At 41.9% G+C, this 111,533-nt stretch overlaps 1 protein-coding gene, 1 non-coding gene and 3 pseudogenes across 2 annotated transcripts; 2 read left to right on the top strand and 3 right to left on the bottom strand.

Moving 5' to 3' along the window:
• Window positions 1–7,801: 7,801 nt before the first annotated feature.
• LOC128115231 (adiponectin receptor protein 1-like) lies at window positions 7,802–9,264 on the top strand (annotated as a pseudogene).
• A 26,480-nt stretch (window positions 9,265–35,744) lies between these two features.
• Window positions 35,745–73,056, bottom strand: LOC128115848 (zinc finger protein 431-like). Its single transcript, XM_052746951.1, has 4 exons — window positions 72,468–73,056; window positions 36,675–36,801; window positions 36,397–36,470; window positions 35,745–35,859 (listed from the first exon to the last, which is right to left on the bottom strand). Exons 1-3 carry the CDS (start codon window positions 72,468–72,470, stop codon window positions 36,406–36,408), a joined length of 195 nt encoding a protein of 64 aa, XP_052602911.1. The 5' UTR covers window positions 72,471–73,056; the 3' UTR covers window positions 35,745–35,859; window positions 36,397–36,405.
• Window positions 56,779–56,928, top strand: LOC128116144 (small nucleolar RNA SNORA43). Its single transcript, XR_008220400.1, has one exon. It is a non-coding gene; the product is annotated as a small nucleolar RNA SNORA43 (small nucleolar RNA).
• Window positions 73,057–86,964: 13,908 nt separating the features above from the next.
• Window positions 86,965–87,589, bottom strand: LOC128115232 (40S ribosomal protein S8-like; annotated as a pseudogene).
• Window positions 87,590–90,308: 2,719 nt separating this feature from the next.
• Window positions 90,309–94,784, bottom strand: LOC128115153 (WW domain binding protein 1-like; annotated as a pseudogene).
• Window positions 94,785–111,533: the final 16,749 nt, after the last annotated feature.

Here is a 111,533-nt window from a genome sequence, read left to right on the forward strand (position 1 = left end):
ACTGTAGACAGGTCATTCCTAGAAACAATGTTTCTTCAAGGAACACTGGTAACAGAATGCCCCTTCCTTCTGCAGTATGCAGAAGCTGTGGTAAGGGAAAACACTGGACCAACGAATGTAGATCAACAAGGGATAGACAAGGTAATCCTTTGCCTCAGGCTTCAGGAAACTCCCAGAGGGGCCTCAGGCAGGCCCCCACAGTAAATCTAGTTAAAACCTTTCCTGCAGTTGTAGAGGAAACCCCTACTCACAGCAATTAAATAACCAAATGCCTATTGGAATAAATCATACTGGTCAGGATGATGAAACAGAGAGAATAGAAAATTCAGAAAAAAACATAAAGAAATTTTTTTGGCAAACTTCTATTAATGAACAAAGACCAAAATTATCGATAAAAATAAATGGTGTTTGATGTCTGGTCTGGTAGACACAGGTGCGGATGTTACCATAATTGCACCAGAATTTTGGCATCCAACTTGGCCTCTTCAGGAGGTAAACGGTCAACTGTTAGGAACTGTGACATTATCTCAGGTGAAACAGAGTGAAAGATGGTTTGAATGTATAGGTCCAGAAGGACAGAGAGGAAAATTAAAACCATATATGGCTAACATAGCTATGAACCTGTGGGGTCGAGACTTATTGCAACAATGAAATAATCAGATTAACATCCCTCCAATCTCAGAAACAAATCATAAACTAGCACATGTTTCTGAGAGAAATATTAGAAGATATTATTCTAATGAGTGGTCACCAGCCATCCATATTATACAAGAACAGGGCACAACAACTGATGATTTTCCAAAGACACCAACAGCTCTGCCTTTAAAATGGTTAACAGACAAGCCTATATGGGTACAGCAATGGCCTTTAACAACAGAGAAACTCCAGGCTTTAGAAGGGCTGGTGGAAGAACAGTTAAATGCTCATCATATTGAAGAATCAACCAGCCCTTGGAATTCTCCTGTATTTGTTATTAAAAAGAAATCTGGTAAATGGAGAATGGTAACAGACCTTAGAGCAATTAACAAAGTAATTCAGCCAATGGGCTCTCTACCATCTGGAATTGCTTGGCCTACTCTGTTACCAAAAGGATGGCCTCTCATAGTTATTGATTTAAAAGACTGTTTCTTTTCAATACCCTTACAAGAAAAAGACAGAGAAAGATTTGCTTTCACAGTGCCTACTTATAATAATTCTCAACCGGTTAAAAGACTTCAATGGAGGGTCCTCCCACAGGGAATGTTGAATAGCCCAACTCTGTGCCAGTATTTTGTACAACAGTCATTGGAAGTGGTACGTAAAAAATTTCCTAAATCTATAATTTATCATTATATGGATGATATTTTACTAGCTGACTCAAATGCAGATGCTTTAAAAAGAATATTTGAAGAAGTAAAGAAAATTTTGCCTTCCTGGGGATTATAAATTGCTCCTGAAAAGATACAAAGAGGAGATTCTACTAATTATTTAGGATATAAAATAGAGCTACAAAAAATTAGACCCCAAAAGGTGCAAATTAGGAGAGATCGACTACAGACTCTTAATGACTTTCAAAGATTATTTTGAGACATTTCTCATCTACAAACTATTGATGGGGTAAAAAATGATGAACTGAATACTTTGTTGAAAATCTTAGAAGGTGACAAGGACTTAAATAGTCCAAGGGAATTATCACCTGAAACTGAGAAAGAATTGGCCTTGGTAGAAAAGAAAGTACATGAAGGGCACGTGGATTGTACTGATACAAAGCTGGATTGCATTTTGGTTATTTTACCTTCTAGGCATTCTTCTAAAGGAATATTAATGCAGAGGGAAGATATTATATTGGAATGGATATTTTTACCAAATAAACCAAATAAAAAAATCAAAAACTTATGTGGAAAAAATCTCTGACTTGATTTGGAAAGGAAAATTGAGACTTCATCAATTAGCAGGAATAGACCCTGCAGAAATTGTCATACCTTTAACTAAGGAGGACATTGAAAAATTATGGACAGAAAGTGAATCTTGGCAAAAAGCTTGCAGTAATTTTTTGGGAGAAATTAACAGCAAATATCCCAAAAGCAATAGAATTGATCTTATAAAGAGAGCTGATTGGAATTTGCCTCGATTTATATGGGAAAAACCCATATCTGGAGTTCATACATTTTATACAGATGCCAATAAACAAGGAAAGGCAGGTTACAAATCAGAAAATTTAAGTAAAGTGGTTCAAAGTCCTTATAATTCAGTTCAAAAATCAGAATTGTATGATATTCTGTTGGTATTAATGGATTTTTCAGAACCTCTCAACATAGTAACTGACTCTCAGTATGCTGAAAGAGTAGTATTACATATTGAGACTGCAGAATTTATCCATGATGCTTCATAATTAACTTCACTATTTATTCAATTACAAGATACAATCAGGAAAAGGAGTCATCCTTTATCTATAACTCACATCCGATCCCATACTGGTCTGCCAGGCCCTCTAGCACAAGGCAATGATGAGATTGATAAATTATTGATAGGAAATGTGCTGGAGGCCTCAGAATTTCATAAAAAACATCATGTCAATAGTAAAGGTTTAAAAAAGGATTTTTCCATAACCTGGCAACAAGCCAAAGAAATAGTAAAGAAATGTCCTACTTGTTCCTTCTACAATCAAACACCATTACCAGCAGGATGTAACTCAAAGGGTACTCAGAGGAATGAAATCTGGCAGATGGACATGTTTCACTTTGCAGAATTTGGAAAACTGAAATATGTACACCATACCATCGGTACTTATTCAGGATTTCAATGGGAAACTGCTTTGAGTTCTGAAAAAGCTGATTCTGTAATCACTTAATTTGCTAGAAGTTATGGCCATCATGGGCATACCTGCACAAATCAAACCTGACAATGCTCCATCATATGTCTCTGTTAAAATGAAACAGTTTTTTTGCTTATTACAATATAAAGCATATTACAGGTATACCACATAATCCTACAGGTCAAGCAGTTATAGAAAGATCAAACAGAACTCTAAAGTATATGCTAAATAAACAGAAATGGGTAACAAAACCCCCAGAAATAGACTGCATAATGCTCTATTAACTTTGAATTTTCTCAATGCCAATGAGAAAGGAACAGCAGCTGCAGAGAGACGTTGGATAAAAGAAAAAACTACAGAATTATATCAGCCTATATACTTCAAGGATGTGCTGACCTCAGAATGGAAACCAGGATATGTGTACATTGGGGATGAGGTTTTCCTTTTGTTTCTACAGGAGAAGATAAGCTGTGGGTACCATCAAAATTGATAAAGGTTCGATTTGAACAAGAGAGACCTCTTAATTAGAGGAGGTGATAGTTCATCAACCACCATGAACATCCAATTTAAACTAACTTGTACCAGTAACACATGCCTTTTCATTTAATCAGATAATAGCTTGCCAAAAAGGAACATCCCCAAAATTAGTCTTGGAGAAAGGTTTTTGTTTTTGTCTTTTAGGAGAATGAAGGTTAAGTAATCTGAAGAACACTGGACAAATGAGACAACTGAAGAAAAGGGACAAATCATCTATCCCAGGAAACAGAGTGAAATGGCGTATGGGTATATCATCTAAAAAATTTTATAAGTCTTCCTAAATGTTTGTTTCTGCTCTTCTCTAAAGATTTAACACTATTGGTCTTCTAATAGTCCCAATTCAATTAAAATTTAAAGCTGACTTTGGAGTTGGAGAATGGCTCTCTCTTTCTTTAAACTCAAGCATGTTGTTAAAAGAAAAATGCAAACTCCCTGTATCATGCCAGAAGAAAAGAGCCATCTTCTGCTATGGGACAGGAGAAAAGCCAAATTAATTAAGGGACTATTGTATTACTAATCTCAACTCTTTGATTCTATTCTGATTCTTTAAACTTTTCTTAAAGTATGAATTTTATATCAAAATTTACAAGATTAATATATAGATACATATACATTTTAAACTTTGTTAAGATATGAATGGTCATATAGAGTACTAACTAATTCTAGAAAGAAAAAAGGCTCCAATTAGCTGCATATATATGTCTTTGTGTTCAAGTCCCTTAACAGTTTCCTGCAGGAAATTATGGCCAGGCCTAACATCAACTGAAGTTTCCAGGAAGAAGATGGGGCCCCACAAAAACAACAATTCCAAGTGGACAATAATAATACAATTAAGCTGACAAACATCATCTACTGATCAGCTTTGGACTACAAAGCGCTCAGAGCAATTTTGAGATGGCTAGCTGAGATGATCCAGTCTCAAAGACTACTTGAATAAGGACTTGAGATAAACTCTGAACTTTGGCATTATACACAGACTGGATAATGAAGGATATAGTTACCTTTCCTAGAATTTGACAATTAATCTAAAATTTTTCTTTTCAGGATAAAGATACCTTTGCCCATACCCAGCAGGAAGCAATTTTAAGAATACGACACCCACATTCCCAAAGAGGTGGTGTGGGGCAGGTGGTTTTTGGTCTTTTAATGGGTTTTGGGTCTGGGATAATTTTCATTGATTAGGGGGGTTGGTTACAAGTTGTTGTCAAGGGTAAGGAAAAGGGCTAAGCAAAGGAGATTAGATTTAAGGTTCTTGTTTAAAAAAAGAAAAAGAAAAAGAAAAAGACAATTACTAGTTTTAAATACCTTACATTGGATTGGATTGTTTTATATTGTATACAAATTATATATATTGAAATTGATATTGTTAGAAAATGCTATATGTATATTTCTAATTGTACTTATACCATTCATTTAGCAATGTAATGCAATTTTCTGATCCTTGAATGTTATTATTACCAACTATTAGGATATAAAGAAATGGACGTTAGTAGTTAGACATTATAATAGAACTTGTAGTCATATTAGGTATGCTTTAAAAATTGAGCAGATATATTTTAGATAGACAGGTCATCTTCAAACTCTTCAGAGATCTACAGAATATGGCATTTAAAATATTTTAATAACTTAGAAAATTTTTCTTTTTTGTTATGACTGTGAGACATGTCGGCTCCTGGCATGTACATGGCAGTACCAATCTACTTCAGAGAAAATATGGGCATTGAAGAAACTGCATATGGAGTTAACTTTCATTGTGGCAAAAGTTAGCCACTGGACAACAAAGTATCCTTGAATAAATAGGACAAAATGGACAGACAGGATATGAAACAAAGGACTACCAATTCTTGCCAAAACAAGTGTGGTTATGGCTTTATCAAAAGGCATCTTCTGAGGCCAAGACAATATGGCACCATCCCTGAAGTGGCCTTCCCAATCCGGAAAAGGTACAGTGCCCTTTTCTTCGAAGGCAGCTGAATAGGCAGTGGACCGATGGCTTCTGATGTACAATGGAACAGCAGCTGAAACAGTTATTCTTGAAGAGTAACTAAGCTCATGTACTGTGGGATGTTCTGTATGTCAAATTACTCTGATTGGTCAATAATAAAACACTGATTGGCCAGTGGCTAGGCAGGAAGTATAGGCGGGACTAACAGAGAGGAGAAAAGAAAGAACAGGAAAGCGGAAGGAGACACTGCCAGCTGCCACCAAGACAAGCAGCATGTGAAGATGCCGGTAAGCCACAAGCCACGTGGCAAAGTATAGATTTATAGAAATGGGTTAATTTAAGATATAAGAACAGTTAGCAAGAAGCCTGCCACGGCCATACAGTTTGTAAGCAATATAAGTCTCTGTGTTTACTTGGTTGGGTCTGAGCAGCTGTGGGACTGGTGGGTGACAGAGATTTGTCCTGACTGTGGGCAAGGCAGGACAACTCTAGCTACATTCACGCCTCTCAATAGTAGAATGGCATTTAATAGAGGGATATGGAGAAGAACGGGATGCTAAGATAAAGCCACATACACACATAGCCAAGAAGAATGGACAGCTGAATTCAAAAAACATCAACAATTTCCAGAATTTAAAATCCTGAATCATGACATGACACTAGTGGAATTCAGGTGTTTCTGGTACATGGACTGCTCTTACCCAATGTGAGGTCGAACTATTGACCTTGTGTACATCCTACTTCACAAATGAGTCTGTCAGATATGCTAAGCCTATAGGCTGAAGATGATGCCCCAACACTGCGGAGAAACCTCAGATGACTGCCCAAGCAGCTGGCTGTTTCTGTCAACTCACAATTTTTTGGAAGTTGCTTGCATGTACTTCCTGTTTTTATTTTTGTTAGCTTATATTATTTCCTTCTTGGGTCTCTGAGGGAGTTGAAGATTAGTTAGTTATAGTTGAAGATTAATTAGGATAGAAAGTGAATTAGATACATTTTGGACTTACCAAAATAGGATAGATAATGGAATTATTTTCTCTGAATTATATTTCTCTAAATTTCTCTGAATTTTCTCTGAATTATTTTCTCAAATACAAATGGACTAGACATTGTTTAGGTATTTATTACTTGTATATATTGTATATAGTTATTGTACTTTTGTATATAGTTTTTTTATGTTAGTTATAACCTTTTTCCTTTTTTCTTTTTATTAAAATAGTAAAGGGGGAATATGGTGATATCTTATTTGTACTGAGATGGGATTTTAATTGTATGTTAATAAATAAAGTTGCCCGGGGGTCAGAACTATTAGAGCCATAGCAAAAGCTGGGCATTGGTGGTGCATGCCTTTAATCCCAACACTTGGTAGGCAGAGCTAGGTAGATCGCTGTGTGTTCAAGGATACAGCCAGCATTGGAGACACATGCCTTTAATCTCAATACCAACCATAGAAGACCTGGAGGTCTGTACAGACAGGCAGTGACGAGGCAGTCATGTGTTTGGGTTCACAACCAATGAGAAGGCAGAACAGAAAGTCTATATAAAGACAAACAGACAGGAAGTAGCTCTCTTTCAGAGAGGTCTCTTGGCTGAAGAGGCTAGCCGCAGCAGGGGGGTAAGGCTCTTAGCTCTGATGTCTTGGCTTTCTTCTTTGCATTGGTTCTGTGTTTCTTATTTAATAAGATGGTTGGTTACATCTACAGTTTTAGCACAGATTTCTACTATACTTTCAAAGAAAAGATAATGCCAATACTCCTAAAATTATTCCACAAAATAGAAACAGAAAGAACATTCCCAAATTTATTTTATAAGGCCACAGTCACCCTGATACCTAAACCACACAAATATTCAACAAAGAAAGAGAGTTGCTGACCAATTTCATTTACTAGAAAGATGTAAAACTACTCAATAAAATATTTGAAAAACAAATCTAAGAACATATTAACAAGATTATCCACCATGACCAAGTAGGCTTCTTCCCTGCATGCAGGGATTTTTCAACATACAAAAATCAATAAATGTAAATCACCATATAAACAAACTGAAAGAAAAAACCCACATGATCATCTAATTAGATACCAAAAAGCCTCTGACAAAATTCCACACCCCTTCATGATAAAAGTCTTGAAGAATAGGGATACAAGAAACATACTTTAATATAGTAAAGATAATTTACAGCAAGCCTAGAGCCAACATCAAATTAAATTCAGAGAAACTCAAAGCAATTCCACAAAAATCAGGAACAAGAGAAGGCTGTCAACTTTCTTGTTATCTATTCAACACAGTATTTGAAGTTTCAGCTAGGGCAATAAGACAACTGAAGGAGGGCACCGCAGGAATGCCTGGATCGGAGCGGGTTGGGGGGCGGTGAGGTAGCGCTGAGAAGGTGACGCCATGCGGTCGCGAGGCCCTTCCGTGGTGGGGAGGGCGTTGAGGATCGGGCGCCCCTCGGCCGCAGGCCACCTCCAGTGCCACGGGATGTAGCACCCGGGGCCGCGGCCCCCAGCAGAGGCAGCCAGCCCGGCCTGTCCACCATCACAGGAAGATCTCTGCCCCCCGGGGCTGAGAGACCCCAACCTTTCCTCAAGCTGAAGCTGCAGGGTATTGAGGTAGCAGCCAGATGTCTTCCCACAAAGGGCCTGTGGTGGCACAGGGCAATGGGGCTCCTTCTAGTAACAGAGAAACTGTCACGGTGGAACTGGCTGAACTGGGACCCCTGCTGGAGGAGAAGGGCAAATGGGCAACCACCAGTCCAGGCAAGGCTAAAGAAGAACAGACATGCCCGGTGCCTCAGGAAGAGGAGGAGGAGGTGCGGGTGCTGACACTTCCTCTGCAGGCCCACCATGCCATGGAGAAGATGGAGGAGTTCATGTATAAGGTCTGGGAGGGACGCTGGAGAGTCATCCCATATGATGTCCTTCCGGACTGGCTGAAAGACAACGACTACCTGTTACACGGCCATAGACCACCTATGCCTTCCTTTCGGGCTTGCTTCAAGAGCATCTTCCGCATCCATAAACTGGCAACATCTGGACCCATCTGCTTGGTTTTGTGCTGTTCGTCTTTTTGGGAATCTTGACCATGCTCAGATCAAATATGTACTTCATGGCTCCCCTCCAGGAGAAGGTGGTTTTCGGGATGCAGTACTCGGCCTCAGCTTCTCCTGGCTCTTCCACACTGTCTATTGTCATTTAGAGAAAGTCTGTCGGACTTTTTCCAAACTGTACTATTCAGGGATTGCTCTACTGATTATGGGGAGATTTGCCCCTGGCTCTATTACTTCTTCTGCTGCTCCCCACAGCCACGGCTCATCTACCTCTCCATCGTCTGTGTCCTGGGCATTTCTGCCATCATTGTGGCACAGTGGGATTGGTTTGCCACTCCTAAGCACCGGCAGACACGAGCAGGAGTGTTCCTGGGACTTGGCTTGAGTCGTGTTGTACCCACCATGCACTTTACAATTGCTGAGGGCTTTGTCAAGGCCACCACAGTGGGCCAGATGGGCTGGTTCTTCCTCATGGCTGTGATGTACATCACTGGAGCTGACCTGTATGCTGCTTGGATTCCTGAGCGCTTCTTTCCCGGAAAATTTGACATATGATTCGTCTCATCAGATCTTCCACGTCCTGGTGGTGGCCGCAGCTTTCGTCCACTTCTATGGGGTCTCCAACCTTCAGGAATTCTGTTAAGGCCTAGAAGGTGGCTGTACCGATGACTCCCTTCTCTGAGCCTTCCCACCAGAGGGTGGAGGAGGAACTTCCCAAGTGCTTTTAAAAATAACTTCTTTGCTGAAGTAAGAGGGAGAGTCTGAGTTGTCTGTTTCTAGAAGAAACCTCTTAGAGGATTGAGTACCAGTCAGCCTCAGCTCACTGTCACAGCCACCGGGCAATAAACCTCCCCTTTCCATTCCCTGGCTGGGATCCACTCCTCATCAGGCCCCTCAGCAAGGACTACTGGTCCTTCCAGGATAGTAGCTCATGTTGAGATTTCACCCATTCCTCCAGCCATTTTGGGGAAAAAAAATATGAACTGGGATTCTTCAGAAATTATGTTTTGTTTTATCTTGAAGAAAATATCCCTCCCTTACACCCATCCTTACTTTGTAACCTGGCTGATAACAGGCCACCCATTTTTGTAGCTCACTTTTCAAAAAACAATTATAACCTGATCCTGTCTTTCTAGGACCTAGATCTGCTTATATGGAAGGACAGATGAAGTCACCGCCTTGATGTAGCCTGGCTAATCATGGAAGTATGTCCAGGCTTCAAGTAACTTGAGTTTAAAACCTTTTTTTTCTTGGCAGAGTAATGTAAAATTGAAATGGGGAAGATATTTAATATTTAATACTAAGCTTTAAAAAGAAACCTGCTATCATTGCTATGTACCTTGATGCAAAGACTATTATGATAATAAAAGGAAGTACAGACAATGCTTGGCATTCAAAAAAAAGACAACTGAAGGAGATTAAGGGAAAGGAAGAAGTCAAAATATCACTATTTGCAGATTATATAATAGTATACATAATCATCCCCAAAAGTTCTACCAGAGAGCTCCTACATCTGATAAACACCTTCAGTGAATGGTTGGATACAAGATTAACTCAAAAAGACTGGTGGGCCTCCTATGTACAAATGACAAATGAACTGAGAAAGAAATCAGGAAAAAACAGCTTTCACAATAGCCTCAAATTACGTAAAATATCTTGGGTTTTCTCTAACCAAGCAAGTGAAAGACTTGAATGATAAAACTTTAAGTCTTTGAAAAAAATGGAAAAAGTTATCATAAGATGGAAAGATCTCTCATGCTCACAGATTGGTAGGCTGACCAAAATAAAAATGGCTAACCTACCAAAAGCAATCTACAGATTGAACACTATCCCCATCAAAATTCCACCACAATTCTTTATGTATCTGAAAAGGATGATTCTCAACTTTATATGGAAAATCAAAAACCTAGGATAGCTAAAACAATCCTGAACAATAAAAGAAGATCTGAAGACAACACCATTTCTGACTTCAAGGTAGACTATAGTTATAGTAATAAAAAACCACATAATACTGACAAAAAAGGATACATTGATCAATGGAATTGAATTAAAGATACAAATATACATCTGTACATTAATAGACACTTGATTTTTGAGAAAGAAGACAGAAAGAGAGAATTGGGAAAAAAAGAGAGCATCTTCAACAAATGATGCTATGCAAAGGAGATGTCCATACATAGAAGAATACAAACAGATTCATATTTATTGCCCTGCACAACACTCAAGTCTAAGTGGATCAGAGACCTCAACATAAAAGCAGATACACTAAACTTGATAGAAGAGTAAGTGGGGAATGGCCTGAATGAATTGGCACAGGAGACAACTTCCTAAACATCAATAGCACAGGTACTGAGGTCATCAATTAGTAAATGGAACCTCATGAAACTGAAATGCTTCTGTAAGGGAAAGCATGCTCAATAGGACAAAATGGCAGCCTACAGAATGGGAAAAGATTTTCACTAACTATACTTCACATCTGACAGAGGCTTAATATATAAAATACACAAAGGACTGAATAAACTAGACATTAACAAACCAAACAATCCAAGAAAAAATGAGGTACCTATCTAAATAGAGAATTGTCAATAGAGGTATCTCAAATGGTTGAAAATCACTTGAAGAAATGTTCAACATCCTTAACCATCAGGAAAGTGAAAATTAAAACAACATTGAGATTCCATCTTAACATATTTCAGAATGAATAAGATCAATAACACAAGTGACAGCTCATACTGGTGAGGATGTAAAGAAAGGGGAACACTCCTCCATTGCTAGTGGGAATGCAAACTTGTCCAACCACTATGGAAATCATATAGTGGTTCCTCAGAAAACTGGGAATAAATCTACCTCAAGACACAACTATACCACTCCTGGGCATATACCCAAAATATGCTCCATCCTACCACAAAGAACCTTGCTCAGCTATGCCCATACTGGCTTTATTCATAATAACCAGAAAGTGGAAACAACCTACATGTCCCTTAACTGAAGAATGGATAAAGAAAATGTGATACATTTACCCAATGGAGTATTACTCAGTTGTTAAAAGAATGACATCATGAAATTTATAAGCAAATGGATTGAACTAGAAAAAAATCATCCTGAGTGAGATAACCCAGACCCAGTAAGACAAACTGGGTATGTACTCACTTATAAGTGGATATTAGCTGTAAGTAAAAGATAATCATACTACAATCCACTGACTGACCCGGAAAGGTTAAGTAACAAAGAAGTCTCTAAGGGAAACAAATGGATCTCCATGGAAGGGGACATATAATAAATTTTGTGGGTTGACTAGGTGTGAGTGGGAATGGGAACAGGGGGTATCACACAGGGAGCAGGACTGAGTGAATACTGGGAGAGATGACGGGAATTGGAAGACATTTGGGGGTTGACGTAGAATCTTAGTGCCATAGAATCTCCCAGGATTCTATGAGGATGACCTGAGCAAGGACCCCCAATAATGGGTGCTACAGAGCCTGAACTTACCATCTTCTGTAGCCAGGCAACTTCCAGGAGTGAGATTGAGAAACCAACAAAACCACAAAATCTTTAGCCCACAACCTGTCCTGCAAGCAAATGTGCTATGGCAGGGCAATGGTGGCTCAGAGCATTTGGGAATGGCCAGCCTATGACTGGTCTAATTTTAGGCCCATGCCACAAGAGGAAGCCCATGTCCAACACTCCCCAGAAGACCAGGAACTAGAAAAATAATCAATAACACTATTCCTAATGATATCTTTACATACTCATAGATGAGTACCTAGCCCAATGGTCATCAGAGAGATTTCCTCTGGCAACTGATGGGAGCAGGTGCAGAGATCCACAACCAAACATTAGGTGGAGAGAAAACCCAAGTTGGACATCTCCACTGGGACTCTCACCTTGGATTTCAGGGAATCCTGCAGAAGACAGAGCAAAAGACTTGTAGGAACAAGAGGAGTTGAGGACACCAGGAGAACATAGCCCATGAAATCAACTAAGCAGGGCTCAAAAGGCAATCTTGGAGCCTGCATGGGTCTGTGCTAGGTCCTCTGCATATGCGCTATGGTTGTTAGCACATTTTTATTGTGGGCCTCCTAATATTGGGCATTGGTGTATCTCTGATTTTTCCACATGCTCTTATGGCTTTTTCCCTACTACTGGGTTGTGTAGCCCAGCCTTTATATAAACGATTCTTATTGTATCTTTTAGTGCAATGTTCACTTGATATCTCTGGGAGGCTTGCTCATTTCTAATGGGAAATGGAGGAGGAGTGGATTTGTGGGGGAGATTTTGTGGGGGATCTGGGAGGGGTGGAGGGAGGGGAAACTGCTGTGGTGATGAATTCTATGAGAAAAGAATGAAGGGGCTGAAGATATAGCTCAGTTGGTGGCATACTTGCCTAGCATGCGTGAAGTCCTGTTCCATCAAGGGGACAAGGATCAGGATGCCTGTAATCTCAGCATTTGAGAGGTGGAGGTAGAAAGATCAAAAGTTCAAGGTCATTTTTTGATACATTTTTGAGGTCAGCTTGAGTATATATAAGACACTGCCTCAAGAAACAAGAACACAAAAAGAATCACACAAGGCTATCCCAGAAGAAAGAAGAACAAAGGATTTGACGTACTTGCAATAAGAGGGTTATGAAAGGCCACAAATCTGAATTAGGTATCAATTTCATTCATAGTCAAAAGAAAGGGCAACCTGGATGTGAAAACTGAACTATATCTCCTCCTAGTTCTATATGTACACTTACCACTGAACAATCTTTCAAGTCCCTGGAAACTCAGCACAACATGCCTTCAATTTATTAATGTTATTACTTTGGAGATGCAACCATATTACCAGCATAAGACATGTACATGCTTATCTTGGAAGAAAAAGACTTTTAGAATTCTTCAACAATGGCTGTATCTAAGGGAAACAGGAATTTATTGTCCATAAGCAAGAGATGATAGGATTTAATGAAAAGTCCTTACATGTCAAGTTATGTCCATCACATCCCTATCAAATTACGTATGGCTCAAAAAATTAAATATTGAGTATTAGACTAAATATTGCAGCCTGCAGAACAGAGATCACCCTAAAATTAAGCCTTTCATGAAAAGCCTTTCTCAGCTAGGCACAGAGACCTGACACCTCTGATCTCATCAAATGGGAGGTGGAAGCAAGAGAATCAGGAATTCATGATCAGGTTTAATGACATGATATCCTATCTCAAAAAAATGAATCAGTCTTTTTTAAGGTTACATGTAAAGGTGCCAACTGATTTAAACAAGCTCTAGGAGAAATGAGAAATAGTGCCACATTAAAAGCACTTAATTTTCATTGCAAGAATTATATTTAATAATACATATACAAAAAAATAAATTGACTTAATATTTTAATCCCATCATATTTTAATTATAATCCAAAACCAAAAAGTATTCTTTTTTTCTATATAGAAAAAAAAGTTGTTATTGTGTGTATCTCTGTGATGTTTGTGTGTGATATGTGTGTCAGCAAAGGCACAAGAGTTCTATGTTGAAAATTTGAAAATCAGAGGACAACTTTCAGAATTCAGTTTTGCTTTCCACCAAGAATTCCTGGGATCAAACTCGATCATCAGGCTTGCATAGGAAGCACTTTTCCTACTGAGCCTTCTAACTAGCACTATTTGGTTGAATTCTATCCCACATATGGTCTCATTTGCATACTTAAACCCATCCTTATATTTTGTTGGTTTTGTAAAGACAGGATATCTCTGTAGCCCTGGATGGCATAGAACTCACTCTTTGGACCAGTTTAGTTTTGAAATTCACGTTTCTGCCTCCAAAGTACTAGGATGATAGGTGTGAGTCCCCATGCTCAGCTAATGGAATGTATTGATTACATAAAAAGTATAAAACGGTGCTGTATGGCAACTTCTTGAAGAAGAGCAAAAATAGTGAAAGTGACAGATTAGTACTGTTAATCTCACCAGGTGAGAATAAGAACATTACCACAAATTTTGAGCCAAATTTGAAGCAAGCTTTATTGCTGTGGGATGTTCTGTATGGCAAATGTGTTGCTAATTAGTCAATAAATAAAACACTGATTGGCCATTGGCTAGGCAGGAAGTGTAGGTAGGACAAGGAGGAGAATAAAGCTGGGAAGTGGAAGGCTGAGTCAGAGAGACACTGCCAGCCACCACGATGACAAACAGCATGTGAAGATGCCAGTAAACCACGAGCCATGTGGCAAGGTATAGATTAATGGAAATGGATTAATTTAAGCTGTAAGAACAGTTAGCAAGAAGCCTGCCACGGCCGTACAGTTTGTAACCAATATAAGTCTCTGTGTTTACTTGGTTGGGTCTGAGCGTCTGTGGGACTGGCAGGTGAAAGAGATTTGCCCTGACCCTGGGCCAGGCAGGAAAACTCAAGCTACACTTTATTAAATACTAGTCAGAATGATGGACACTTGCCAGGTCCATACCCAGGATTTCTAGAGAATAGCTGCAAATTATGTTAGTCTGGAGCTTATAAAGTAAAGACCCACAAGGCTATGTACTTCTTACCTTCATTCAATATGTGGCAAGCAAACATCCTAACATACTTCCTGCCTACCTACCTCCCACCTATGTGTGATGAACCACATTCTGTGCAGTTGGGGCAACCAACCTTTTTCACAGAAGTGAAAACAAGAGGTATGTTATTTTACATGAACAACAGCCCTCAGTATTCCAGGAAGTTATCTGTCTTTAGGCAAGTAGGGCTTACAGGTTAGAGACATTTCTATTTTATGGTTCCCTTAAGCACAGTAATTTAAACTTAAAATGCCACATTATCCCTCACATTCCCCATCCTGAGTCAAATTCTTGACCCTGTGTTTTGTACCTGGTTATATTGAAATCTAATAACCATCAGCCTAAAGGGACCCAGATGAGGATTTATGTATCTAGTTAAGGCATTAATGATGCAAGTGTCAAAAGTAATTAGCAGAAACAGAAGGGTCAAAGGCCCTGTGATGTCTGACATCAGAGTTACCATGAGAGTGGGAACTAGTCATTTATTTCATCTAGGGTCTTCCTTTTTTCTGCAATATTTTTTAGTATAGCCAAAATATCTCTAATGATTCCCAAGTGGTTTTTATTATAGAAACAGCAATTTTCTCTTAAGCCACCTAATTACCTCCTTGTTTTATATAAAGCAGATTGCTTTCCCTATCATATTTTAGAATCTTTTCAGCCAATGAATCAACTTGTTTATACATATAGGTCTATTTGGTTTTAATAGGTACCTTTTCTGGTATGCCAATAGGTACTATAGATAGCCATTTTGTTCCTTATTCCAGGGATTTTCCTTTTGACCTAAATCCGGCCTGTTCAGGATAAAGGGTAATGTGTTCACTTCTATAACTAGTTCCTGATAATATTTGGAAGTCAGGGCCTAGGAAGGCTGGAAGGCTGGTCAAAGGACAGGAGAAGATTCAGGCAATGGGGGATTCATCAGAAGCATCTGGTTTGATGACCCAGCCAAAGAGACAGGGAGCAATCACATCGACTGAACTAGTGCACAGCAGCTTTCAATAATTCCTTGACTTGCATCATGTGAAGCAGTTTATAGTCCACAACAGAGACCTGGATCTGTTGGCCAGGTAGGAGTCTGATGAGAGAGATATAGACTAGAGGCAGAAGTTAAAGTTTAGAAACTTAAAGGAAAATCTTACATTTGGAAATTTCAGGTCCATAGTCCCAGGTTTAGGGCAGGTGAAAGAATCCCAAAACCAGGAGAGACAGATCACAACTTTAGGAACAGGCAGGTGGATAAACATAGACTGTACCTATCTAGAGTCCATTTGATCTGTGAGATGTGGATCTAACTCTTATGATTGCCTTGACTCCCTGAAGCTTACTCAAATTTTTTAGTTCATGAAAAGAGTTAAAAGTTTAGATATATTAGCATTATCAGGGTTTGTAATCTGGACTAAAATCCACATTGTAGAAAAAGCAGCTAACTCATGCACCAGGGATAGATCCTGATCCTACTACTGCTAGGGGCCCCTTAAGCAGACCAAGCTACACAACTGTCTTGCTTATGAAGAGGGCCTAGTCTAGTCCCATGCAGATTCCACAGCTGTTGGTCTAAAGTTCATGAGTTCCCACTATCTTGGCTCAGTTGTCTCTGTAGGTTTCCCCGTCATGATCTTGATGTGCCTTGCTCATAGAATCCCTCTTCCCTCTCTTTGACTGGACTCCTGGAGCTCAGTCTGGTGTGTTTGGTTGTGGATCTCTGCACTTGCTTCCATCAGTTACTGGATGAAGGCTCTATGATGACAGTTAGTTTTTGGAGCCCATTACCTATGGTGGGACACCTTGCACAGCCTTGATGCGGTGGGAGGACTTGGACCTGCCTATACTGAATGTACTAGGCTTTGCTGACTCCCCATGGGAGGCCTTACCTTTTTGGAGGAGGGAATGGGAGTTGGGCTGGTGTTTGTAGGCTGAGGAAGAGTGGGAGGAGGGATGAGAGCGAGATTCATGGTTGGTATGTAAAATGAATAAAAATATTCTTAATAAAGACAAAAATTAAAAAAGAAAACCTTTAAAAAAGCAGCTAACAAGTATATGTAAAACAGCTGGAGTGGCCTCACACTTTTGAGTCATAGCAAATGTTGTGGCTTTGGATAAAAAGCATGAACATTCTTTTCTCTGTCAATAGGACTAGATATAGATTGGAGAGAGGTTTCTTTAGCCTGATTAGAAGCACCTGTAAGTCTATACTTAGAAGACAACCAAATGAAATTTAAAGTCTTAAGTTTGTGACTGTTAATAGCAATCAGTGCTTTATCAGCTTATCAGAACTTTGTCAACCAAACTTTTAAAAAGTAGCACTATTAGGAGGTGTAGTCTTGTTAGAGAAAGTGTGTCACTGTGAAAGCAGGTTTTGAGGTCTCATATATACTCAATATACTACACAGTGTTTTAGTCTACTTCCTGTTGCCTGCATATCAATATGCAGCAGCTCCTTCTCCAGCATCATGTCTGCCTGGATACCACCATGCTCCCTGTCACAACAATTATGAACTAAGTCTCTGAAACTGTAAGTTTCCATTAAATGTTTTCCTTCATATGAGTTGCTGTGGTCATGGTGTCTCTTCACAGCAATAGAAACCCTAACCAAGAAAAAGAAGAATCCGGGGCCTCAACTTACTTTGATGAAGCAGAGCAGACTAGTCAACCCCACAGTGTTCACAGCTAGAGCAGAGATCTGGCAGCAGGTAAGGCATGAGGAAGTTTTGCCCAGTGGTTAGTGTTACCATACTCTAGGTAGTATCTTCTTTGGAGAACTTATGGTTTCTCCTAGGAGTTAGTTGGCATTTCTCTCTACTATGGGAAGTTTTTGTCATTACACATGTTAAATGCCACATTCAGCATATCTCTGAAGAGTTTGATGACAAGTAAGTATCCCTGATTTAAACAGTGTTTGTAGTTGGTAGCTTTAAGCTTAACCGTGAAAATATATTCAGGAGGCTAGATAAAGCTTGTCTTTGGAAATTAAATACATTGCACTCAGCATGGCTACAAGTAGAATTCTAAGAACATTAAAGAATTTGATCATTAATAAGGTGACTGGCCATTAAGTTGCATGTCTTCATCATCTTTAACAGTTTACAGTAAATTAGTAGCATTTTAAAAAATAAGAATTTTTGAAATTGAGTTCTTTTAGTATCAAAATAGAACTTTAAATTATAAATACAGTCCAAAGGGAGACTAACATCTTTAATTTCCTCATTGTTACATAGTGCAACATCACAAAATATCAGAGTTTCTGGTACGACTGAGATAACTAAATAGCTAATGCTTAACAAGGGTAGCAAAGATAAGGAGGTTAGACATGCATCATCAAACCAGAATCAGCCTGAATAGAATTACATAAGGAGAAATGTTCTATGTGCTCTTTGCCAGACTGCTTAAGCCATTTTCTTGTTGCATAATGAGGTGGAAATATCCTAGTTTCTGGTGTTAGGTGTTTGGTGCTCACAGCTATGGCCCTAACTCTTTGGCCTATTATTTATTTACTTATATTTATTATTAAGATAGCAAATTGATAAAGACATCATAATAGAAAATATTTTATAAACACAAATGTCCCACAGCCTTACAAATTTAAATATTTTAAAAGCTGTTCTTTAAAAAATATAGTTTTTCAAAATTTTTATTTATTGTTTAACATAATTTTGATTGATTCTTTGCGAATTTCACATCATGCTCCCCAATCCCAGTCATCTCCCAACCCCAAAATTCTGCCCTCTACCCTTGTAACCTCCCACCCGAAAGAAAATAAAAGAATACAAATTAAGAAACAATTTTTGTTTTGCTCAGAAATTTTTGCTTGTTTGTTTTGTTGTTGAAAATTCTTGTTTATTTTACATATGTGGATTGGTCTGTGTTTTCTGGTGTGTCTGTAAATGTTGTTTAAACAGGGTACAGAGACAGAAATTGGTCACATAATTTTGCTGTCTCTGATGCTGCCAGTCACCAGTCACCACCACTGCCGTGGCTTATTTTGACAGGAGGTCAGAATTTATCTCTGAGTTCTCTGGTCACTGGATTTGGGTTAGCAGGAGTTCAGATGTCTTTTTAATATGGATAACATTAAAGTTGTTTTATGCAATTCTATTTCATTAGAAAGCTGGCTCCAGCATTGGATTATGGCTCTCCCTTCTCTACACCCAGGCATACTTTAAAAGTTTCCACTGTGATCCGTGTCAAGTTGATGCATCTGATACTGATGAGGAAAATATTTCAAAGAACATCAGCCAAAAATAATGACTTGGTTTATGTGAATATTCTGTACTTCAGGATTTATGAGTTAATTGGGTATGGTTAAAAATCTGTAAAATCTATGAAAAAGGGTTAACTTAAAACTAGTAACACAGGGTTGATAGTCAAAAATCTATGCATAGGTAATATTAAAGAAGTCATGTGATATAATTTCATTTTCAGATATAAACAACATGTGGCTGGTTGCTATCTTTGTTATGCTTGGAGAGGGCAGATGTCATGTGATTTTACTACCATCTTGATTAAAGATGACCAACTAAGAGGGCAACTACAGGTCTTCAGGACATTTGGGACTAGGATAGATTTTTTGTATGACAATTTCTGTCCTGTGCTGAAAACAAAGTTTATGAAAGATAGAATTTAAAAACAATGTTTGTTTAATAAGATATTAAATCTGAATCTTCATGTACTCATATGCAGAAATGTACAAAGCTAAACTTTATCAAATGGAGCAGGCTAGGACCTAGAAAACAGTAGTGTAGTACTGCCAAGGCTGAGGCAAGAGAGGAGGTCCAAGCCTCTTGAGAAAGCCCAAAGGATTATAAATAAGTGCCAGATATTAATATTAAATTGTTTGCACTGTTGGGGCTTGGTTTTGTTTTGCCTTGTGTGGATTATGGTCATGCCCTGTTTTTCCCTCTTGAAGTAAAAAGGGGTATTTTATTTTTGAGAGATTTTAAGCTTTTTGAGAGAAAATTTTGGAGTTTTACAGAAAATTTAAATTTAAATAACAGGAAATATTTTAAGAAACAGCTTAAAATATTTAACTTTAAAAGGCTATAGAACATTTTAAACATATAAGATATTTTATTATAATGTCTTTATTAATATGCAATTCTTAATAGATTGCTTTAACAGCAGCAAGCACTCAGCTCCTTTCCCAAGGCTTCAGTTGCCTTCTGAGTTCTCTTCATCTGTAAAAGTCAGGCCACAGGCCTCACTTTCCAAGAGGTACTACTGGGTCTAGACCCAGTTTACCTTGCTACCAGGCTCCATAAAAAAAGAGAAACTCATAAAACACATTTCAGTGTATCTTGTTACTATTCTTTTATTTAAAAGAACTCACTTTACAATAACTTAACTACTCTCAGTAATCAGCCACCTGTATCTTGTAGTGAATAATTAGATAGAAAAAAAAGATGTACAGTTTATTTAAGGGCTGAGGAAATGAAAGCTTAAGTCGTGAGGATTTAAGAAAGTGTATTAAGGTCTAACAAGGTCTCTAAAGATGTGTATACAAGTCTAAGGACATAAAGAAAGTTACTTAGAGTATGTAAAGGCAAGTTATAGAGGTCTGAGGATATGAAAGCTTGTATTGTGAGAGTCTGAGAAAATATTTTAAGGTGTGTGGATGCAATTTGTGAAGGTACAAAAAGATGGCTTAAGGTATATGAAAAATGGTTCAGATTTCTTTCCCTTGCTATGCTATTATTATATTAAACTTCAAAAGTTCAGAGTTTTAACATTAACCAATGAAGTTATAATAGCTTATTAATCTAGCTCTGATAAAGCACTGATGACTGTTGCCATAGTCACAAGCTCAAGATTTTAAAATCTCTTTGGTCATTTTCTAGGTATAGACTTAAATTGCTTCTCATTGTGCTAAAATCAACTGCCTAATCTATATACACAGTCTCTGAAAGGTTCTTGTAAGCTTCAGGGAATTAACTTGGATCCACCTCTCATATGGACTTCAGATAAGTACTGTAGATCAATAGTCTATTTCCCCATCTGCCTTTTCCTGAGGGGGTGGGATCTCTTCTCCATTCCCTAGTCTTGGGACTCCCCCACCACCACCACAGCTACAAAAACTGTGGACCTTTAAGTTTCAAATGCACACCTAAGGAAAAAAATTTGCTAAAATTCCTTAACTTTATTTTCTTCCCACAATATATCTGTTTCAGCATATTTCCAACCAATTAAAGACTGAATAGTGCTCCCACTGCTGCCTGAACATCCCTAGACTCAGAACTTCCCACAAAGCCTGAATAGCAAGTAAAACAGCTGTTCTTCCTGGACTTGGTCAACATTTCAGCCTTGTGGGTTCCCAATAATGCCCCAATGTCAGCAGGAAGTAGTGATAGATGATTTTGTTATCGCTTATCATTCATTTATTATCAATCAAAAGGTGGGGCTGTTAAGTTTCAAGCCCAAGATAAATGGCTGAGGTGCCTATTTAATATATCAAAGCAGACTTGACCACCAGGTTCTCATAGCACCTCACAGTCCCTACCTGTTACAGGGTATGTTTTCTATACCCTGCCTTCTACCCTGAACTCTCCAACCCAGGAGCAGGGCTGGCTGCCCTTACAAATGTATTTTTACTAACTATATAAATCCTTCTCATGATACTGATACTTATAATCAGAGAGCCTCCATATGTACTTTTACAGTTAATCTTAGAGTAGTATTAAATGATTTATTACTACTTTAATTTTGGGTAATACTACACTCAGTCTTATAAGAGCTCTGGCTGCATCTACAACTACCTTAGTACAACTGCTGACTATGTTAATCTATTGTGTGTCACCCTATCTGTACACACCTTGAGGGAGGGGGTAAGAAAGCACAGCATCAATGACACAGACACTGGGAGCCAGGTGAGAAGCAAGCAGTGGACCCATTTACTGTGGATATGGGGTGAACCTATATAACCCCTCCTGATTTTCCATTGGCAGCTGGAGACTCTCTTAGCTCTGTTGTCTCTTTCTCATTGGCCCCCAGCATTCTGATGATCATGTGTCACCAATCGCCAGGTGCAGTGGCACACTCCAAGTTGGCAAAGCAGGAAGTAGCTAGCATGCATGTCTATGTACACTACCCAGAAAGGACAGGTGCGGTTTTATCAGGCTAGCTGGCTGCACTCCTCCTATATATCCACCTTTTAATTTGTTTTCTTTGGCAGCTCATGGGAGCTGAGGTTCTATGCCTTGGCCCTTTTGTATCCACATCAGAGAGCATTCAGCATAATGGATTGTGCCTATATTAGGTTGGCCTGCCAGAAGAGGTCCATACCTGTCATTGACTACTAGCCCTTGAGGAATTGCTACTCTGGGAGACATGCCAGGGTGGATAGAACAATAGTTATGTGGCAGCTTTATGTATTTCCATAAGTCAAGCCTGTATAACCTCATGGGAAAGCCCATTGTCAGGAGACTCTAGTGCCATGAGCACCTGGAGGATGGTCTTGTTGATGGACCATTGTCATAACACATGCTGTAACAGACACTTGAAAATAATAATAATAAACAGGAAGGCCAAATGGTGACAGAGAATGTGTTGAACCCAGGTGTCTGATGCTTAGTGGGGGGCTTCCATAGTTTGTTAGGCCATGGCCATATGCCCACACAGTGTCTCTGGATGGGGAGCAGCAGTTGGGAGCCATTCCTGGGTTCCAACCCCCTGGGGGTTCAACCCTTATTTGGAGGTGCTAGGTGAACTGAAAATAAAAGACATACTTCCCTAACAGGACAAACAAACAAGGAAAGGGAAAGAGAGAAGGGGGCCCAGTGCTCACCTCTGAAGGGACCAAAACCACAAAACACCAAGGGGGGCAACTCACCAAACAATCACCAAGCAGGCAGTGCTAAACTGTGCAACAGGAGGAAGGGAACATCCAGAGGAACAGAGACAGGGTGTGCACCAGGACTAGGAACAATTGATACAGTGTCAGCAGCAAAGGGCAAAAATCAGGACCCAAAAAAGGATAAACTCTAACCAACATGGGATCAGTGCTCATGCATGCATGGGCACCAGCCCCACATTGGGTGCCATATTTTGCAGGTCACCCTACCTGGACACCCCTGGGGGAGGGGGTGAGAAGGCATGGCATTAATGACACAGACACTGGGAGTCAGGTGAGAAGCAAGCAGTGGACTTGTTTATTGCAGATATGGCGCGAACCTATATAACCCCTCCCAATCTCCCATTGGCAGCCAGAGACTCTCTTAGCTATGTTGTCTCTTTCTCATTGGCCCCCAGCATTCTGATGGTCATGTGTCACCAATCACCAGGTACAGTGGCAGACTCTAAGTTGGCTCAGTGAGAAGTAGCTAGCACACATGCCTATGCACACAACCCAGAACAGGGCAGCTGTGGTTTTATCAGGCTAGCTGGCTGTCCTCCTCCTATATTAATTAACTATCTAAAATAGTTCTTTGGCCTCAGTTAGAACAGGAACAGATAGAAAGCTTGTGGATAGGTTTAATGCTCTGGAGGAAGCAGTCATTCATAGGAAATCAAATTCAAAACATCAACATTAGACTTATCACTTCTTGCCATTCAAACATGTCTAGTTCAATGCTAGCTTCTTCAACTTCTGATGTCAAGCCATATTCCAGCTCATAGGCTTCCTTTCTCACATTTATTTCTACGTGCAACTATAGAGTTTAAAAGATGTATTCATTTTTCAATAAATGCACAGACAGCCATTCTGATTCACCCTCAGATTATGTCCATCTTCACCTTATCCCTGCCAGCTCCACACATCCTCTTTGGGTCTTGAACCCCCAACAAAGCAGGTTTCCAGCACTTGGATTCCTGAAACTGAATCTGTTGTCCAGGCTTGCCTCAAACTCAGAAATCTGCCTGCCTGTGCCTCTGGAGTGCTTGGATTAAAGGTATGCACCACCACAACCAGCTCTAAACTTTTCTTTAATTCCTTTTCACAAGTTGGAAATTTGCCTGGGTGAGATCTAGCCCTGAGGTCTCCACTCCCTTTATTCCATTTCTTAATTTGTTTATCTCCATTAACACAGGACTTAGCCCCATTGTACTTTCTGGTCTTTTCTCCTCAAATTGTACATTTTGTATTTTTCTTTCTCCTTTTTATGATAAATCTTCATTAGAGTTAAAACTAGTAACCATACGACAAGGTCTATACTAGGCTCTTTTGAGATTTTCTCTGCCTACAGAATTAACCCAAAACTCTTTAGTTAAGCCTCAGGCATACTTTTTAGACAAGGGCAAAAAGCAGCTACTTTCTTCACCAAAATATCACAAGAATGTTAGGCAACATACTAAAATATTCTCCTCTGAAACCTCTTGAGCAGGCCCCCACAGTTCAAACCACACCCAGCATGACTGTCTTTCATGTATTAACTAGTCTAGCCGATTAAGCAGCACTTAAGATGTTCAACTGCTTTTCTAATCCACAACTCAAGGTCCATATTCCTTCAAACAAAAGCATGGTCAAGCCTATCACAACAATGTCCCAGTCCCTAGTACCAACTTCTGTCTTAGTTTGGGTTTCTATTGCTGTGAAGACACCATGACCAAGACAACTCTTTTTTTTTTTTTTTTTTTTTTTTTTTTTTTTTTTTTTGGTTTTTCGAGACAGGGTTTCTCTGTGTAGCTTTGCGCCTCTCCTGGAACTCACTTGGTAGCCCAGGCTGGCCTCGAACTCACAAAGATCCGCCTGGCTCTGCCTCCCGAGTGCTGGGATTAAAGGCGTGCGCCATCACCGCCCCGCGACCAAGACAACTCCTAAAAAGGAAAACATTTAACTGGGTGGCTTACAGTTTCAGAGGTTTAGTCAATTATCATCATGGTGAGACATAGCAGCATTTAGGCAGACATGGTGCTGGAGCAGGAGCTGAAAGTTAATACATCTTGACCCACAGGCATCAGGGAGTAGTCTGAACATGGGCATGGCTTGAGCATATATGAGACCTCAAAGCTCACCCCCACAGTGACATACTTCCTCCAACAAAGTCACAACTGCTCCAACAAAGCCACACATCCTAATAGTGCTACCCCCATGAGCTTATGGGGGCCAATTACATTCAAAACACCACACTTACAGAAGGTCTTGAACATAACACTGATCCCCTAATCAATGTGTATATGTTTGTGATTCCTGAATGATATGAAACTAAATGGATTAACAGTTTTACAGAGTAGCTCTCACAGGGCTATGGTTAATATAATGATATTTATCATGGCTTTGTTTCACTGTTTTTTTTCTTAGATAAATGCCTTACAAACACTGAGCAGCTACTAGACACTGAGGTACAACGTGTTTTGAGAATTTAATAATCATCACAAAGCTAAGCTTTTTATTTATATTGTTGTTTTGTCCTAAAACTTCAGGGCATAATGAATTTTCTTCTATCAGTTTGCACAAGAAAATTACCTTCCATGTCTTCTAGAACTTTGATAATCTTCAATATTGTGGCCCTCTCATTTGTACCCTAAAATACAGTGCCAGAAAAAAGTATGATATATTACTGGAAACTATATAAAATGGAAGTTACTGTCTTTGGTGAACCTTAGAACAATCTCTGATTTATTCGCTACATTCTTCCTCTTTCACAGTCAAAATCACAGAACATCATCAATCTCTAAGAAAGGCGTGTAACCTTGTTTAGAACGTGGAAGAAAACTGATATTCATCTTTTGACAGGGTTTATCTGTGCAGCCCTAGCTGTCCTGGAACTCAGTCTGTAGACCATGCTGACACCAAACTCAGGGATCTGCCTGCCTTTGCCACCTGAGTGCTGTGATTGCAGGCATGCAAAACCATGTCCAGTTAAGCTGACATTCTTATCTATAGCAATGAGGTTCTTGTAAGTTTCCAGCATCACATCTTTGTAAAGAATCTTCTGAAAGGATCCAGCAAAGCCCATTCTTCTCAAACAAAGTTCACTTGCACATCCTCATAGGTCACTATATCTTATAATATCCCATATACATACATAATAGAAATGGTGAGACTGAATGCATTCATTGTAAATGTATACTGCATTGAGAACATATTTACATAATTCTGCATGCTTGACATATTAATTCTATGTCACTGAATTTCAGTGTAGTTATCAACTTATTTCACAAGGAAACAGAAAAGAGGATGATACCTCTCATTTCTGGCCCACTGACTAGATGGCATTGTGGGGAAAATCCCTAGTAACATCTACAGAGAAACATGCAAATACAGCAAGTATATATAAGCAAAATCTATCAAAATCATTAACTTCAAAAGGGGACGGACAAGATGGGTATGGCGAATACCATTAATACCAGGCCCCAAGGGACAGAAACAGATGAATCTCTATGATTACCAGGCCACCATGGTCTATGTAGTGATTTGCAGGATAGAAATACACAGTGAGACCTTGTTTGAAACATACCAATATAAAAGGACAGAGAGCACTCAGGAGCTGACTTGAAATTCTTCCAAAGAGTTAAACATTCACTCAAGCTCTGTGCTTGTCTTACAAAACACTGGAGTGACTGAATGATAAGGCTAATATGATATGTATATATAGGAATGCATTTTAATAAGTTACTGACAGATCAAAATGTCCTCTTTGAGAGCAGAGCACAGAGAAATTGTAGTGATAAAAGATTTTTAACAGGGGGAAGTAGAGAAAACCTTAGAGTAATAGACTTTTGAAGTGTAGAGCAAGGAAAGGTTAGATATAAGAGATTGAGGTCAAGTTGTTTGCAAACCAAAGAGGACAGAGGGTTGCAACATGGAACTCCACAGGGGGCAATTCTTTAAGTTCCAGGACAGAGGTCAGAGAGAGAAAGACAGAAAGAGAGAGCTCAAAAGCCTAGGATGGCAGAGAAGCTGTAGGAACACGCTGAAAGTAGAAACTTTGGGACTGCAAGAAGGAGCTGAGAGAAATTGTAGTAGCCCAAATGGGCTTAGAGAAGTTATGGGACCCGGGAAGCTCCAAGAAGAAGAGTAGGAAAGGGTCACAGTGCCCCAGCCAGGCTTAAGGAAGTTGCAAGATTGCAGAGGGCAGCTAAGAACAAAAGAATTGTTATGTTTGTAGGCACAGCAGGTCGCTCCAGAGTGACACCTTTCCACTAGAGGAGGAGGAGAAAAGGCAGCTGAGGCTTTTGGAAAAAGAAGATGGTAAGTGTATTTAGTAGATGCCCACCTGAGTGTAGATAGATACCCCATAGCTGGAAGTTTTCCTGTGATCCCGCCTGGCCCACGGTTAGGACAAATCTCTCTCACCTGCTGGTCCTGCAGCCTCTTGGTCCCAAATAAATGCACACAGGCTTATATTATTTTTAAACTATGGCCATGGCAGGCTAACTACTAGCTCTTACACTTAAACTCAGCCCATTTCTGTTAATCTATATGTTACCACATGTTCCATGGCTTTACCTGTGTGCCATTAATAACCAGATAAATAGAGCAGGCCAGATCAGAGAGATGTACGATGATTTCCCAGGTGGATCACCCAGGAGTGAGTAGAAAGTCGAGGCTAGTTGGGAGAGACACTTATGGAGAAGAGGAAGTGGAGAGAAGCTACTCAGTACTCAGAATCGAGAATTTATAATCAAGCTAAGTTGTGGTGGTGCAGCCCTTTAATCCCACTACTCAGGAGGCAGAAGTGGACAGAACTCTATGAGTTCTAGGCCAGCGTGGTGTACAAAGTGAGTTCTAGGACAGCCAGGGCTGTTACACAGGGCTGTTTTTATAAACAAACAAATAAATAGAATTTATAATCAAATTTGGTGGGTGGCAGAAGCAAGCAGGAAAAAACAAAACACCACTGCTTTGATATGTTGATAGGTACCTCAGTTAGCCATTTGTAAAAAGTTTGAGATCTAACAATTATAATCTAAAAAAAATTTTAAAATATTGGATCAAGCCTCATGGCCCTATGTGCTCAAGTGACTAACCATTTTTATTGGAGCATTCCAAGGATTTCTCATATCTTTCTACTCTGGCAGTACATTTTTAGCCACTGAAATAAAATTAAATATTATATTGCACTTACGTTTATTGTCATAACTGAGTTTTGGGCCCAGAAGCTCAGACTAGGCTCTGAGGCCACCTGTGCAATTTCTGCCCTCTCCCAGTGTTCCAGTTTGTTTCACTTTCATAGAAAGCTTATACTCCTGGGTGGTTGTGTGGTAGGTGACATATAGGAAGTTGCTACATGTCAGGAGTTGCAGAATGATGGGAATCAGAGGGTCAGAGTGTAGGGAGTCATGGTGTGACGGGGTAAAGCTGGCCTCCCAGTGCATAATGAGTCCCATTCATCACCCTGCAGGTTATGGAAGGTGGTCTCTTATGGAAGGAAGTTTGCAGAGGTGAAGGATGGAGACTGAAGAGCTGAGCTGTGTCCTCAACAGCCCTGGGCCTACATCAGCTGCATCTACAAGACACACCCTCACCACTCCTCTGTGCCTGAATCAAAACCCCACGTCCAGTGGCCACAGATGGCTGAAGCAGGGATGTTTCCCTGAGGCACCTTGCCCAGGCTGGATTCAGCTAGCTATCAGCAGTCAGTTTGTACCCTGACTGTTGTACGTCTGTCCCATCACCTGACCCTGCTCTAGAGTCAGAAGTGTCTTCATCTTCTGCAGCAAGACTGTCATTTGGCCTCTCAGTGCCTCCTCCTCAGAGCTGGCCAGGATAGCCTGCTGCACCTTCAAAACCTCCTTTAGCAGAAAGACTTCTTTGGAAAGTTATTTAATCTGTAAGGGGAAGGGGCTTTATAAGTGGCCACCTTGAGCCAAGGAGAAACCAGGGACCTTTTCACTGGGCAGCTTGGTACAGGGTTACAGATTCAGGACAATATGTGAGATGACTCAGAAATTGTATTTGTATACCCCCATATGCTGAAAATGTTGCTCATATTTTTAAATGTTTGGGAAGGAACAAAGTCCAAAGAATGAATTATTTTGTGACTCTTGAAGGGATTCCAAATCCCATTTTGATGTTTATCAATAAAGGTTTAATGATCCATGGCCCTGTGTATTCACAATACACAGAACCCAGACACTTCACAGCCTACAGTTCAGCAAATACTTTGCTTATTTGGCCCTTCATAGAAAGATACCATGCCTCCCCTTACTTAGGGTCTCTTTTTGTACATCTCAGGGAAGACTAGAGTCTGGAGATGCCTGGTCATGTCCAGTAACACAAAAAGTCAACTTGGATTTTAATATTTATGAGATGTTCCACATTGACCTGTGACATCCACACATGCACATGCATACAAAGAGCACATACACAATACAACTGGGGCCAGCAAGATGACTCTATGGGTAAAAACCCTTGCTTCAAGACTGTCTTTTTACTGAGTTCCATCCCTGGGACCAGCATGGTTGAAGGAGAAAATGGATTCAGGCAAGTTGTCCTCTGACCTCCACACATACAAGCTCTCACCCCTACATTAGTAAATACATGCAATTTAAAAAGGACTCTTTAAGGGTATAGATGGGAAACTTGGGTTCAAATTCTGGCTTATGATCCATTTAGTGGTTGTATGACTTTGTGTGAGCAGCTTCACCTCCTGTACCTGTTATTATGAGAGAGAAGTAAGCACTCCATAGGTGTTACCATGGTTACAATAACCACTTGAAGCATCAATACCTAGAGCTGCTTTAGCTGAGACTTTTCCTTCTCTGTGCCTCTCTTTCCCATGGGAGAAGTGGGAGGATTTTGCAATACCTTGCCATCTGGGAGGTTCTTCAGTTTTGTGTAAGTTTGGTTTAATGTGCTTTGACAGTAAGCAGGAGTGAACCCTCCTTTTTGTCCTTCTCCTTGTCCTTTTTTACAATCTCCTGGGCACAGTTTTAGCCTCCTCAGACTCTATATGAAGCCAGTGGAGCTGCAGCTTGGCCAGGGCCAGGTGGACCTTGGTTCTGTGCACCACTCTCTTCATAAACACAGCCACACAGTGCATTTGTGGCCCTAGCCCACATAAGACTCCCAGGACATTGAGACCGCAAAGAGGATTGGATCCTGGGACTCTTCCCATCCTTCTATGCTGAGCTGATGTCATTCCACCTCAAGGAAAGTTCTGGATTCTGACCTGTACCTAGGAACATTCTGATATTGCCATGCACCTCTTGGCTACTAGCTCTGTGTTCCCAGATACGTAGTTAAGCCTCTATAGTGCAGGCCTGTTCTCCAGGTACATAGAAGGCCAAGGCAAAAGGGTCAGGATTTCAAAGGCTCCAGCATCAGTTCAAGGACAGCCTAAGCAACAGAGAGACTCTCTCAAGACACACACACATAATCTCTTTACACAAAAATTTTAATCTGTAGTTTTTGTTTGTAGTTTGTTTTGAGACAGGGTCTCAGTGTGGACTTGAGTCTCACTAAGTCTGCTATATCAATGTTTTCATATCAGATGGCTCACAATGGATAGAATGCTAGCCCAGCATGCATCTGGCCTCTGCATTAACAATGCATGATATTGAAACCTGTCATCCCAGGAACTGGAGGTAGAGGCAGGAAAGTCATGATTTCAGTGTCAGCCTGAACTTCATGAGCCTGTTTTAAAAAACAACCCCCAAAACAACGATTAACACAAAAGATTAGAGCTCAGAGGATGTCATGCCATGGTACAGCAGGTAGGCAAAGGTGCTTAGAGCCAAGACTGATGGATGTGGTTTGGTCCTTAAGTGGGACCCACAGTCTGTCATAATGCTTTCACTGTCCTATGCATGTGCATGCACAAATACAAGAATAATATATCTAAAAAAAAAAAAAAGGAAGGAATGGAGACTGCTCAGATGTTGAGTACCTCTTGCAGAAAACTTACATGGCAGCTCATATATGTAACTCCAAAGTTCCAGGGGATCTGATTTCCTCATTTTGCCTAATGATCAGTGACCTTGTTTGCAGACAGAAAGGGATGACCATGTTTATGTGGAAATATACCTTAAGGAGAGCCTAGTGGCAGGAGCCAGTCATGTGAAGACCTTGCTCTTGTCCTTTCCTGCCTGAATCCCACCTCCACCAGCTGCCTCTGAAACCAGGTCATGTGGTCTGGCAGGGTGCCCAGCCCTGTATTGGCCCCATCTCAGGTGGAGCAAATTATGATCAAGGCTCTGAGCTCGAATCCCAGTACCTTCCAAAACAGATGATCATCTCTGTGGATGTTTGTGCAATTGTGTACTTGTAAAGATTTTTTTTTATCAGATTTTTATTTCTTTCGTGTGTATCTGCAGGCAAATGCACTTAGACCACAGTGCATAGGTGGTGGTGACAGGACAAGTTGGGAACTGGTTCTCTCCTTCTATCACGTGAAGAGCAAAGTTAGGTCACTAGTGTTGGTAGTAGGCCACATTATTGGCTAATCCATCTTGCTGACTCTAACTGTACATAGGACTATATGTTTGTGGTATGTAGAGTGTGACTGGTGTAGAGCACTGAGATGCATGTGTCAGCACGGCTGGCATTTTTACATGTATATTTGGAGAAGTCTTCATGAGTTTTGGTTTTCGGGAGTTCGGTGTGGCAGAGGTATTGTGAATGCATCATGTTGCCTGTATCTCTTGTATGTCAAGGCTGACCTGGCACTGGCAGAGACTTGGCCAAACTTATCAAGCATAGCCGCCGCCTTAGTTTCACCCAATGCTTCACTTGTAGTCCCCATTCCTTTCTTTGCTCCAGCCTCTGCCCTACCCACTGCTGGACCCTCCTTTGATGTGGCCCTGCTCAAGCTGACCCTGCCTACACTGGCTCCACCCACTTGATGTATGTTCCACTTGACCTTGTCCCTCCCAATCCTCCTCCAACTTTCCCCAAACTTCAACCCTCATCCAAGTCTCCAGCATCAACTAGCCTCTGTTCCTACCCCCACCCTGACACCACCCTGACCAGCCTCTGTCCATGCATCCATAGCAGCATCCCAACACTCTGGCCCCAACCCTACTGGGCCGCACCAACCTCCCTGAGTCTATAGGTAAATACTTATCAACAGAGGGAATTGTAATAAGGGTAGAAACCTTTGGCATTTGGGCAACTTTCCATGTGACTTGTTTCTGCCTTCTGGACATGCTTGGCCAAATCACAAATATATCACTTCCATTTGATAACAGATTGCTGTTGTTTATACCCTAATTTATGACTTGATAGGTCAGATAACACCCAGGTCATGATGGGAAGGCAGCTCAGGTTGCATAATATGGTGGCACATCAAATGTTCAGTTTCCACTAAGACTGAATAACAGGCCAACAACTGTCTCTAAAGGTGGTAGAGTCTTGCTTCAAGATCACAAAGGTCTTTTTTTTGATTCAACTACAAAGGCTCCTAAGAACATTGTTATCTACCACTGATACTTCAAGTACTATTGGTAGTGGTAGAGAAGCCTGTACAGCAGCCAGAACCAATTGAAGACCTCTTGTTCCCAGTCCTACACAAAGCTACTTTTTATATGGGCCGAAATAACACAACCAAAAGAGGAATGTGCTCTCTCAGAATCCAAATAGGCCTACTAAATATTGTGCTTCTTTCTTGGTGGTAGGAAGGACCCGGTGTTATAACTTGTCCTTCACATTAGAAGGACTATCTCTGCATGTGACACAGCACTGGACTCTTAAGAATTTCAACCAGGTAGAAGGACTTAGAATTTTGGTTAAGTCCCATCCTCTGATGCTCATATATGTTAGCAATGAGTTTGTGGCTACTACCTCCTGCTCATTTGGTGCACTCAACATAATGTCAATACAGTGCAGCAATGTGATATTTTGTCAAAGACAAATCAGGCTATAGAGATCCCACTGGCTATCCAGTAATTTCTGACCTTTATCCTGCAAATAAATCAATTTCAGTGGTTTATAAGCGCTTGTGATATAATACCCATGGGAGACAATTTAGTGGGAAAAATAAGTTTAAAGGCAATAAAGAATCCACATGATACAAAAATGTCTGTTTTGGTCAGAATTCAAATACCTGTAGTTATTTTCATCTCTCATGATAATATACAATGACAGTCCAATAACATCTCTCCTATAATTTTATAGAATGGTTAGTGCACAATTAGATGGCAAACATTTTGATTTTGCTGACATTGCACTGGAAATAACAATCCTAGTTCATGAGGCTAGGAAGGATTTGGTAAATGAAATTAGCTTTTCCACAGGCCCTCCTAAGTCATCATCAAGAGGGTGGGTACTGAGAATTGAACCTGGATCCTTTGGAAAATCAGCCATCTTTCCAGATACCTATTTTGGATTTTTTGAGACAGGATCTTTTTATATACCTATGGCCATCCAGGCACTCAATATCCAGTGTAGACTGGCCTCAAACGCAGAGATCGACCTTCCTCTCCCAAGTGCTTGGATTATAAGCGTGAAGCACTACACCAAAGTGACATTTTTTAAAATGACCTATCTTTGAATCAGACACTGAAAGAATATAAGATTTAAACAGAAAGCATCTTTTCTTTCAATACTAATACTTCTAGAAATTTTTCAATGAATTAATTTCAATGGGTAAATCATATACTATGTTCTCAATATTTTGATTAAATTCTTAGCTTTGTAAGTTTCCTCCTTTAAAAAAATTTAACTGTGGCTGGGTAGTAGTGGCACATGCCTTTAGTCCCCAAACTTGAGACAGAGGCAGGCAGATCTATGAGAGTTCAAGGTCACCATGACATACAGAAAAAACTCCAGGAGAGTCAGAGCTATACAACTGTCTCAAAAACAAACAGACAAAAATTAATGCATGTAAATAGCAGTGCTATGGTGTGGATGTGCCAGTCAGAGGACAACTTACAAGTTTCTATTCTCTACTTTATCTGTTTGAGCACTAGAGAATGAACTGAGGTAGTCAAGTTTGGCAGTAAGTGGCCTAAGGTGGTGAGTGAACTCACTAGTCCTTATTTCAATTTCAAAACTATTTATGTGCTAGTGTGTGGATGTGCATAAAACCTAAGTGTAGTAATCAGAGAAAATCTTGTATGAGTAATGTGGGTTTCCCAGAGAATGAACTCAGGTCATCAGGTTTAGCAGCAACCACGTTTACCCACTGATAAAATTCTCTGGCATTCATTTGTGAATCTGAGAAAAATGTAAAGATCAGGTATTTAGTCCTCAAAATAATGTCACATAATCCAAAAATAATAGAGGATACCAAAAATATTATGTTAATTTGCAAATAGGTTTTATTCTTCAAATTATCCTGTGTTCCCATATTGTTGGAATAAAACTAGTTGAAAAGCTTTACCACATCGACTATATCCACACAAGATTTGTCTTCAGAATGACTTCTTTCATTTATTTGAAGATGACTTTTAAGTGAAAAGGGTTTACCACATTGATTATATTCATAGGGTTTCTCTCCAGTTTATCGTTTTATGTCTGTGAAGATCACTTTTACATACAAATGCTTTACCACATTGATTACATGGATCAGATTACTCTCCACTATCACTTCTTTCATGTATTTGAAGATGACTTTCACATGCAAAGGTTTTATGACAATGACTACATTCATAAGGTTTCTCTCCAGTATGACTTCTTTCTTGAGTGAAAAGACACTTCTGTGCAAATGCTTTACCACATTGATTACATCCATAGGGTTTCTCTAGTATGTCTTCTTTCATGCCTGTGAAGATGACTTTTATATGCAAACACTTTACCACACTGATTACATCCATAGGGTTTCTCTCCACTATGACTTCTTTCATGCCTGTGAAGATCACTTTTACATGCAAAGGCTTTACCACATTGATTACATCCATAGGGTTTCTCTCCAGTATGACTTCTTTTATGCCTGTGAAGATGACTTTTACGTGAAAAGGCTTTACCACATTGATTACATTCATTGGGTTTCTCTCCAGTATGACTTCTTTCATGATTGTGAAGATCACTTATACATGGAAAGGCTTTACCACATTGATTACATCCATAGGGTTTTTCTCCAGTATGACTTCTTTCATGCCTATGAAGAACACTTTTATATGCAAAGGCTTTACCACACTGCTTACATCCATAGGGTCTTTCTCCAGTATGACTTCTTTCATGTATATAAAGATGACTTTTACGTGAAAAGGCTTTACCACATTGATTACATTCATAGGGCTTCTCTCCAGTATGACTTTTTTCAAGCCTGTGATTATGACTTTTATATACAAAGGCTTTACCACTATGTTTACATCCAGAGCATTTCTCTCCAGTATGACTTCTGTCATGTATTTGAAGATGATTTTTATGTGCAAAGGCTTTACCACATTGATTACATTCATTGGGTTTCTCTCCAGTATGACTTCTTCCATGCTTGTGAAGAGTACTCTTCTCTGCAAAGGCTTTCCCACATTGATTACATTCATAGTGTTGTTCTCCATTATGAGTTCTTTCATGTTTTAGAAGATAATTGGGATGTGAAATGGCTGTATCACATTGATGATAACTATACTTTTTCTCTCTAATGTTAGTTCTATGTACTTGATGAAGACTGTGACATGGAAAGGCTTTATCACTTTGGTTATATTCATAGGGTTTTACTACCAAATGAGGTTTTTTGTGTACTTTTAAAGAGGAATCAGATATAAGTTTTTTATCATGTTGCTTACATTCATAAATATCTTCTTCATCATTGGTTGTTTTGTATCTTTGAAAATATCTGTGATGGTTAAAGTCTTTAGTACAAGGTCCACATTTATTACTTCCTTTTTGTATATGATTTGTTTTACTTTTTTGAAGACAACTGGAAGAACTCAGAGTTTTACCACACTGATTGCATACATAACATTTTCCTGTAGTATAAATAAGACTACATATGCAAAGTGATCCAGTACAGACACATGAATTTCCATACTCCATGTAATCATAAGGTGTTTCTCCAATGTGAGTATGTTGAGGTATTGCCACTGAAGTTGGGAAACCAATTAATTGTAAACTTGTATCACAGTCATCATGTCTTCTCATAGTGGGGACTACCACATATCTTCTAAATGTTCTGGGAGAGACAGAACTACAATGTTTCTTTCCATATCCCTTATGTTCACATGGCTTGTATCCAGGGTGACAGATGATATACCTATTAAGGAAGAATAACAAATGAAAGGTTTTCACATTGTATTCACAGTCTAAATTTTTGTGCCTCATAGAGATGTGGTATAGGGATTCAGCTTTCTTTACCATGACAACCTCCCTGTCTCATAAACTGTGCCTCTTGTTAAACTATGATAAGTCACTCACTACAAATACTTGAGGAACACTAGCTTTAATATGGAAGATTTGCATATAAAAGATCTTTGACATACACTAATCACCTTATCAATGTGTATACCTTTTAAGATAATTGAATGGTATGAAACTAAGTGGATGGACAGTTCTACAACATGCCTGTCATATGGTCAATAATTAAAATTGTGACATCTATTATGGTGTCACTTCCTTCTCTTGTTTCTTAAAGGAATGCTTTGCAAACAATGCTCAGCTACCTGACATTGGATTACATGCATTGTGAGAATTTAATAATCACCACAAAGCTGTGCTTATTTACACTGCTGCTTTTCATTAAAACTTAAGGGTTCATTAACATTTCTTCAGAGGTATAAATGTATTAGCTTACACGTGAAAATTACCTTCCATGTCTTCTAGAACTTTGACTATGTTCTTCAATATTGTGGTCTTCCCATTTGTAGCCTAAAATACAAAACAAGAATATGTATGATATATTAATGGAAATTAGGCTCAATTGAAATTACTATCTTTGGTGAACCTTAGAACAATGGTTGATTCATTCACCAGATTCTTACTCCTTCACATTGAAAATCACAGAAGACTAAAAATCTCCAAGAAAAGCTTGTTCCCTTAAGTTAAAAAGTGATAGAAAGCTCAAATTCTTACCTATAGAAGTGAGGTTCCAGTAGGTGTCCAGCATCACATCTTTGTAGAGACTTTTCTGAGAAGGATCCAGCAAAGCCCATTCTTCATGAGTGAAGTTTACATGCACATCTTCATAGGTCACTGCATCCTAAAATATCCCATATAAGTACATAATAGAAATGGTGAGACTGATTGCATTATAAAAGTACACTTCATTGGGAATATATTTACAAAATTTTGTGATATGAGTCATAGAATTTCAAATGCAGTAACCAATTCATTTTAGAAGGAAACAGAAAAGGAGGATGATACATTCCATTTCTGTGCCCACTGAATAGAATATGGCATTGCAGGAGAAATGCCTAGTAATTAATATATACAGAAAGACATGTAAACAGAATAACACTATTTAGTACACATCAGCAATATTTTATCAAAATTTCTAACTTCAAAAAAGGAGACAATATGGATGTGGTGGTGCACTCCTTTAATCCCAAACCTCAGGAGGCAAAGATTGTGATTTCCAAGACAGTCTCGTCTATGTAGAGATTTCTAGAACAGCCAAAGTTACATAGTGAGACATTGTCTCAAAAAAACAGAAAGCACTCAGGGGGCTCACTTGAAATTCCTCCGTGGAGTTAAACATTCACCCCAATCCTGTAACTGTCTATCATAAACAGGTGTGTGACCTCTTTTAAACTGTTAGGCTAATAATTCCTAGAAAGGAAAGTATTTTTAAGAAGTCACTGACTTACAGATCAAAGAATTCTCAAAAACGTTAGTAAAGTAAATGGTGATTCTATGACAGTAAAGTAAACAACAACAAAAGGGATGAAGTTTATAAAGCTGGAACAACAGATATGATCACCTGCTGCTTTTGAAGAGGTCCTAGATCAGTTGCTAGCACTCACTGGAGGGACCCAACTTTTCCTAGTTTGAGGGCAAGAGAATCCAATGCTCTCTTCTGACTTCAGTAAATACCAGGAAGACAAGTGGTACACATCCATTTATATATAGGCACAAGATTCACACATTTCAAAAAATTTAAAAAATTAAAACATACACAAAGGTGGGGACAATGTTACACACCTACAAATCAGTGACTTGGGAGATCATTACTAATTTCATGAATGCTTGCATTCTTGGTCTGAAAAATGACACCTTCTGCCAAAGTTCAAAAGTCATCGTATGGGTAAAGCTCAGCACAAGAGCAAATGCTTGACATGTACTAAAACCTAATTCAATCAGCTAAAAATATAAACATAAAAATATCAGGCAAATGTAATGCATTAGCAAGAAAATGCAATTGCTTCTATTTTGCCTTACATTATTTAGGAATGGAGTTTCTAATGCTGGTGATGGCGTGGCTACATGAGAAGGAATGGTGCTACTCAGTTTCAGCCACACAAAGAAGAGTGGTGGTGGTATAAACACTCAAAGCCCTTACCCATAGATGACATTCCTCCAGAAAGGCTCCTCTTCCTAAGAGTTTCATAAACCACCAAAGAAGGCCACACATCAAACACAAAAGCTCAAATACATTATACTACCTAGGAGACTTTTCATTTAACCCACATTTTGGCATAGGTCATGACAGTGTCAGTCAAACAATGCTGCAAAATGCATTTAGTCTAATTTCAAAGATCCCATATTTTGTAACAGTCCCAACACTATTTGAATGTCCAAAGTTTCTTCAGCTACACAAGGCAATCTCTTGACTGTGAGATCTTATAAAATCAAAACACAAATTATATCTGCCCAACACACAATGGCAAAGAATACACATTTCCCTTTCAAAGAATTAAGGAAATATCAGAACAAGTCAAGACTGAAACCCTGCAGTTGCAAACACCAAATACTGCAGCTCTATGTCAGATACCTGGGGCTTCTTTCTCTCTGCACCTTCTCATACATCTCTCTCTCTCTTTGGCTACTTTTCATGACCGGTGTCTCAAAGCTCAGGTATCTGAACATATTTGTTGTGAGATATTTGATCATACTGTAACACCCTGAGGCTGGTAATGAAGTTAACCTTGAATCAGGGGGCAGAGTCAAGGATTAGTTGACTGAAATTAGCCACAAAAATTTTGAAGTACCCAGGATACAATATGATAGAGAGGCATCTCACCAGCACTATTTGGTCAAATTTCAACCCACAGATGGCCTCACTCTTATACTTAACACATCTCTATTTTTTTGGTTGGCTTCCTGAGACAGGGTTTCTCTTTGTAGCTCTAGCTGGCCTGGAACTCACTATTTGGACCAGGGTGGTCTTGAAGTTCCTCTATCTGCTTCCAAAATACTAGGATCACAGAAGTGAGCCCTCATGCTCAGCTAATTAAATGTACTGATTAAATCAAAGTATAATACAGAGATATATGGCAACTTCTTGAAGGGCAAAAATGAAATGAAAGTGACAGATTAGTTTTAAAGTCTTTTAACTCTTGCCAATGGAAAGTCTAACCATGTAACAGGTGTCACCACTTGGTTTCCTAGTGGCCTAAGACAACTCACTCTGTGCTTTATTTCTCAATGACACACTGTAGAATATGCATAGCATATGCCTTGCTGAGATCTTGGTCCTATAATGAGGAAATAATTGTTTTGTATTTTTGCAGCAAGGTCTCATTAAATGTTCTTGTCTGGCCTCAAGCTAGTGGAGATCCTTCTACTTCAGCATTTCAAGTGCTGGGATTACAGGTGTGAGTCATCATGACTGGTTGAATGAAATTCTGTATAAAAGCTGACTCAGTGGCAGACTATTTGCCTTTCATGTGTGAAGTGCATGGGTTTGATCTCCAGCACAGAAAGAAAAAACAAAATAACTAATGTGGCCTCATTGCTTATCCAATGGGCCCATAAGCATATAAAATGTTTGAGATGCTCCTCAAATGAAAAATTAATCAAAGGAGATGGGGAAAGACACTAGATATTCATCAAAGGAAAATCTGCTGTGAGGACATTTCAATTTCTAACATCTATTCCCCAACCACAAGGGCACCTACATTTGCAAAAGAAACACTACTACAGCTTAAATCTAATATTGACCCTCACACAGTGGTAGTAGGAGACTTCAATAACCCACTCTCACCCATGTACAGGTCATCTAAACAAAGACTAAATAGAAAAACACTGGAGCTAACAGACATTATGAACCACATGGACCTAAAGTGATACTTATAGAACATTTCACTGAAACACAAAAGAATACGCCTTCATCTCAGCAGTATAACAGGGTCCTATACCTTAATAGGTCTCCTTACCTTAGCACAACTGACTCTATGATGGAAGTGTCATTCAAGCTGTAAAACTTAGCACATATACAGCACCGTCTTCCAAAACTAAAAAGCCCTAATCCATCAATGTCCTCAGTTATGGAAAAGTCTCTAAATGCACTAACCTTGCTTTTTACCTTTTGCAGTTCCACTTCTAACTGTTCTTGTTAACTGGAATATGTCAACATAGTTCTTGTGCTTTAAGGATCATTCCGAAAGAAGCATGGAGCTACACTGGGATCCTGAGAACTCAGTGTAGTGTCAGGCCAGCTACTAAAGACATTCTATTGGCTTAAACCCATGTCCTAGTCATCTTCTCTGGTGAATATCTACAACATTTCTGGAGATCCAATTGAGTTCCCTCAGTACACTAGGAGTCTCAGAGTCCCTTGGAAGGAGGAGGAGCACAATGGTCCGGGGAATCCTAGTAGGAGGGAAACCTGAGATATTCCAAGTCCCAAGGTGTGTTTGTTAGGATTTTACCGCTCTGAAGAAGCACCATGAATATAGCAACTCTTATAAGGGAAAACATTTAATTGGAGCTGGCTTATAGTTCAGAGGTTTAGTCCATTAACACCACGGCAGGAAGCATGATGGCATGCACGCTGACATGGTGCTGGAGAAGGAGCTGAAGTTCTAGATCTTAATCCACAGCAGCAGTAGGCGACTGAGACATACAGATATCAAAGCCCGCCTCCATAGTGACACACTTCCTCCAACAAGGTCACATCTACTTCAACATGCCTACACTTCCTAATAGTGCCATTCCCTTTGGGCCAAGCATTCAAACATATGAATCGATGGGGTTATTCCTATTCAAATCACCACATTCAATTTTCTGACTCCAACAGGCAAGAAAGCATTTAGTCAAATTTCAGAAGTCCCCATAGTATATAACAGTCTCAAAGTTGTTTAAAAGTCCGCATTTCAAATAATCTCTCCTGAAATTTATGAAATCTCTTAACTGTAATCTCCTATAAAATCAAAATAAAAAATTAGATTGCATACTTCTAGCATACAATGAAATAGGATAAACTTTACCCTTCCAAAACATAGGGAAAAAAGAACAGTAAGGAAATACTGGACCAAAGCAGACAGAAAACCAGCTGGCCAAACTCCAAACTCTGCATCTCCATGTCTGGTATCAAAATGCTCTTCAGATCTCCAACTTCTTTCAGCTTTGTTGACTGCAACACACTTCTTTCTCTTGGGCTGGTTCCACTCCACATTAGCAGCTTTCTTTGGCAGATATCCAATGACCCTGGTATCGCCAACATTTTGGGATTTTCAATGAAATCCAGGCTTCACCTTCACAGCTTCACACAAGAATCTCTTTAGTCCTCCATTCAGAGACACTCCTGACACATGCCTGGTCTCCACAGCTTTCCATAGAAATGAAGGGAGATTCCATAATTCCTTTCTTCTATCCTTGACTCTAAATCCAGAACCACAGGGCCAAAGCTACCAAGTTCTGCTGCTTTCTGGGGCTGGAACATGGCCTGCTAATTCAATTATATCTTCACCAACTTTCTGTTTTAGATGGATTCCTTCACTGCCTAAACTTGGCTGTCCTGGAACTCGCTCTGTAGACCAGACTGGCCTCAAACTCAGAGATCTGGCAGCTTCTTCTGCATTCCCAGTGCTAGAATTAAAGACCTGCACCACCAGACTTGGCTCTAAGCTTTTCTTTGATTTCTTTTCACAAGTTGGAAACTTAGCTGGGTGTGATCTAGCCTTGAGGTCACACTCCCTTTAATCCACTTCTTATTTATCTCTTTGAAAACAGAACTTAGCTCTATTCTCCTTCCTGGTGCTTTTCTCCTCAAATTGTACATTTCATATTTTTACTTTCTCAACTTGCTCTTTTTCATTATAAATCACCGTAACAATGAAGACTAATAAACACATAACAGAGTGAATACTAGGCTGTTTTGAGATTTCCTCTGCCAAAGGAATTAATTCAAAACTCTTCACTTTCACTTCAGGAAGACTCTTCAGAGAAGGGCATAAAGCAGCCAAATTCTTCACCAAAATATCACAAGAACAGTCTCTAGACAACATATCAATATTTCTTTCCTCTGAAACCTTTTGATCCATGGTTCAAATCACCATCAGCACAAATTTCTTCCTTGATCCTACTAGTATGGCCCATTAAGTAGCACTTAAAGCCATCCACTGATTTCCTAACTCAAAGTCCCAAAGTAAAAACTCAAACAAAAATATGGTCAGGCGTATCACAACAATAACCTACATCCTGGTACCAAGTCTCTTAGTTGGAGTTTTATTGCTGTGAAGAGCTATCATGATCATGGCAACTCTTATAAAGGAAAACATATAGTTAGGGCTGGCTTACAGTTCAGAGGTTTAGTCCATTATCATCATGGGGAGAAGCATGGCAGCATGCAGTAAGACATGCTGCTAGAGAAGGAGCTGAGAGTTCTACATCTTGATCCTCAGGAAGCAGAAAGAGACTAAGACACACTAGGCCTATCCTGAGCACATGGAACCTTAAAGCCTGCCTCCACAGAGACACACTTCCTCCAACAAGGCCACAAGTTCTAATAGTGCCACTCCCCATAACCAAACATTCAAACACATGAGTCTTTGGGGCCATTCTTATTCAAAGCACATCAAATTTCCCTTTGACCAATCACTGCCTAATGCTTCAGAGGGGTCTGACATTACCACCCCAAAAGGAAACAAATTAGAAAGTTGCCTGTTCTGTCACCTCCAGAGGTTAGGCCTGGATGAGTCACTTTCTGTTTAGACACATAGAAGTCAGACATGGCTGTTGATTTGTCCAGGAACCTTGTGACACATCACTGGATCCCTCTGTCTGTTCAGGTATATAAATATGTGATGAACATCCAGGTTGTTTTTACTGTATGTCTTTCTGTATGTATATGTGTGTCTCCATATGCTATATATTTCTATCTATATATTTCTATCAGTTCTGTTTCCTTGTATTGACCAGCGGCTTTCTCCAGTGTGAAACTCTCCTCCACCTGGTTGAAGACCTATTCTCCCTCCTGCTGAGGACCTGAATCCTTTTGGCTCTGTGAGGTCACCCAGAGAAACCAAACCAAAGAAACAAAAAACAATCTAAGAGCAGAAGCACGTGCTTGTTATGCTGCTTGACTCCTGGTCATATTCAGGGTTAGTACCTATGTGGAAGTATGGAGGGGCTGGGCCTCTCATCCAGGATTCTAACCCCCTGTCATATAAGCAGAATGAACACAGGGTGGGGGGAAATAGTTCCCCCAGGTGAACCTTCCCTCTACTTTGTGCCTGCTCTTAGGAGCCCCAGAAAAGGGGAAAAGGTCTCCTGGGCTGAGCACAAAGGAAAAGAGGAAGTTCTACTATTGCTTTCTCTTTCATAGTTTATGTCTCTTTTTTAACCAGTGATTCATAAACCTACCATTCTTCGAAAAAAAGTAAAAACACTACCCATGGGCTAGTCAAGGAAACTGCTGCCTGGACAGAACAGATTTGCCATTGTGTCCAACACTAACCAAGAAGACTTTAAGCAATTTCAATAAGTACCTTTTGGAAAGATTAAAGACAGCTGCTAAAAAGATTTCTTTTTTTAATCCAGTCAGCCCCAGATACTAGAAAAAAAAGTTATAAAAGTTAAATAAAAAATGTAAAGGTATAAGGAGGTCCCAGTTGCTCGAGGTAGTTCAAAAGGTGTTTGATAACAACAGAATAACTTATCAGGACAAGACCTTTAGCATAAACTGAAAGGCACCTTCACCTTCTCTGATAATGAGACACAGGTAGACTTACAGATACACAGCAAAATTTTGGTATCATACTGTAAGAAAAACATCTCCTAATTCAAAGTTCTGCTTCCAATCAAAATATAAACAATATCCAATGACCCTGGAAACACAGGGAATACTGAAGTCCATGTTGCCTCATTGAGAAGACAAGTATCCTGGTGCCCAACCAGCTACCCTGGAATATGCATCTCCTGCCTATGAAGAAACATGGGAACTCTGATTCTCATGAGTCTGATTCTTCCGGAGAAACAGGTGTACATTGTCGTGGACCTGAAAAAAAAAATACATTCTTCAGTGTGCCATTGACAGAGGTGAGTCACCCCATCTTTGTTTTTAAATGGACAGAGCCAGTGGAAGGTTACAGTGGGCAACATAGCTGGCCAAGGTATCCCCAGGAGCTAAAGACACCACATGTGGAGTTCTTGATGTTCTTTCAGTTGTTTCCTGGGAAAACAAATTATAAAAAGGCCACCAAAGGACTGCTTTAAGAGTTACAGTCCTCGGACTACAGAATGTTGGCTAAGAAAGCCCAACCAGGATAGACAGGAAAGTCTACCTATCCTGGTTACCAGATGAAGGGAGGTAAGAGTACACTATCACAGAATAAGATTGCTGCCATCCTTCAGATCCCAACTCCCAAGACTAAGAGACAAGTTCAACAGTTCCTAGGTACAGCCTCTGGACAACAGAGCTTGTGGAAATGGTAAACCCTCTATACACCAGCACAAAAGGAGACCTCAGAGTTCTGGCCAGTTAAAATGAATAAACAGGACAAAAAAAAAAAAACTTTAACAAAACTCTCATTAGAGTCTACCAAAGAATAGACAGGCCTTCTTCCTTTGCTTTTCTTCTGCCAGCTCTACCCCATACAGAGGGATTTACCCACCACACATACATGGGATACTTGAAAAGCATCTCCAACTGCTTCCCAGGCTCAGAAACCAAGAGTTAGCAGAACAGTCTAATCATTATTTTCTTAAGTCACTACAGAAACTCCAGTTCTTCATAAATGCTATTCCTTGGACTATCCTAAAGACCCAGATGACCTCCGAGTCCACCACCAGTATCCCCTTGTTCCAGTCCAATATTTTCTGGGTCAAGCAAGCAGCCAAAGGGACACTGGAACTAACCTAGAAAGAACCCTAGGAGGTGATTCTCTCCACTCCTATGGCAGTGAAGAGAGCTGATATTATACCATGGATCCACCACACCCAGATCAAGAAAGCAAAAGCCACAGATGCTGCCAAATGGACTGTCTCTAATTATGGACCCATTAAAGTTAGGTTCCATTGGGTCCCAAAGCATTCCCACTTGTATGAATTTCTCTCCAGCTCCCACTGCCAAGTCCCGCCAGTCCCGGAGCCCACTTATAAAATAAACACACAGAATCTTACATTATTTAAACTGCTTGGCCATTAGCTCAGGCCTATCATTGTCTAGCTCTCATTCTTATATTCAGCCCATGTCTATTAATCTTTACTTTGCCACGTGGCTCGTGGCTTACCAGTACTTTACATCTTCCTTGTCTTGGCGATGGCTCCAGCCAGTCTCCCTTCCTTCCTCCTTTCTCAATTCTCCTCTCTGTTAGTTCCGCCTATACTTCCTGTCTATTGGCCAATCAGAGTTTATTTATATATAGCGATATCCACAGCACTTCCCCTTTTCTTTTTTTTTAAAAGGAAGGTTTTAACTTTAACATAGTAAAATTACATATAACAAAACAATTATCAAGCAAGAACTACAGTTACAATATTAAAGAAGAGATCGTATCTATCTTATATTTGTGAGTTTAAGGTTTTATATCTAACTTATCTTTTATTATAACTAAGGAAAATTGTAAGTATCTAGTCTTTAACCACATCAAAGACCTCAGAAGGATATAATACTACCTGAGAAATGGGAGAAGGATGCAAGCAACTTTTGGGAGTCTTGCAGGGTAGACAGAGACAGCTGACAGCCTAGACAGTCATCCAAAGTTCTCTTGTAAAGTTGGGGCATCTGTCTTCAGCCCACAGGCCTAGAGTCTCTCATTCACTTTTTTCTGTGTCCTGTAGAATGTCTGGCAGTTTCCTCTGTAAAGCAGGAACTTGAAGGACCATTTTGTCAAGCAAAGTTCAGTGGTCACCTTCCTATGGGTCCTGCATGTCCAGTTGATAAAGCAGTCCAGGCAAGAACAGTTTCTTGCTCAAATGGATATTTTTGCCAAGGTGAAGATAAACTCCATATGGAGTGTCTTTGATGACCATCCTCCTCTCTGAAGTAAATCGGTGCTGTCAGGAGCAGACATGTCTCACTGTCTAGAAAGTCTAAATTTTTAAAACATTTTAAATGCCATATTCTGTAGGTCTTTGAAGTGTTTGAAGACTACCTATCTATCTGAAATATATCTATGTATACCTAGAAGACTTAACTAACATGGCTACAAATATGGTTATCATAGATGACTAATTATTATTCTATTTTTTAATTATTCATTATAATTTTAAATGAGTTACATAAACATAATACCTCAAACAAGAATAGAAATATATATACAGTATAACAAAATTAAGTTTAAATTTGTATCAATAAACTAAAATCTATAGCAATGTAAGACATTTTAAACAAGTTGTTACTCTTTAAAAGTAGGTTCGTTAATCTACCCTTTCATCCTATTATATCTAAACTATCCCCTTTTTTTCTTTAGAAAGAGATTGTATTTATAATCAACCTGCTTTAAATAAAAATATTGGTTTTTCTCTGTCCCAAATCAGACCCACTCTCTGTCCTTCTACCTTCTCCTGAATCTTATATCAGTATGAATACAGGCTCATGGTCCAACCCCCACTGCCCTTAGGCCTGGACCTGGGAACTAAAGAAGACAGATACAGAAGAGGTTATTAGCTAGTATGACTACAGACCAGCAACCCATATTCATTTTGACCTCTGTCCACTGATGCCCACTTTAAATGTCTGGTTGTATTAGAGAAAGGAAAGATGTGGGGGTTTATCCTTTGAGGTAGAAACACAGTTTATAACTCTATGCATGTCCCATGGCTGGGCCCCCTGGTTGCCAGAAACAAGGATGTTTCTATTACAAAAACAGTGTTTGTGAAACTGAGGCTTCCTGGAAAACTTCATCAGAAACATTTTTAACTATGGGGAACAGGAAAAACCTGCAGAATCAGACTCTATGAAACAGTAAGGGACCCTGAGGATGGAGTTAACCATTGCCAGCCAGAAATAGTCCAGGATTGCTAGTTATGTTTAGACACTTGGTCCCAGTCATACTACATAGGGATAGGAACTAACCAGACTGACAGCCCATTGACTGACAAAACTCACTGTAAATGGGGAAAGCCCAAATTAATGTTCTGCTTTATGGGTTAATTCATAAGGATAACAATATCACGAAGCCCATGAGACTGCTCGGTGGGCATGTAACAATGGTTTGACTAAATGTGTCTCTTCTGATGCTTTCCAAATCAATCAAATAGACAGGTTGATCAGGACCTGATGGTATTAAAAGGTTCAATTTCTAAATTAAAACAACAGTTAAATTCCCTTATAAAAATGAACCTACAAAATTGAAGAGGTTTAGATTTACTTCTCATGAGATGAAAGAAACTATGTATGGCTTTGGAAAAAAAAAAACAAAAACCTGTTGTTCCTATGCTAATTGATCAGGAGTAATTTAGAAAAACATTGCCATGGTTGGGGAAATAATTGATACCAGCCTCTGTTCTCCTTGACCCACTGGATAACTACTTTGCTTTCATCACTGACTGTGCCTTTAATTCTCATTCTGATTAGATTAACGGTGCATCTTAACTAAAACAACTTGAGTCCATGATTTGACTCATTCACTAAGTCCAGTGGGGAATGTAAGAGGCCCAAGTTCTTAGGAGGACCCCAGACCTTAGCACAACTAACTCCAAGATGGAAGGGCCATTCAGGCTGTAAAACTCAGCACATAAAAAGTACCACCAGCCAAAAGGGAAACAAGGTCTAATCCATCAAAGTCCGTAGTTATAGGAAGCCTCTAAATGTACTAACCTTGCTTTTTTAGTCTGTAGTTCTGCTTCTGGCTAAACTGTTCCTGTTAACAGAAGTATTATCAACACAGATATGGTTTTTGTGTTTATAAGCTCATTGTGAAAAAGGTCTAGGGCTACACTGGGATCCAGAGCACCCAGTGTAGCTGCAGGCAGATAATAAAGACTTTCTATTGGCTTAAACCCATGTCCCAGCAGGCTTCTCTGGTGATTACTCCACAACAAACACCTCACAGAACTTTCTCCAAAATTGACCACATACTCAGACACCAGCAAATCTCAACAGATACAAGAAAATTGAAATAACTCCCTGCACCCTATCAGACCACCACAGACTAAAGCAGGATGTCAACAACAGCAGAAGCATCAGAAAGCTTACAAGCTTGTGGAATCTGAAAACCTCTCTAATAACTGAATAAGGGGTCAATATAGAAATAAAGAAAGAAATTAAAGACTTCCTAGAAATAACTTTGACAAAGACCCAATGTTTTCTCAAGAAAACAGTCCACGGGCCTGGAGAGATGGATTAGCAGTTAAGCACACTGGCAGCTCTTCCAGACATCCTGAGTTCCATTTCCAGCAACCACATGGTGAATCTCAATCATCTAATTCCCTCCTCTCGAATAAAGGCATACATGCAGATAGAGCACTCAGATACATAAAATAAAAAACTAAACTTTAAAAAAATTTAATGTTTCTAGAAACCGTGCCCCCCCAACATGATCAGTCCATTCATTACCCTTTCATTTAGTCTTACTTGATTTCACAGAAAATGTACAGAATACAGAGATAATATACAAAATATTACCCAACCCGTCTTACTGACTCTTCTCTTGCTGTGAAGAAGAACTATGACCAAGACAACTCTTATTATAATGAAAGGTTTTTAATTTGGGGATTGATTATAGTAACAGAGGTTACTACAGTAACAGAATTGATTATAGTAACAGGGTTAGTCCGTTATCATCTTGAAAGGAAGCATCTTGGTAGGCAATCATGGGGCTGAGTGTTACATCCTGATACACAGGCAGGCAGGCAGAAAGAAACACTTGCCTTGCACTGTTTTTTTGAAACCTCAAAGCCCACCTACAGTCACACACCTTAACAAACAAGACACACCTACTATGACAAGAGCATACCTCCTAATCTTGCACAATTACTTCCATTAATTGGGGACCAAGCATTCAAAGATGGGAGCCTGAGGCTGTTGAACAAATATAAACCATGACAGGAATACAACCTTAGAAAAGAAAGAGCACTAAAGGAAAAAAGTGAAAGATATTAAGGAAAACAGAGAGAGAAAGGGGGGAAGAAAAAGAAAGAGACAGAAAGAGATGTACAGAGAGAGAGAAAGAAAAAAATATTCCATCCAAATAGGAGGAACCAACTCCCCTGGCTGGGTTACAGGCTTCCTAATCTAACCTTCCCTGCCCCATCTAAGAAGAGATTAAATGTTTGGAGGCCTCCAACCTTAGGTTTAAGTCCCTACCTTTTCCCTGAGTGCATGGTATTATCCCTTGTTTCCTTCCCTATCCAGGTCCCTCAGAGAACCTGGGAAACTATGGATCAGGTCTGATGGAAACAATGAAGGCAGCCAGTCTCCTGGTGTGCTGAAGTGTGACTGCTATAGACGATGACATCAGAAGCTGCATTTCTAACTGGAGAGAAGTGCCACACAAGGCACAAATGTTTTAAATTTTACTTAACTTTTGTTTGTTTGTTTGTTTGTTTTTAGATGAAAAACTACTGGCTACTGTGTAGGACTGGCTTCCCTGGAACTCGCTCTATAGACCAGGCTGGCCTCAAACTCAGAGATCTACCTGCCTCTGCCTCCCAAGTGCTGAGAATTAAAAGCATGCAACACCACCACTGATTTAACTATTTTAACAAATTAAACCCAAAAGTCTTCAGTCCAGCAAACATGGAGAATCACATATCTGTCTGATCACAGCCCAGACCAGACTCAATTGGGAGAAAATGGGGCCAAGCAACATCTTGTGTTGGGGACTGAGGAGAAGGAGAACGACCTGGATGACAACAACTGGCTTCAACGGTTACAGTCAGTTGGGGAAACTCGTCCATGGACTCAACTGTCTCTGGTTGAGGTCATGGAATTCTTTCCTCTGTTCCCTAGCTGCATGGAGCCTACCTGCCTAGGCCACAGGCACCATCTCCTCCTATACACATGCAAACCTACTTAAAGAGTCTTTTTTTATTATTAATTTTTAAAATTTATTTTACATACTAACCAGTTTCCTCTACCTCCTCTCCTCCCATTCCCCCACGCCCTCCTTTCTACCTCTACATTCACTCTGCAGAAAGGGTAAGGCCTCCCATGGGAGTCAACAATGCATGGCATGTCAAGTTGAGATAGGACTAAGCTCCTCCCCGCTGCATCAAGGTAGCAAGGCATCGCATCATAGGGAATAGGTTCCTCATGTGCCAGTAACAGATCCTGGTTCTACTGCTAACAGCCCCACAAACAGACCAAGCTACACAACTGTTACCCACATGCAGAGGGCCTAGGTCGGTCCCATGAAGGCTCCCTAGCTGCCCGTTTAGAAACTCCGGTCAGCTGTCTCTGTGGGTTTCCCCATCATAATCTTGACACTAGCATCCCCGCCTGGCTCATACAATTCCTCCTCCCTCTCTTCAAGAGGACTCCCAGAGCTTGGCCCAATGCTTGGCTTTGAATCTCTGTATCTGTTTTCTTCAGTTACTGGATGAGGGTTCTATGATGACAATTAGGGTAGTCACCAATCTGATTATAGAAGGCCAGTTCAGGCACCCTTTCTACTATTGCTAGGAGTCATAGCTGGGGTCATCCTTGTGGATTCCTGGGGTTTTCCCTGGCACCAGGTTTTCCCTAACCCCATAATGGCTCCCTCTATCAAGATATCTCTTTCGTTGCTCTTCTTCTCTGTCCCTTCCCCAACTTGACCGTCCTGATCCCTCACGTTCCCATCCCCCATATCCTCCTTCTCCTTCTCCCCCTATTCCTAGTTTACCCAAGAGATCTCATCTATTTCCCCTTCCCAGGGAGATCCATGCGTCTCTCTTAGGGTCCTTTCTTAAAGCAAAGGGTGTAACAGTGCACATTTAACCCTGGAATGATGGAGATCCTAACTGGGAACTGTACCTGATGGAGGATGGGCTCACCATAGCAGGGAGCTGGACTAACCTTGAGTAAAAAGCAACCATGTGGTTTGCTGCCATCTTGACTATTGTGTCAATATTATTTTTAAATAATACAAAATTTGAGCTACAGATTCAGTAAAAGTCCAATAAAAAGTCTAACACTCAAAAGCAGGGCACGGTAGCAGAGGCCTTTGTTAAATTTTGGATCCCCGGTTACTGGATATCCTCTGCCACTGATGAAGTAAGTCAGATCAGGCCAAATTAGTAAATCTGGATTTAATCTGGGCAGGCAAAGCACCTCCTGGGTGGCTCTCAGAAAGGCAGGGCCTAGAGCAGGAGAGCACACGGCAGGTGTGGTGGCCAGGTCTTAAGCAGCCTGCAGGCATGCATGGTCTTGAGCAGCCTTGGGAGGGTCTGACTCATGTCTGGCTTTCTTAGGAGGCAGGGTCTGGAATGGGAGGAGTGAGACCTGAGTCTGGGATTTGGCCCCAGTTGGGGATCCCCAACAGCTTTTAATCCCAGCATTTGGGAGACAGAGGCAGGCTGATGTCTGTGAGTTTGAAGCCAGCTGGTCTACAGAGTTCCACAACAGCCAGGGCTACACAGAGAAACCCTGTCTTAAAAAATTAAAAAGAAAGAAAGAAAGAAAGAAAGAAAGAAAGAAAGAAAGAAAGAAAGGAAGGAAGGAAGGAAGGAAGGAAGGAAGGAAGGAAGGAAGGAAGGAAGGAAGGAAGGAAGGAAGAAAGAAAGAAAGAAAGAAAAAGAAAGTTGTACTGCCTGTGAAACAATAAAGAGAGCAACAAAAAAAAGTGAGGAAACACACACACACATACACACACACACACACACACACCACAATCAGTATAGAGTCGATTTTGACATGAGGCCAGGAAATCCATTAAGTCTGGCCTTAACTAACACATGACTGGACCACCATGGTATATATATGCAAATGTGTTAATGACACAGAATTCACACCCTGCACAGAATTAACTGCTGACAGATCTACCTACACCTGAATGTTCAGTGCCACATGCAGAACTTCTAGAAGACACTAGAGAGACCAGGGCTCTGTCAAGTTAGAAAATCTGCCTTCCCAGGCAACAGTAAAAGCTGCACATGCGCACGCCCAGCATGGTGACAAGTTTTCACACAAAGACTCCCAATCCTGATGCTCTGTGGAGGCAAAGCCTGCCGGGCTAAGTCTGGCCCTGGTTTCCCACCAGCACACAGCACCCCAGAACGAACTCCACATGAGCTCCCACAGCTCCTCCCCGTGTAGGAACGACAGACCCTCGTTCACCCTGGCATGGATGCCGAGCAAGTCCGGCTCTCCTCAGCTCCTGGCAGCAGGTCAAAGTGCAGCACCAGAAACACAGAGCCTCCCTCAACCCCAGAATCCAGCCCGCAGCATGGGGGACCAGAAGTGCCCTCCCCATTCTGACTGGCAGGCCCATCTGGAATCCTTGATTGGCTAGTGATGCCTGAGTGACAGGAGCAGCTCCCTTAGGGACAGTGTGCAATAAATGGGCACAGCACAATAGTTCTCAGCCCTGGCTTCCACCCCCAACACAGACCAGTCCCAGATTTGCAGAGACTGGTATTGCAGCAGAATTGCACCTGGACTACAAACTTGTCCCTGCACATTTCCTGAACACACTAAGCACTTCTCCTTTCTCTAAGCATAAGGAGATCATTAAACAATGTGCAGTGGAGCGATCCCCCTGCCTCACAGCTGAAAGAGTACCTAGTCCACCCTAGTTGAATTTAAACCACCTGATAGATATTCACCAGGCATCAGCAATCACATGTAGTTGGAGTTTTCCTGCCTGGCCCACAGTCAGGACAAATCTCTGTCACCTGCCAGTCCCACAGCCACTCAGACCCGACCAAGTAAACACAGAGACTTATACTGGTTACAAACTGTATGGCCGTGGCAGGCTTCTTGCTAACTGTTCTTACAGCTTAAATTAATCCATTTCCATTAATCTATACCTTGCCACATGGCTCGTGGCTTACCGGTATCTTCACATTCTGTTTCTCATCGTGGCGGCTGGCAGCATCTCTCTGACTCAGCCTTCCACTTCCCAGCTTTATTCTCCTTGTCCCGCCTACACTTCCTGCCTAGCCAATGGCCAATCAGTGTTTTATTTATTGACTAATTAGCAACACATTTGCCATACAGAACATTCCACAGCAATCACACCTAGGATTGCTCACACCTCTCTCAGCTGCACCCTGCTATCCAAAACACTAACACTTTTCAGCCTTCTGTGGTGGCACTGGACTATTATGCCACCATTTGCGAGGTGGAGGCAAAAGTTTAAGCCTGGTCTACGGAGCGCATCCCACGGCAACCAGGACTACACAAAGAAATTCTGTCTTGAAAAAAACCAATGAACCAACCAGCCAACCAACAAAAAAAAAAAAAACAACACACACACAAAAAAGTTTAAACCACTTTGGTCTATGACAACCAACATCAACCTATTAGGGTCCCCAAAGGGAAGGTGACCAGGGTGACAACCTGGGATGAGTTGTTAAAGATAGAAAGATTGGGATCAGCATGTTATGGGACCAGGAAGCTCCAAGAAGAAGACTAGGACCGGGCGGTGGTGGCACATGCCTTTAATCCCAGCACTCGGGAGGCGAGGCAGGTGGATTTCTGTGAGTTCGAGGCCAGCCTGGGCTACAGAGTGAGTTCCAGGAAAGGCGCAAAGCTACACAGAGAAACCCTGTCTCGAACCCCCCAAATAAATAAATAAATTAATTAATTAATTAATTAGAAAAAAAGAAAGATTGGGATTAGCATGTCTTGCATAAGCTGATGGCACATGCTAAGCAAGTTCATTAAGATGTATAGGGCTGATACAGTATTTGCAGGGGGAGAATGGGACAGTCAGGAGAAAGATAATTAATCCATATAGGCAAGAAGAACACAAGATACCCCAGACTGAGCACACAGTGGCCATGAGACTGATAACCACAGCCTCTCAGTTCCCCTGATTCCTTCAAGACGTTCACTCAAACATCTGACCAGACCTTGTCAAGTCAGCCCTTGGTCAGGACACAGAACCACTGTTCCCTTGGAGCATTCTCAGGGCATCTGAGAAAGACAAGGCCTGGCTCCCAAAAGGCCCATCTTCAACTTAAACAAACAAAAACACACATGAAGTTGGAAACATAAGTATCAATGCATGGAAAGGTAGGGCTTAGAAAGAAAGACTAGTAGAGATTAGAGATAAAATCCACATGATAGAGAACAAGAAAATGCTAATGATACTAGAGGGAATATGATAGTAATAACAGCTACAGTATTTTGAAAAATAACGCAGACTCAAATTTCTAATCTTCCCACATGAATTTAAGGCTGAGAGTGGAGGTGCAGTCCTGGAAAACCACCACATGGAATGTTGAGGCAGGAGCATCATGAGTTTAAAGCCTGGCATGGCTACAAACTGAGTTGACAAAATACTTGGGCAACTTAAATCGACCCTGCCCCCAAATAACTTTTTGTTTAAGCCCCAGTGGGCAGATCCTTGTCAAGCATGAGAGGGGCTCTAGAATGAGTACCCAGTGTTCTCTACCCCCAAAATGACAACAGAGCAACTACACCAATATACTGAAATGGGTGGGTTAGAAGGGCGTGCTATGACAGGAACCAGCTGGTTGGCTCAGTGAGTACAGACACTTGTAACCAAGTCTGAGGGCCTGAGGTCAATGCCCAGGAGAGAACCCACGCCTCCAACCTGTCCTCTGACCTTCACACGTGCTGTGGCATGTGTGTCTACACATCTCAATGACCCAAATTCAGAATTTTTAAAAAGAAAACTGAAAAACAAAAAAGCACCAAAATGTATAAATCCAGGAAAATAGCTAGTAATGTGTTAGTACAACCACTGACCAAAACAGAACTCCTATCAGCACACTGCAAGGGTGGCAACAGGAAGCAAAACCTTCACAGTTTACTACCAAGTTATCAAGTTATCTCTGCAGAGCTGCCTTAGAGGAAAATGGGAACAACTGAGGAGTTTTTCATGGAAATACTCATCTTCTGGTCACTTTTCTTTAAACAACTAACTCTACTCCGAGATAGCAAAGAAAAGAAAAACAAGGAAAGAAAGACAGAAAGCAAAGAAATTTGTAATAAAATGAATAAGAATCATGAATACAGGATCTGTCAAATCAACCCCTTAGCAGAATGCACCAAGGCCTGTCTCTGTGTATGGACTTTGTCTCAGGCCTGCTCAGGCAGTGCTTATACAGCATCCAGACTGAAGACTGAGTCTCCTCTACTGCCATCAGCTCATTGCTGAGCACTTTTGTGACAGGAACAGTTTATTGTGGGTACATCTCACCTCTGAAGATCTGGAACCTCAAGAGTGGGCTGTTCAACACACATCTGAGCAGTGGCTTTCCCCCAGGGGCTATGGTGCTGGATACCATGTATGACTCCTCCACACTGCTATCCTATGTCACTTACATGTGCTACAAGAAGTTCCACACAGCTGCAGCATAGATGACAACCACCCATGGTCAACCTCCTCCTGTGGTGTTGCACAGATGTGGGACAGGTACCAGAGTTTGCCTACATGCCTTTCATCTGACAGACCTCTCTCTGCAGTCCTGAGACTCACCACCAAGCATCGTCACCATGCTGCAATGTATTACAGTCTCCACATCCTGGACTGTCAAAACCCAGGACAGGCCACCCCTTCCTGAGGACTATGCAGATAAGTCACTCAAAGACTTCTCTTGCCTGGCAGGTGAAGTGATACCTTGCTCCTTTCCCCAGCCCTGCTGTGCACCCAGGCTTGTTTCTTTGACATGTGAGAAAAGAAAGTAGTGAGTGATAGAAGGAAGTCTTTTTTAAACTTCATTATATAAGTACAGGTACTTTGCCTGTATGCATGTCTGTCCTCCATGTCTGTGAAGGGCCTTGGAGGTCAGAAGAGGCTTTGTGGATCCCTTGGAACTGGAATTACAAATAATTGGTGGCCACCATTTGGATGCTGGGAATTGAACCCCAATGCTCTGGAAGAACAACCAGTACTTTTAACTGTGGAGCCATCACTCCAGTCCTGGAAGAAGTAAGTTTTCAAAACAGCCTGCAGTGAAATGTTTAGACCTAACTTTGACTCTCAAGTTCCTGAGAATAAAAATACAGCATTAAGTATCTGAATAAAAGGCTGGAGAGATGATTCATTGTGTTCAGAGCACTGGCTATTTGTACAGGGGACCAAATTTTAGTTCCTTGCATCCACATGGCATATCAAAACTGTAATTGCAGTCCCAGACACTCTCTTCTAGCTTCTTCAGGGCACTGTATACATGTGGTACACAAACATACACATAGGAAAAATTCTTATCCACATAAACAAAACTCTTAAGAAGAGGAACACAGTATCACTTCCGCATCCATGGTGCAGGGATATACATCCAAACTCATCACAAAGCCTGCCTAAGTTACAGAAGGAATGCTAGGTCAACCTGTCCCACTTTAAAAATACTTTTTTTATCAGTTTGTGTGAAGTGAGTAGGGGAGGGGGAAGCATGTGCATACTATAGTGTTTTGAGGGGTCAAAAGACAATTTTGTGGAGTCTCTCCTTACAGCTTTTAGGTTGGCTTTGGGGACTGAATTCAGGTGGTCATTTCTTCATATGCCCACAAACACCTTTGCTCATGGAACCATCTCCTTGGGCCAGCCCATCCAATTTAATGTGCCCTGCTTTGTTTGTTGTTTGGTTTTGTTGTTGAGACAGTACCACAATATGTATTCCAGCTGACCTAAAACTCACCAGGTGGCTCAGAACTCAGGAATCTGTCCATCTCTGCCTCCAGAGTGCTGGGATTAAACAGATGCTGTTAAAATCACTGGGCTGGTTACTTGAAGATGCTGTCCTAGATCTGTCAACACCACAGGCACAGCACAGTTGCTCAGCTATGCCTGTGACATTGGGGGTGGGGGGGGGGAGCAAGCGGCTATTTCTACCCTCAATGTTCAGAAGCCAGTGAGCAGTAAGAATGGGTTATAGCACGACATTTTGCAGAGCCATGGTGAGGTGGCACTGGGGTTTAGCTTTGATGCTGTTGGCAAGACCCCAGTGTCAGACCTCAAGGGCTAACCCAAGGGTTGCACGGTAAGTGTTTTAGCAAGATTTGGAGTTGGAGAGGAGTAGAAACTGGGTGTTCTCGGAAGTATTCTGGGGTGCCAGGAAAATACAAGCAACTATCTATCCTTTTTCACCTTCCAGGTCCAGAAGCCAGGAAGGATAAGGCTTAACTCTTGGTCATGTGGCTAATCAGGATGGGTGCAGATATGATTTTGGGCCAAGGGCCTCATGCGTGACGTCTGTAACCTCACCGAAACATGCAGAACCACTCAAACAGGCTTTGGGCAGTTCCATCATAGTAGTCCATGTCCTAAATTATGAACCACATTTTACTTGCCTTGAGTTTGACTGTATTTCCAAAACTGGTGAAGGAAGGGCTGTAGTAGTCGTACTAGGGGTGGAAGGCCCTCTGAGACTCAACATTTTCATTTACCCAACTGTACATGGCCTTAGAGGTGAAAGTTAGGTAGGAGGGGGCAACTGGCACTAGGTACTATGACACAAATAAACCTTGTTAATCAAAAACAAAACAAAACAAAAACCATGGGCTATATATAAATAAAGGAATTTAAATGATTAACTCAACACTGTGGTATTCTTAATCAAAAGTGGCCACAAGTAAAATCTGAACTGGTACCCACTTTCTTGTTATGTTAGAGTCATCAGAAGCTATTTCAAGGTTGGAACCTGGAACATTCCAGGATTAGATTTGTGTTTGGAAAACCCTAAGAATTGACTAGGAGTTGGAATGTGTCAAAAGTAAAACCAGACTCTGGGTAAAATGATTAAGACAGATCTTAGTATACTATTGACGTGGGGAAAAGAATCCACTGGGACTGATCTTGGCCTGAAATTGTAGAGGTGACTGACTAGGAGAACTGAGGGCATTATGTGGGTGTGAGAAGCAAGTAAAGTCAATGAAATGAAAATATATGAAAGGGTGGTTATCGGATGATAGGCTTGCTGTCCTCAGACCTGATCTTCCTACTCAGCTCCTGAAGGCTAGGAATTCTCACTTTGTTTGATCCCAGGACCCACATAGTGGAAAGAGATAACCAACTCACATAAGTTGTTATCTGGGATCCACACAGGAACCATGACATAGACATACCCATCTCCATACAAGCTAGTAAACAAATACATGTCATTTAAAAATTAAAATGTATCTAGATTCTCATAAAGAAAGCCACCAATCCCCTCTAACTTGGCAAGGATCCTGCCTCAGTTTCCTTCACCACTGCAGATATAGAAAGTGTGCTCCACATTACCCCCATCCCATCTTACACTTGAGCTTGTATGCTCCATACTCTCCCACCTCTACCTTACAATTTAGCTTGATTGTCATCTGCCTTGTTCAAGGCACCTAATTCCTGACATAGATACTCAAGAAAACAAAAATCTAGTTCATCAAGTAACATGTAGCTATTTCAGTGGTACTATTGGGTGGAACACTCCTCCTATTAGAGACCACTGTCTAATTGTATTGTGTTTACATCATCATAGGTAGTGTAAATATATTATTTTTTCCTGTGAAATACTCTTTAGATATATTTAAAATTTTGGTAAGTCAAACCAAAGGAGTATGACAGAATATTGCATGATAAAGCATTTTATTATTAATTTTGAATTTGCCCAAGTAATATGAGAGAGAGAAATTTGTGCGTTTATAGCCTTTGGTGTCAGAATTGATTTGCAATCCCAGTACTTGGAGGCTGAGACAGGAAGACTAAGTTCAAAGTCAGTCTAGGCTACATGGATGAAATAGTTACTGGGCAGCTTGAGCTACAAAGATACTTCAAAGCATATTTCTGAAAGACATGGGATCTTTTAAAAAGATAATAGTGGACCAGTGATTTGGCTTAGTGGGTACACATGCTTGGCATGCCAGTCCAATCCAGAGGACATGAGTTTGAACCCAGGTATACATGTGAAGGTGGAAGGAGAGAATAACTTCAGAACCTCCCAAACACATATGCCCTGATGCCTGACAGTGCTCCTGGAACTAGGGAGTAAGCTCAGTGCTATAAGCTCTAGCAGCCCCCTTGCCTCAGTCTCTCTTGCAGACCACAAGAATATATTATAGAGATTCAGCTGGATATTAAAGCTGTACCTAGAAATTTCAAGGTATTTTCCTAGAGGAAGCCATTATCATGGAATATTTGATGTTATTCAGTTTTTAATATTTCAGCTGTCTTCTGCTATGAAATTCTTGTGGGTCCATATACTACTAGACCATATTGGCAAACAGTGTAAGCTTCTCAGATGCTTATTCCTCTAGGTAATGAACTCCCCCACAGAGCCTAGGAGACAAACAGGCTGTAGATGGATAGCTTTGCTTCCTGTACACATGAAGCCTTCAGGCCTTGTGGCATTCCAGAGCTACTGACTCAGAACAAAGGAGGTTTTCGCATATCCAGGTGGAGTAATTCCTGGCCACACAGAATCACATGAATAGGAGAGAAAGAACAAGACAGTTTTTCTGTAAATGGTAGACAGAGCTGCATGGCCAGAGAGAAGACAGAGAAGCAGAGACTTTGTAGACAGTAAGGCAGATCTCTTGTAGAGTTTATCAGGGCCAGGAATAAGGAGCTAGGAGGGATAGATGGAGGACAAAGGAACAGAGGACGAAGATGAGACCAAGAGCATAAGGCTTAGTTATTATTCAGGCTATGAGGGGACAGAAAAAGTAGGTACAGAGAGAAACTGAGACTCTGGATGGAACTGAAGCTGTATAGATAGAATTATGGTGGCAGACGAATAAACAAGTTGGACAAAAGAGCTCTGTGTATCTAGATTCATTCCCCTGCTGTTGGCAGCATCTCTTCTGGGCCCCTGGGAAGGAAATTAAGAGGCTAGACCTCAAAATTCTGATAAGTCTCCCCAACTTCTGGAATGAGATGCATGCATTGGGAGACATCTGGCTGAAAAAAAATTATTAAGCTCCAGGGAATTGAAAACACTCACTCAACACAGAAAACTCCCTGCTACAGTATGGAAATTGCTCAAATCTACCAGTTGTTAGATTTCCTAGCCACTCTCCCAGCTACATGACCACACGTGTGCTGTCCAGTAGCCAGGTAAGATGCTTAGTTATCCCAGGGCCTTACATCCTACATAATCCATGTGCTGTGTAATCACATAATTTGAGCACAGCATGATCACGTAATCTATGCACATGCATGGCATATCTACATAAGCCCATATACACATGTGCAAGGGGAGTACCTATAGAAGCAGGTTCCACCTATTCCTTCCCTCTCTTTCTGCATGGTCATTCCATAGGCCTATGCACACCCCCTCTCTATTCCCTTAATAAACTCTTATAGGGGGTTTTGTTGTACCTCATGGCTTTTCTCGCACAGTAAACAGCACCACTTAATAAATGACATTGTGTCACCTAATAAATAACACCAGTTCCTTGGAAACTTTCAGGATTTTGGCAGAATGTAAGTGATAACCCATTTCTGCCTATTGACATTCAGTCTCTTTAGAAGATAGCTCTTCCTTCCAGTCCCTATTCCTTAAAGTCCCCTTCCTTCATAAAATCTGTCTTGGGCAAATGATCTCAGTGCACTGCCTGTGATTCAGTACAACTTTAATGAAGCCAAATACACTATCCATAGCTACATGTGCCATGACAGTAGTGATTCTGAGGAGGGAAGATGGGTCAGTAAGATAACACAAGCAGAGCATCCCAGGTGTCCTTGTAGAAGGACACAGTGTGGAGGGCCCCCCTGGACTTCCAAGTAAAGAAGAGATGCCTAACAGCTAAGGAGTGTTGCTGGAGCAAAAAAAGCCTATGCTGCTTCACTGATTGAGATGGAAACCACTTGAGGAAAAAGTGGGGAAGGAGCAGGTGGGAGAGGAACAGGTGGAGCAGGAGTAAGGCAGGAAGCACATGGGGGGAGCAGGTGGAGAGGGGAACAAGTGCAGTCTTGAGCACTGTGAGCTGAAGCAGACCCTTGATTTAGTTTTGGAATTGTGAATGTGGAGATGACAAGATGCCTCCAGCACACAGAGGCAAACAATCTCACTGCTAGGAAATAACCCAGCTAGAGAGAAATGGTCAACCGTTCTTACCAAGGCTTTCAGAAGAAAAGCCTGACCTATGTTGGCCCAGCAGGATAGGCTCTACTAAGGGTCCAGTATATACAAGATGGTCTAGCCACCATCTTGGCTGAGGTCAGAATAGGCAGGTCATGTGACCTCACCACCATCTTTACTGGTGGCAGCGTGAGCAAGGCACCCGGTGCTCACGTGCTCACGCCATTAGTATGGAAGGAGATTAGGGAATAGCCTCCTGCTGCACATTGTTTCACGAGTCGAGGAAAAGTCCTCTGGCTTTGTCCTGGAGTTCCTTCCTCCATAGCTGCTCGGGTAGGTAGAGGGAAGTCCAGTCAAGGTCTGCTGTTTGTTCTTCCATGACCACTTGCTCATGTGGATGGGACCCGAGACATATGCACCCCCCTCTGGGGCATCAGCGGAGCCACATGCTGGCTTGTTGGCCTGGCGGTCCTCAGCTGCAACTACTGCAGGTGGGGACGGCATGCTCCTGTGCTGGAATAGGGTAGCAGCATTAATGCTTAAGATCTTAAATTTCAGATTTTGACATTGGTACAATTCTGATACAAGTTCAGGATTTTAAAAAGTCCTTGGATAATCATTTCCTGATTTTCTACAATTTAGATCTCAATATTGATTGATAATGCTAATTTATCTAAAACTTTTATGTCCTTTTATATATTTCTCTCCCTCCTAGTTTCCCTTTTCCCAATTACTAAGACCATGGGCCAAGAGGTTCCAAATAAGTTCATAAATTTTAAATCTTGTATCTATCTAGTCTGCATCTGTTTCAGTAAGCTTCCATATGGCTAACTGACTTCAACCTGTGAAACATGGACCTGTTAAAGGCTCATGGTGGATCAGCCCAGCCAAATATAATCATTCCCTGCCTCTGCAGCTGGGTCAGATACTGACAAATACCCAACTGCCTGAGTCCTGAACACCTGAGCCCCAGTTCAGCTTGAAGTAGCTATGGAGAATACGTCGTCCTGTGCTCTCTGTTCCCAGGACAGGCTGGAGGAGTAGATTAGTAATAAAAAAAAAAAAAAAAAAAACCCTGGCATAGAGGACCAATTGGCTATCTAATGCCCATTGATATTTATTAATTAAAATGGTTCTGCAATAAGATAAGACACTTGACCTTCTTTATGCAGAACCAGGGAGATATTGTATGACCTTAAGAAATTATTTCTCACATTATTATTATTATTTTGGTTTTTTGAGACAGGGTTTCTCTGTATAGCTTTGTGTCTATCCTGGAACTCACTCTGTAGCCCAGGCTAGCCTCGAACTCACAGGGTTCCACCTGGCTCTGCCTCCTGAGTTCTGGGTTTAAAGGTGTGAGCCACCACCACCTGGCAAGAAATTATTTCTATATAAATCATTCATGATAGAGTTTCCAGTCCACCAAGAGGGTCTTTTTCCTTTTCTCAAAGGGTTCTTTTCTCAGAGTTGGGCTACACTCTGATTCACAAGCCCCCTTTTTCTTGTTCTCATTCGGCCTTGGGATCTTTCCCTGTCACTCTTCTTTGCCTTCTCAGGAGACAGCTTAAGAAATAATTATTTTTATATAAATCATCCAGGATTATAATCTGGCTGTATTCAAAGGTTAGCCCCCCTGTCCTTGCTAACTTCATTAAGCTGTAACTAACTGGGAAACCTGTATATTCAGATTTATGCTCTCAAAGTTATAAATACATCTAACAGATTTTGTTCCCCCTGTCCTCAAACACCTGTAGAGATCTGAGAATATGGCATTTAATATAAAAGCTTTTTATGGCAAAGAGACATGTATGTCAGCTCCTGGCAGCAGCATCCTGTATTGTTTCCAAGAAGATAGATGGCCGCAGAACCTTCACCTGGAAGCTTATGGCAAAGTTAGCCACATAGCGAAATGCTGAGATCCTGTCCAGACTGAATTATTGGAGTGATGGTGATCGGTTGTCCTCTCTGCCAAGATAAGTAAGATGACCTTCCCAAATTCCTACTCCACAAAAAAATCTGTCAGATCTTCTGGGCCTATCAGCTAAACAAATGCTTCCTTTGGGGCTTCTGCCCCTATCCCCACAATGACCACAGAGAGACTTGGAATTGCTGCCCACTTCTTAAATTTATCCTTCTCAGATCTGACAATGTTTGATGCCTAGGGTATATCAGTTTGACAGCCCCAATCCCAAGATTATAGATATATGCTCTCCAATTACAGACAGGTGTGCCCCATTCACAGACTTCATGGTACAGGAGAGACTGGTTTCAGATATAACTCCAGAGGTTTAAAGTTTTAATACTGATAAATGCAGCTTTGATAAACTGATAAAACGTCAAGTATAAACAGTCCTTAAGAGTCCTTAAATTTCTATGGATTTTCAACCCTTTTGCTATGATGTAAATCTATTCTAGCTGTCTTACAGATACCTACAGATTCCTGGGAAAAGTCTTGCTACTGCATAAAAAAATCTGGTCTGATAAAAACTAACCATCTCCTAAGACCATTTCTGACCCCACCTATTTTTTTAAGCATATTTTGCAGTTTCCCACCTCCTGCCTGGGCTGTCCAGATACGCCAGCCCCAGCACTAACTGGCAATAGCTCGGAGGATGCCAACCCTCAACCGAGGATGCCAACCCTCAACTGAGGATGCCAACTGAGATGGATGCACCCCCACCTCCAGAGAAATGGCAGATGTGATGGCTCCTACAATCCTGAAGAACACATCCCTCAGTTCACTTCTGGTACCACCTCTCCAGGACCAGGTGGGCAACTGCCCAGCAACTGGAACCTGGCTTTCCAAGATGCCCCAATGCAGGACATACCTACTCTCATGTCTCACTCATTAATGATAACAATCTATTTTTTTCTTCTAGTAACCTGCCCCCTCAGCACATTCAAAGGAACAGGTGCCTGAGATTTTCACAGTGACACAGCTCCCTCAAGGAATAGACACCTGAGATCTCCACAATGACACATAACTGGATTCTTCTTCACTCACACCTCCCACCATAAGTGGCTCCCTACTTTGCCCTTCGCCAGCTTGAAGAATAGCCTCAAGAATTCAGCACCCTTGTTCTCCTACTTGCTTTGATAACTCTCCTGTTCTTTATAATAATCAAAAACGGAGAAATGAGGGCTGGAGAAATGGCTCAGTGGTTAAGAGTACTGGCTGTTCTTCCAGAGGACCCGGGTTCAATTCCCAGCACCACATGGTAGCTTACAACTGTCTATAACTCCAGTTCTAGAGGATCCTATACCCTCACACAGACAAGATATCAATGCACATAAAATAAACAAATCATCAAAAATGGAGAAATGTTAATATTCTAACCTGCCCCTTGGGGCCACCCTGAGCCCTGATGTAAAAGCCTATTCTTAATGGGAAGCTCCTCCCCTTCCTTCTCCCCCTTTCTGTTTTCCTCCCATGAGGTGCATACCTCTCAAACCCCTTGCCCTTCTCTCTCTCTCTCTTTTCCTTTTTCTCTCCCCCATTTCCCCCTCCACCAAATAAAACTCTTCCCTGAGCACAGTCTGCATGGTATCTCTGGCTCTCACCCACAGTGGAGCAACTGGACTCTACCTGCCAGGACCTCCCACATACCTCTAGCTTACAATATCATAACAGAACCTACCAGCAACAAGGCCTTGAACTGACTGTTTATGAATCTGACTGTGAGATGGGATGTGCTGCTACTGTTCGGATAGTTAGTGAAGAAAGATCTGGACAGCACAGAGGGGCGTTTTTTTTTGTTTTTTTTTTTTGTCTTTTTGTTTTTGGGTTTTTTTGGCAAAGTGGAGGGAGGAGTGTCTGATTATCTTAGGGTTTCTATGGCTGCAATAAACACCATGACCAAAAGCAAAGTGGATAAGAAACAGTTTATTTGGCTTATGCTTCCACACCATAGTCCATCATTGAAGAAAGTCAGGACAGGAACTCAAGCAGGGCAGGATCCTTGAGGTAGGAACTGATGAAGGGGCCATGGAGGGTTGTTGCTGACTGGCTTGCTCTGTGTGATTTGCTCAGCCTGCTTTCTTATGGAACCAAGGATCACCAGTCTAGGGATGACACCACCCATAATGGGCTGGTCCCTCCCCATCAATGAAAAATTAAGAAAATGCCCTTACAGGCTTGTCTACAGCCTGATCTTCTGGAAGCATTTCCTCAGTTGAGTCTTCCTCCTCTTAGACGACTCTAGCTTGTGTCAAGCTGACATAAAACTCTCTAGCACAGTGATGATTTGCCTTAATTCGATTAAATGGGAACCTGGATGAGTGACCTCTAAATGGGGGAGAACAGAAAGGAGCTGCCAGAACCTAAGTCCTGCTGAATTTAACTCCTGGGGCTAGAGGAGTATCAATATATGTCTGCTTTAAGTACTTCTGCTTGATTAGGAAGTCAAGAGACTCTTCAAGAGACTTTTAAACAGTATATCAAGCTGACCAGGTGGCACATGCCTGTAATCCAAGCATCTTGACTAACGCAGGCTATACTGGAAGGTGCAGGATATCTGGGACAACAAAAAGGAATTCTGTCTCAAACAAGATGTTTCTGTAAGGTGCTATAATGGGACCCAGAGCTTTATATATGCTAGGTCAAGTGCTCTACATCTGACCTACATCCTCAGCACCCTGGTTTCCATGCTTGATGACTTAAGTATTCTTGCAGGCCGCAAGAATATATTATAGAGATTCAGCTGTGTATTAAAGCTATACTTTGACCGGCCAAGGGTCTGTCAAAAGGCAATCCATTTATTATGAATATTTGGTGTTATCCAGCCTTTAATATTTCAGCTGTCTTCTGCTATGAAATTCTTGCATGCCAAAATATTTCCAGACCATTTGGCTAACAGTTCAGCTCCCCAGACCTGCTGAACTTCTAGGTGACTAACTCCCCTGCTGGAGCCAGTACTTGGATAAGGTCATGTAGGCAAAGACAAGCTGTCGGGAGTCGCATAGCTTTATTTCTTGAGCAAATGAAGCTCAAACCATCTCCTCACCTTGAGGCCTAGTGGCTCTCCAGAGCAACTGACTGAGAATAAAACAGGTTTTTACATATCAAGGTGGAAGTTAGGGTAGAGGAACATTCCTGAGGAGGCAGAGAACCATGTGGCGAGGAAAAGAAGAGGCAGGCATTTTTCCGTAGAGCAGACTGAAAGCAGAGTGGACAGAGAGAAGAGAGGAAGACAGAGGTTTTGTAGACAGTAAGGCAGAACTCTTGTAGAGTCCATCAGTGCCAGGAATAGAGAGTAGTAGAAATGGAGAACAAGGAATCAGAGGACGATGACGAGGCTGGAGGCATAAGAGCTTAGTCGTTAGTGGGACTATGAGAGGGAACCGGATGGAACTGAAACTATGTAGACAGGATTTCAGACCAGAGAAATAAAGTAGATGGATAAAGAGTTTTAGTGCATCTAGAGTTATTCCTGCCCTGAATGCCTGATGGAGCTATAGCTGTATTGATAGAATTTTGTCTTAGAGGAATAGAGTTAACAGACATAAAAGCATAGTGTATGTAGATTTTTTTCCCTCAGATATCCCACACCAGATGAAGCAAAATCCTCAAGACACTGGGTATTCAATGAAGTATTGCACGTATTCACAAGCCCATTTGTAGGTATTCTTTTTTCATGGGTTATGACATCTTTTGTTGTTTTGTTGATGGGGCCAAGGTTTCCCTACGTAGGCCTGACTGGTCTGGAACTCTATGCCAACACTAGGTTAAACTTGCTTCCATCCTTCTGCCTCTGTGACCTGAGCCCTGGCTTTACACTTGTGCACCACCACACACAGCTGTTTTTGTTTTGGCAGAACATTGTCTCAAGTAGCCCAGTTGGCCTCAACATCAGTAAAGAGCTGAGGTTAGCCTTGCATTTCTTTTTCCCTGCCAAGTTATATGTTCCAGGTGGTGACAATTTAATAGTAAACACTGAGGCTAGGCATAATGGCATGGAATTTTAATATCAGCACTGGAGGACAAAACAACAGACACAGAGGAAATCCAGAGAATCATAAGGACATACTTTAAAACTATACTCAGCCAAATTAGAAAATCTAAAACAAATGGATAATTTTCCCTATAGGTACCACTTGCGAAAGTTAAATAAAGATCAGATAAATAACTTAAATAGACCTATAACCCCTAAGGAAATAGATTAAAAGTCTCACAATAAAGAAACTACCCAGGGCCAGACTGTTTTACCACAGAATTCTACCAGACTGTTAAAGAAGAGTTATTACCAATACTACTGTACTCAAATTATCCACAAAAATAAACTGAAAGAATATTGCCTGTCTTAGTTAGGGTTTCTATTGCTGCAACAAAACATCATGACCAAAAAGCAAGTTGGGGAGCAAAGGGTTTTATTTGGTTTACACTTCCATATTGCTGATCACTACCAAAGGAAGTCAGAACAGGAACTAAAACAGGGCAGGATCCTGGAGGCAGAAGCTGATGCAGAGGCCAAGGAAGGGTGCTAATTACTGACTTGCTTCCCCTGGCTAACTCAGCCTGCTTTCTCATAGAAACCACCAGCTTAGGAATGGCACCACCCACAGTGGACTGAGGCCTCCCCTAATGACCACTAATAGAAAGAAAGTCTTACAGCTGGATCTCATGAAGGCATTTCCTCAACTGAGGCTCCTTCCTCTCTGATGACTCTACCTTGTGTCAAGTTGACACACAAAACTAGCCAGTAGAGTACCAAATACATTTTATGAGGCCATTGTTACCGTGAAATCCAAACCACCTAAAGAACCAACAAAGAAAGAAAATTATAGACCAATTTCCCTTATGAACATAGATGTAAAACTTGTCAATAAAAGACCGAAAACAAAATCCAAGAACACATCAGAAAGATCATCCACCATGTAGGCTTCATCTAAGAGAAGCAGGGATGGGTTCATATACAAATATTAAGGAATATAATTTACCATATAAACAAAGAGAAAGGAAAAAATTTACATGATCATCTCATTAGATGAAGAAAAGGCCTTTGAAAAAATCCAACACCCCCTTCATGATAAAAGTCCTGCAGAGATAAGAGATACAAGGAACATTCCTAAATAAAATAAAGGCAGTTTCCAGCAAACCTACAGCCATCATCAAATTCAACAGAGAGAAACACAAAACTGTTCACCTAAAATCAGGAACAAGACAAGGTTGCCCACTCTCACCACCTCTATTCAATATAGAACTGGAAGTCTTAAATAAAGCAATAAGACAACTGAAGGAGATCAAGGGGATACAAAGTGGAAAGGAAGAAGTCAAAGTGTTTTTATGCAGATGATGCAATAGTATATGTAAGTAACCATAAAAATTCCACAGGGGAACTCCTAAAGCTGATAAACACTTTCAGCAAAGTGGCTGGATATACAATTAACTCACAAAAATCAGTAGTTCTCCTATGTACAAATGACAATAGAACTGAGGAAGAAAACAGGGAAAGAACACCTTTCAAAATAGCCTCAACTTATATAAAATATCTTGGGGTAAATGCTAACCAAGCCAGTGAATGACTTATATGATATAAACTTCAAGTCTTTGAAGAAAGAACCTGAAGAAGATATGAGAAAATAGAAAGACTTCCCATAGACATGAATCGGTAGGAATAACCTAATAAAAATGGCAATCCTACCAAAAGCAATCCACAGATTCAATGCAATCCCCATCAAAATCCCAACACAATTCTTTACAGACCCTGAAAAGACAATTCTCAACTTAAAATGGAAAAACAAAACACCCAGGATAGATAAAGCAATTCTGAATAAAAGAACTGCTAAAGGTCTCACCATTCCAGATTGCAAATTGTTCTACAAAGGTATAGTAATAAAAATTACATAGTATTAGCATAAAAACAGACACATCAATCAATCAAACTGAGACCCAGGCATAAACCCACACTCCTCTTGACACCTGGGTTTTGATAAAGATCTCAGAAATACACACTGGAGAAAAGACAGCTTCATCAACAAATGGTGCTGGTCAAACTGGGTGTCTTCGTGTAGAAGAATGCAAATTGATCTCTACTCATCATCCTGCACAGAACTCAAGTCCACATGTATAAGAGACTGTATGACTCTGCCCTGTGTAAACTGTTAGCTGCTGAGTGCTGAATGCTGAGACACAAGCCACAGCCAAACGCTCAGCGTCTCAATCCTCTTAGCAGAGTAAAGAGAGACAACTACGTTTGCACTTACCAACATGAGAGATTGCCCAATTGGAACTTCCAATGTTTCAAGATAAGATCTCCAAATTGTACACCCAACAATTTAGTTTTCCTTCATTCATATGGTATGAATTAATGCATACTGGGAAAGTACACAGAAAGGCACTCACCTTACCCACAATCAGAGCCTTCATTATAACACAGACACCTGCAGGACAATGACTTAAATAACCTCTAATCTAGCCTGTTTCCCCTGCAGTGTACATAATAAACTATTCTTTCTATTCTGGTCTCAATGGAGAAGATATGCTCCACACACAAATACTTTTTCCTGTTAGTGCAATGGACAGCCCACTCTGTGATTCAAATGTGTACTTTTAGGAGTGTGTGGAATTGAGAAGGTTGAGGCAGGAAGACAGCAGAGTCAATTCCCTATGGACCAAAACACTGGGACCAAGGCAAAGAGAGTCAACATAACAAACCTTGACTCAAACTATTTTTCTAGAAGCTTGAAGGTGCAACTGTTCTGGAATTAATATGCCTTCCTAATGAGAAATTGTGCCACACACTTAGAGATTAATTGAGAAGAGTCTCTTCAGTAGTTACACACCTCCAGCTCTACCTAACACACAAAAGAGGAGCTGGCCAGGAACAGATTTGCTAACTTATATACACCATAGGCTTATGCATTCCACATATGTTGTCAACCTGGAGGAATGCTGTTTACTGCCCTCTTGCTATCATGGCTTGCTCAGTTTGATTACTTATACACTTGGAATAAGAACCTGCCCAGGGTAGCACCACTACAGTGGGATGGACCCTACTACATAAATCAAGAAAACACCCTATAGATTTGCCAACAGGCCAGTCTGACTCTAACTTGTGTCAAGTTGACAAAATCTAACCAGCATACCTACCAAGTCATATTCCAAACCCCAAAGACAGATTGTTAAGCAAATCTCAACTCTCTTAACACTTGCTTTTCTGCTACAAGCCGCAAAAATATACAAAGTAGGATTTCAGCTGATTATGACAAAGCTAATACCTGGAAGAAGCCAAGGGTCTTCCAGAGGTCAAGCTGAAGCTCAAGGAGCCTTGGTGATATTTGGCTTTTGATTATCAGCCGTTTCCTGCTATGAGTTTCTTGTGTGCTATTGTAGCTTTCCCATCATTCATTGGGCACCATTTCCCCTCTACTAAAGGAATATTTAGATAACCTCATGCACTGACAGCTATGCACAGCCAGAACCCCAGTTCAAGCCTCCCTGTAATTATCTTCATTGGCAGCATCTGGCCAGGTCCATCCCCAGATGAAGGAAAGTACCTTATCAGAGATACCTCTGTACTCTCTAAGAACAGGCCTAAGCGTCCAGACTACCAGTTTGAGAAGGCCTAATGGATGTGTCAATTAAGCTTAAGTACCTTCTTTACCAAATCTTTCCTCCAGTTCCAGATCTCCCTATAACTATCACCAGAGGCATCTAGCTGTACACAGGTTGCCTAGCGACCAAGCACACTTTCCCCCACCCTGCAGAAAAACGGCAGATAGCTTGGACAGATAGGAGCCACAGGAAAAAAGAAGGCAGTTTTATTTCCCCTCATTGACCTAGCAACTTATAGATTCTTAACATTTTCTACCAATCACGTTGAAGATTATAGTTGAGCACATAAGATCCTGCTTCTTAGATATTACCCAAATTTGGCCTTTAGTTAATTCATTTCCCCATTAGTCACTTCCCTTTCGGGTTGCAAATGATAATTAATAATTACTGCCCCTCTTTGTGATTCTTATCACCCCTCCGTTTGACTCTGGAAGCCTGACTTTGCACTGTCAAGGGATTACTACTTGTAAGTGTATATATACTGGGACTCCCAGGGCACAGAAGGACAAAGAAGAAGATTTGGAAGAATAAATGACTGGACTAAGAGCTCTGTGTGCTGAGGTTCTATTTCCCAAAAACAGTCCTCACCGTTTGTAGTTTTCTCTCCTGAGCCCCTGGGATGTATAACATTAAAGCTAGTCCCTCTAATATTATACAAGACTTTTCGGCATATACTTGTGCACATACACACATAAACTGGTCAAGTTTAGGATTAGAAAGATGGCTCAGTGGTTACCACCACTTGTTGCTCTTGTAGAAGTCCCGGATTTGGTTCCCAACACTAATGGAGGATCTGATGCCTCCTTCTATCTTCTGTGAACACAAAACACACATGTGGTGAACATACATACATGCGAGCAAATCATTCATACACATGAAATAAAATACAGAAAAAATTAAAAACATATACCCTCATATTTTATGTCATCGGAGGTAAATAAGCCAGGAATACACAGAAATGTGAAAAATATCTGTAGCCAAAATTATAACTTTATAATTAAAAGAATTAAGGAACTGGATCAAAGGAGAGAAATTCCATGATTGTAGACAGGAAGCCTCAATATTATTTCAGTACAGAACTTGAGCTATAAATTCACCAACAGTCCAATACAAAGGTCTAACAATTTTTGCTATCAACAGAAAATTGATGAGAGAAGGTCATCATGAATGAAAAACTGGTCAACACAAGATTGAGTAAACAGCACACACAGTGACATGATCTGACTTCAAAACTCTTACAACTTCAAAACTCATACAACTGCAATAAAGACAGTACTACCTGGGAAACAATAAAGAAACCAACAGAGCATGAGAGCAAAGTTAGAAATAAAAAGCACAATTACTATAGAGTAAACCGTGTCACATTAGGCCAGGAAACCCAGTGAGTATGGCATGACTGACACACGTGAATGGATGGACTACCCTGGCATCCGCGTGCAAATGGGTTAATGACACAGACTTTATGCCCTGCAAAGAACTAACTGCAGACCGACCCTACACCTGAATGTTCAGGGCCAAGTGCAGAACTTCTAGAAGACGCTAGAGTGACCAGTGAGTGCTCTGTGAGGTAGCGAATTCGCCTTCTGTGGCGACGGTAAAAACAGCGCACGCGCGTGCACTGCATGGTGACGTCACAATAAGGAACTATTCACGCACAGTACTCATATCCCGGTGTTCTGTGCAGTCGCAGCTGCAGCCGCAGCCGCAGGTTGTTCAGAGGCCGCAGGATCCGGGAGTTGCAGGGACACCTCCAGGAACTCACGGACCTCATAGGGCACCGCCTCCGCCAGTTCCGCCGGTTCCCACAGCCCCGGGACCCCAAACCGGCTCCCGCGGGCCCTCCTGCGTGAGGACGGCGGCCCAGTGCTCACCATGGCGGATTCCGAACTGCCCAGCTCTCCTCACAGATCCCGGCAGCGGGTCACAGCGCAGCACTCGGAACCACAGAGCCTCCCTCAGTCTTGGAGCCGGCGAGCATGCAGCATGATGGACCGGAAATGCCCTCCCTTATTCTGACTAGCGGCCAAACTGGAAGCCCTGATTGGCTAGTGCGTCCTAAGTGACAGGTGCACCACCACCACCACCCCCCTTAGCGACGGTGTTTTGAAGGGACGCAGCACAGTGGTTCCCAGCTATGATGACCACTCCAAGTACAGAACTGTCCCAGGTCTGCAGAGATTGGTATGACAGCAGAACTTGCACCTGGAACTGGAAAGTCGTCCCTGCACCACTATTCATGCAATAAGTAGGCATTTCTTCTTCCTCCTGGGTACAGGTTATTATATCTCAAATCCACTACAAAGGCTGAGGTGCCTATTTAAGGTACTAAAGCAGACACTGACTGCCAAGTTCTCCCTGCATCCCTCAGTCTCTACCTGTTACAGGGTATGGCTTGCATCCCTACCCTACCCTGAACTAGTCCAGCACAGGGGCTGGACTGCCCTTCCCTATATAATCCAATCATTTTGGTTACCTGTTCTCTCTCTCCCTCCCTCCCTCCCTCCCTCCCTCCCTCCCTCCCTCCCTCCCTCTCTCTCTCCCTCCCTCCCTCCCTCCCTCCTCCTCTCTCTCTCTTTCGTTTTAAATTTCAAGTACTGGGAGTTGGTTTCAGGTCCTGGAGCATGCTAGGAAAGTCATCTGCACTGAGCTAACACCATAAGCACAGTTTGATTTTTATATAGCCTTGTTAAGTTGTCCAGACTAACCTTGAATTTGTTATTCTCACCCTTCAGCCTCCTAAATACCTAGGTTTGTGGGCAAATGCCTTTATGCTGAGATAAGTTTTATGGGTTTTACCCCAATTTAAAAAGATAGAGTGTTTAGGTGTTTGGGGGTGGGGGAGGAGAAGGGAATGGAGAGAGAAATAGAGAGGCAGAGACAGAGACAGGCAAAGACAGACTGCTGAGGGAGTGGAGTCAGGATGTAACTTTCAGGAGTTACTTTTCATCTATCATCATGTGTCCCAGGATTGCATTTAGGTAAACAGGTTTGCATGGCAAGCTCTTTTATACTGTGAGCCAAATCAGATCTTAAAATTGGTTCTTGTTAGAGGAATTGAAAGGATTAAACTGGGCAAGGTAGGTGCCTTTGGTGGGCACTGCCAAGGAATGGTGATAAGAGAACACAGCGTGTGTAACAGATCTAGTGTAAGAGGTTTGTTGAGATGGGGGGAAGGGGGGAGCAAAAGAGTGAAAGGCTGTCTCAGAGCAGCAGTGTGAGAGAGGCAGACAGGACAAACAAGAGAGCAAGAGAAGAGTAAGATAGCAGCAAGAGGAGCGAGTGAGTAGCTGTGGCTCACAGAAAGTTTTAAGGGGTGCTCATATCACACAGGGAAGTATGAAGTTTGCCTCAGCTAGCAGCAGGAGATGAAGAAGCCATTGCTGCTGCCACCACCAAGGCAGGCTTGTGGGAGCTAACAGGAGTGAAACAGGGAAAGGAAGAGACAGTGAATGACTAAGTTACTGTTAGATCACACACAAAAAAATGCCTTATACTACTGCAAATTGGGGTGATGATAGACAATGATAATGTACTTTTATGTTTCCAGAAGCTGCAGGAAAGCATTTGGGAAGTTGTCAGCAGAAAGAGACAAATGTTGAGATGATTGTGGCCTGATGTAAACATCAAATATGTTCACATGTTGAAATGTGACAAAGCTACTATTAATGTCCAGTTTGTATTAATTAAATTTAATTTTAATTAAAAAACTGACACTTCTTTGTATGTAAGATGAATGGTCCTTAGGGTGTGGAGTTATCACTCTAGTTTTCTCAGGTTTTCACTTAATTCTTAAAATATCCAGACTTAAAATATCCATCTCTAGGACCTAGGCCCTGGGACACAACCAGTCCCTGGGAACCCCTACTCATCACTGCCCCAGTTGCCAGCCAAATGGGAAGACACCTGTGAGCAGGCTCCCCCACCAAAACACCCCATTGGACCCGGCAATCTACAAGACCTACCCATCCTCCTGCAACCCAAGCAGCTTCCTGAGACACAGCATCCACCAGCTCTGATTGGACCAAGAGCCGGGATAGGACCAAGAGCAGCTCCCTGAGACACTGAATGCACCAGCTCCATTTAGACCAAGAGCTAAGATTGGGACCAGAGGGGTTTCCTGAGACACAGACACAGCAAGCACAGATTGGACCAAGATCAGCTCGCTTAGACACAGGCACATCTTCCACCTATTGGAGGAAGAGACGGGTGGACACCAATGCAAAAATGCATACAACAACATAAAGAGCAATATGGCATCACCAGAAACTAACACTTCTATAACAGCAAGACCTGAACAGCACAATGTAGAAGAAGCAGAAGAAAATGACTTTAAAACTAACTTCATGAAGATGATAGAGGTCTTTAAAGAAGAAATGAAACATTCCCTTAAAAATTGAGGAAGGGCAGTGGTGGCGCACGCCTTTAATCCCAACACTCGGGAGGCAGAGGCAGGCGGATCTCTGTGAGTTCGAGGCCAGCCTGGTCTACAAAGTGAGTTCCAGGAAAGGCGCAAAACTACACAGAGAAAGCCTGTCTTGAAAACCAAAACAAACAAACAAACAAAAAAAAAACCCAAAACAAAAATTGAGGAAAAGGCCAGGTGGTGGTGGCGCACGCCTTTAATCCCAGCATTCGGGAGGCAGAGCCAGGCGGATCTCTGTGAGTTTGAGGCCAGCCTGGGCTACAAAGTGAGTTCCAGGAAAGGCGCAAAGCTACACAGAGAAACCCTGTCTCGTAAAACCAAAAAAAAGAGAGAGAGAGAGAATTGAAATAGAAACAATGAAGAAGATGCAAACCAAGGGAATGATGAAAATAGAAATTCTAAGTAAATGGACAGGAACTACAGATGCAAGCATAACCAACAGAATATAATAGATGGAAAAGAGAATCTCTGGCGTAGAGGATACAATAGAGATAGATTCATCAGTCAAAGAAAACATCAAAGCCAAAAAGTCATAACAAAATGTCCAGGAAATCTGGGACACCATGAAAAGGCCAAACCTAAGAATAATAGGGAGAGTAGGAGGAGAAGAATACCAACTCAAAGGCACAGAAAATATATTCAACAAAATCATGGAAGAAAACTTTCCCAACTTAAAGAATGAAATACCTATGAAGATACAAGAAGCTTACAGAACACTGAATAGACTAGACCCCCCCAAAAAAAGTCCTCTCACCACATAATTAAACCACTAAACATACAGAATCAGCAAAGAATATTAAGAGCTGCAAGTAAAAAGGCCAAGTGACTTACAAAGGCAGACCCATCAGAAGAACACCAACTTCTGAACGGAGACTCTGAAAGACAAAAGGTCCTGGACAGATGGAATGTAGACACTAAGAGAACACAGATGCAAGCCCAGACTACTATACCCAGCAAAACTTTGAATCACCATAGACAGAGTTAACAAGACATTCCAAGAAAAAAACAGATTTAAACAATACCTATCCACAAATCCAGCCCTACAGAAAGAACAAGAAGGAAAACTTCAACCTAAGGAAGTCAGATGCACCCACGAAAACACAGGCAATAGATAACCCCACAGCAGCAAAACCCACAGAAGTGAAACACACACACTACTACCAAAAGATATCACTGGTCATTAATGTCCCTTAATATCAATGAATGCAATTCACCTGTAAAAAGACAGAGGCTAACAGAATGGATACAAAAACAGGATCCATCCTTCTGCTGCATGCAAGAAACACATCTCAACTTCAAAGACAGACACTACCTCAGAGTAAAAGACTGGGAAAAGACTTTCCAATCAAATGGACTTAAGAAGCAAGCTGGTATAACTATCCAAATATCTAACAAAATAGACTTCAAACTAGAATCAGTCAAAAAAGATGGAGAAGGACATTATATATTCATCACAGGAAAAATCCACCAAGATGAAATCTCAATTCTGAACATTTATGCCTCAAATACAAAGACATCCACACAGGTAAAATAAACATCGCTAAAGCTTAAATCACACATCAAACTCCACATATTACTAGTGAAAGACTTCAACTCCCCACTCTCACCAATGAACAGCTGTAGTGGGTAGCCATTCCAGCTTTGATCTGTAAGTTCCAACCCCCATTGAGGCTTCAGCAACTGTCACGCCTACAAGGTGGGGCCAAGGGAGGTGCCCAGAGACCCGAGATCTGGATGGGCCAGCACGCTCTCTGTTCCTGGACCCTAGACGGTGGAGGTTGACCGAGCAGAGCTCCAGACTGCGATACACCTTCCCCAGACCGCGCGACCTACCTATCCCTTCATTTGTAAGTTACCCACTAAATAAATCTTCCTTTTAACTACATGGAGTGGCCTTAATAATTTCACCAATAAACAGCTCTGCCAGACAGAAACTTAACAGAGAAATAAGGGAATTCACAGATGCCATGACTCAAGTGAACTTAATAGATATTTACAGAACATTCCACCCTAACACAAAAGAATAAAACTTCTTCTCAGCACCCCATGGAATCTTCTCTAAAATTGATCACATACTCGGTCAAAAAGAAAATCTCAACACATACAAAAAAAAACCCTGAAATAACCTCCTGTATTTTATCAGATCACCATGGCTTCAAGTTAGATTTCAACAACAACAAAAACTACAGAAAACCTACAATCACAAGGAAAATGAGTAATGCTCAACTGAATCACCAATGGGTCAAGGAAGAAATGAAGAAATTAAAGACTTCCTAGAATTCAATGAAAATGAATGTACTACATACCCAAACTCATGAGACACTATGAAAGCAGTACTAAGAGGAAAATTCATAGCACTAAATGCCCACATAAAAAGTTGGAGAAATCTCACACTAGAGACTTAACATCACATCTAAAAGCTCTAGAACAAAAAGAAGCAAACACACAGGAGTAATAGATGCCAAGAAATAATCAAATTGAGAGCTGAAATAAATAAGAGACAAAGAGAACAATACAAAGAATCAATGAAACAAACAGTTGGTTCTTTGAGAAAATAAACAAGATAGACAAGCCCTAACCAAAGGCAGAAAAAGAACATCCAACTTAACAAAATCAGAAATGAAAAGGGAGACATAACACTAGATAACAAGGAAATACAAAGAATCATCAGGTCGTACTTCAAGCACCTGTACTCCACAAATTGAAAAATGTAAAAGAAATGGGAAACTCCCTGGATAGGGATCACCTGCCAAAATTAAATCAAGACCAGATAAACAATTTAAAAAGACTTTAATCCTAATGAAATAGAAACAGGCATTAAAAGTGTCCCAACCAAAAAAGCACAGGACCAGATGGTGTCAGCACAGAATTCAGCCAAAATTTCAAATAAGAGCTAATATCAATACTTTTCAAATTGTTCCACATAATAGAAACAGAAGGAACATTGCCAAATTCTTTTCATGAGGCTACAGTTACCGTGATACCCAAACCACACAAAGATGCAACAAAGAGGATTACAGACCAATCTCCCTCATGACCATTGGTGCAAAAACGCTCAATAAAATACTAGCAAGCCGGGCGGTGGTGGCACACGCCTTTAATCCCAGCACTCGGGAGGCAGAGCCAGGCGGATCTCTGTGAGTTCGAGGCCAGCCTGGTCTCCAAAGCGAGTTCCAGGAAAGGCGCAAAGCTACACAGAGAAACCCTGTCTTGAAAAAAACAAAAAAAAACAAAAACAAAAAACAAAAAACAAAAACCAAAATACTAGCAAACTGAGTCCAAGAACACATCAAAGAAATTATCCAGCATGATAAAGTAAGCTTCATCCCAGATATGCAAAGATGGTTCAACATATGAAAATCTGTCAATGTAATACACCATATAAACAAATTGAAAGAAAAAAAAAACACATGATCATCTCATTAGATGCTGAAAAAGCCTTTGACAGAATCCAAAACCCCTTCATGAAAAAGGTCTTAGAGAGATCAGGAATACAAGGAAAATACCCAAACATAATAAAGACATTTTACAGGATGCCAACAGCCACCATCAAATTAAATGGAGAGAAACTCAAAGTGAATCTACTAAAATCAGGAACAAGACAAGGCTGTCCACTCTCCCCATATCTATTCCATATAGTACTTGAAGTTCTAGCTCTAACAATAAGGCAGCAAAAGGAGATCAAGGGGATACAAATTGGAAATGAAGAAGTCAAACTTTTGCTATTGCAGACAATATAGTATACATAAGTAACCCAAAAAAATTCTATCAGGGAACTCCTACAACTGATAATCACCTTCAGTAATGTGATGAGATACAAGATTAACTCAAAAAATCAATAGCTCTCCTATGTACAAATGATAAATGGGCTGACAAATCAGAGAAATATCACCATTTACAATAGCCACAAATAATACAAAATACTTTGGGGTAAGTTTAACTAAGCAAGTGAAAGACCTGTATGACAAGAAAAAAGAAATTGAAGAAAATATCAGGAAATGGAAAGATCTCCTACACTCATGGATAGGTAGGATTAACATAGTAAAAATGGCAATCTTACCAAAAGCAATCTACAGACTCAATGCAATCCCATCAAAATCTCAACACAATTATTCACAGACCTGGAAAGAACAATACTGAACTTCATATTGAAAAACAAAAAAATCAGAATGGCTAAAACAATCCTGTACAATAAAGCCACATCTGGAGGCATCACCTTCCCTGACCTCAAGCTCTACCATAGAGCTACAATAATTAAAACAGCTTGGTATTGGCATAAAAACTGACATGTGGATCAATGGAATTGAATTGAAGACCCTGACATTAATCCACACACCTATGAACACCTGATTTTTGACAAAGAAGCCAAAACTGCACAATGGTAAAAAGAAAGCATCTTCAACAAATGATGCTGGCATAACTGGATGTCAACATGTAGAAGGCTGCAAATAGATCCATGTCTATTACCATGCACAAAACTCAAGTCCAAGTGGGTCAAAGACCTCAATATAAAACCAGTTACATTGAGCTTGATAGAAGAGAAAGTAGGAAGTTATCTTGAATGCATTGGCACAGGAGACTACTTCCTAAATATAACACTAGTAGCACAGACACTGAGAGCAACAATTAATAAACAGGACCTCCTGAAACTGAGAAGCTTCTGTAAGGCAAAGGACATGGTCAATAAGACAAAATGACAGCCTACAGAATGGGAAAAGATCTTCACCAACCCCACATTTGACAGAGGGCTAATCTCCAAAATATATAAAGAATTTGAGAAACTAGACATCAACATAAAAAACAATCCAATTAAAAAATGGACTACAGATTGAAACAGAATTCTCAACAGAAGAATCTCAAATGGCCAAAAGACATTTAAGGAATTGCTCAACATCCTTAGTCATAAGAGAAATGCAAATCAAAATGACTCTGAGATACCATCTTACACTTGTCAGAATGGCTAAGATCAAAAACACTGATAACAGCTTATGTTGGAGAGGATGTGGAGCAAGGAGACTACTCTTCCACTATTGGTGTGAGTGCAAACTTGTACAGCCACTTGCAAATCAGTATGGCACTTTCTCAGAAAATTGGGAATCAATCTTCCTCAAGACCAAATGATACCACTCTTGGACATATACACAAGGAATGCTCAATCATACCACAAGACATATGCTCAACAATGTTCATAGCAGCATTATTCATAATAGCCAGTTTCTGGAAATAGTCTAGATGCCCTCAACTGAAGAATGGATTAAGAAAATGTGGTACATATACACAATGGAGTACTATTCAGCAGTAAAAAGCAATGACATCATGCAATTTGCAGGCAAATAGATGGAATTAGAAAATATCATCCTGAGTGAGGTAACCCAGACTCAGAAGGACAAACATGGTATGTACTCACTCAAGTGGATACTAGATGTAGAGCAAAGGATAACCAGACTATAACCCACAGTTCCAGAGAAGCTAGCTAACAAGGAGGACCCAAAGAGGGACACATGGATTGCCCTAGTTAGGGGAAATAGATGAGATTTCCATGAGTAAACTAGGGATGATGGGGGCCAATGGAGGGTAGGGGATGGAGGATGAGAACATAAGGGAACAGGATGGTCGAGCCGGAACGGGGATGGAGTGGGAGAACAATGAAAGAGATATCATGATAAAGGGAGACTTCATGGGGATAGGGAGAAACCAGGAGCTAAGGAAGTTCCCAGGAATCCATAAGGATGACCCCAGCTTAAACTACTAGCAATAGTGGTGGGGTGCTTGAACTGGCTTACTCTAGTAATCAGATTGGTGAATACCCTAACTATCATCACAGAGACTTTCTCCAGTAACTGGTGGAAGCAGATGCAGAGATTCACAACCAAACACCAGGCCTAGGTTCAGGAGTTCAGTCGAAGATAGAGAAGAGGGAGTCTCTGAGCAAGGGGCATCAAGATCATGATGGGGAACCCTACCAAGACAACCAAACCAAACTAGTGGGAACTCATGAAATTTAGACCAACACTTGTAGAGCCTCCATGGGACTAGACTAGGCCCTCTGTATAAGCCAGACATTTGTGTAGCTAGATTTGCTTAAGGGGTCCCCTGGCAGCAGGATCAGGATCCATCTCTGGTGCATGGGCTGGCTTTTGGGAGTCCACTACCTATGGTGGGACACCTCAGGCAGCCTTGAAGCAGGGTGAGGTGTTTGAACCTGCCTCTACTGAATGTACCAGGCTCTGCTGACTCCCCATGGGAGGCCTTACCTTCTTGTAGGAGGGAATAAGGGGTGTGGTGAGGGGGGAAAGCTGGAGGCATGGGAGGAGGCAAGAGGGGGATCTGTGATTGGTATGTAACATGAATAAAAATTTTCTTAAAAAATCCAGGCTTGGTGGTTCGTGGCTGTTATGATACGGTACATGGGAAGCTTTGTTGGGTAGAGCCAAGGTACCTCATGACAGGTGAGAGTCAGAGAAGCCATGCAGGCAGTGCTCAATGAAGAGTTTTATTTGGTGGAGGGAAGAGAGAGGAGAGAGGAAAAGAGGGAAAGAGAAAGAGAGGGAGAGAAGGGTAGAGAGAGAAGGAGAGAGGGTGCATACCTCATGGGAATAGAGAGAAAGAGAGAGAGCAGGGATGGGGGAGTTTTCTTTTTTAAAGGGGACTTTATGTCAGCATGCTTCGTGGGTCTCCAATGGGTGGGTCAGAATACTAACACTTCGTTGTTTTGGTTATTATAAAAAGGTGAGTTGTGGATAGCAAGTGAGGGGAATGAGGACACTGGATTCTCAAGACTGCTTCATGCTGACAAGGGGAGAAGCAGAGAGGCGGGTAGATGGGAGTCAAGGCAGGAGGTGTGAATGAAGAAGCAGATCTCAAGTGTGGAGATCTCAGGCATCTGTTCCTTGAGGCAGCTGAGAAGGCAGGTTGCAGCAGTGAGTTTTCCTGGAGCTTAGGGGAATGGCACACCAAATGAGGAGCACAGAAGCCATAGCATCTGCTGTTTCTCTGGAGGTCAAGCAGGAAGAGTGAAACTTTAAAATTTGCTCAAAAAAATGGGTGGGGTCAAAAACCGATCTCTGGAGATTGTTAGGTTTTATCATGTTTCTTGATACAGTAGCAGAACTCTTCCAAGGAACCTGTAGGTATCTGTAAGATAGCTGGAATAGATTTAGCAAAAGGCTATGGCTTTAGGTTAAAAGGTATGAGCATTTCCTGGCTTCAGCCCAATGAAACATATCTTTAAATCTATAACCAGAGGAAACTTACTGATTGGAAGTGGTTGAGTGAATGAAGGAGGAGGGAGGCTTCCCTAAACATCATCACATCTGAGAAGGATGTGTAAGTGAACAGAAGTGAGACAGCTTTCCTATATTCATATAAACAAACCAGGATATATTGAGAGCAGTCAATAGTAAAAAGTTGCTATTTTTAACTTTAAATTTTTAAAGAGAAATCTGTTCTGTGAGTTTATCTGATCCAGTTACAAGGTAAATTATGTGTAGACCTAGTAGTAGCCCTTGGAGAGGTGGACCTGGGAATTTTATATAGAGAACTGAGAAAGCAGCTGAAGCAAATGGAATCAGAGACGTGAGAAGGATAAATCATATCTGAGTGCAGACCAAGCAGCTTTCGAATCTATTAATAATGACAGGGACCAGTACATACCTAGGTCTCCACATCGTTGGAGGCAGAAGTATCAGAACAGCATCAATCTTCAGCCATCAGGACCATAAGGTGGGAGTTTTTCCTATAGCAGAGGGACATAGGGAAGACTGATCTTTCTTTATCTAGGCAAAAGGGGTGCAATCAATTCTCTGATGCCCTGCTGTTTGTCCACAGTCTGAGTCAGGTTCTGGTGGCAGGCACCACATTAGGGCATCTTGCCTAGAGGTCAGCATTGCCATCATCCAGATGAAGGCATCATGGTGCTTTGTAATCTTCTTTGGAGACCTTGGGTCACTGTTAGGATCTGGGAGTCTCTGTCTGATATAATCTTCTTTATTAACATATTAAATGCCATATTTGGCAGATCTCTGATCTTTGAGGTCTGCTTGTCTATTAGGTATAAATGGCCAATTATCAGCTAGGTTTCCCTAAATCTCCCATATCTTAGCAGCTTCCATAAGGGTAGGACTTACTGTCTCCAGAGAAAGCAAAGAAGAGTGACAGGGGGAAGATCCCAGGGCCAAATGGGAATGAAAGAAAAGGAGTTTGTGAGTCAGGGTGCGGTCCAACTCTGAGAAAAGGACCTTCTCAGAAAAGGAAAAGGACCCTCTTGGTGGACCAGAAATTCCATCCTTAATGATTTATATAGAAATAATTATTTCTTAAGGTCATATAATACCTCTTTGGTTCTGCATAAATCAATGGGCACTAGGTAGCCATATGGTCCCCTACTAAAGGGATTTTACCTTTAACTTATCCCTTTAGCCTGTTTTTGGAACAGGGAGCATAGGACTACGCATTCTCCTCCATAACTGCTTCAAGCAGAAAAGGGGCACAGGTGGTCAGAACCCTGGATAGTCAAAGGTAAGGAGGGAATTTGGGCAATGGGGCATTTATCAGAAGAATCTGGTCGTCTGACCTAGTTGTACAGATAGGGAACAATTACATTTGGCTGGACTGGTCCACATTATATAGACAAGAGTCTCTGCTGGCATCTGTAGCTGGGAAACCTGGCATCTAGCCCTGCAGATTGTGGTCCACAACTGCTGCTTCAGTGTGTCTGCCAGCCAAATGGAAAACCTGTTGAAGCAGATAGACTAGAGACAAAAGTTAAAATTTATGAATTTATTTGGAATATTTAAGCCCACAGTCTTAGTAATCAGGAAGGGGAGGAGTTTGAAAACTCAAGCTGTACTGTTGTACTACTTATCTGGAGTCCTTTTGACCTCTGTGAAGTGGATCCAATGGCTTCTTTTGATCCTCTGAGGCTTATATGAATTCTTATTTTATAAAAGGACATTAAAGTTTTAGATATATTAGTATTATCAATCAGTATTGAAATCCAAATTGTAGAAAAGCAGGCAAGGAGTATCTAGGCTCATACCTTTGAGTCCTAGCAAAATTATAGATTTGGGTTAAAAAGTATGTACAATTTTTATTTAGAGGGAGCCAGGTACAGATTGGACAGAGATGTCTTTGGCCTGATGAGAAGTTTAAGTTTATATTTAGAAGACAACCAAGGAAAGTTTAAAATCCTGAGCTTGTGACCCAAGCAGTATCAGAATTCTATTAATGCTAAAATCTGAATTTTTAAAATCTTGAAAGGAAGAACTAGTGTGTACTGAGCAGGAGGAAGCTGGCCTCCTCATCTCTGACTCACATGTGGCAAACTAAAGCTCTTGGTGAGCAAGAAGGCAAATGTGTTATGAGTGTAAGAGAGTGAATCGGAAAGCAGACCTGGTACAGGTGGGAACGGCAGATCTGCTGCAGGCAAATGAGACCCTGGTGTGAAGTGGGCAACCCCAATGGACTAAACAAACACTCCACAGGCAACAGAGTTCACACAAGAGGGTTGACAGTGAAAGAGTAAAAGAGTGAAAGACCGTGTCTGGGCAGAGACTTGGGAGAGGCAGGCCCCGACCACATCAAAGAGAGTGATGAAGCCAAATGAGCTGCCTTTGACCTTAGTAAAGATGGCGTCTGACCATGTGCTTGCCCTTATCAAATATGGTGATGGAGTCATATGACCTGTCTGTTTTGACCTTGGTAAAGAAGGCACTACCTGACCACATGATGGCCCTCTGGCACCTGACCATGTGTTCACATTTTGTTTGTTTGTTTTGTTTTTGGGAGATATATGGGACACATAAACTCAAGCATACAGAACAAATATAGGACACATGAACTCAAACATTCAAAATCAGTCAGGTGGCCACCTCAGTCATACATTTCCATCTGGACATATGGAATAAACGGTTTTAACACAACAACACACAGGCAAAACTCCAGGAAACAGTTAGCTGACCAACTTAAAAAAGCCAGAGATAAGAATGTAGATTATAAAGAACAAGCTGTAGGACTGCAGGCTAAGAGTCAGCAGGGTGGGAAAAAGCCAAGAAGAAGCAGAAGTTAAGGGAGGCATCCCGGGTGCTCTAAGCAGCAGCAGTGGGAGCAGGGGCTATGTCTAGTGCCACTCGCCCCCACGCCATGAGTGGCAGCGGTTGCAGGTGGGAGAGAGGAAGAAACGGGAGTGTATAGCCCAAGAATCCTTGGATCTGGCTAACTCCCCATAAGTGAGGCAGAGGACACAGGCTGCTGAGCAATTGTCAATCGCAGAGCAGTGGTCTGAAGGACGCTGGGGTCCAAATGAGGCAGCATAGGCAGTTGCAATGCTTTGTCAAACAGAGAGCAGGGGTCGGAGGGCAGAAGCCTGGTGGACACATGGTTGCTCAGTACTGAGACTTACGAATGGGGCCCAAAGGTGAGAGACCAAGGTTGAGCTGATGAATCCTCACTCATGGGAAATGGCCAGAAGAGGGGCTTACTGATTATGGTGGTGTTGGATTAAGTTGAGTGTTGAGGTTCCAGGGACCCTAGCATGTCTCAGACTGCCAGCAGGCAGGATAAATGCACCAGAAGGGCCTTTGCTGAGTTACTAGCACCAATGTTATGATATGGTACATGGGAGGCTTTAGTGGGTAGAGCCAAGGTGCCTCACGGCGGGTGAGAGACAAAGATGCCATGCAGACAGGACTCTGAAGAGTTTTATTTGGTGGGGAGAAGAGAGAGGGGAGAGAGAAAAAGAGAGATAGGGACAGAGTTAGAGAGAGGGGGATAGAGACAGAAAGACAGAGACAGAGAGGGTGCACACCATGTGGCAAGAGAGAGAAAGAGACAGACAGACAGACAGACAGACAGACAGGAGAAAGCAAGGGTGGGGGAGTTTTGTTTTTTTTTAAAGGGGACTTTATGTCAGGATGCTGGGTGGGTCTCCAAGGAGTGGTCAGAATACTACAATGGCTACATCTTTACACTTAGGAGACAGAGCAGAACAAACTGTTCTCTACATTTGGGGCTTGGGAGGAGTGACTTTTTAAACTCACATACCTGCATTGATCTCCCAAGAACTGGGGTTACTGACAAGTGCCGCCATCCCCAGCTGTATGCACTGTGGAGGATGGAACACAGGACATCATGCACAAAGGCAAGCAGCCTACCAACTGAGCTGCATCTCAAGTCAGAAAGTGAATGTTCTTCCCTTAAAATTACGTTTTTGTGTGTGTGTGTGTGTGTGTGTGTGTGTGTGTGTGTGTGTGTGTGTGTGTGTTCATGTGTGGGCATCTCTACCATAGTGTGGAGAACACAAGAGAACTTGAAGGAATCAGTTTTCTCCCTCCACGTTGTGAGCTCCAGAAATATAATTCCGGTTCCAGGGAATCTTATGCTCTCTTCTGATCTGTAGCCATTAGGTGTGCACAGGGTGAACATACATATATCCATGCAGGCAAAACACTCATATACATGAATGTAAATTTAAAATGCACACACTTCTTCATTCAGAAAAGGACTCAAGTATGGTGGCATTCCTGGTGGGCTACACCCAGCCTGACTACAGAGATTTAGCACCAACCCCTAATCCATCTTTTGTTTCTCGGGTACCTTTTGTTTCTCTTGTTGTGAATCTTCTCTTTGTGAATCTTGTCTGAAGGTCTCCCAGGATACAAGCCTATGCAAAAACTTGGTTTAGGAAACCTGGAAAACTGATACCTGATGAATCAAGGAATTTGCACTTGGTATTGTATTTTTGGGAGCCTATTTCAGGTTGTTTTGAGCATATGGAAATCAACTGGCTAAAGTGTAAATGTGGAGAAAAACAAAAATGCCTGGGTGAAGAGAAAGTGATTCAGTCCTTAGAGACTGTATTCCCCTGCAGCCTCAAAAGGCTATATTCATTCTTTTTTAAAAAATATAGAAGAATAAACACCTTTATTATATGAACTATGAATGATGGTTTATTTGCCTTTCTGGGCTTTGATTTTCCTCAGATAGAACTCCAGCTCCTTGCCTTCTAGCACATAGCCATCTCCTCTGCCACCTTGGCCTGGTCTTGAGACAATACAGGCAAGAAGCTTGCCCTGCTGGAACTGCTCCTCCAGAACACTGCTGGTTTTGGTGTTCTTTTTCCTTACATCATATTTCTTTTGGGTTTTCTTTGATCGTTTTTTGCTTAATATTCTTCCTCCTCAGGAGTCAGCTTGGACCCTTTCTTGCGGTCCAGGGGCAGCTCATAGTGAGATTCATGTCACTGTTGGTACGGTGTGCCATCAATAAGCACAATGCAGTTTTTCACCAGGAGCTTGGTGCGGACCAGCTCGTTATTGGATGCATTGTAGACAACATCAATGATCCTTGTTTTGCGAGTATAACACTCAGAGCCCCAGGAAAAGTTCCCCACATCCAATCTTAGGGCACGGTACTTCTTATTGCCTCCTCGGACTCGGACTGCGTGCATACGATGAGGGCCAATCTTAGTTTTGGCAGCAGGCCGTCCCAGCTCATACTTCCGCTTCTAATGATAGGGCTGTCTCTTACCCGCGTCTTGCGGCACTTGTGCCAGTTATCTCAAGAGATGCCCATCGCTCGGCACTGGCAGAAAGAGAAAGCGCAAAGCTTCACTGTCCAGTTTCTCCTAGATTCATTCTTTTCTTTTCTTTTTTTTAGCAGCACATTTGGGACTGGCTTTACTAGGGGCTTCTCACAGTGATTAGAGCTACTCTGTCTTCAGAACAATCACTGCACAGGATATGCATCACCCGGACTTCTAAGGGAGTCTGAGCAGCGGACTCTTATTGCTTAAGATACACATATTCACAATAACTGATGGACACTGATGTGCCTCACACAGGAATGTGTTAGTGACTGCAAAGCTGACAGTAGCAACAAGCCCTCTGCCTACCCCCTCCTCCCATTTACCTGGAAACCCAACTCAGCCAAGTCTCCCTGGTCCCTAACTCATATTTCCTGTGCTCTCTCTGAGTGTCAATGCAGCCTAAAGCAGCAGGGGCCAGACTGTGGGTCGGTCATCTTGGTGGGTGCTTCAGTGAAGCCAGTCCGCGCTCAGGCCAGCTCCCATCCTGCCAGGGGAAAGAAACTTGAAGGGGTCCCACCTCATCATCAGTTAGCTAAAGAGGGGTTCGTTTGGGGAGAATAGGTTTTGAGGTGTCTAGGATTTTAACAAGAAGGTAGTGGGAAAGGTGTGTAAGGGCTGCAGCTCTGGGCCCTCTGACCACACGTCAACCCTCTAGACCTCAGCAGAGGAGGGGCATGCTTGTGGCATCACAGCGTCTGTGAGAGACTCCTGGTGATCCTGGGCAGGTCGATGTCTGAGCCACAACCAGTCCAAGCTTGTCACTCAAGCCTCTATCAAGCTGTCTGAGGGCAGCAGAGGAAGGGAGACCCGTTCAGAACACGTTTCCGTGTACAGGGAAGAGAATGCAGGCCTCTGAGTGTCCATGGAGCCATGTGCCAATCGCAGTGGTGAGCTGAATAAGAAACCTCTCCCTGGAGGGCAGTGTTGCTGGCAAACACAGGTGCTGCTGGTGACACCCGAGTACAGTCAGATATTTGTTCGGTAAACAGTAAATGCGTAAAATAAATTACCTTGAGAGGGCCATAGGTGCTCCAGACATGTGGTTAACATGAGCAGAATGGTCGTTCAAAGTATCTTCACAGGAACACGGGGTGGGGGTCACATACAACTCGAGTACTTGCACTCGAGAACACACACACACATGCACACACACACACACACACACACACACACACACACACGCACACATGCACACGCACACACATGCATCATCCAACATCACTGTGTAGACTTCTCTTTTGTTCGAAAAGGATTTTGGTTTGTGGCATCCACATGCAGACACACATTACCTCACAGCCTCAGATTTGTAGGTGTGTGTTTACATGTGAACTTTTTCCTTTTCTCACTATAACGACAGTGCCGAGTCTACATATCATCGTTCAAGAGCAGGGGAAACCAAACTCTGCATGGACAGGCTGGGTGGGGAATGATCATTTCAGCTGCTTCTATGCTCCACTCTCCTGTCAAAGCACGATTGGGTCTCTAGGGCCAGAGGACAGTAACCAGGCCCCGAGGTCCTGCTGGAGATGGCTGTCACCTCCTGTCTGAGAGACTCTTTACACAGGCTATACAGGAGAGTGAGTCACCCCTCTCCAGCAGGCTCTGGGCAGGGGCAGCCATGAGAACCACAGATAACCAAGGTGTTCCTTCCAAGTGATCAGTTTAAAAAAGATAAACACACAAACAACAGACTTGGATCACTCAAGAAAATACCGTGTGGGGGCCTGGGTACGAGGCTGCCTTGCCCAGGACATACAACTTCCTCAGTCCATCTGCTTCCAGAGGACAAGGAGAGACTGCAGCCTGTGTTCAGGATGGGTGGGACCACTGGTCACCTGTGAGCATAGACAACGGGCAGACATGGAGGATGCCAGATGTCAGACTTAGGCCTTCACTCACAGAAGGCCCAGGACTACCACACTCTCTCCTCCTGGCCCAACAGTAGCCAGACTCTTGGAAACTTTACCTGGGGCAGAGCTACAGAATTCCCTTGTCCAGAAGAGGATCCTTGCCTACCCACTGATACTCTTGGTTCTGTTTCCTGCTAACCTTTCTTATTTGTTTTTAAAGGAGAACACAGTATAAGCATCTATACCTGAACCAGGCTGAAGCCAGCCAAAGCCTGCTGGGAAGGGCCCCCTCTACAATGCACAGAGGTGTACTTTCCAGCTGGGGCCTGTCAGATCAACAAGCCCCTACCAACCTGTCCATCAGCTCTCACCCTCCCACAGGATTAGATCAATGCCAGCTCCATAGACACTGGCAGTCACAGGTGACAGCCACAGGCCCCTGAGGGTTTCCTTCTTCACTCATGGCCAAGATAAACGTCTCTCCCGGACTGAGACACAGCGACGTTCTCTTCGAAGCCACTCTGTCACCAAGAACCATCTTGGAACCTAGGCCCAGTCCTGGGGGCTTTTCAGATGTTTCTCAGTCAAGCAGGTAGGTGAGATACAGCTCTGAAAAGTAGGGTGTGGAATGAGTCCCAGAACCAGATTCTCAGTCTTCTACAACACTGTGTTTTGTGGGGGAGAGGAAGCATCCACACCCCAAACTTGTACCTGGAGATGTGGGACAGGTGGGCCAGGAGGGGAAAATCAAAGGACAAAGTGGTTGTACTACTTCTGAAAGTCATTTAATGCTTCTCTTGTGGGTGTTCCCCACCCTGGTTGTCTGTCAAGCTCTCGGGTGCAGGCAGGGCCTGTTCTAGCTGGGGGAACTGTTGCGCTGTGAGTTTGGTGAGTCCTGTTCATTGATGGTGTTTAGCAGCAGGCATGCAGGAGGCCGTGGCAGGTGGGGGTGCCCAGGCTCTTGAGCCTGCTCCTCAGAGGACAGTCAAAGCCCTTCCTCTTCGTCAATGGGAGGCCATACATGACAACTGTTACAGAAGTCCAGGGGCCCATCCAGGGCATCATCTATGAATGTATTGAACTCTTTGAGACCATCATCATGGTGGCCCCAGTTACACACACACACACACACACACACACACACACACACCTCAATGCCTGAGTCACCTGTGAAACAGCAATGTCTGTCAGGTGTCTTATCTGCTGTCAGCCAGGGGTGGAGTGGGGGAGTGGGGGGTGGGGTGGGGTGGGTGAGAGGGTAGGAGGGTGAGGGGTGGGAGGTGGAGGGGTGGGGAAGTGGGGGGTGGGGGGGTGTAACACCACCATGCTCCAAACTTGAATCTTTCAGCAGTTCCTCCTTACACTCCGAATCTCTGTCCAGGAAGGCCCCTGGGTCCAGCTCCCCATGGCTTGCAGCTGAGCCACTGGACTCCATTCCAGGGGCTTTGGTGGCTGCCCGGTCAGCAGGCACTGAGACTGTCCACAGCAGTGTCCCATGTCACAGATGTAGCTCTGATTGTTGGTACCCACACAGGCTTCCTGATCCTGTGGGGGCTCAGCCCTGACTGACAGGGGGCTGGGCAGCGCCTGGAGGAGCAGGAGCACCATGCCACCCAGGAGACTTCTCCTCTCCATCCCCCTCCTGCTCCTGCTCCTCGGCCAGGGCACCACCACCCCTCCCTAGATTCAGTCTTAAGGTGCCTCTGAGTCTTCTTTCCATGGATCAATATGAACTGACACTCCCGCACCACAACACTCATGAGTATTCCCAACGTTATTAGTAGTAGCTCTAGTCTGCATCTGTTCTTTGCCTCAAAAGCTCTGGAGCCAAGCCAGCAGCATGACAGACTGGAAGTGCCTGCCCTTATTCTGACAGTCTGCCTGGAGGCCCGGATTGGCTAGTGAGGCCTGAGTGACAGGAGAGCAGCTTCCTCCAAACACAACATAGTGGTTCCCAGCCATAGCTTCCACTCCTGGCACAGAGCTGCCCCAGACTTACAGAGATTGGCATTTCAACAGAACTTTCACCCGGGCTGCAAAGTTGTCCCTGCTTCTTCCTTCTGGACATAGGGTGTTCCCTCTCAAACCAAAGCCCAAGCTGAGGTGCCTAATTAACATATCAAAGCAGACACTGTCTGCCAGATTCTCCATGAATCCTGCAGTACCTACCTGTTGCAGGGTATGGCTGGGATAGCCTGTCCACTACCCTGAACTTCTCCAGCCCAGGGGCTGGCCTATACTTCCCCCAATTTCCATTCCCTATATAATCCAATCATTTTGATAACCTGGTTTTTTTTTCAAGATGGTGGACCAAACACCTGACCAGAATTTGCCAAGTCAGCCTTTGGGCAGGACACCAAAGTAGGGTTTCCTTAGTGCTTTCATCAAGGTACCTGCGAAAGCCTTCCATGGGCCTGGCCTCCAAAAGGAGCAACTTCAACCTCCACAAACAAAAACACATATTAAAATGGAGACAACAGGATTAATTAATAGAAAGATAGGGTTTAGAGATTGGAGATGAAATCAACATAATAGGGAATAAGAAAATACAAATGACATACAAAGTTTATTATTTATTTGGTTTTCTAGACAGGGTTTCTCTGTATAACAGTCCTGGCTGACCTGGAACTTGGAACTTGCTCTGTAGACCAGGCTGGCCTCAAACTCACAGATCTCTGCCTGCCTCTGCCTCTTTAGTGCTGGGATTAAAGGCATATGCCATAATTGATATACATTTAGCTCTGTTGCTTTTAAAAAGAAGGCATACTCAAATTGCTAATCTCCCACATGAATTTCAAGCAGAGAGTGGTGGAATCCCATCACATGGGAGGTTGGGGCAGGTGCATCTCAAGTTTAAGGCCTGGTATGGCTACAGACTGAGTTGACAAAAAATCTTGGGCAACTTACACACACCCTACCTCAAAATAACTTTTCTTTTAACCTTAGTGGACAGATACTTGTCAGGCATGGGAGGGGCTCTAGACTGAGTATCCAGTTTTATCTACTTCAGAAATAAAAATAGAGCAACTACACCAATATACTGAAATAGGTAGATTAGAAGGAACTGCTATGATAGGAACCAGGCAATTGCTTGAGTGAGCGAAGGCACTTGCAGCCACGTCTGGGGACCTGAGTCAACCCAGGAGAGAACTTACTCCTCCATATTGTCATCTGATCTTCATACACATGCTGTGGCTTGTGTGTTCACACATGTCTCAAATTGCCCAAATTCAGAATTTTTAAAAAGGAAACCGAAAACAATAAGAAAAAAAAGGAGCAAAACTAAAATATCCAGCAAAACAGCTATCTATGTTGTAGTTCAACCTTTGAACGAAATAGAATTCCTTTATGACACTACCAAGATGGGAATAGGAAGCAGAACTTCCACAAATCATCAATTTATCACTACAGAGCTCCCTTAGGGTAAAATGGGACCAAATGAAGAGTTTTTCACAGAAATACTTATCTCCTAGTCAAATTCCTTTGAATTAAACAACCAACTCTTCTCTGAGTTGGCAAAGAAAAGGAAAACAAAGAAAGACAGAAAACAAAGAAATTCATAATAAGAATCATGAATACAGGGAGGGTCTGTCAAACCAATCCCTTAGCGGGATGCACCAAGGTCTGTCTCTGTGTGTGGACTTTGTCTCAGGCCTGCTCAGGCAGTGCTTACACAGCATCCAGACTGAAGACTGAGTCTGTTCTACTGCCATCCAATCATTACTGAGCACTTTTGGACAAGAATAGTTTATTGTGGGCACATCTCACCTCTGAGAATATGGGATCTCAAGAGTGGGCCATTAACCATACATCTGGACAGCAACTCCCTGTAGCCGAATTTCTAAACAGTCTTATTAAATAAGGAACACTGAGCCAAATACAGGGGTGAAAGCCGTAGAGATCAGGGAAATAGTGAGAGCCACCAGCTAACCTTAGCTTCCCAAGAGAGCTACTTCCTCTTTACCCAGGCTTTTATTGCCTTGCTGTTCTGCCCTCTCATTGGCTCTTAGCCCAGCTACCTCACTTCCTTGTCACTGCCTGTCTGTACAGACCTCCAGATCTCTATGGTTGGTACTGGGATTAAAGGCATGTGTCTCTACATTCGGCTGTTCCCTAGTGTGTCTTGAACACATAGAAACTCTGCCAGTCATGTGATCGAATTAAGGACGTGTGCTACAACTGCCTGACTTTTGTTTATGGCTTGCTATTCCTCTGATCTCCAGGAAAACTTTATTTATTAACATACAAATAGAATATCACCACATTTCAGTACAAATAAAATATCACCACAACTCTCTCAGAGTCTAAGGTACTGGATGTTATGCATGAATCCTCCACACTGCTGTCATGTGGCAATGACACTTACGTATGGTACTGGGAACTCCGCAAAGCTTCCAATCAGATGGCAACCACCTGTGGTCAACCTCCTGCTTTGGTGTAAGGGAGATATGGGACAGGTGCCTGACTTCTATTAATTCTGCATATTTATAGACTAAATCAACAGAAGCTAGGTGTGGTACACTATTGTACTCTGTGCTGAGAATAATGTGGAAGGAGGATCACTGTGAGATTTAGGCAAGCCTGGATTATACGGGAGACCCTATCTCAAAAGAGCAAATATAAAGGCATGTGCAGCTTCTGACACCCCAGCTTTTTGGATCATTAGTGTCAGCTTTTGTCTTGGAGTCCACCTGGGATTATGGCACCCTGACCTTTGTCCCCAAGTCCACTGTCCACTTTTTGACACCCTCTCTGGCATCTGTGATGGTGCTGAAGCAGCAGCCAGCAGCAGTGGCAATGACATGAAGAATCCCTGTCCAGCTGCTTTACTGCTGTGCTCCACTGCTCTGTGGAGGATTTTATCCTGTGTCCTGCCTGCAAGCCTTCCACTGAGGATTCTTTAAAGCCACACGAACACTTGACTGGCAGGTTCAGGCTGGCACACTATATGATTTCTGGCTCAGTAATCTAGTTTCCTAGGGCTATTCATTTATACTTGAATTTAGAAACTAGCAGGGGGAGTCACATAAGTGGTTGGATATTCATAAACAGCCCCTGGATGGACTGGAGGTGCATGTGATATATTGTCACAATTTATAAACAGTTGTTAAAAGACTGAAAGTAATAGGTAATGTATGGCTGTAGATGGAGTTCTTTTCCAAGATGACACTACTGTGTATACATTCCAGCACACCAAGCATCTGGAAATTTCAAAGCATAAGCTTATGTTTATTTATACCATCTTACTTGCAAACACGAAGATATCAATGATGACTGCAACTAAAAATTCTTTATTAAGAAATTTTTTATTCATTGCATATATCAGCCACATATCTCCCTCTCATCCCTCTTCCCACTCCCCTCAGTCTTCCCCCCAACCTAACCCCATCCCCTCCTCCAAAAAGGTAAGGCCTCCCATGGGGAGTCAGCAAAGCCTAGTACATTATTCAGTTGAGGCAGATCTCCCCACTGCCCCCCGCCTCTGCATCAAGGCTGTGCAAGGTGTCCCAACCATAGGTAATGGGCTCCAAAAAGGCAGCTCAGGCACCAGGGATAGATCCTGATCCCACTGCCAGGGGACCCTTAAATAGACCAAGCTACACAACTGTCTTGTTTATGAAGAGGGCCTAGTCCAGTCCCATGTACGCTTTAGAGCTGTTGATCTAAAGTTCGTGAGTTCCAACTAGCTTGGTTTGGTTGTCTCTGTAGATTTCCCCATCATGATCTTGATACCCCTTGCTTGCAGAATCCCTCTCTTCTTTCTCTTTGACTGGACGGCTGGAGCTCAGCCTGGTGCTTGGCTGTGGATCTCTGCATCTTCTTCCATCAGTTACTAGATGAAGGCTCTATGATGACAGTTAGGGTATTCACCAATCTGATTACTGGGGTAGACAAGCTCAGGCACTCTCTCCACTATTGCTAGTAGTCTAAGCTGAGGTCATCCCTGTGGATTCCTGAGAACCTCCCTAGCACCAGGTTTCTCCCTATCTCCATGATATCTCCCACTATCATGATATTTCTTTAATTTCTCTCCCACTTTGACCCTGTTCCAGCTCAACCATCCTGTTCCCTTATGTTTTCATCCCCCCCATCCCTTACCCTCTATTGCCCACCCTCACCCCCAGTTTACTCAGGAAATCTCATCTATTTCCCCTTCCCAGGGTGATCCATGCTTCTCTCTGTGGGTCCTCCTTGTTAGCTAGCTTCTCTGGAGCTGTGGGTTGTAGTCTGGTTATCCTTTGATCTACATCTAGTATCTACTTAAGAGTGAGTACATACCATGTTTGTCCTTCTGAGTCTGGGTTACCTCACTCAGGATGATTTTTTTTAGTTCCATCCATTTGCCTGAAAATTTCATGATGTCATTGTTTTTCTCTGCTGAGTAGTACTCCATTGTGTATATGTACCACATTTTCTTTATCCATTCTTTGGTTGAGGTGCATCTAGGTTGGTTCCAGGTTCTGGCTACTATGAACATAGTTGAACAAGTGTCCTTGTGGTATGATTGAGCATTCCTTGGATATATGCCCAAGAGTGGTATAATTTGGTCTTAAGGAAGATTGATTCTCAGTTTTCTGAGAAACTGCCATACTGATTTGCAAATGACTATACAAGTTTGCACTCCCACCAACAGTAGAGCAGTGTTGCTTTACTCCACATCCTCTCCAACATAAACTGCCATCATTGTTTTTGATCATAGCCATTCTGACAGGTGTAAGATGGTATCTCAGAGTCATTTTGATTTGCATTTCCCTGATGGATAAAGATATTGAGCAATTCCATAAATGTCTTTTGGCCATTTGTGATTCTGTTGAGAATTCTGTTTCAGTCTGTAGTCCATTTTTAATTGGATTGTTTTTTATTTTGATGTCTAGTTTCTTGAGGTTTTTAAATATATTTTGAAGATCAGCCCTCTGTCAGATGTGGGATTCATTTCCAAAGGAAGCAAAGGAAGAATGGGGATTTTACTGAGGGAGTCTGGACACATTCATGTGAGGTCTGATTATACCTAAAGTATGCCCTGTTGGCAGGTCTACTTCTAAACATGGCCACATTGTAAAAGCAAGAGACATTTAGTGGCAGTCTCAAAGTCATGCAGAAACAAATGTACAATATAAAAATCATGGAAAGAAATGCTTCTGGGATAAAATCTTAGCTGAAAATCTAGTAAAGGATCCTAAGAAAGTAGACTGTTTAGGAGCCAATGATACCTATTAATAAAGATGTATGATCTAAAGATCTATGTATCAATGCCAGAATTATTATAAATACCAAAGACAGAGAGTACAAATAGAGAAAACCTAAAGGAAAAATCACCCCTCATCACTGTGAATGCCATTCTGAGATGAATGTCTCTGCTGACCTATTCTAACTTCAGAACAAAGGTGATTTGCCTCTGAGCAGACTGGCTCATAGGAAGGCTACAGCAGCTTTCACACAGTATGAGAATGAGATCATTATAAACAGACTTGGATTCTGGATCACTTGGGATAGTGACACTATTATAGAGAATTTTATTCTTTTACTTAATTTAAATTTTATTTTTATTCATTTTCATTAAAATGTAATTACATCATTTCCCCCTTTGCTTTCCTCCCTCCATCCCCTCCTGTATTCCCTCCCTCAGACTCCATCTCTGCCTCCCAAATTTCATATTTATTGTTTCTTTTTCTTTATTTTGTCACATATGTATGAATAAGTATTCACAAGTATCAGTGCATGCTGCTAAGTCTGCTTTTGTTGTTTGTATATATATATATGATTTCATACTGCAAAACCAAGCAGGGAAGGGCTGGAGAAATGGCTCAGTGGTTAAGAGCACTGACTGTTCCCCAGAAAACCCGGGTTCAATTCCCAGCACTCACATGGTGGCTTACAACTGTCTGTAACTACAGTTCCAAGGGACCTGATACCCTTACACAGGCAAAAATACCAATGCAAAATAAATAAGTAGGGCTGGAGAGATGGCTCAGAGGTTAAGAGCACTGGCTGCTCTTCCAGAGGTCCTGAGTTCAATTCCCAGCAACCACATGGTGGCTCACAACCACCTGTAATGAGTTCTGGTGCCCTCTTCTGGCCTGCAGTCATGCATACTGTATACATAATAAATAAATAAATAAATAAATAATTAAAAAAGAAAATAATAATTTAAAAAAGAGAGAGAGATGAGCACAGACTGTCATACTGAAGAATAAGAAACAATTTTATAGCCAGGTGGCAGTTACGCATGCCTTTAATCCCAGTACTCGGGAGGCAGAGCCAGGTGGATCTCTATGAGTTTGAGGCCAGTCTGGTCTACAAAGCAAGATCCAGGACAGATACCAAAGCTACACAGAGGAAACCCTGTCTCAAAAAGCAAAAGCAAAAAACAAAAACAAAAAAAGCAAAACAACAACAACAAAAAACAAAAAACAAAAACAAAAACCCAAAAAACAAACAAACAAACAAAAACAAAAAACAAACAAACAAAAAAACAGATAGGGAGTTAATTCATGCTGGAGGCTAAATCTCATTCTGGCAGGAAGATTCCATTCTTTTTTTTTTTTTCAGAGTTGAGGGCCGAACCCAGGGCCTTGTGCTTGCTAGGCAAGTGCTCTACCACTGAGCTAAATCCCCAAATCCGAGGATTCCATTCTTTAATGATAAACAGGAGTCTGACCACCTAGTGACCTTGGCTGCCTAGGACAGGAAACATTGTCAAGAAAGGGAAAGCCCTGGGCTGGAGTAATAGCTCAGCAGTTAAGCACACAGGCTGCTCTTCCAGAGGATTCAGGTTTGATGCCCAGGATAACATGGCAGCTATCAACTGTTGTGTAACTGCAGTTCCAGGGTATTTGACTCGCATTCAGGTCTTCCTGGCCACTGAACATGAACATACTACACAGATCTGTATAGAGGCAAAAAAAAAAAAAAAAAAAAAAAAAAAGATCAATGCACATTGCACATGAAATAATTTTAAAAAGATAAAAAAGAAAGTTGAGACAACTCACACCGTAAATCTTCTTTTTTTCAATTGGGCATGATAGTCCACAGCTTTTTTTTAAATTCATTTTACATATCAATCACAGATCTCCCTCTTATCCCTCCTCCTGCTCCCTCCCCTAACCCCGCCACCGCCCCCCCACCCCCCCCCACCCCCCCCCCCCACCCCACCCCCCCCGTCCCCTCCAACAAGGTAAGTTCTCCCATGGGGCGACAGCTAAGCCTGGTACATTCAGTTAAGGCAGGACCAACCCTTCCCCACTTTATCAGGGGTGAGCAAGGTGTCTGACTATAGGTAATGGGATCCAGAAAGCCGGCTCATGCGCCAGGGATAGATCCTGATCATACTGCTAGAGGCTCCTCAAACAGACCCAACTACACAACTGTCTCCTGTACAAAGAGGGTCTAGTCTGGTCCCATGCAGATTCCACAGCTGTCAGTCTAAAGTTCATGAGTTCCTTTGAGTTGGTTCAGTCGTCTCATGATCCAGATCCCCCCCTTGCTCATATAATCCCTCTTCCCTCTCTTCAACTGGGATAGTCTGGAGCTTTCATTCCAGCACTCCAGAGGCAAAGGAAGAAGTGTTTCTGTAAGTTCAAGACTACCCCAGTCTACATAGTGACATCCAGGATAGCCAGGGCTATGTAGAGAGACCATGTCTCAAAAAACAAACAAATAAAAAACTTATTTTTCTGCAAAATAATATGCCTTCTCTTTAGCAATCTGGATAGGAGTCCTACACAGGTACCCTGTTAGATCAAACCTAAACAACCAGGATGCTGTGATACTGAATCACTGTCTACAGGCCTACATAGAGACCTCCTATTAAAAGAGGCCCCAGCTGTTGGGGGATCCTGCAGGTGTCAACATGGGGCTGTGATCCTAGAAGAGATAAGAATGGAAACCCAGTTTAGATTGACTTTGTCAACCTGCATCAGACTTTCAGGAGTTTAATGTCAGATAGAGAGATCATTGTCAGCATATGTAAAACATAGTACAGTTTGGGAAAAGATTTCCAGGGAACAGTCACTTCAATCAGTCCAGTTACAGGTGCACCATAAAACTTAGGCTCTGACCACATGGAAACTCTTTAATAAGATACATGTGACCATGAGGGCTGGTTCTATAGCTAAATGGCCTAGAATCTAATGGGGTCTCTGACCAAGATGATGTAGAGGTCAGCAGGCCATAGAACACATGTGATATCTCCCCTAAAGATGATTAATGGTCTAGGAAGGGAAGAGTCTGGAATAATCATTCTGGGGAATCTGAGTGAGGTCTGCCTCTATAGCCAAAAGGTGGGTGAGGTCTGCCTCCACAGATAGCAAAAAGACCACCAGGTTGTTAACTGAATCCACTCTCTGCTTTCTGGATAGAACAAAGGTATTTATTTTATTTTATCTACTCCATTGAGGAAACACTACTGTATGATTAACATTCCTGGTTCTTTTAGTGCTGCTCTGTGAGTACAAGGCCCTGGTGCACTCTCCCACCAGATGTTCTGTGGAAAACTTTCCTCTACTGTCTGACCTCACTGTAGGTGTACTATGGCTTATATAATAGCACCACTTCTCCAACTAATTTCTCTTCTTATCTTAATATTACATTAATTTGTTTGTGTATGTGGGTGTACATGTGTCTCTCAGTGCATATGCCTCAACACCAGGATAACTTGCAGGAGTTATTTTGCGGGTAAGAGTTGGGGGTGGTATATGCATGCTCACACCTGCACACATCACAGTGCACATGGAGTGATGGGGGGACAGCTCACAGGAGCTGATACTCTCCTTTAACATATGAGGCCAGGACATCAATCTCATGTCATCAGGCTTGGTGGCAAGTGCTTGCCGAGCCACCCTGTGGGTTCTATGCCTGTTTTATCTGATTGGTGAATTTCCTCACTGTCCATGTCACTCTACAGTTGCTGTCATTTCACATAGAAAATACTACTGTTTTCGTTATTACATTCTTTATTATTTTACACACCTATATTGTCAAACACATGATTTTGAGAAAATTTTCAATGAATATAACACTATTTGGCAAAAAAAAAAAAAATTGAAGAGGATTAGCAAGATAGTTCATAGTAAAAATGCCCGAGCCAAGCCTGAGGACTTAGTTTCACTCAGTGCCTGTTGTCCACATGGGAAAAGGAGAGAATGGGTTCCTAGAACTGTCCTCTGATCTCCGTGCTTACACTGCAGCATCTGCACTTAGACAGACAGACAGGCACACACACACACACACACACACACACACACACACACACACACACAGAGAGAGAGAGAGAGAGAGAGAGAGAGAGAGAGAGAGAGAGAGAGAAAGAGAGAGAGAGAGAGAGAGAGAGAGAGAGAGAGAGAGAGAGAGAGAACTACAACTACATCCTCCCACCCTCCTACCCTGAGAAGGGGCTTCCTGTCCATCTTCAGAGCAGATTATATTCCCATAACTCTCCTTACTATGCCATGTGAACACCCATGGACACAGCTTGGCAGCCTAGTGAGAGGTTTAGAAGTATTTGCTGGTTTTACTAAAAGGAAGAACATGATGTTCAGAAGAGCACAGCACAGTTCATTCTAGTGATAAAGCATTACATAGGTCCACATAGTCAACAACAGCAGCCTTCTGTGACTTAGTTTCTACACCAAAGAATGTTATACACAGCCTTGTCTAACAGGTAATCACACTGCTGTAAGAATTAATTTGGACTTCCAAAATATAATGAACAAAAGAAAGGACAGCCTGAAACAATACTATATGAGCATAATTTACTACATTGAAGCTGGTATTCATAGATGTATAATTGTAAAAATCAGGACAATCTGGATCCTGAAAGTTCAAAGCTTCAAAAGTTGAAAGAACTGAGTTGTACCCTGATGCAAGGAAGTTAGAAAAATAAAATAAAAATTATACATTTTAAGATTTAACTTTCTTCTTCCTTGTATTTATTTATTGGTTAACTTATTTATTTTTGAGATGAAGTCTCACTATGCAGGTCCAGCTGGCCTGGATATGCTATGTAGGCCATGCTGGCCTTGTAGTTAGAAACATTTTCCTGCATCTACCTCCTGGGTGAGGGCCTCACATAATCCAATGTTTTTGGAATTAGAGCAGTGATGGCTATATAAGGTTGTGTCAATAGCAAGCCAAATAGTTTAAAGTGGTGAATTTCACTTGTGGGAATTGTATCTCAGTAAAGTAAAAACTCTATTATGAATTTCTGACTTTACTCTTTTATTTCATTAAAACTCTGTTTATAGATACCAAGAAAAGAAGAAATTTAAGAGTCCAATTCCTGTGCCAGCAAGATTGCCTTAAGTTGCTTTCAGTCAAACCTTATGACCTGAGTTCAACTCTTGTAATGCATAGGGCACCAATCCCTGCGCACTCTCCTCTGAACTCTACACGTTCACTCTTGCATGTAGAGCCATTTCCTTCAGTATGTGTGCACACATATATGTCCACCCAGAAGAAATAAATGTGTAAATATCAAGTTTTATCCTTGCGTTTGGTAAAGAAAATTCTCTTACTCCTGTCACCACTAATAGTCTTGACATGCCAACCCCACCACACCAGAAAGAAGCAAATTCTGAGCTCACTGTTTGGAAAGGCTGGACTCTTCCATTTTATCAATTTTTTTGCCTTTTTTTTTTTTAAACAAAAGGTATCACAGTGTAGTCTAAAGTGGCCTGAATTTCCAATAGACCCCTGACTGGATTAGATCTCATGGAATCCTCTTCCCTTGGCATTCCAAGTGGTGAGATGGCAGGCATGAGCCAAAATATCTAATTTCCATCTTCCTTAAAAGCAACAGACTACTCCATGATGGGTAAGGTGACCTGCTGACGTCCCACGCAACCTAAGTCAGAAGCTCATTTATTAGTAAAAGGGGGACCTGTAGGGTCCTGGCCCCTGTTTTGGGTAACTGCTGCTTTGCTTGCTGACCTTGACCTTGATATCCTCCCTATGCTAATTCCCTGCTGGGTTCCACCCTCCTGAACGCTTAAAGGAAGTTCCTTATCTGTGTATCCTGCATAATGGGTGTTAACAGCTTAGATGCAAGATTGTAAAACATCTGTAGCGAACTTCTGCCCTCCGGGGTTCTCCCATTGTGTGTAAGTCTGTATTTAAGACCTCCTCTCTCCTTCAATAAACAGCATTCGGCATTAAAATAAATAAATAAATAAATAAATAAATAAATAAATAAAATTTTAAAAAAAGCAACAGATTAATAACTTGAAAAGAAGGACCAATTTCAGATTTTATCATTTATGTATTTCCTAAGAAGACTCCAGGATGAAAATGACAAATTTGTCATGAATCCCTTCTTGGCCAAGTAAGGTACATTAACATTGTGTTAGCAAAAGAAGGATGTACTGGAAAGAGGCATCAAGACCCCAGCCAGGGTCTGAGACAGAGGCTTTGTGGTAGACTGCTGGCCTAGGATGCACAGCTCCCTGGGTTCTGACAGACCAGCCTGACTCCATCTTTATGATGGGGAGTCTCTTCATTATAAGGACAGAACAAGTTCACTTCTGTTTGCTGCAACTTTCAAGTTAATCATGCTTTGACCTGTTTCTGGAATATGATGTTTCCCACCCTGTGGAGTTTAATTCACACCTTGAATGTACGCTGATAAGATAAGATGTTCTGCCAAATAACTTTGAAATCTTGAGCCAAGTTCCCAAGTAACCAAAATACTCCTGGAAACCCCCCAACCCCTAAAAACTTCTAGTCCTGCTATATAAATCCTATCTACTCTTGTGTTTGGTAATACGTTCTCAAATCCTGCTTTAAGGAGATAGCCCTATCTAACAGAAAATAAAGCTTTCTTGATGAGACCAAAGAATTTTGGTAATAGTCTTTACTCTCTTTTGGTGGAATTGGCAGTTTTATCCTCAGCATGTCATAAACCAAGCATGGTGGTTCATGTCTTTCATCCCAGTACTCAGAAGGCAGCAGTGGAAGGCTCTGGAATTTGAGGTCATCCTCAGCTACATCACTGAGTTTGAGGGTACCTGGGTCACATTAGACCCTGTCTCAGAACAAGCAAACAAGAAAAGCCAATAGGAAGAGAAAGACTGGAAACCTTTCCCCACCTGGACTCTGTACCAAAGTACACATACAAGAAAAGTCTGGGATAAAGGGAGATGATGGATGTTATATAAGTAACTTATAAAGGATTAGGAGTTGGGGGATGGCTCACAAGGAAAATCACGCCTACTGTGCAAACCTTGAGGCCCTGGGTTCAACATTGGATCCAGTGAGTGGATCCTGGCCCATTCCCTGCATCTACTTCCCTGTGATGGCTATTCTTGGTTGTCAACTTGACCACATCTAGAATGAACTAAAATCTAAGAATAGAGAGCACACCTGTGAGGGGTTCTTGCCTATTTTGAAGTAGATAGATCCACTCCTAATCCGGATCTTTGAGGTAGAAATAATCAGGCCTTTAACCTTGATCTTTGTGGTGGGAAGACACATCTTTAATTTGGGCTATACCTTCTGCTAGAAGCTTATGTAAGGACAAGGATGAAGGAGGCTTTTGCTCTTTGCCTGATTGCCCTTGCTTTGTTAGCAAGTCAGTTTCTTCACTGGAATTAGAGCCTACTTCCTTGGGATTCCATTGTATACTGAAGACCAGCCTAGATATCCAGCCTTATATGTCACGAGCCACAAGGATATGAAATAGGAAGTCCAGCTGTATATAATAAGCCATACTTTGACTGGCCAAGGGTCTGTCAAATGGGAAGCCATTTATAATGGAATATTTATTGTTATACAGTTTTAATATTCAGCTGTGTCTTGCTATGAATTCTATGTGCTCATAATTATCGCAGAACATGTATGTATGTGTGTGTGAACTGCCATCTCGGGCATATACACTCAAAGTACTTGGATGAAGTCATATAGGCAGAACTTTCTGGCTCTGAGCTCCCATTTTTAGCATTTGAATTGGGTATCTGCCTTTTACAAATATTTCCTCTTAGCCACATCCAAAGATAGGGCCAGCCCCAAACAAAGCATTGAAAGACAGACAAGCAAGGAACAGAACAGCTACCAGACCACCTGCTAGGCACCTGAAGCCCCTGAATGAGGTAAACCGTCCTTTCGGAGACAACCTGGCTCTCAGGCCAAATGCCTGGCGTCCTAGGTGCATAGATTTGTTTCTTGTGCAAATTGAGTTCAGATCTTCTCCTCTTTTTCCACTGCCCCAGAGCAACTTCTTAGATCAAAGGGGTTCCCTCTCACCAGGTGCTTCAAGCTGTGATGCAGATTGTCTAGCTATCAGTACTCCCGCCCCCCGCCCACCACCCCCCCCCCCCCCCCCCCCCTGTCAGAAAACTGGTAGCAGAGAAAAATAGTGGCAGTTTTATTTTTAGTGACCTACAAATTTTCCTTACCATATCACCTGTGAGTTTGTAGTTTGAGCACATTTATGATAGACTCGTAATGTTTTCACCTAACCACAGTAAGGATATATTTCTATCACATAAGTTACTTCTCTGATTTATTCTAGCTCCTATGTAACTCCACCTTTATTCTCTCCCCCTTTTTGGATTGCAAATGAAGTTGCCAAGAAGCTTCTGGTGGGGACCTTGCAATTCTTACGTTGTATTGTAAACATGAAGGTGTTGCTCTCTTGGGAAAGATATAGACCAGTCCGAAAGAACCAGGCAGAGTTATGGTGGCAGATGAATAAACGAGTTGGACAAAAGAACTCCGTGTATCTGGATTCATTCCTGTACTATTGGTAGTATGTGCACCCTGGGAAGTATGCTATTAAGGCTGATCCTATAATATACAAAACTTATGGACTGAGCAATTACTGGATTATTGGACTTTCTAGTCACAGACAGCCATTCTTGGATAAGCTGGGCTGCAGCCTGTAAGTCTTTCTAATAAATCCCAAACATACACACACACACACACACACATACACACACACACATACACACACACACACCACACATGTTCATTCTGTAAACTTTGTTCCTCCAGAGAACTCTAATGTGAGTTTTAGCACCAGAAGTGGTTCTAAAACAGTGGCTCTCAACCTTTCTAATGCCATGACTGTTGTTTTTCTAAAATGATAAGCAGTTCTGAATACCGTACAGAAAGGTCATGAGGCACAAGCCATGACAAAACCCAGTATCAGAGCTTTATTAGGAGGAGGAGGGCACAAAAGAACCAGGCCTGGGGAAGAAGCACATGCAGAGAGCAGAAAGAGAGAGATAGTGGGGACAGAAGAGAACAGAGAGAAAGGGGAGAGGAGTCTGTGTCCACTTCTTTAAGGACTCCTGTGAACATGTGCAGGAGCTATGCCACAAATGTGCAGCAGATTGCATGACCATGCTGTATGCATGTAATCACCAGCACACACTGATGACATAAGACGCAAGACCCTTTGCTTAACTCCTGAACTGCGTATGTGCAGTCATGCAGCTGGAGTGAGGGCAGAATTCTAACATTCCAAACTTTTTGCTTATTATAAAAAAGTGAGTGAATAGGAATAGGGGCATCATTTCTCCCAGAAAAACTGCTTCCAACTAACTTGGTGGGCATTGGTTGACTCTTGGCGGGGAGTGGAGAAGGGGGCTTCTGAGGTAGACAGGCATCCTGGGAGGGTGGGCTGTCGTCTGCTTCCTCAGACCTGTCCATCTTTCTTAGCTTAGCACGTTGACTGCTTTTGTGTCTGACAGGATGCTGGTGAGACAGAGAAAAGCTTAGAAGAAAGAATTATTATTTTTCTTATATTTTCCTTTGGGGTGTTCCCAGGGTGATAGAAGGGGTCCAGGAAAGTTTAGGTTTGGCACTTATCTTGAAGTAGATCCAACCTGTCAGATGGGTTTAAGCTGGTTTCTGGAGCTTAGGAAAAATTTTGAATGTATTAAGAAGCAGCCATGAGAAAAATTAAAGTCTTGGGCTGGTGACCATTGCAGTGTTTAGTACTCTGCTGGTTGATGTTAATGAGGGGGGGGGGGTGGAACATGCTTTTAATTTTTACCTGGGATAAGCTTAATAAGAGACAGATTATTTTAAGGAAACTGTTTCTTTTTTAGTTTAGCATCCAGGAGACACAGGTGATCAATTGCTGAGGGCATTGAACAGTAATGGATGGTTATATTAGAGTCTGTTTTTTGCAGGGCCCAGACCCTTTTTGGTCTGGAGGTGTCAATACCTTTAAACTGTTACTGTTCCTTTAACACTAGGGTATATATTTGATGGTCCTTGGATTACGGCCCTATGGTGATCCTGTAACAATTAGCTGAGTAGTTAATTAGAAGAGGGAACCAGGAAGAGAAAAGCTTGTGGGGTGAGACCTCATTCTTCTGGAATTGGGGACAAGGCAGTGGATCCTGATGTCGTCTGGAACTTGAGAGAGAACAGGGACCTGTCTGTGTCACTGCTGACACAGTCTGGAGTGAGGCACATGGAGGGACCAAATTAAATGAAAGCTCCTACCTTAGCTGGAAAATCCTTTTCTATTAAGTAACCCTGAAAGTACAATTAAGTCTGGTGAGGTGGGTAAGGCTGTCCCCTTACCCCGACAGTAGGGAAACGAGGAGAGGTGGGACCCCAAAACTCCCTCAGGACTGAGTAAGCAGCTCCGGTGCTCAGAAGGAAGGAGATGGGTCACCCAGATATTATTATTACTACTCTGGGTTCCCTGTATGAGGCGGGAGTGGCTGGGCTGTGAACCAGGCAGCTTCAGTCATGGCTGAAGGCCAAGCCTGGGAAGTCAGCCAGAGGGTGGTCCTGATCTGATGTTCCCATGCTGCTAGGTGCACTGGGGCAGTCAGCTGACCAGTGGCCCTTCTGGCAGCATTTTGGACAAGGCCTTATCGAAAAAAAATCCGAGTTATGGCATCAATGTTGTTTTTTAAAAGTGATAAGCGGTGCTGGTTACTGCCAGAAAGGTCATGAGGCACCAGCCATGACAAAACCCAGTATCAGAGCTTTATTAGGAGGAGAGGGGGGACAAAAGAACCAGGCCTAGGGAAGAAGCATATGCAGAGAGTAGAAAGAGAGAGAAAGATAGTGGGGGGAAGAGAGAAGAGAACAGAGAGGAGGGGGAGTCTGCGTCTAGCTTTTTAAGGACTCCCGTGAACATGCAGGTGGGCTTACAGAGCTATGCCACACATGCACTGGTTGCCTGACCATGCCACGTGCACATAATTACCAGCACACACTGATGATGTAAGAGGCAAGACCCCTTGCTTAGCTCCTGAACGGCACATGTGCGGTCATGCAGCTGGAGCAGCAGCAGAATCCCAACAGTGAGCGTTTAATACAGTTCCTCATGTTGTGTTGACCTCCAACCATAAAATTATTTTCATTGCTACTTCCTAACTATAAGTTTGACTGTCATGAATCATAATGTAAATATTATTTGGTGATAGAGGTTTTTGCAAAGGGACCTCTGTGAACAAGGATGAACAGTTTTTTTTTAAAGAATGATTCTTTTATGTATCTGGAAGAGGTTTTTACAAAGGGGCCTTCTGTGAACAAGGATGAGCAGTTTTTTTTTTAAAGAATTATTCTTTTATGTATCTGGAAGAGGCTTTTTAATTCAACAATAGGTACTATTACCAAGGACTCTCCAGTTATTGAAGTCTCTACTGGGAGCTCAGAGAGTACTGCAAGGCCATGGTGTGAACTATATTACAAACTTAGAGATAAATACATTTGATTATCCTGATTCATCAGTTGTGAGTGACAATGCTTTTGGTGACTCTGTGTATGAAACTTTTGATAGTGTGATAAAAGATAAGAAAGTGTTAATGCTGGTCTGTTGCTCTTAGATGCTCTGGATGAATTGATGAGGGATAAGGATGAGCTCTGTAATGATATTAATCAACTTCTAGCTTCTCACAATACATGGAAGGACAACAATGACCTTGATGAGAAAATTGACAAGCTCCAGATGCAAATAGACACTTTAAAGGTTTCTAATTTTGCCCTGGAAGAGAATGTTCTTTCCAGAAGCCACAGAGCTAAAGTTGTAGAAAATCAAAGTGAAGCCCTCATTATAAGGTTGGCTGAGGTATAGCTAAAAGGATCAAGCAGACACCATAACAGGCTCCCCAGTCTTCTCTCAGAGATCAGGTCTCAATTTCACTTTCTTGAGACTTGAACAAGCAGTTTCTGGGAGGGCTATGACATAGTCCTTGCAGTAGCTCCCTTTCTACATGTACTCTGACCGCTCAAGGTTCAGCCAGTTGTTTACTGTCTGGGACCCCTCACCAACTTAGAGTTATGTGCATGGGTCAATGTGAATGTGCAAGGCCAGGCAGCCTCCACAGCAGCTCAAGGACAAAGCATGGAACTTGTCCAGGTCTGCCCAAAAATGATTGTTGTGCCCAGATTGTGACCCCCAAAGACAAGCATGCCGGAATGCAAAAGCAAGGTTTAATTCTGGCTATCCAAAAGCAATACAAGCCTAGGCAGGGACTTTGTCCAATAGATCCAACACAGTGGAGGCTGGAGGAAGTGCCTGCCTGTCTGCAAGCTCAGTTTTTAAAGGAAAAAAATCACAAGGTTACATCATTTAGGGGTGCTAGTACGGGTACAATTCTGATTGGCTCGCTTCTAGGGGCTTTCTAGAAATCATGGCTTAATCTTAATTCTAAGAGAGTGGTTGCCCACCACCATTTCTCATTGGCTGCCCTCAGGTGGTGACACTTTTATGGACAGTTACCCTGGAAACCAGGGTTGGAACATTCTATAGTCTGGCAGTCATTACCTCGTGACTACCTTGTGACTCTGTACTTTTACACTTCCTGGTTTCTGGAATCTGGACTGACTTATTTCAGTAACTATTGGCCTATTCCTAGAAGGAGAAATCTTAGGCCTTAGTTTTTTGGGTGAAAGCATTTTGGTCTTATTTCTAAGATGGATCATTTTGGTCTCACATGATAACTGTAACCCCCAACCAGTAAACTCAAAGGTTACGCACCCTCACCCAATCATATGACAAAAAGGCTTGTACCACCCTGCTTGTGGCTTTTCCTTTTAAAACCCCCTCAGCCTGAGAGCTCAGGGCCGTCCTTCTCCACCTACTCTGCTGAGTGGTGGACATGGACCAAGCCTGGGCTTGCTTGTTATCAATTTGCCCCTGTGTGGTTTGCATTGGATATCAGCTCTGTGGTGGTCTTGCTCAGGGATCTGACAACATGGGCACAACACAGTCAGCCTCAAAATTCAAGTCTTAGCCCTAGAGTGTGTTAGCAATCAATGTAAAGATCTAATTTGGTAAAGAATAGGATCCTGTGACTTAGGAGGTGGCTGTGTGGAAGGACCCAACTGAAGCTTAGAACTTTGACCCCTCAGATTCTCAAGGGTTTATCTGAACTGAGGAAGTAGTACCCTCTGCCTCACTCCTTGAAATATTGCCTTTTTCACTTTAGACTGAGAGATTATTCTTTCATTGTCTGCTAATAATCAGTGATTTTCTCTGAAAGAAATGCCAGGTAAGGGAAATATATGGGTGTGTGTTCAAAGGGTGTGGCCTATGTGTACCTGGTAGATATACATGGTAGGAGCAGGTGTGATGCTACCTCTGCCTGGCTGCCATCTTTGCATGTAGGTGTGTTTAGAAAAGTCTGCATGGATGTGTGTGTGTGTGTGTGTGTGTGTGTGTGTGTGTGTGTGTGTGTGTGTGTGTATTTACTTCCACCAGACTTGGTCCAAGGTTTCCCAAGTTCTCTGAGGGAACTGGGTAGGGAGGGAAACAAAGGATAATGCCATGCACTCAGAGAAATGATAGAGACTTAAACCTAATTTGGAGGGTGTTAGAATTCTGTCCTCACTCCAGCTGCATGACTGCACATGCACAGTTCAGGAGTTAAGCAAAGGGTCTTACATCTTACATCATCATCATGCACTGGTGACTATGTGTGTGTGGCATGGTCATGCAATCAGCGCATGCATAGTGGAGTTCTGTAAGCTCATCTGTGCCCTGGCCAGTGGGGTGTCAACGGGGGCGACCCACCTGCGGGAGAGAATGAGAGGGATGGGGAGACACGAAAGAAGACAGCAAGACAGTGTTCTGATCAAGCTGCAAATTTTATTCTCCTCAGCAAGGCTTATATAGCATGGGAGGTGGAGGGGGCAGAAAGGAGGGAAGGGGCACACAACGTGTCGTATGTGCAGGTAAAGGGAGACGTGCATGTCATGAGGGTGTTGTGCTAGGTGATAAGCACTGGTCAGGGTCCATTGTTCTGCTGCTATGCTACCTGACCTACCTGACCTGTTCTTTATCTTTGGGGGCATCTGGTTTAGGGCAGGGGCTTGTTCTCTGGCCTAGATAGTACTTTTCCATGGTCCATGTTTGGTTCCTGACACATCTGTGCATGTTCATTGGGAACCCTTAAAAAGTTGGTCACAGACCCCACCCTCTCTCTCTGTTCTGCTCCCTCTCCCCCCACCCCACCATCTTTCTCTCTGTTCTGTTCTGTCTCCCCAGGCCTAGTTCTTCTCCCCTCTTCCTCCTAATAAAGCTCTCTGCTACCAGGTAACGTGGCCATGGCTTGTGACCTTTCCTGGCAGTAACCAGTACTGTAACCAACACCATTTATCATTCATTTCATTGGTGTCATGACTCAGATGGGCTCTTCCAGAGCTCTGCGTCTAGGGCTCAGTATCGGAAACCTATACCATGGTTTATTGTGTGACTTCCTGCTCTGCTTTTTTCATTTGCCCAGTCACCGAACTGCTCCGCACACACCACATGTGCCGCCAATATTGGTGAGTCCCCTGCCATTTCCTGAGACTATAGCCTGAGCTATATTCCTTGCACCAGACTGCTAGGGGGTCCTCTGCTGTGTACTATGACACATTCAAACTTGACAAAGTACTGGATGCTGTCTGGGCCCCCAGGGGGTCCTCCGGTAGGTACACCCCAGCCCTTATCCTTATCGTGATGGTGGCTCAGGTAATTTGTGCTGTTAATGCCTATCCACAGACTGCCTATTCTCAAGGATGCTTGAAATAGGAACCTGGGGATCCTGTTTGTTATTTTAATTTTTTAGTTTTTTTTCTCTCGGCTACAGCCATGGGACATGGGGGCTTCCTTCTCCTGGTTCCATTCCTCCTC

This window comes from Peromyscus californicus, unplaced genomic scaffold, assembly GCF_007827085.1.
Source record: "Peromyscus californicus insignis strain IS unplaced genomic scaffold, ASM782708v3 Scaffold_1__1_contigs__length_55948999, whole genome shotgun sequence".
In the NCBI taxonomy this organism is placed as follows: domain Eukaryota; kingdom Metazoa; phylum Chordata; class Mammalia; order Rodentia; family Cricetidae; genus Peromyscus; species Peromyscus californicus.

Coding starts and splice junctions, on each gene's coding strand:
- LOC128115848 (XM_052746951.1), bottom strand. Junction 36,471..36,674: donor CTGGAACCTCACTTCTATAG/GTAAGAATTTGA, acceptor TTTGTATTTTAG/GCTACAAATGGGAAGACCAC.